This window comes from Dermacentor andersoni, chromosome 4 (assembly GCF_023375885.2).
Source record: "Dermacentor andersoni chromosome 4, qqDerAnde1_hic_scaffold, whole genome shotgun sequence".
Lineage (NCBI taxonomy): Eukaryota > Metazoa > Arthropoda > Arachnida > Ixodida > Ixodidae > Dermacentor > Dermacentor andersoni.
The window spans coordinates 99,416,581-99,560,759 of record NC_092817.1 but is presented as its reverse complement, the minus strand read 5'-3'; the positions used below and the strand labels follow the sequence as shown (position 1 = coordinate 99,560,759).

The window sequence follows — 144,179 nt, the reverse complement described above, 5'->3', positions numbered from 1 at the left end:
TCCACAGAAGAAGAGTAGATTTCGAGGGCTTGGACCACAAGGCAAAACAAAATTTAGCAGAAGAGAAATGTGACGCAGCTCCACCACCAACTACAGCATCTAAACCTACAGATGCCACAAAGCTCTTATGTGACAGCACATGTATCTCCAAGAGCTAATTGGCATTTAGCGATGAATGTGCCCATCAGAATACAAGAAACAGGCAAAAGAACCAAGGGGAGCTATTTGCTTTAACACGGCAGAAGGAGTGAAATAAATGAATTCGGTTTACTAATGGAACTTGGAGGTGTGTATTTCTTGCAGTGAGGATATTTAAGCATCATCTGTTGATTCCTTGTGCAATTTCATAAAGAGCAGGGGTGACGACCAGTACATCTGCAGGGGTAGTATAGATGGCTATATGTACAGGCGTGGCCACTGTTAGCAGGAACACGGGAGCCCATGGCAGTGCGCCACGCCACCACCTGCACTGTGTGAAGTCTTAGCAGACGACTCGCTGGGCTTTTTGACAATCGCTTTGATTGCGCCTGCGTTGCAAGAATTCGTGAAGCACTGGTGGTTGGGCACTCCACGGAGCGGTGCCATTTGCTCCATGTTCCCGCTAGCAGTGGCTGCACCTGTACACGCCAACTCTATGTATGTGTGCTGTCCTGCATTGAGCCATGTCAGGCAGTGACATAGTTTCCATGAAACAGAAGTCTGCAGGAGACCTCGAGAAAAACCGAGTCTGTGGTAAAAATTCTAACAAGCTTCAGAGCACCTTAATTTATTCCTGTTAATATTATGAATCAGTTTCAGTATCCAAAGGTGGATGTATGTATTATGATGTCATGATACACTGGCTCACTTTGTTCATGCAATTGTTGTGGCTGCCACGCATAAGTGCAGCAACAAGAAATTGCACGCAGAGCTGCTTGTTTATTATTTTATGAGCAATGCCATCGCACATAGCCTTATTGCTACATGACATCACAGTAATGTTGATGGGGCCAAGTCCAGCATTTCGAGGCAAAATTTAGTGCCAGAGTAAGGTATCTTATGTATGTTATGTTATGTTATGTTATATAACTTTCATACTTGCTACTGTTATCTTCTTACATGCAAAAAGTGTGTGAAGTATTTCAAAAAGCATGTGTCAGTACTCTTCAAAAAGGACACTAAAGACAAATATTAACTAAAGCTAAATTGAATCATTAGGCTTATGTAATAACAAATTTGCCATTCGTAGCTAGAACAGCTTTTGTAGGGGGGAAATGACAACAATGGAAAATCGTATTGGCACCACTTGCTGTAGACTATGCTACCTCCCGTGTGATGTCAGCACTGGCTGATTCACAGAGAGCAGCCCAGAGAGAGGTCATGTGGAGATTATGTCAACTTGTCCATTTCGGCGCGAGCATTTCCAATTGAGGAGCCATAGCGGGACATACAGCATATATTACCTCATAGAAAACAATGATAGCTGTCGACCAATAATCTATCGATCTAGCTCGACTTAATATTTTCGTATTTCGCTGGAGTGCTTTTTGAGGACAAGGATGGAGTGAGGCACAGAGATAAATGTATGATCTTACAAATTCTTACCAGAGTAGTTCATTAGGTGTTGACCACTCATAGTTAGAGATCTTGCAACATCACCAATGTATGGCAATGTATGTAGGGGCAAGGGCCTCGTCAAGCTGCTTGTAGCAGCTTTTTTGCTCTTGTCCCAGCATTCTTTTTTTCATACGCGGAAGAATGCTGAATAAAGATTTTGATTTTGAAGTATGTTAGGGCCAGACCGTGAACTGCATACTCCCTCCCCCCTCCCACCTTTCCCTTATAATCAGCAAAGAAGTTTTCACTGCGCTGGCTGTCTTGTCTTCTTTGTCACCCAGGTGAAGCGGTCATTCCTGCTGTTCCCTGTGATTGAGCGGCTCTCTGAGACTCCCAATGCTTGTAATCTAACATGGGACGCCCGGCTGCTGAGGCTCCTCAGCTGGCTCATCGTGCTACTCCTCACGGTGCTTCCAGAGACAGTCAAGTCACTGTTGGTTTCTTGGTATTGCCGAAGTTTGCCACCGGCTATACGACAGCGCTCAATCAAAGCCACGAATGTGCTGTTCAAGCCAACTGTTTTTCAAATTGTGATGGACATGGCTCATGAAGAACTTCAAGTGGTGAGCATTGGTCTGCTGGTCCAGTGAACACTATATAGGCCTGTTCTCACTATCTTGGGTGACTGTAGGGCTTTTATTTAAAAGGCCCTCTTAATTTTTATACATAGTTTTTGTATAAGAAGTCAGGTAAATAGCTGTTGCACATGAAAGAACATAAAGCTCTTTCAGGTGATGTTGCTCTTATAGCCTTATATGGATGACAGCAGCAAGTACAAAATGCACCATCTATGGATAGGGTTTGGCACATCTACATTGGGTTTGTTGCTTGCCTCACTGAAAATAGTACAGTAAAACCTTGTTGATATGTTCCCTGTTACGTTTTCTCAGCTCTGAAGCACCAGTCTCGTTTGTTTCCATGGGGTCATGTGTGCTAGCTTCCAGTTTCTACATTTCTCTTCCTGATTGTTACGTCCCAAAACTGCACCATCACAACCCTGATATGGCAATGCCCATTGGCAGTGCCTATTCTAGCCCTTTATTGACGAGTGTTGCCTACAGGCAAGATACCTGAAAAATATATTTTCCTTGCAGAGTTTCAGCATTGGGTACGAAGTTTCCGGGTAATTGTCTTTGGCCAACACTGATTGACAGGCAGCAAGTGTCGTTTGTTGGTTTAGAGCAGGAAACTGAACGAGGAAGAAGTTTGGCATCCTACTAACTGTCTTGTGGAAGCAACGTCAGAGGAGACAGGCCAATTCAAGATATCCAGCTGCAGTGGTGTCGCACATGTGATATAAAGCAAATGAAATGTACACCTATGGTTCACATGTGATGAGGGCTCTCCATACAAATTGAAAACGGAGCTTTGGATCTCTTGGGGTGAAGCCCACTTCCAGTTTCCTGCCTCGGGTTTTCCCACTACTGCTGAAAACATTCCAGCCAAATATTTTTTCTTTTTGTTGATTATGCTTATTATTGAGGAATTTTGCACATTTAGATTGAAAATGCGCATTTTTTTTTTCAGTTATTCATATGTCCCATCCTAAAAATGTTAACTGCTTTATGTCACTAGTGAAAACCGTCACTTCGTAGATCCCGTCACGTGGTGCAGAAGAATGTTCAGATTATTGCTGGTTGACAATCTCGACAAGGTTCATAAAGTTGAAAGCAAAAAGGAGGTGGACGAAGGCACAGACCCATGTTTGCGGACACTGCCTCATGACCTCCGATACTTTGTGCGGACACTTCAATATACAAGGCTGCATAGAAACTGAAAAAATGGCTGTAAATGATTGATAAGACGCTGTTACTATCGAAGATCCAAACCAAGTGCCTTTAGTGTGATTGCTCGAAAAGTGTTTAACATTCAATTTTAACCACCAGCCAACAGCTAACTTTACCAAGTGGGCTTTCAATATTTTGTTGGCTTCCTGTACAACTGTACAACTCAAAGTACCTTTTCTTTTTCATGTAATCAGTAGTGCCTTAATAATTATCAAAGGCTTAATTTTTACCCACATCATGTTATTTTTTCCCCGTGGTTCCCTGAAGAATATTAACAGGGTATACTGTAATTCACACCACCGAAAGCCAGAGATACAGCTTCTTATAATATTGATACAAGCTGCCGTTTTTCAATTACGCATGCCGGTTGCTATGCTGTCTCTGAGCTGTTCACAGTGCACGCGCGAGACGGCACAACGGTGATGTGGGGAATATGTGCTCGCATGGCATATGCCATCGCAACAATCTGTTGTATCATGCAATCAGTGCAGGACACGAGGAAAAGAAGTGGCATGGCACTTGAAGAAAAGCAGTGTACTTTGGAGCTGCAAGCAAGACTCTCACTTACGTAGCTGTTTGTTTGTGGGGCATAAGTTTGCCCAACGTAACTTCAACAGATTATGTCGATAACATTACAACAGATAATCATTCGGTAGTTATTGGCTTCATGCGCTTATAGCTAACAAAAATCGGGCCCCTCGGTTCCCCTTCTTCTTCATTACATAGTGAGGGTCACAACCCCGGCACATTTGATGGCTTCAGGTAGCTTATGAAAGTGTATTAGTGGAAGAAAGGTTCACATACTACGTGGCTCCATCGGTAAAAAGGATGTTTTACATCTGCTGCGGTTTTCAGGAGTGGCACTGCTTAACACTTTCAGTGTTACATCTTGTGTACATTACATACATAAATACTAAATAAAGTGGGCGTGGGAACAGCCACCACCATAGCACAATTGGTAGTACAACACCACGCGTAATGTGGAAGGTGTCGTTCGGCTCCTACCGGCGGCGAGTTCTTTTTTTCGTCCACTTTCATTTCGTTTTAGTTTATCATTTCAACACTTCAATTAAAACTACTGCCAATAATTTCCCCTATGCTTTCCTTGGCTTCACATGGTTGTAGCTAACAAAAACCATGCCCCTTGTCCTCCTTGTTGTTCATATTAAAGGCAGCTATTACATTTGAGTATGGAGATGCAGCCATCACACAAGTCTAAAATATGTGTGCTATGCTATACTATTATCTTGTATGCAGCTGGGAGAGAGAGACGATGAATTCATTGGGGCCCACATGGAGCGGCTGACCTTCTACTATGGCTGCAATGATGGCTGGTGCCCCATACTCTTCTATCAGGAGATAAAGGAGACCTTCCCAAATGGCGACATCACCCTCTGCTCTCTCAACCTCAAGCATGCATTTGTGCTCGACCGTACAGCTGAGATCGCTGCCTTTGTCTCTAACAGAATTAGGAACAGCTTGTGATGCGATTCCTCAAACGCTTTAATGTACATGCTTCTCCTGGTGACTGTGCCACTGCGGTGATATTTTGTTCTTGTCACTATAATTATACAACGGCATTTTTTGAAGGCCTATCGTTGTTATTGTGCTCTTGTGGTAGTGTTTTGTTCTTTTCTTAGTAGAAAGGCATGGTGCTTGAATGATATCTTATTCTGTAGATTTATTTGTGCTCATGCAATATCATTTCATATTGTTCTTGACATGGAGTACAAATGTTTCATTTCTTGCCATATTTGCACTATATCTGCTTGCCTCGTACGGGTGGTAGAATCATTTCTAAATTACATTGAGATGTGTTGTTCCAGTTTTTGGTGCTTGGAACATTTGTACATGAGCCAGGCGGCGGGGCTCTGTCTCCACTTCTTTTAATCCTTCCGCTGGACCAAACATTTCATCACTGTTTTGTACTACATTCAATCCTCACATCTTCAAATGAATGCAGTGCTCACAAAAGCAGTGTGACCATTTTTACAAACTTGTGGTAACAAAGTTTAAAGGTAGACAAGAGATTGTGTGTATATAATGTGTGTGTCTGTGAAATTAAAAGAAAATAACCTGTTAATGATGATGCCTATATTTACATGAATGTACCACTTGATCGTTTGAATAATGCGAGAGCTGAATTCCTGGGTTTTCGAGGTACCGTTGTCAAGATGACCTGATATGTATTGTGTACAGAAACCACACCCAAACGCAACAAAGAAACACAAATGACACATGTTAGCACCTGTAAAACAGGTACTTATAAGTATTTATTCTAGGCACTATCATTGCATGGACCTTGACTATTGCGTATGAGTGCTGTGACCCAACAAAGAAATTGAGTTCCCTTGTCATTGTCCCCCCACTGCCATTATCATACTATCATTTTAAGTGCGTGCAAGCCAGGTGTGTGAGAAAACCCAATTACAGGGTGTTGGCTTTTCCTCATAACTTCAGTGCATGATGGTGATTGTGCAGGACTGATTTTTAGAAATAGGGAAAGTTTGCATAGTATTCATAGCGTAGTTCGAAACGTAATGTAAGGCACGCTTTTAGGCTTTCGGTTAGGCGAAAAACAATCGTGTCATATTGATGCGAGATAGGCTTGCATCTGGGGCCGCCGGCCACTTGAACGAGAACGAAGAAGTGGATAGTGGTATGCGCGATCTCTGAGTGTCAACCATTATTAAAAGAACACAATTTTGCCAAGGCTTTGCTTAACTTCGCGACAATATTTGTGAAAACACAATGCCACTCAAATATTCGTTCCATACCTTTGTGTGGTTGTTGGTGGCCTGTGAGCTGCTGTTACAAAGTGTATCCTGCGCAAAAAATGTGTCAGAAGTCTACTTCCTTTGCATAGTCAAGCATAAACATATTTTTATTCACTGAACTCATATACCCAGTAAGAAGTTTGTTTCTGTGTGTACTTTTAGCATTAGTTGCAGAAAACATTGCTGGTGTGAGCTAGAATTACATGTTTGCTTGGTGCAAAGTGTTAACAAATTCTCATTGCAGTTTGCTGTGCAGTCACTGCAGATGACTAGTCATGCTCAGACTCTTTTGACACAAGTAAGAAAGTTTGAGTTACTTAATAGAAAATTTGCTGGTTACCAGTTGCCATGACCCCTAAATATATTATGTTTTTTCTACCTACAATCCTTATACTAATGCCTAGAAATGAGTAATTATGACATTGACATGGCCATCGTCTATGCATTGTCTAGTCTGACAAAAATAGTCTGCTGTTAGCCGGTTTTACGCCTGTTTCTGTTTGCTGCATTATTGAAAACACAGTATTTTTAACGCTCAAATCCTGTGCATTACTCACTACTCATTTTTTGTTGTAAGAATGAATTCATGTGGTGTTGTTGATGCTTGCCTAATCTTGGCATTTACTTGACTTTTTGTCTGATTCATTGTTGACAATACACTGTTTTTAAAAGTTTACTCCTGTGTAATGTACTGTTCATTTTTGTTCTTTTAGGGTGCTTGCATTTGATTGCTTCTGCCATTTGCCTGCATTTAGTATTCATCCAAGAAGATGTCTTGCATCTCACCTGTGGCATGCCCACAGTTCTGACAAATGGATAGCCAATCTTTGTTGTTAATGCTATCATGAATTGTAATATTGCACTCATTTTTCTTGGCTGGAAGTATTATTGAGCTTGCTTACTGTAATAACGTTTTGTGTTGTGCAAACTGCTGAGCACTAGGTCACATGTTCCAATTCCTGGTTGTTGCAGCTACACCTGGATGAGTGTGGAGTGCAACAATGCTCATTATAGAATTCAGTGCATGTTAAAGAACCTTGCTCATCAAAATTGATTCAATCTTAGTGAGCACTATCCCTCATGGGAACAATATCCCTTTTGGGAACAATATCCCTTATGGTACAAATGACATGCTGTGCAGCCTTTGCAACTTCAAACCATCAAGTTTGCTTCTTGTGTTATGTGGTAAAGAAGGTTATGTGTCCTTGCATAGTGAAAGAATAAGTGTGGTGATTTAGTGCCAGCACGCTTGGATAACCGTTGTGCAGACGGTGTGGGGCTACGACACCTGCTTTTATTTGGCTTTCTGTCATGTGAGGGCAGGCATGCTCCTGACCTGACAGACAAAATGCGCCTATGGCATATTGCAAAGCAGAAACCGCCCACTCCACCAAAGCCATATGGTGTCACGAATAATGTGGGTGAATTTGGAGGCCCTTTTTATGTTGGTGTCATCTAGTGGCTGAGAAGAGCGTGGTCCAATCAGCATTCACAAACAAGAACATTGAATTTTAATGCAAACATCACCTAGGACCCTATTCCGGATAATTTAGTGCCTTGCCCACTCTGATGAAATCAGGCAGTGGTTACATGCTCTGATTGCTTGAAACAAGGAAATTTTAAAATGTGGCAGAATTTGAAAGTCTAGAATAGCAATCCATTTGTCTCACAGCCAGGTATGCTCCTCCTTGGTTTCTTGTGTGTGTGTTTGTTTGGATTTGTGTAATGCCTCATAATCATATCCTGGTTTCGACACGTAAAACCCCAGTGTTTGGATCTGGTCATGGAGAAAGGGCACAGCATCTAGTCGTGATCTCGTACTCGTGCCACTGGCCAGATTACTCTTGGTAAATGTTTCTCTCTCCCTAGGGGAAATTTCAATACACATTTGTATGACCCAATAAATACTTGTATTTGATGTTTACATTAGTAAAATATGTATTAGTTTCTTGTCAGTACAATAGGAATTTGAATTGGGTACATGTTAGTCTATTAGTAATTTGTATAAGTGCATATACAAAAATTAAATTAAATTAAATTATGGGGTTTAACGTGCCAAAACCACTTTCTGATTATGAGGCACGCCGTAGTGGAGGACTCCGGAAATTTCGACCGCCTGGGGATCTTTAACGTGCACCTAAATCTAAGTACACGGGTGTTTTCGCATTTCGCCCCCATCGAAATGCGGCCGCCGTGGCCGGGATTCGATCCCGCGACCTCGTGCTCAGCAGCCCAACAAAGTGCATATACAGTGTGACAGTGCTTGCTTATAGACTAGTTCAAGATATTAATGAGGCTCACTTTGCATTAGGACTGTTACAGCTAGAGCCTTCTTGGCTTGAAAGTTGTAGTAGCAGACTAAGGTCATGCATATTGTGTCAGAATTTGTATTGGAATTGGAACTAAATGCTGGTTAGTTTAAATGGGGCTTGATATGTAAGTTGGTCCTAATGAATCGCAATTGGAAGTCACCGTTCGAGCATAAAGCACGTAAAACAGTTAACAAAATAGTAATAACTATAATTTGAGCCCTCAAATAAAAGTTCTTTGTAATTTTGTACGATCAGTGGAGAGCAGCTTTTAGATTTTGTGTCATATCTGCCATAAAACTGATCACTGGCATTACTTGGTAAGCCTAATTTTGCTCTCTCTTACACACACACATGTACGTCATTGTGTGTTTGTGCATGTGAGTATAAGCTTTACAAATTTGGCATCAAACATTCGTTGGAACTATTTGGGCCAATGGGAACTGTCCAAACGTTCCATTGGATGGGGCTATTGGTCATCAAAAGCAAATTAACTATTGGTTCCCCAAATAAAAAAATTATTAGTTGCCATTAGTTCTCAATAAACTGTTATACGAGTAGCTTTCTGTTGAAATTTTATCTAGAGCTGGCCTGTGGTTGGCTAGTTTGTGGGATTGCTGTGTAATAGACAGCAGTGACACCGCCACGACACTGTATTGCTGTCAACTATGCCATTTACCTGACAATTTGTGACATAACAGAGAGTGACACTATTTCAAACTGTCTTCTAGCATTCTTGTTACCGCAAATTTTTTGCTCGTTTGTCTGACGGGAAAAGATGTGCAGTTATTAACTAGCCTCTCTGCAAAGCTTGGGGCACTAAGGTTGAATTTTATTGACAAAGAGACCAGCAGTTATTCAGGTCATAGTAGTTTTGGATGGCAATTATTTATAATTGATAGTGAATGTGAAACTGCTCAAGGAGTTTTGCTGCCATATTGCTTCATAGTAAGGAAGAATTCTATACTGACCTGCACAGTACACAGAGCAGCCACAATACCTCCATTCGAAGTAGTAACGAACAGGTTATAGAGGCTCCTTCTATTACTAGCGATGAAGTTTGAAAAGCCTTGCAAGACATGAAACGGGGAAAACCAGCAGTAGAAGATGGAATAACAGTCAATTTAATCAAAGATGAAGGAGACGTCATGCTTGAAAAGCTGGCGGCCCTCAATACGAACTGCCCCATAACTTCAAGGGTCCAGAGTACTGGAAGAATGCCAACATTATACTAATCCAGAAAAAGGGAGAAGTTAAAGAATTGAACAATTATAGGCCCATTAGCTTACTTCCAGTAATGTAAAAAATATTCGAGATAATTTCCAGTAGAATAAGGGCAACCCTGGAATTCAGTCAACCAAGAGAACAGGCTGGCTTCAGGATGGGATACTCTACAATTGATCACTTCCATGTCATCAATCAGGTAATCGAGAAATCCACAGAGTACAATCAGCCTCTCTATATAGCTTTCATAGATAGCGAAAGGGCATTTGATTCAGTAGAGATACCAGCAGTCATAGAGGCATTACATAATCAAGGAATACAGGAGGCTTACATAATTACGTAAACATGTTCGAAAACATATACAGAGATGCCACAGTTACTTTTCCACAAGAAAAGTATAAAGATACCTATAAAAAAGGGGCCAGACAAGGACAAACGATCTCTCCAGTTCTATTCACTGCATGCTTGGAAGAAGTATTCAACCTATTAAAGTGGGAAGGCTTAGGAGTAAGAATCAACGGCAAATATCTCGGCAACCTTCGGTTCGCAGATGACATTGTCCTGTTCAGCAACACTGGGGATGTGTTGCAACAAATTATTGAGGACCTTATCAGATACAGAGATTGTAAGAGTGGGGTTGAATATTAATATGCAGAAAACAAAGATAATGATCAATAGCCTGCCTAGTTCCTAATGATAGCCTAATGATCAAAGGGAACAAGAGTTCAGGATCGTCACTCGGCCTCTAGAATCTGTGAAGGAGTATGTTTACCTAGGTCGATTGCTCACAGGGGAGCCCGATCATGAGAGCGAAATTTACAGAATAAAAATGGGTTGGGGCGCATACAGCAGACATTATCGGATCTTGTCTGGAAGCTTACCATTAACATTTAAAAGAAAGGTGTACAATCAGTGCATTCTACCGGAGCTAACATATGGGGCAGAAACTTGGAGACTGACAATGAAGCTCGAGAACAAGCTAAGGACTGCGCAAAGAGCGATGGAACGAAGAATTTTAGGCATAACGTTAAGAAACAGGAAGACAGCGGCGTGGATCAGAGAGCAAAGAAGGCTAGCCAATATTCAAATTGACATTAAGAGATTAAAAAATAATGGATCTGGGCAGGTAATGTAATGCGTAGGTTAGATAACCGGTGGACCATTAGGGCTGCAGAATGGGTGCCAAGAGAAGGGAAGCGCAGTCGAGGACGGCAGAAGACTAGGTGGGGTGATGAAATTCGCAGGCGCTAGTTGGAATTGGTTGAGGCAGGACAGGGGTAATTGGAGATCACGGGGAGAGGCCTTCGTCCTGGCAGTGGACATAAAATAGGCTGATGATGATGATGAAAATGGAAGGGTGTGCTTCTGTAATGCAGAGTTGATAGCATAACTATTGTTAGTATGCAGTGCATGGAAGGCATCATTTTCTCCAGAAATAAGCGCCTTAGCTGCCCAGTGGGCTGGGGTCGTGCATGTAGAAAATGAAGTTCTTTTGAACTTGGCGCTCTACCTCCAAGTGCCGACGTTCACCTGATGGTACTGCCATCGCCACTCTTCTTCTAATTATTTTGAACTTTTTGATGGGGTAAGCTACAGATGTATAAAAAAATGGCATTGAGTAGTTTTCATGTGGTAACCTTCCATAATTTTTCTCAAAGAATTAAATTTTGTTGCACAACCTGTGTATTTTGATAGTGATGATAGCAGAAATTTACAGTACTACTTGCGCCATCTATGGCTCTCCTAGCAAACAATCGCGGTCGTCGCAGGTCGTCGGCTGACGAGCAGCAAACTCCGCCGGCCGTGTCCTCTACGATCACTCGTGAAGATCGGTGCGGGCGTCGGAGACGGACAAACATCACGCCGTCGCGCTGCGAGTGAAACAACGCAATGCTGCGGACTGTTCTGGTCGCGCGGAACGAACTGGGACGTGCATCTAGCCGCTGCAAGCGTTTCGTCCGAGCCGCCAGCGTGCTGTGCCTGGAAAGGAGGGACGTAAATCCCAGAAACCGGTGAGGAAAAAAAAAAAAGAGTCTAAAAGGTCACTTCGATGTAGTCACCGCGGTCTTACTACAACTCCTTATTGGGTGGTACTACTGCGTTCTTCTCGTTTGCATTAGACGGACGTTCCCACGTTCTTGGTTTATGCTATTGCTGCGAAAAGAAAACACGCCCGTGCGCAAGTTTCGTTGACTCGCCTTTACGATCGCGCTAAGGTGCTCTTGGCTATGATACAGCTCTGATGCTCGGATTCAAGTTTGGTGAAACTGTGTTCTGTAAGATCTTACAGTTCTGACGATCTGCGTCGCACACCACATCGCTTCGTGCGACTGAGTGATCGCTTTCGCTCTGGGTTTTACGCGAACATACCTGTATATCTGAATACACACTGTTTCCGTATCTGCTCGCAGGCTGATTGCACAGAGTTCTAGGATCCTCCTGAAACCGAAGCAACAGTTCAAGGATGGCGTGGCGCGACGGATGTACAGCGCAGGTAATTAACGAATGGCACAGTCGCATAGTTTATGCATGCAGTATATATTACCGAATGCATTATGTGGCATGCCAAGTGTTGTGCGCGATTAGTGAATACAGACTGGCTGTTTGCCCCATATCGTGGAACCTGCACTAGTCTGGAAACTCGGCTGCCCGTGTGTCATAGTTACTCTTGGATGATTTTTCACCCAAAATACTTTGTATTGTCGAATGACTTAGCGAGTTATACTGCTGCCATACGGCTGAACTTTTTCTTGAGAAAAATCCAGGCAATTTGCGCCTGACTGTCTTTGCATAGTTCACATAGGTACTCAATGGTTTGCCTCAGCTGATGGTTTGGCATCAGCTGAGGCAGTCATTGCAAGTTTACAGCTATAAATTACAGGATCAAAGTGTACAAGTTTTGCCACCCTATGTAATGTGCTCATGCTGCTGTATATTAGGTCAAATCTGAATTAGTTGACTGTTGCATTTTGAGGTGTCAACTGAAGCAACTTGGACACGCAAATGAGCACAAACGTGATGCAATACTCAGTGTTATCTTGGCTCGAGTTTTTATTCTAGCTATTTTAACCTATGTTGAAAGTATTGCTTCATGTCTGCATTTTGTCCCTATGCAGATTTGCCCCGGCACTTACGGGTACAGCTGCCGGCACTGTCACCAACCATGGAGATGGGCACTATCGTGAGCTGGGAAAAGAAGGAAGGTGACAAGCTGGGCGAGGGGGACCTGCTCTGCGAAATTGAGACGGACAAGGCCACCATGGGCTTTGAGACACCCGAGGAGGGATACTTGGCCAAGGTCCTTATCCCGGCTGGCACTAAGGACGTGCCTCTTGGAAAGGTTAGAATTGCATCAACTTACAGGGTCGCATGATTTGGGTGGTTTTTCACGGAAGTCAGAAAATTTATCCAAATGTTTACAGTTGCTGGAATTGAACTTAGCTGTCAAGATGTTCGTATGTTGTCTCAAGAACAGCTGCTGTGTTCCATATCAGTCACTTTCGAGGATATCGCTTTCAGTGGATGCTGATAGGCACTGCAGTGAAGCATCACGCTGGGCACTAGGCGACATCAAAGTGAAAGTGTTCCCAAAATTCTGCAACTATGAATACATCCCCAGCTAAGGGCCAGTAAGGCAGTACATATCATGTGGCACACCATGGCCGATCATGCCCACTGCACCTGAAAACTCATAATAACCAGCATGCGTAGTGCCTCTAGTGTGCAAGCAAACTGCAACTATGCACCATTATGTAGCTGCTCATAAATTGGTTAATGTGTGTAGTTCATCCCAAACGTGTATCCATAGACGTACAATATAATACAAATCATCTTTGCATTTTCTCACCACTTACAGAATAAAACATAAGATATCAATGCACATTCAAGTAGAAAGAGAAGGCACTCAAGTTTTATTCTTTGCCTACAAATGTTTGAATGTCGCTGTTCTTGCCTCCCACAAATTCTGGATGTAGTTCACTTCTGCCCACACATTTGGGGGCACCTTCTTGTAAGTTTTGGCCATAGCAACTTTGATCTATGTCTGCCTTCAGTACAGCATTGGACGGGAAGGTTGTAAATGGATGCAGTCTTTAAACTGACCCAACAGAAAAAGAATGCCACAATGGGAAAAGATCAGGTGACTGTGGAGGCAACAGTAGCAGACCCTGATCATTGTCCAAAACAGGACTGTGGAATGCTGTGGAGTAACTCTCTGGCAGAACAGTCTACAGTCACCTATGACACGAGACCTAAACTTGATAGCATTTGATCTCTTGGTAGGAAGGAATGGCCCATAGGCTCTCCCAGGACATGAAGCAAGAGGCAGTAATTTTACAGTACATATATTGTACTTCGATTGTTCTGAAAATGCATGAGAATAAGCAGCCCTCCACATGCAAACGTCAAGCTTTCTGAAATAGTATGTCAAATAAATTAAAATTAATTTATTATTGCAGTTTCATTTGCATGTGAAAAATAAATTGGGAAAATCATTTTTGCTGGCACTGTTCGCACTGTATGTGAGCAGAGAATAGTCAAATCTCGATATAGCAACCCTCGATTTAACAAAATTCACAATGTAATAAACTATTTTTATTTCCTGATTTTCCATTTAAAACCGTGTATTTATTTTTGCAATTTAACAAAGTCACATTGTGACACAGTTTCAATTTAACGAAGTTTTTGGCCATTCCAAGCATGTAATTAGAGCCTGTATGGCTGGTAAGTCTAGCAAAATATAAAATGTCAGCCAAGGACAAAGTTATTTGTAAGCCTCCATCAGCTGAAACGTTCGAGCAGCAGAAGCGCCGTTGAAGCTTGCGCGCCTCGACGCAGTGTGTGTAGGAAACAGCGCTGTGCCATTTGTCACGTAACAACTCGCGGAGGCCGTGCGGCAGCTCGGAGCACTCTGAGAAACACGAGAGCCGATAATTCCCTTTAGCGCAAGGGGGGTGGGGAAGGGGCGAGTGCGCGGTAACGTGATCAAGCACACACTGTAGGGGGAGAGGCACAAGGGACAGGTGCACATGTGCCCTCTCCCCCTAGCACGCGTCTCCCCTCATCTATCCATACTGTAACTGTCTATGGCTGTCCATATGTGGGCCACGTGCCATATCTTGGAGGTAATCTTCGGCAAATGCAAAGGCTGAGCTGAGGTGATTGGTCCTTCATGCACGGTTTGTTCCCTTGCATCTAGCGTTTGCGGTCGCGCAATCTCAACTTTCCAAGGCGCAGTGCGAAGCGTTCGCTCGCGTTGCGACAGCGAGTGTTTTTGGTTGTCAAGTAATCTTTGCCTGAGCGTGTGACACTGATAAAACTACAAACCTTCATGGGGTGGCGGGACTGCCCAAAGTCATTTTGGAGCAAGTAAAATTGCACTTTCGAGCAGTTTGGAGCAGACAAAATTGCATTTTGTAGCAGCTCAGAGCAGACTAAATTTCATTTTGGAGCAACTTGGAGCAGATAAAATTGCTTTTTGAAGCAATTTGAGCAGGCCAATCTGAATTTTGGTGGAATATGGAATATGGCAGCGCACTTTGAAACCACAATGAAATGCAGAATAAACCAACATGAAGGGCGTAGTAGACGCGCGCTTTGTAGCTATAGCGTACTAGAATATAGAAGAGTGTGTCAAGAGGCGGCACAGTGCATGCTTTCCTATAGAGCCGAGAACATCAGTGACACTACGATCCAACTATATATTCCCGTGCCGATGCTCATGATGATAGCGGAAAACGATCTCAAATTATGCGGTCCAATCGGCATGGTAACATAATTTCTGGGTCATCATATGTCACTGCAGATGCAGAGAGCCGCGATCAATCACGGGCTGATATAACATATAGCTATTCCAATCTGTTTTTATGGTGATAGCAATTATGTGGGTGTTCCAGGCGCATTTCTGGAGTCGGCATCGCCATGATGTTCCGTATAAAGTCCAGGGGCGATAACATCATCGCCATGTGCCGTTTGCTGTACGGTATTTGCGAGGGGGAGCCAACAATGGCGCCTCACTATTGCGTGCACCAGGGAGCAAGGCAGAGAAAATGCACGCTGTCTTCCGCCGGGCGCAAGGCACCATGGGGAGCGAGCATTATACTCTGGCGGCTGCTGGGTATGGCGTGGCTGTGCGGGCCTTATCTTGAAAGCACTCTGAAATGAGTCTGGGTGTGCCGGTGGCTCATAGCTTCATGTGCACTGTGTTCTTACCGCTTAGTTTGCATAGAAGCGACAAGCAGCACCAAGGTCCATTTGCTCGCCGCTGCTGCCGCTCCTCCTCACGCCAGCATTTTGACAGCAATTGTCCACGGTCATCAAGTGAGATGTGTTCATGTCTGCTTGTGCACACGTGACACCGTGCTTGTTAATTTAGTTAGTAAGCGAATGTTTACGAGTTTATGCGGCCGATAACACTGCTAGCTTTATTTTGTATATTTGTCTACTAAGTTGCTGTCGCAATCAATGTTTCGCCTTTCATGCGAAACTGCTACTTTTTATTCCAAAGCCGCCATTAGGTCAAACTGGCTCAGGGCTAGCCTTTATGGGCATAAAAAGATTGGAATTGTTTTACGTTATACCGGCCCTGGGGACAGAGACGTCCGCCCACTGAACGCTCTACAGCGTGTGCTTCCCTAACATTTAAGTCGCTCGCAGCGCCATGAGCCTACTTTTTGTTGTTTTACACCTCAGCTATAGGGAGCACTGCGCCGCTGGGCTCACCCATCAGTATTCTAGTACACTCTAAGTAAAGCAGCCCAAATACAGCTGCGCAGAGCATTTGCCGGAAGCGACGAAAATTCCAGTTTATAAGTGAAAAAATTCTTTGCGGGAGGTGCTGTTGCATGGTGTTTCGCTTATAAACAGCTGCACTCTTTTTCGGAGAATGAATCCACTCGCTGTTCGCAGCTACGGCCGCAGCACACATGCCGTTCTGGTGCAGCATGGTGCAGTTTCCATCAATTTTCTGTGTGGCTCAGTTTGGTGCAGGAATTTACTTTGTATCAAAATGGCGCAATTGGCACAGGAGTCCTACCCCTGAACCACGCTTCGTGTAGTTGATTCTTTCCTATTGCCATCAATGCTCCGCCTTCATGGCAAAACTGCAGCATTAATTTCTTTCTCAGGGCGAATATCTATATCTTTTTGCACTTTTGTTTTTAATTTGAGAGCACCGTCTGATAACAGCTGCAGGCACTAAGCGTGGTCTGCCGTGGCATTGAAGATTTTTGGCACCGCTTGACGCAACACGCTAATCTCGGACGCCATGAGCCACGCAGATGAATTGCCCTTGGCACGATCTGCACCGCATGGTACTATGACCTGACCTTCTTGGGAATCGCTTCTAAGTGATTACTGGCAAAATTCTATCCACGAGAATTGTTATGGGCGTTTTAAGGTGATTTTTACTGCTAAAAATTTAAAACCTCAAAGTAATTAAATTCACCATTTAACGAAGTTTGTCACTGCCAGTACAACTTCATTATATAGAGGTTTGACTGTACGTTTTGCATAGTCGCATGAAGACCTTGCGTAGTGATATCAAATGGCTATTTTATGCATGGCCGGAGAAAGAAAAATAGTATGAACATATAGGGCCATGAAAAGTTCCAGAGCAATCTTACAGTAAAAACAGTTGAACCTCTATATAACGAAATATAATATATGAGAAAGTAAATATACAATGTCCCTTATTGATATCAGCATGCAATGAATAAATTCTTGTAACGAATATAAGATATACATAATGAACATATCTTGTGTTGGATCGAACTTTGGCATAACGAATTTCAACTGTATCTGGCTTTTCTACACATGGACCCATTTTCTGTCCATCCCTTGAAAGACCTTGATTTCTTTATTGAAGGGGAGGGAATAAGTGGTACTGGCAGCTGTTCAGCCATTTATGATATGTAGCCACAGGAAGTTGCTCAGGTCTCCCTGGATTTTTTTCTTGTTTTTCTTTTTTTTTAAATTCGTTGAATCTGTATGAAATGTGCTTCAATTCTCTGTATTGATGACTGTCTGACCTGGAACCCTCAGTGCAATCACTCCTTTCAGCTGGTTTGAATGCAAGTGGGGCATTTCGCACTTTACTTCCAAAAAAAAAAGAAAGAAACGAATTGGCTTTGGTCATTTTCACAAGTGAGATGTCGAGATTGCTTGTTTTCAGGCTACTGTAAAGCACAACCACACTCTGTGCCCCTTGCAGCTCCTGTGCATTCTGGTGTACAATGAGGAGGATGTCGCCGCTTTCAAGAACTTTGTGGACGATGGCGCCACGGCGGCGCCCCCACCTAAAGCAGCAGCTGCTCCTCCGCCTGCTGCTGCAGCTCCGACTCCAGCAGCAGCACCTCCACCCCTCACCCCCTCACCTGCTGCTCCGGCAGCCACTCCAACCACGGGCTTGGGCGGTCGCATCTTTGCCAGCCCTCTCGCAAAACGCCTTGCAGCTGAGCAAGGCATTAGCCTGGGTGTAAGTATTGCTGTTGGTGTTGTTATCGTGACAAGGTTGCTTTCATGTTACGGCAAAACCATAGTGCAGGAGAAGCAACCTTTAGAAGTGTGAATAGCTTATCTGTACATTGCAAGGCATTTAAAAAAGATATAACCAGTTTAAATTGCACATGTGCAGGCAGTGTGACCTCACATTTCTTTCATCAGTGGCTATTGGTATGCAGACAAATGATTTTAGTGCTCATGAACTTTCTTGTCAGTGAGAGCTTCACATTTTAAAGCAACAGAATGAATTATAAGACACCCTCCACAATGGAGTATGTCTAAGATATAGGAAGTTGTGTACCAGACAAATACGTGTAGTACAGTGGCTGAACAATTATTGAGGCACTAATAATTCAGACATGCTCGATTATTTTGATAGTATAAGGAGGACCAAAATTTCAAATTCTTTACAGCACACACGTCGATAACTCAGACTCCACCCGACATGACAGTGTACTAATTCAGCTGCCAAGACAAGCAGAAAGAGTGATGTTCTTGTTTCAATGTACCATTGGTGCCTCTTTGAAATCAAAAGTAGCAATGCCTGGTCGATCCAGTAGTTGCCAACCATGGCCAAGTCACAAGCCAAGCCATGCCAAGTCACCAAGTTTTCAAGGCTGCATTTACATATTTGTTGTGTGCATCCCACTTGTGCGCATCCAGCATTTGTTCCTTTGTGTATTAAATAGCGACACAGTTTTGAGCAACTTTGTTGTTTGCTGTTACAAATTTTAGAGCACAGATCTTAGGCACCCGCTCATGTGGCGGCGAGCTTTGGCATAACCGAGCGAACGGGCGCAGCGAAGGATGAAAGAGCAATCGCAGAGCACAGTGGGGAATCAAATACGCGGAGGAAAGCTGAGGAGGAGGGTATGGCGAGAGTGTGAGAAGGAAAGCGTAGTGTGGCAACAAGGCCAACAGGATGGCCCCAGAGTAGCGTGCGTCGTCTGGGAGGTCTGTCTGTGGCTGCGCCCACGCATCACCCACAGACTGACTTTCACGATCTCCACATTAGCGAGACAGTCGCTCCACACTTCAATCTGTTTGCAACGTGCCGCATGAGACACGTCCGCGCCAGCCAATGTGTCGTGAAATGAAAACATGTACAGTGGAGTCTTGTTGATACAATGTTCACAGGAAGCGGAAAATATGATGTATCATCCAAAATCGTATGATCTAAAGCAAGCTCAAAAAGTATGAAAATAGGCATAATCGGTGACAAACTCAATAGCAGAGGTTCATGTGGAGTTGAGTGAGGCTGCTCCGCATAACACGTTATGCGGAGCAGCATTACTCAATGCCACACGAACCGCAGCCAACACACTTTTATTTAGCAACGTTGAAATAGCTCCTCAGTCTGTGCTGAACTTCTTTTCAGTGTCTAAAAAAAAGCTCTTCTAGAAGTTAAAAAAAAGAAGCTGCCGTTCCTTCATTCAGTTGAGCGGCGGAACACTACTAGTCAGTGTGGCCGCACTGCCTCAGCATCATTTTATCACTGGCAGCATGCCGCATCATGCATTTTTCCTCCAGTGTGCCTGGGGCTTAACACAATGTTTGTGGGTCATTGGAATGTTATTTAAGCTAGTACACTGGAATGTGAAACTATGAGCTTTAGAAATACCAGTAAAAGCCCATTTCTGCAGTTGTATTATACAATTTCAGGTGAAGACACGATCGCAATAACCGTATGAAAATACATTGCTCCTATGGCATGTTGGCCAGGAAAAGAAAAATAAACATATTATCCTGAAAAATGTATTATGCAGAACTGTATCAATGAGATTCCACTGTATAGAGCTGAGCTAAAATTTCATATTAGCAAGTATCATAATTGCCGGTAAATGTTTTGTTGTTCAATATTATCAAGTAGCTTTAAATGGCGCATACTGCAGCCTCGACATCGGCACTGACGAGGCTGGCGATAAAGCAAGGGAATTACCAGGCAACGACTGTTGCTAAGAAACTCGTTATCATTTGGCTGTAGGAACGCAGTGAGCCTCTATTCAAGTTGCCTCAGGATGGAAACTCGGTCCATGCTTTGACCATATTTTCATATGCCTGTAGCAACAGCATGGCAATGGTAGAAATGCCGACTGAACACATCACATCTAAGTGTAAGTGCATAGAGTGACTCATTGACAGAACTTTTTGTGCACCTGTAGAATCAAAAGACTAAGGGTGGACATCTTGCGACTAGGCAGGGGGAGAAGATGAGGGATGTGCTTGCACACGCAAATAACCTTTTTTTTTTCTTTTTTCCCTGATGCGGCTATTCTATCATTTGAAATGGTGCATTCAACAATTTTGCATTTTGGATGCATTAACAAAACAAACACGAGCTTGGCAAAGTTATGTTTTGTAGTCTCACTTAAAATCAACAGTTAGTGCTTCGAGACGATGTGCCTATTCGATTTCAACTCCATTCCGGAACCTCGAGCTACCATTACATTCCCATTGCATCTGCCCGACTGGTGCCATAATTCAGTTCCCATTCCATTCTGGGTGTTTTAAAATGTGGAATGAGTTCGGAACCATTCCAACTCCAGAGTTGCTACTCCGTAACTCTGCTCTGTACTTCCCTTAAACAGGTTTGCCTTGATGTCTTTGAACATGACTTTCGTTATTGCATATAAAATGTAATGTCATAGTAACAGAATTGAAACATCTGCCGTAGCAAATACCTGCTGGAAGTGGACCAGGAGGAAGGATCGTGGCTCAAGATTTGGCTTCTGCTGCAGCCATGCCAAGGGCGGCAGCAGCTGGGGGTGCTGCAGCCAAGTACGAGGACATATCACTCACCAGCATGCGTCAGGTATGTTGTGGCTGCCCTAGCAAATTAGTAAGTTATCTAATTTCTCTCTCTCTCTCTGTCTTTGCATTCCCACATTTTCCATGTTTTTTCATACCCTATCTTCAAATCTATTTAAAACAAGTAACCCACATTAAGTCACTAGTGCGATATCCTTGCAGATGTAGCGTGCATGTGTTTACGTGATGCAATTGTGCAAATGCAAGTAAGCACATACCTAAAACAGGAAATTGTACAAGAAACGTTGCAAGGCGAGAAGAGACAGTGACTTTCGACGCTACACGACGAGTGAACCCACCTCTTCTTCCAATGTTGAAACTTGCCAAGCCGCTGTCAGATATGCTGGCTGTAGTCGCGCAAATTGCGTGCGTTTAGTGCGAACACAGGGAAACTCGGATTGCGTCGACAGTAGCTCTTTCTTATCTTTCGGTACGTTGCCTCTTTGATGTTGCTACATCCTTCGTATTCATGACTACTATATGAGATAATGAAGGAAAAGTGTTGTCATATTTTATAACAATGGGGGAAAGGGGATGTAAAGGTTTATGCAAGGACATTGTTTCAAGGTAAATACTTGCATTTAAATTGATGCGTGCCTGTTAAAAAAGTTATAAGGTTTTACGTGCCAAAACCACAATTTGATTATGAGGACCGCCGTAGTAGGGTACTCCAGAAATTTAGACCACTTGGGGTTCTTTAATGTGCACCTAAATCTAAGTACACGGGTGTTTTCGCATTTCGATCTTATCGAAATGCAGCCGGCATGGCCGGGATTCAATCCCGTGACCTCGTGCTTAGCAGCCCACCATCATAGCCACTAAGCAACCACGGCAGTACGCATGCCTGCTACTGTGTATTAATGCTACTAATCGAAGATTCATCTGTTCTTTACTGCAAATTTTTAGGCCCGAGTCAATTTTCTATTTAACTTGTTTTTCCTTACCCCTCTTTCTCTCCCTTCTTTCTTGCTTTGTCTTTTTGAAATGGCTCAATAGTGTTAAGCACAAGAAATTCTGTTTTTAGCCCTGGTGTGTATATGAAGACTACATGTGAATGGCAAAGTTCTATATATTTCTATATATTTGTTCTATATAGCTGCATTTCCTTCTCCCAGAGACCTGCACTCTTTCTGCAGGAAAATCTGGGTGTCATGGTTTTTCTGTTTGTAAACTGCATCTCTGCATTAGTCACTTTCGTTTGCACTAACTGAGCTGTGCTGATTATTACACTTTCATTTAATTTTCGAGTCTTTCTCAGCATTTACTATCAGCCATTTGTACTGAGAAGCTGTGTCTCATTTTGTCGCCAGTGACCAATGTAACTGCACAGCAGTTAATAGAATAATAATAAAAGAATAATAAACTGAAACTGAAACAGAGGTGCTTCTTTTCTGTCTTTCTCTTGCAGTATGAGGTTTGTGAAAACTAGTACTTTTATGTTAAGTTGTTCGGTACAGCAAATAATTATAGTCGTATGGGAATAGAATACTTGAATATTACCGAATTGAATCAAATTGTAAATGTTCAAATAATTCGATTAACAAATTGAATATCTACTATTAGAATTTTTGAATATTCAATATATTCAGTGTAGAGACTCATGCAGTTCCACAAGTTGCTTGCACCGTGGTGCCCCTCGTGCTCGATGCCGCCATAGCGAGCGTTTCACTTCATTTTTAATGCAAAATGTGTACCAAGCACTCACCGATGTCAGCCTGGTGTGGAATTGCACACACAGCATCCGAACGGCGGGATTCGCAAAGTGGCGCTGCGTCAGCCGTGGCCACGTTTGTCGGTACAAGATTTGTGTGTTGACCGGCAACAATAGCAACGCGCATCTCGTAAAATGTGAAAACATGTGTGAAGATCGGGCCGATTAGTTGCCCATAGGCATGCAGATCATTTTGAATATGTGGCGGCGAACTTCACACCACTTCAACAACCGTCATTCCAACCCGCATGTGTGATCTCGAGACCGATCACTGATGAGCCACCCGTACGAACACAATAGCGGCAAGCATTTCACGACGGCTTGCGACCAATTACCATAATGGCCATACTGCCTAGGCCATTAGGCTTAATTGGCGCTGCTTCATCAAGCATTGGGGACTAAAGTTACGGCTTGGTGCTGAGTCGACGCAGATCTATTCACAGCAGCCAAGCGACACTTGGAATGCTGACAAAACGCCTCACAAATGAAAGCAAATGCATGGAATAGCAACAAAGTTGTTCACAGCCCCCGTCACGGTAAGTTGCGCAACCTTACCGTGACCCTCTATATTTTGGAATCCGACAGGTGACAAATAACCCCGAACCTGACAATGAAACGGTGCAGACGGTACCTGCTCTTCACCGTCAGCGCCAGCCACGCGCAGAACAGTGATCAAGTCAGGCGATGCGCGGTCCTTTCGTCTGTTGTAAACCACCTGCCGTAAAGTTGGGATAGCCCTTCTGTATTTCAGGGAAAAACTGGAAAGCGAAACTTTCTATTGCCATAAATAAAGGATTGCCACAAAACACAGGTCCACTTCTAAACTGAGAACCTCATTGGTGTTCAGTACTATGGAATGTCATAAATTCAGTAGCTTCAGAGGGAACAAAAAGCACTTGATTATATGCAACAGAAACTTTATTGATAAAAAAATATTTTCCAGACCCTCATATACTAGAACTGAGCTGTACGGATACCAAATTAGTGTTTCCTTTCATAAGAGTATACAGTACTGTATATCTTGATTTCTATGTACATAAGTTACTGATAGCTTGCTACATTCTTGTTATGCAATGTTGTGAGGCTCCCGAGCACGTGCAGCACCGTATTTCCTTGTATAAAATTTGTAAGCATTAAATTTTGTGAACATTTTTCTGATATTCAATATTCGATTCAATATTCAGCCTTTTTTTCTTGATTCAATTCGGTGTTCGCCCACCCCTACATAATTAACTACCACATGCATCACATTAGTTCACTTCTCTTCTGTACAAAGCAAGGAACATAGAACAATTGAAAGGTGCAGATTAAATGAATTTATGTACATTGTATTGTTTGATGGCTTAATACTGTTGCCTGTGTATGCGTGTTTTTGCTTGTTTATCAAAAAACAAAAGCTTAAATTGGCCTACTTTTGCACACCTTGGAAATAGGGTGGAAGTATCACTAAAGTGTCATTATTCTTGCGTATGTATGTACCGCTACATATTGTGATGCTACTGTCAGGACGAGATGAAGAGAAAATTATCTTAGGTATTGGCAACAGATACCAGTGGTTGTTATCTGAACGATCATCCCCATTAGACTACATGTGCTGAATAAATGCACCTCATCCATAACAGCATGTAAACGACAGACCAAATTAAAACATTTTTTTTTTTAATTGTGCTTATGACTCACATGTGTAGCAGTGCATAACAATGATCAGATTCTTACATAAATTATGTCGCATAATTATTGGCACAAAGCGATGCTTCTGAAGGAATTAGTTTTGTTTGCATTTTCAGTCACTACCGCCCTTACTACTGCTTCCTGCACAAACATAGTGCAGCTTCACAGTGATGTGTAGCATATTGCAGTGAAGCTGCACTGCAAAGAAACTCCTCAAGCAACCAGTTTGGCTAATAAGTGCAAACGTATGGTGACATAGAAAACACTATTGTTGAGGGGAGTTGAACCTTTAGTTCCACATTTCTGACAATGGAAGACTATGTTTTCTTTACTTTTCATATTTATGTGGCCTCTTATTTGCCGTGGAATGCTTGACTAGAAAATGCTGCCTGTTGAGAACCACGTTCGATGCTTTGGAAAAGCAACGTGCACTCTGGCTGTTTGTATACAAAGGGCAAAATTGCTTGGCTTGTAAACCTCCGTCCTCTCTGCTGTGCTTTCAGACGATCGCAAAGCGGTTGCTTCAGTCAAAGCAGACGATACCACATTACTACCTTAGTGTCGATATCAAGATGGATGCTGTCCTCAAGTAAGTGCCCTTTTTAGGAATAGAATTACGAGCGCATGTAAACACAAGAAACTCAGTGTCCTCTGCAATGTATTACCAGAGTGAAAATAGTGACTGTTATGTGTGAGGTTATGTACTGTTATTTATTTATTTATTCAGAAAGACCTCACAGGCCTACGAAGAGGCAATAGGATGAGGGGTGCATATGGTACAATTTTAACGAAATACAATTGGTAAAAAGATCTCTATGCATACGAGAATTCAAATAGTGGTGCAAAACAAAGAAATTAGCATGTTATGGAATTGCACATTGCCTGTGCAGATGTCAGAATCTGGTGGCAGGTATCATCAGCATGTACAAACAACCAGACCAACTTTAGTTCTTCAATGAAAAAAGAAATTGCAGTTTCTGTTATACCCATTTTAAATCCTTACACTATGTCATGGTACCATTGTTCACCTGATCACATAAGTTACACATTCACTTGTGCAAATATCAATTTTCAGATTTGGAGTGAATAGTAATAGTGCAAGACATTTTGAAGCGAATAGTTTAATAGCTGTAGAATTTGCATAAAACATTGATACAACAGCCACAAGCTAACAGAATTTTTTTTAAAATCTACTGTCTCTGGAAAGATGGAGAGTCTCAAATTTCTTTCGAATCAGCATTTTTTAAGTGCTTTAATTAAGTATAGTTATGCAAAAAATGCAAGTTCATATTTTGTACCATACCAGCAGTACAGAGCTGTTTTCGTACACATTTGCGGACTTTTGCTCAGTTTTGTGGTTCAGCCCGACTGAAGTCGACATTACACAGCCTGATGCGCGTTGTGCATCATCGCGATGCCATGAAGCATAACCTTCACTGCGTAATGCTAGCAATTTAGGCTGTGTTGCACAAATTGTTGTACCTGCTTACATGCGAGCTTGATCTGTTGCGTTCATTATGCACAGAGACAAACTTATAGGCATGCTTGCTGCAATTGTTGGCTCGTCACTTGCAGACCCGAATGCTACTTCTACTGTCTTCATATGTGCGCGTGATCTCAGGCCCAGTTGTTGATGATCCACTCAATATGTGGTGAGCTTCTTGCGACGGTGTGCTGCTTGCTACCATGCAGGCCCGCGACATATTTTCATCGCGGTCACACTGCCTTGGTTGTTAGGCCTAACCAGCACCGGGTGTTGTCAAAGTCAGTGTCAAGTGAATGTAGATCTATTTGCAGCGACCAAGTGACTTTTCCCTTCCTTTCTTTTTTTTCTTCTTAATTTCGAATGTTTGCCCAATGGCATAAACAGGTAAATGTATAAATGTGGACTGGTTTTGGTGGATGTACATTAGCAGTATTTGGTGTGTGGCCCCATGGCGCCAAGACTCATACTCCAATGGTCTCTGAGGTAGAAAGATCAAGAAACCACCTTGCTAGTAAAAGCGAGACCATGGGGGTAAACCGGAATGGCATTGACTTTCTTCACCGCCAACATATTTAGGGCATAGTGTGCACAGGTCATGTACGAAAAACCAAGCTAGACGTCATGCAGTGTTTTAAGCTTAAGTTCCCATTTTAGATCAGTTCAACAGAGAATGTGGCAGTGCCGCAGGTATGTTGAAATAATCTAGCAGGCCTGAAAAAGTGGTCAGTGACTGCAAACGAATTCTTCATCTTTGGCTTGTCTTGGCTTTGAGCCATTTAATGGCAGTGTGACTTGTTTACCTAAGCTGATAGTTGTATATGTTTTAAAATTGCTATTAATTTGTTTTGGATAATTGCCAAATTCTAAATACCGAAATTTAAGCCAAAGGGAATACTAATAGCACAGTATTTGATCGAATATAAAAAAAATATTGAACATTTGCACAGGCATTGTTATACCATAGTGCTTTCATTTACTTTTTGATACGAAAGCATCAAATGGCCCATCGAGCTAGAAACCGGCGTGTCGTCTGCAGCAGCAAGATGGCAGGTAACTTCTCATTGGCTGCGACGCCACGTCACAAGCAAGCACACCTCGACAGAGTAGAGCAGGCCAAAGGGAACGCCTGCTGGTGCGGTAGCATGCCAGGTGTTGCCTTAAGGGAGAAAGCATCGCACGACCCCACGCCGCCCTCACTCTCACTTTCATAAGCCTTTGTTATCCGCACATTCCTTGTCTGCGCAAGCTCTTGCCTGCATTCTAACTGCAACTGAGCAAGGCCAGATCAAAACGTGCTAAGCATCTCAACTTGCTCACTTGCCCGGGAGGAGTTCATAGCTCAAAGGACCGCTCGGCGGCATTCAGTTGAACTGTAATGCTTTGGCATTCACAACTCATAAGAAGTGCTTAGGTGTCCTCGGACGTCTTTCTTACCTTTGCTGCCAGCATTCAATTTTATCACATTTTTGTTTTTGGCACAAGACTAACACGTAGTGTCATGTTGTGTGCTCAGCAACACCTGTTGTATGTTTCAGAGTAGACGGGATAATTGGACATTTCAAACAGAATCAGAAGGCAGGGGTGAACAGGAGAGAGCATCTGCATCTGAACGCTTGCAGCCAGAGCAATAAATAGTATTGATGTCATATTCTTGTAGGTACTCGCTAAACACAATGAAAACAAGCGCATGTATAGACCTGTTTCATGGCGATCTTGTTGGCACTACCATGTTTGATCACGTGGTAATGCACCCATTGCTTGCCTCCGTTGACTCCATATTAACAATCCATGTGCATGACGCCGATGCAGCTCAGCAAACCTTTTTCAGCAAATACTGTAGATGATGACTGCGTGGACAATGTAAAGCTTTGGTCACAGCTTCAGAGAACATGCTAGTCCTTTCGGAGCTCATTACGCCTTGTTCAAATAACACGAGCAGTGCATGCAGTCGCCTACCAATAATTTGGACTCGATGAGCTTGTAAAGTCTGAATAATCGGAAGTCCGAAACGCCGTATTCACCGAAAAATAAGTTACTTTATTCCACAAGTAGCCAAGAAAGGCGTGCCATATTCTTCGATCATCACTTTCCGATGTTGGAGCTATCTCCACCTTGAACTTCGCATGACTGTAGTGCAAAGACACATTCGGCGCAGTGTCAAGCATGCTTTCGCGTGCCTAGCGCAAGACGCATCGACGTCTGTGAGCAACGGCATTGTTGGCTTAGTGCCAAGCATGCTATCTTGTCACTGTGCAAAAACGCTAGCTGCATCCCGTCAACGTGTCCGGTGCAAAATATGCAAAATATCACGACAAAATAGGTAGCATCTCAAAACTCAGAATAATCAAGCATTCCTTTACTGTGTGGGTACTGGAAGCATGGCTGGAAATGTATTCTAGGCTGGCCAAACTTTCCACTTGCAGATTAAATCAGGATCAATGTTTCTTGCTCTTTGTTCTTTATTTGCCACTCACTTTAAAGCAGCAACTTGTCATGTTTGTGACTCAGTAACGCTCCTTGGTGCAGTCACTGTCTGTTTATGTTCTGCCTACTCAACTCATGGGTGTGCTCTGTTGTGGTAGATTTGTTCTTGCTTCACAGAAGGCCTGGAACATAGGTGTTCTGTACCTTGTAATAGCTTGTAGCAAAGACGTTTATTGCTATTTACTCACTTACTCTGTGGACCGTCACAAAACGTTCAGCTTCGAAAATCGGCGTGCTGTTTCAGCACATTGCCTTGGCCCGTCTTTCGCACATTGATTCACGAGTGCCCCCATTCACTTATTCTTGAAACATGGGGTGATAGAGTGGGTGTAAGTTTGAGTGCGAGTTGGGGTGGATGTGTGCAAGTAACGCGCGAGAAACTTCCTACGCCAGAAAGCCGTGCTACTCCCCTTGTCGCTGTGCAACGAGCGGTACTCACTCTTGCCGACGTTCTGGGGTTGAAGTTCTTTCTTTGGAGGTTAACAATACAACGCTGGCAAATGAGTGAATTTTTTCATCCTCGAGGAAAACCGTGCATGGAAAAGAGCCACCAACACAGGCGGTCCTTATGTAGCAGCGTTCCATGAACTTGGTCACACAGATTCATTTCATTCCTTAATGTGCCAGTCACTATTTCCCAGCCAACTAATGCACACGTCTGCCACCTGCCATTCCACATTTTGCAGCATAAATAGAGCACAGTGCATTAGCAAATGCCCAGTTGCATTTACAACAGTTGATCACACAGTAGCAGGGCAGAAGCAGTAACGATTTTGTATTCATGTGCTTTTGCTGAGGCAATGCACGGTGCACCGCCAAAAGCGCCATCTCATTCTTCCGCTGCAAACTGCCCCGCAAAAAGGTTCTATACTGTACTGGTGTGCACAGGCTGCTCCTCATCATTTTACAGGCACTTATCAGGAAGTATGAAATGGGCAATAAGGCAATGTAATGCCCTCTTTGATGAAAACAGCCTAAGTGGATATGTTCCACTTTTTTTTTTCCCCATGATTTGCTTGTCAGCTTTCAGATTTGACTTTTCATGAATAATACTTGGTCAACAAGAATGCGCTCATCATTTTTCTGATACAAAGTGATCCATTCTCTTATGTCTATAAAAGGATAGAGCACAGAAGCTTTCCTAACAAATTTCTTCACTTTTCCAAGTTATCATGTCTAGCCTTCCTGCACGTTGTCAAAATCCTGTGACTTATAAACACACATTTGTCTATTTTGATTTTTTTTTTTTTTTTTACAGTGCACAGTGCCTGGCTAAAGATGTGCAAAGTGTTGCAATGTCCCTATTAGGGCCATAGAGAAAAAGAATAAGAGGGCCAAATTACCCGGCATGTTGAGTGATGCAGCACATGTTTTGGTTGGTCCATTCCAGGCTTCGTGCAGAGTTCAACAAGATGATGGAGAAGGATGGTGTCAAGATCTCCGTGAACGACTTTGTGATCAAAGCAACTGCACTGGCGTCCAAGAAAGTGCCAGCTGCCAACTCATCCTGGCAGGACACCTTCATCCGAGAGTGAGTTGTTTGCATCACATAAGACATCTTTGCTAGTTCGTAACCTTCCTCTCCCTCTGTACTGCTGTAGTAGCTACTTTGCATGGTATTTATTCACATTTCACCTGAAATCTGTATATTTCTTGCATGGTAAGGCACTAGTTGCGGATACAGCAGTCACTGACGGATAATTCGGACAGCTTCGTGCAAATTTTGGACATCTTACAATATGTCGCTCAAGAATTTGGATTCCTTGACATTCCATTTGCACAGCCATGTGCCAATTTGGCCACCGAGTTAAGCAGAAAAGCAATATTTTGATACGTTGCAGGCATGGTCAACGGCGCCTCTTCGAAACCAAAAGTAATTGTCCGCCTAATTGCCTAGTTGATCCAGCCGCAGCTGACTCCGCCCAAACAATGGCCCATGCTAATCCAAGCCGCTAAGAAGGACCACATTCTCTGCATTTGTGGCTTGTTGCTCAAGTTCCACATGTCCACGTTTGCTCCATAACGAGTTAAATTGCAACACGGTCTACTCCATCCTTGCTGTCTTCATTGAAGAGGTCGGATAGTGAGGGAACTGTAGGAAAACTACTGTTCCAAAGAAACCTATGATCGTATGGCTGTCTGAGTGTGGTCGGCTTCTGTTTTTAAGTTGGAGGGTATGGAGATTTGGTACATTTGGAGACGATGCTTTCATTTATCTCCGGTGACAGCCATGACAATGGGGAAAATACAGACTGACCACGTTGCATACAGCCATACGCACATGTGTGCAGGAACGCACTGACCAGCTTTTCTGACCACTTGTCGAACAGAGGCTTATTTTCTGACGAATTCAATATTTCAGACTCCATTTACTCGGACCCAATGATCAGTTAGCGACTGTATCGCACGCTGTACCGTGCACATTTCCGAGCAATACAGTCGCCAACCAATAATCCAGAGTTCAAATTTATGAGGTTACACTGCACCTTACAGTGTCATGCTGAGCACAAGGTCGTAGATTCGATTTTCAGCTGCGGCAACTGCATTCCGACGCATCCGAAATACAGAAGCAGTCATGTACTGTGCTTTCGGCGCCCGTCAAAGAACCCTAGGTGATCAAAATTAATCTGGAGCCACCTGGCGGCATCCATCATAGCCCATTGTGCAACTTCAGGACATTAAACCCCACAATAAATTTTATAATTTTGATGTTGTTCTCTTTTTTTATTCTTGTAGATGTTAGCTGGCGTTCTTTGGTTGATAGTTATGGTCAAGTTAAGAAACACGTCTTGCCTGATTGCCTTATACAAATGCACATGTAATTTTTATGTAATGACATTTAATCACTGTGAACCACTGAACCAATATTATATGTTTCAATTTGATAATAATGACATTAAATAATCCCATGTAATGGCGTACAAGTTCACTTGTTAATGACAAATGGTCTCATAGATGAACACCTGGCTCTTCTGTGCAGGTACAAGTCTGTAGATGTCAACATGGCAGTAAGCACTCCAGAAGGACTCATCACACCCATTGTTTTCGGAGCTGAGAAAAAGGTGAGGTGCATTTCTTTTGCTACCTTATATTTCACTGTCTCCTTATTTTGATCTCTTCCACTCTTTTGCCTTGCACTATTAAAATACTACTAATAATAATTTTGATAGGGAAACAGGCCACTGATCAGCGTCACAATAATATGGCATTTTGTAATTTGTATGGACCCCAAATTTTTTTAATTGGTTTTATACTGATAGTTGTTACAGGCACTTTCTGGTGTTTCCATATTTTGCCACCATTGTTATAAGTTGCTTACAGACTGTGATCATCATCATTGAATCTCACGTAAGACCCATGTCTTGACCCTGGCTATGACTCGGGCAAGCCTAGCTTCAGCAGCGCTTATGTGGACTGCATTGTCAGAGAATTGGATGGCCTCACATCATGCAAACATTGTCTGAAGAGTAGGAGTACTAGATAGTTCATCATGGCAAACAAAAAGGAAACATGCTTATGTATCAAGACCTATGAATAGTTTTCCGCTACTTGTGCGAGGAGGGCCCGTAGCTTAAGACTACAATGTGCCAAGACTCCAAGGTGTGTTTGCAGAAGGCCCGGGCTTAATGGTGTCAAAGTCAAAGTGGAGTACTGGTGCAGAGAATAGCGCAACTGCACGAGATCGTTTGCAATTTACTGCGCGTGCAACTCTGGTTATCATGCTTGCTACATTGTATTAGGATGAAATCGCAATTTTTGCTATACTATTCATTGATTACCTGTCGTTACCATTAAAAAGGCTTTTGCCTAACCACAGTGCATTGTGTCGAACAGCTTACTAGTACAGTTATACCTCTATATAACGAAGTCGGTAACATTGGCAATTTGTTTGATTATATCGAAATTTCGTTATACTATTGGAATTCTACCTTTTTGCAAATAAGTACAGTCGCCGATAGCTTTTTTTGGCATGGAAGGTGCTGCAATATTTTCTTAATTATCGGGCAACCGGAAAAAGCAAATTTGAATGAGGAAGAAATTAATTTTGTTTAATTTGAGAGTCGGCGATGAAAGTTGGTGAGAGTCAGTGCCCCCATGACCTAATCCTCAGCTTATCTTTTTTATCCACTCATTCTGTCCTTATCGATTGTGCAACTGGTGTTCTTCAGCTTGAGCTGCCCCATCTTCCCAATACTCCAACTGATATACCACCATACTTATGCTAATGCCATCACGTTTGCTTGCCACCTTAAGCTTCTGCATGCATTACTTTGATGTCTTCACGTGATATTCTTGATGGCAACTACATCTTGTCTCCAATTGTCGACGTTCTGTTAGCCAGTAATGTTGCCCTTGCTAATACCATTGTTTTCATTGCTGACAATACAGTGGTCGTTCCCCTTCTCGAGGTCAGCCTGTTGACTCAGGTTATCCTGCAAGGCATGTCACTGGCCACCATTTCTGCTCTTGATCTCTACAAGATTGCTGCTTTGGATGCAGATGTTTTGCCGCCAACTTTGCTCCCAATCTGACCCATGTGCAAGCTAAAGATCTCTACCGCTTCCTATTGCGACATCTTTGATTTTGACGACCGCCCTCTGGGCTGAACATCTGTCGTGACTCATCCAACCAACACTGGTAATGCCAATCCTATACGCCGAAATCCATATTGCATATCCCATTACGAACATGAAGTCATCCGGAGCAAGGTCGACAAAATGATTACAAGAGGTCGACAAAGTGATTACAAAAGACATAATCGAACTTTCATATAGGCCATGGGCTTCCCGTGTCATTCTCATGATGCGATTTTCATGATTCTCATGATGATTCTCATGATTCTCATGCGTTGGTTATCGGCATTTTAACAAAGTAACTCATAAAGACGTTTACCCTTTGCCTTGCACCAATGACACCCTCGACTGCCTTCATGGAACCAAATATTTCTTGTCCGTCGACCTTTGGTCTGGCTATTAACTGTTGTTCCCTTTACATAGAATATAGGTTATTCCCTTTACATAGAAGCAACAGCTTTACCTGTCCCAGTTGCTTCTTCTGACTGTTGCCCATTGTTTAGCTTTACAAAAGTTGGTAAAACAGGCGTCTGGCTTGACTGGCCTTACTATAAGCCAGTATTACTTTAGTTACCTTCCAGAAAAACTAATCAGATCAGCAGGAAGCTATGTTTGTGAAAGTTTCAGGATAGTTTAGAAGACTGTGTCAGGTTAGGACCAGGTATCATTAAGCTAGTTTTTGCATTCCTGCAATACGAGAAATCCAAGCTTGAAAGCAAGGAAACCCTCATCCACAAAAAGCGTCTCAAATGTTCATTTGTGGCAAATCATTTTTCAGGGGCTTGCACAAATCTGTCAAGAAACGAAGGCTTTGGCTGCAAAGGCACGGGAGAAGACGTTGCAGCCTCACGAGTTTCAGGTAATCTTAGTGATCCACCCAACTCTGCAAATTGTGAAGTGATGAGTACTTACCCTTCTCTATGTTTTGGGCAGGCTTGACTGCATTTTTATGTTTAACCGATTTAGAGTTCACCCCACCCTTTAATCAATTGATCTTTGGTGGCAGCACTATATGATGTTGGACAATTATTGAAAAGAAAGTTCTACTGGGACGTGGCTGCTTAATTTGTGGCTGGTCAAGATGACATTGCAAATGAGTATGACAGGCATAGCCCGTATACGACAAAGGAAAGATGTGCCTATGTAGACTTTAAACTCTTGCGATCAATTTCATTTTATGCTCCCACAGTTACATGCCAGTATTGCAGCAAGCAACATGGTTGGAGGTTTTATTATTGTTCGAGCACAGCTGGTACATGTATTGAATATGCATCAAGCAAAGCATTGCAGTTGTAAAATTTCATTAAATCACATTTCTGCTATGTTGTGATGTTCCTAATGCTGGTAGGTTTGAAAATTCAAAAGATGGTTGCTTTTTTGGGGTTGGTATTAGTGAAAATAGAGATGCATGGAAAGGGGTCAGACTATGCATCTTTGACAAAGTAAAATATAGACCTACTGTTTCTGTATATGCCCATAGCATGCACGTACTTGCAAGTAATGTTACATTCTTTTCAAAAGTAAATGCAGCTTGTCTGTTAAACTTCCTTTTGTATTTAGCACTCTAACCATGCTGCAAACTGTACAAGTTTATATCAGAGCACTAAGGTTAGAGTTGTAACGACGCTGTGAAATCAGGTTTAGTTAAAGATTGCTGTCTATGGCACTTCAAATCAAAGGAAAGAGAGCCGGCCAAAGGACATTATAAAGTAATTTATAATGCACACTTTAAAGACACGGTGCTGTCACCAAAGTACCACCTGCCACGTCAGAGTTGAACAGGTTGCTGTTTGGTCTGCTGCAGGGCGGCACCATTACTGTGTCGAACCTGGGAATGTTTGGCGTCAAGAACTTCTCAGCCATCATCAATCCCCCTCAGGTTTGCCATTTTCTGCTTTGCAACTAAAGGAGAACCTCATTACATTATCAACACGAAATAGAAAGTCCTCTGCAATCATGGTCTGGTTACTGAAGGCACAGTCTGCTATACAGTTGAGCCTTGATATTATGAATTATCGGATATTTACAAGTCAGTCTAACATTTGTTTGGTCATGCTTTAATTTGATGGAGTGCATTCTCCTGCTGTAAAAAAATGGGACATGGTATTGGTATTGATTACAGTAGCAAAGCAAATCGTAGTTTGCGCATGCCTCAAAAGATCTATATTCTGGTAGCAAAAATGTCGAACACAGTTGGTGACTGATTTTTCAGGCACCTGACTTTTCTGACTTCCCCCTGCGGAACTGCTACCTACCGCTAGCACCAACATATATATTGGAAATAAAGAAAATTTCAGATGCCGCATGCGCAATGCCACGAATGTGGCAGCCATGAAGAAACTTACCACCATGTTGACTAGGCACAAAACCTCAACTTTGGTTGTCAGCTACTTAAGAAGCGGCACTGGTTAGACCTAATGGCCTAACTAAGCAGCCTGGGCGTGCTGGCTGAAATCAAGTACATGTAGTAGTACAGCCTACGAGTGCAAGTTCAATGTTGAATAGTTGTGCTTGAAGAAATTATTTTTTTGTTGTTGTTGTTGTTGACACTGTAATTTCCAAACATGCCTAGGCTGCGAAGAAAAATAAAGTAATTTGTGGCACTATTGATCTCCTAACTTTTTTCTCGCATGTATACATCAACTTCCGGTGTTTGAATGTGCACTGTTTTCTAATTCTGCAATTAAACGGCGTGGTTGTTATGAATGAGCAAATTCAGTCTTCAAATCAGTTGGCATTGCTTAATACCTTGCCATGCATTTCTCTTACCTCCGTGCAGGCTTGCATATTAGCAGTTGGCACCACAGAAGATACCCTTATACCAGATGAAGAAAGCAGTACAGGGTATGTTCACTTCTTTGCTATCCTACTGTGACATGTGATCTGCTCCTGTGTGGTTCCAGTTAGCAGATTTTATTACAAGCTTCACCATGCCATCACAGCAGCAAGGGCTACCTTTAGTGGTAGTTTTAGTTGAACAAGTGGCAACTGTGGCTGAAGATACATGGTTTGTCAAGCGTAAACAGTCACTGTTATCTTTCTTTGTTTTTCACGCAGCTCTGTGTAATGAAAAGAAGTAAGCCTCTAGAAATGTGCCGAAGCATTTGTGTCAGTAACAGAGGCAGGAGTTACTAATAAATATGCAGCATGCCTAGCTGTGGCACCCAACTTGAGATTACCTCCCAAATAAGGAGGTTGGTGACAACATGCCAACTACCAGCAATATGGAAGCGGCAGAAACCACATTTTGTGTGTATAGAGAAGCTGTTAGCAGCATTGCCATACACTCATGATTGAGGTATGCCTAGAGCCCTACCTGAGTAGCCATATCACTGCACTAATGTCACAGTTGGCCAAGCTGAATGAACAATGGCCGCAGCCTATGCACACACTCAAGCCCCTGCTCTAAGTATTGGTGCTTTTGAGGCAAAAGCGTCAAATGACTCAACAGAGTGCGGCTCGACAGAGTTAACATTGGCTGTGACGCCACTGCACGAGCGTGCCTCGACGGAGCAGGGCGGGCGAAACAGAACACCAGCGCGCCAGGCGTTGCGTGAGGGGAGAGGACATCGCTGTGGCATTACGTCACCCTCGCTTTTGGAAGCCTGTGTCATCAGCATGTTCCTTTTCCGCGTAAACTGCGCCTTGGTAAGGCCAAATGAAAACGCACTCGCTTGCCCACGAGGAGTTCATAACTTGAAGGACTGCTCAGTGGCGATCAATTGGACATGAATGCTTCCACATTCACAACTCATAAGAAGTGCTTGGGTGTCCTAGGATTTTTTTTCCGCCAAAGTTCACATTTAATTCCCTTCAGTGCAGCCTTTCTGCAGCTATCATTACCAGGCATTTCATCACTATTTCCCGATAGTCTCGAGTCATACAACTGCTCCCTCAGCAGATTTCCGTAAGCACTAATGTAGTTGTGTACTGTACAAAACTGTGTGCTTTTGTGCTGCGCAAAAGCTGTTGGCTCAGACGTACTGTTGGCGTCATAAAAATCGCCAAGACACTTAGAAATGTGTGATTGCCTTCACGTAATTCTCATCTTGCACTGAAACCAGTTGTTCATAACTATGGCTATGATATGTTATTTTTTTAATTTGGCAGGTTATGCACTGTAAAGGCTATGAATGTCTCTGTATTGCAGAAAATTGTGTTCAAGCCCAACCTAATCTTACTGCACTTATAACAGTGCCATTTGCCCAACATTATCTGTGGTAAACATGATTTAGCTATAAAACAGATAAGCAAGAAGTCTTTCTGCATTGCTTTGGAAAATGGCTGCACGTTATGGAAATTAAGCGTCATATTTCAACAGTTCATAAATTCTAAGAGTTCTCTTTAATGGATGACCCCAGTTGCGGCTTCACTTCGGGATATGTCGGAACAATGTACGTATTGAAGGCAAGCTTGCTGAATAAAAGTCCTCTGATGATATTTCAGTCGTGTGGTGGTGCCTTATGCTCCATAGTAGAATTACTACTCCAATGCTGCCATGCATTTCAAATATAGTAGTAGTATCTTCATTCACGTAATTTCCTCTCAGATAAGTGTGAAGGTGCCTCCGGCCAGAAGATGCCAAAGTGCCGTAGATGCACATAGTGATTCTGAGTGCATGAACATTGCAAATAAGACTGTAAAATAAAACGTTTAGGACTTGTTGGATTTCTAGCTTGTTTGAAATGTTTTTGGTGGTGGTGGTAAAAAAAATTCAATGATTACGATACTCCCCAATGCGAAATTTGAGCGCAGCTCTATGCGTGTTTTCATTTCACGATATATTGAGGCTTTGAGAAAGACATGTAGCAGAGTTGGCAGTCATCGAAAATTTGATTCGTGGGTCAAGCGCATCGGCTCTTTTACGGGACTCATGGAAGGTTTCAATGTAATCGCTGGTGCTGCTTGGCTTCCAGAAAGTACTACACAATTCGTGTCGCGCAAACAATCAGATTACAAAATAATCACAAAGCATGACAATTGAAACAAGCGCTAGAGAGAGCTGATGCGAGCAGACAGTAGTACGAAATGAGCGGTCCGGCTGAGACCAGATAGGTGTACGCATTGGGCATGTCCGCATGAAGCCAGTTTCCTGTGCGCACGTCACTGAAGGGGCAACTCATTGTTCTCCACCGTTCACAGCTCGCGTCTTTCATCTGCCACTCCAGGTTCACACGGCTACGCCGCTGCTGCAGCCGACACTCGCCCCAGGAACAGGCCATAAAGAGCTGTGCTCTAAAAAAGACACCCAGAATTTCACAGTGGCATCCAAAAAGACAGATTCTTCCCCTTCTTCAGTTATTTAACCATAAAAGTAGTTCCCAACTTTTTCCTTGACCTGTATTTTGAATAATAATGCTGTGGGCAAAATTGAAAAATGAATGGGAATGATCAAGATGAAGGGCATGAGAGAAGCATCTGAGTAAAAAGCCTACTACGGTATATACTCATGGAATACAACACGACAGGGAAACATTGATGTGTTAACACCCCAAACGCACAATTACTCAGGAGTGCGATGTCATGCTGCTACGAATCTGGTTACTAAAGGTGATGTGGACTCCTATTTAAGTGTACAAGCTATAATTATGCTGGTCACACGAACTGGAGCCTGGAAACCAAGTACAGAGCTTAGTTAGCCCTAAATTGATGTTTGATTTCGTGAGTATAGTACATGTTTTTCTGTTGTGTGATGCGTCAACTAAAATATACCGAACTCTTGTAAAAGTAGACCTGTGTGCCTGACATTTTGTCTTTCTCTCTCCCTGTCTATTTTAGGTACAGGACGGCCAAGGTGATGTCAGTGACTCTGAGCTGTGATCATCGTGTAGTCGATGGCGCCGTAGGTGCACAGTGGCTCCAGCACTTCAAGCATCTACTCGAGAGGCCACACCTGATGTTGCTCTGAGCAAACATAATTCAAATGTGACATTTCTTCTGTGTAATTTATGCCACGTAGGTAGAAGAAACATTGATGTCCTGCGACATGCGCATCTCTCTCCCACCATCCTTCCCTCGTCATCTACGGGCCCAGCTGAAACAGTGGAGCTGTCAGCTGCGCAGGTGTCCGACAACCCAGAGATTACGTTGCAGAGACTTAAAGAAATTTTGTTCAAATCCGGCAGCGGCAGAAAACACCCAAGAACTACGAGGAAACATCAGCAATTGAGCGATGAGGCCGATGTCTTCTGTATGGAGACAGTGTGCGTGTAGGAAGGTGTTGATGCTGGTAATGATAGAGCGATTAAAAGACAATTCTGTGAAACGGCACTGTTCTCCATGTATTAATCTCTGCAGGTCCATCAGCCTCAGTTTGCACAATGTTGGTGTTGGGCCTATCCACATAACAGAAAGATGACAGCCCGATCATTGTTGCCTTAGGCACAATGGGCTTACTCAACCAGCAATGTCAATGCTTTTCAGTACATTTGGGCGTGGTAACTGCATATGCCATAGTGATGAAGTTTTGATTATGGAAGCTTGAGAACTAAATCCACAACCAGGGACCGTATTCTTGGACAGTCACTTTTGGGAGTGCTTTCACTTTAGTGAGGTTTCTTGCGACTAGCAGTGGATGCATTAACATCTATGAGTGACAGTATTTGTGTCCAAATGCTAGGAACACTGCCAGCTAGATGCCGACACATTCGGTGCAAGTCACTCAAAAGTGAAAGTATCCTCGAAGTCGTCTTCTGAGAATACTGCTTCTGCTTTCTTATGCAATTCATTTTCAATTGCTACAATCACCTTCACCTGCATCTGTGCTCATGCAAGCAAATTATTGTAGTGAGACACCAAGATGCGAAATGCAAAGTACAGCTTACACGTCATGGTTGTTGCCTAGCAGGCATTTGGAATCCTCAGGCTGATACAGCTAAACTTGGTCATGGGCCACTTTATTCGGTTAACTGTATTGGCGATACACATAGAGATGGCACCGTAGGAAGGCTGAATTGATGTTGAGGAGATTGGCTCTATGTGGGCCTTTAACTGGAACGCCTTTTGTGTGTGTGTCTCCATGTGTGCGCATTCCTTTTTTTTAATTATTTTTTTTTTTCGTTTTCCTCTCTCTCATCTTTCTAACCCCTATCCCCCATCCCCAGTGTACGGTAGCAAACCGGAGACTCATATCTGGTTAACCTCCCTGCCTTTCCTCTTCATTCTCTCTCTCTCTCTTCTAAATGCTTCACAAGTGTTGATGACAAGACTAATTAAACCATGTAAACTTGGTGTTTTTTTCTTCAGAAAAGCCAACCTAGACAATTAGAATGATTAGTTTGGACATGCTCTTGTGGGCCAATAAATGAAAGAACCATAAAGCAGTCAGAGTAGTGGAGAGTGACAGCTTCGGAGTTGTAATGATGGCACCAGTCTGGCAGAATGAATGGGAATGGAATGGGAACATACTTGCAGGAGTGCATAGTCCCAGGGTGCTAAATGTTGATTTTGAGCAAGACTACGAAAGCAGTAAATTTTCTATTTATACTAAACTGGACTTGGCAAATTTAAGACATTTCTCAATTTTTACTCAATACGGCTTTCTGCCACAGTAATAAAACAACAAGAAATCCTGAGATTGTGAAAAAAATACTGAGAACAATGGCATGAGTATTCTGCATGTTATATTCCTTTTGTCAGAGAGGAATGCGAGGGCCATAGCAAGAGTGCATTTGCTATTATTCATGTTATTTTTTCCAATTCTGCATAATTAAAAACATACCATTGTGTTCATTTTATAATATTCTAGAAAAAAAAAACGACACTGAAAGGGTTAAAGACAACAACGTTTAGAAGTTAACTCCTTAACATTTACTTAAGAATTCTTCAATTTAGCAACAGCATGCTTGAGCTGCGACAAAGGAATGCAGGCCAAAAATGTCCAAGTCGAGTGATTTAGGAAACGCACCATATTTTTTTGCACATTGTCGAGTATCCAGCAGACGCGATAGCAGGCACAGTTGGAAAGGTGTGCTGGAATAAATGGTGCCCATTAATGACAGTAAATGTGAAACCTAAAAAGCCAACAGTCTTCGGCAATTCCTTCAGCTCTGAACTCATTAACTGTGACAGCAGCATTTTCCCACAGTGCAAACCATTTTAATTTTGATGATAATGATGATGAAGTGCTTTTAGAACACTGCCTGTAACCACTATGTGGGATTGTTGTACGGTGTAGTTGTAACAAAATAGGCGCACTGACCTGATGATGATGGGAAGGTTCGGATCAAAGAAATGTAGGATTGTGCAAGTTGTCAGTAGCGATATTAAATGGAAAAAACTCTGTTCAGCAACTGGCATCCGAGCAAATGGTTCGTTGCCTCGAAGTAATGCCCGCAAAGGTTCCACAACATCTGAAAAGTGTGGAACAAACTTGGAGTAAAATCCTGCCAGTCCTAGCCGAGAATGAACTTCATCTACATTTGAGGGTGCAGGCACTTCTTTTATCGCTTCAATAGATTACGCTAGTGGAAAAAGTCCTTTGCCATTCACAACGTGCCCCGTCAAACATAAAAAACGCACTTCTCGTTAAGTTTGAGGCCTGCTTTAGAAAGCCATTGCAAGACGGTGCGGAGATTTGAGAGTTGATCTCGAGAACGGCCATAGACAATAAGGTCGCGTCTACGTAGAAAAGTACACCTTTGCATCCTTTTAAGTATGAGATGCATCATCTTCTGAAATGCTGATGAAGCTGAAGCCAAGCCGAAGCACACACTCTTAAAACGAAAAAGCCCATCATACATAATAAAGGTTGTCAGATCACAACTCTCAAGAGTCGAGAGTTCCTCTTGGTGGTAAGCAGATGCTAAACCCAGCTTCGAAAATCGCTGCTGGGCGCCAGCTCAGCTTGCAGCAGCTCTTCTGTCTGTGGAAGTGGAAAGCTATCAACAGTTATAGCTTTATTGGGTTCTTGCAGATCAACCCACGTTCGTATTGATCCATCCTTTTTCCGAACCACCACTATTGGCGAAACCCACTCAGAGGTGTCAACACACTCAATAATGTCTTGTGCTTCAAGTTTCTGTAATTCAGCAGACACTTGCTCACGAACAGTAAAGGGCAACCTTTGGAGCTTGCTGGCAATAGGTGAAACGGGCTCGTGAACCTTACAAGGGCCCTGAACCACCCTTTGGGCTTGGTGAAATACCATAGTCCGCGGGTAACATACGCTGTTGTGAACATCTCATCCAAGTTTTGCTGTTGTGTGTGGTGCGTGGAGCTCGCAAGCGGATCGTGAAGCCGCCTTTCTCTCAAACGCTCTCTTTTCAACAGAAGGCCCTGTCACAGAATAAAGAAACAACTTCACTGTCTTATTGTCCTCACTGTCTTCTGAACGCATTATCACAGAACGCCTACAATCAACTTTACCGCCACTGTCATTTCCGGTGAAGTGGGAATATCGTATTCGCCATGGTAACCAGGTCTTGTTTTGTTCTAGATTGTAATTATAAATTAAAATATTTATATAAAAAGAGACATAGCAAACGCGTGTTTCCGATTAAAGAATTCGAAACATTATTTGAAAAAGTGCGAAGAAACGAATAGAAAAGAGCAGCAAGTACCTACCCACATAGTTTACGTTGATATAAGCATCATTTCAATTTATTTTTTTAAATATAATTTTCTCATTTGTAATTATTTTGTATCAGCGTTATGGGGCAATGTATGGGTCGCGGGGGATCGCACGCTTTTAAAGTATTGCTTGACGACCGTTGCTATGCACGCGCTATGGCGGTCGTGGCATGCAGAGCACATGCACGCCTGTGTTGTGGTACTATGAGTGTCTCGCGCATATAGATCGGAAAAGTTAACACCTAATGTTTTCTTCCTGTAGTGTTATGTGTTTTATTGCTTGCAGGGTATGGGGTCAATAACGAAAATGATCCGCCACGTTCTCCGTCGTCGGTGTCGGGTGATGCTTGGTCATGAGTTGCAATCTTCGTTGCTTAGTAGCCACCGTTTGTCACACCGACGTGCGCTATGCTCCAAGCAACCAGAATGTCGTCAAGCCTACAGTACAAACAACAGATCGATTGTTTTGGGAATTGAGACAAGTTGCGATGACACAGCTGTTGGTATCGTCGACGACGAGGGAAGCATCCTCGGCGAATCAGCCCACTCTCAGCTGGCAAAGCACATTGAGTGAGTATCTCCATCTTTGAGTAGTTAAACGTGAATTTGGGTGCACCACATGTGTTGTTTATGCAGTGTCTCTTTCTACGTGTATGCGAAATAAGGTTACATAATTTGAATCCGTTTCTATAGTTTATAATAACCAACCGTTTGGTGGTAATTCTCTGGCGCATGTTTTAGAGTGTGACATTTGACACAGCTAGCACAGCCTCGTGCAGCTCAGTCACTTTAGTTGTAGTACGCAGGAATGTAGCGATGGTTTCTAGAATAAACGTGTGGCTTTGCTCTTCTAGAAATGAAGGGCGTGTGCTTTCACTTGCACATTTTGTATGTGCCTGGTGCTGTTGTCTTGTGGATTTACGCTAGTGCCTCTGTTGTCTTTTCTTTATTTTTTTTTCGCTTTCTTATAATTGTATATACCGGTACAATTGTTTTATGGACACTGTTGTCTGTTTCGTATCTTATTGTTTCATTGTTCGCACCCATGGGAACTTCGCGCAGTAACATCTCTTATTTGAACAACTTTCAAGGTATGGCGGCATCATTCCTCCCATTGCACGAGACATGCATGCGGAAAACATTGCCCAAGTTGCTCAAGATGCTCTTAAGCAATGTCCTGTTCCATTAGAGGTGAGACGAAAAACTTATGCAGTGGCAAATATAAATAAGTTTTCCATAACTCACTTTAAAGGAAAAATGAGATATCACTGAGAAGATGCACCCATTTCTTTTGCTTAAGATATTTCCGTTATGCCTGGCATGGACTGCAACATGCCTGTCATGTGACCCACATACTTAGCAGGCAAAATATCTGTCATAAGAGAATGGAGCTGGTTTCAGTGGCCATCTTAATATAGTGTTATCCTGTGGTGTATGACTCTAGTAACATGTAGTTGCATTTACCTCTAATCTTATGTGCCTTTGAAGCTGTTTGTGACTGTTGCTCCTGGCTGAATGAATCTTTTAAAATTTTTATAAAGATGCAGAGTGACTGGAATACACGGAATACATGATGGAATACATGATAGTACCAACTTCTAAGACAGAGGTGTGGCGGACAGCCAGGACTATGTGAGGAATATGATTCTAGAAGAAAAGCACTGTTCAGAAACGTGGAAATAAAGCTAATTATTTTGACAGCACTGAAAAGATGTCTGAAGGTACATACAAAAATAGTTGTTAATTGTTTTTATGTAATAAACATATGTGTGAATTTCTATGAAGTTTTGATGCATCCTGTGAATGTACTAGATGATTATATATGCTAAGCTGCTGCAACCTTAAACAATATTGTTTTACAGTATTTTCAGGGACATAGGTACAGGTAGCTAAAATGTTAGCAACTGCAATCAGTGTAAGGGTTACATCGTTGTTAAAGTATGGCTGTCATCTACAAATGGTAGGGGAACTGGAAAATACAAACCTCTTACAAGTGATAAATCAGGAGTGTGATTTCACTGTGCTTTATATCCAGCTATAAAATGGTGTATGGCCAAAATTTGTGTTCAAGCGAGAGATATGCAGACATTATATGATGTGGCAGAAGGAAAAATGGATGATGCATCCTGGTCAGCTCTAACTTGTTTGCATTTAATTTGTCCATCATAGTACACATCAGTACATTGTTAGTTGCTCATTGCTTTGTTAGTAGATATACAGTCAAACTTCAATATAATTAGCACAAATATAACAACTTATCGGATGTAAAGACGCAAATAATTGTAAAAAGCTTTCTCACTAATATCAGCGCGTAAAGAATATATGCTTATAATGAATATAGAATACAACAAAAGGAGTTGTTGTGTCTTATGCAACTTTATTATAACAAAGATTGATTGTACTGGCTTGATACATGTAGTAGTCAGAAATAACCATTAGTTCTGGATATATATCGCAGTTTTCTGTGACATCACTTCTACGCAAACACCTCTGCAGGCGATGACAGCCATTGCAGTAACAACGCGCCCCGGCATGGCTCTTTCATTGCGTGTGGGCTTCGACTTTGCTTGCAACCTGGCCCGCAAGTATGGCAAGCCACTTGTCCCTGTCCACCACATGGAGGCTCATGCAACGGCTGTTCGGCTGCAGAACAAGCAAGTGCAGCCACTGTCAGCCGTAACAAAATTAATTGTGGGATTTACGGTCTTGAGGCTACACAGTAGGCTATGAGGGACTCCATAGCGAGAGTTCTGGATTAATTGTGGCCACCTGGGGTTCTTTAATGTGCATGAGCGTTTTTGCACTCTGCCCACATTGAAATGTGACCGCTACGGCTGTAATTGAACCCGCAACCTCGGGCTCAGCGGCACGATAACCACTGAGCCACTGTGGCTCTCAGCTATATCACTTTTATTTTAAATTTATAATATCTGGGCAATCATCTGATAATTGGCGATAGATTGATGGGCTTTAAGGACTAACTGCAATGAAATTTCGTACTGCACTTGCAACGTTAAACACCCGAACCCTCTCAAGTGAAGCTAGCCTAGCAGGACTCTTTGAGGAACTATCAGGCATTGTTTGGGATATTATTGGCCTTAATGAGGTTAAAAAAACTGGTGAGGCCTATACAGTGCTGACAAATGGCCACGTCCTCTGCTATACAGGACTACCAGATAAGAAGCAGCTCAGAGTAGGATTCCTGATCCATGGGGACATAGCAGGCAACATTGATACAGCATTTATGAGAGGGTAGCAGTAGTCATCATAAAGCTGAATAGGAGGTTGTAGAATTAAAGTAGCACAAACCTACTCTCCAACCTCCAGTCACGATGATGAAGAAATAAAACAGTTTTATGAAGATGTTGAATTAGCCACGCGAAAAGTGCAAACTCAGTATACTGTAGTCATGGGCAACTTCAACACAAAAGTGGGGAAAAAGCAGGCTGGTGAGCAAGCGATTGGCAACTATGGTGTGGATTCTAGGCACACTCGAGGAGAGATGTCGGTAGAATTTGCTGAAAGGAATAAGCTGCGAGTAAAGAACACTTTCTTCAGGAAGCATTGGAACAAAAAGTGGACCTGGAAAAGCCCTAATGGTGAAACAAGAGATGAAATTGCTTTTGTACTTTCTGCTGATCCCAGCATAGTGCAGGATGTAGAAGTGTTAGGTAGGGTAAAGGTGCAGTGATCATAGGGTAGTGAGGGCTAGGATTCACCTCAATTTGAAAAGAGAAAGAGTAAAATTGATCAAGAAGTAACAGGCCAACGTATACGCAGTAAGGGCAAAAGTAGACCAATTCAGGTTGGCACTTGCAAACAAATATGCAGCCTTAGAACAGAGAGATGAAGATGACATAGAGGCAATGAATGAAACCGTAGCTAGGCTGGCTTCAGGAGCAGCAATTGAAGTGGGAGGTAAAGCACCAAGGTAACCAGTAGGTAAACACTTCCATGTAACAAAGGACCTAATAAAGAAACGACAAAGAATGAAAGTGTCCAACTCACGAGATTAGATAGAATTCGCGGAACTGTCAAAACTAATCAAGAAGGAGAAAATAAGGGATATTCAAAATCATAACGTGAGAAAGACTGAGGATGGAGTAAAAAATGGACGCAGCCTGAAATCAGTGAGAAGGAAATTTGGCATCGGACAAACCAAGATGTATGCATTGAAAGATGAGCAGGGTAATATCATCAGCAATCTCGAAGATATAGCAAAAGCAGCGGAAGAATTCTATACTGACCTGTACAGTATCCAACGCAGCCACGATACCTCCATTCGAAGTAGTAATGAACAGGTTACAGAGGCTCCTTCTATAACTAGCGATAAAATTAGAAGGGCCCTGCAAGACATGAAACAAGGAAAATCAGCAGGAGAAGATGGACTACCAGTCAATTTAATCAAAGATGAAGGAGACATAATGCTTGGAAAACTGGCGGCCCTTTATACGAACTGTCTATCGACTTCAAGGGTCCCAGAGAACTGGAAGGATGCCAACATTATACTAATCCACAAAAAGTGAGACATTAAAGAATTGAAAAATTTAAGCCCATTAGCTTGCTTCCAGTATTGTGTAAAATATGCATCAGATAATCTCCAATAGAATAAGGGCAACACTGGACTTTAGTCAACCAAGGGAACAGGCAGGTTTCAGGAAGGGATACTCTACAATGGATCACATCCATGCCATCAATCAGGTAATCGAGAAATCCGCAGAGTACAATCAGCCTCTCTATATGGCTTTCATATATTACAAAAAGGCATTTGATTCAGTAGAGATAGATGAAGTATGTTTACCTAGGTCAATTACTTACAGGAGACCCTGATCATGAGACGGAAATTTACAGAAGAATAAAAATGGGTTGGAGCGCGTTCAGCAGACATTGTCATATCATGACTGGAAGCTTACCATTATCATTAAAAAGAAAAGTGTACAATCAGTGCATTCTACCAGTGCTGACGTGTTGGGCAGAAACTTGGAGACTGGCAAAAAAGCTCAAAAACAAGTTAAGGACCGCACAAAGAGTGATGGAATGAAAAATGGTAGGTGTAACGGGAGACAGGAGGAGTTAGGGAGACAGGAGGAGAGTGGTGCGGATCGGAGAGCAAACAGGGATAGCCAATATTCTAATTGACATTAAGAGAAAGAAATGGAGCTGTGCAGGTCATGTAATGCGTAGGTTAGGTAACCGGTGGACCATTAGGATTATAGATCGGGTGCCAAGAGAAGGGAAGCGCAGTCAAGGACAGCAGAAGACTAGATGGGTTGATGAAATTAAGAAATTCGCAGGCGCTGCCTGAAATTGGCTGGCGCAGGACAGGGGTAATTGGAGATTGCAGTGAGAGGACTTCGTCCTGCAGTGGACATAAAATAGGCTGCTGCTGCTAATGATAATGACCACACTAGAAGGCTAGTTTCAAATGGTGTGGAAATATGGCAGCCTCCATGCGAAATTTATCTGTGAAATATGAGTGGATGCATCGCGAAACATCGCCAAACATAGACATTTCTTGTATGGCAAAAGAAACAAAAATTCGTCAGAATCCATGTCGACGTTCGTGCAATTAGCATTGAGGCAGTGTATCGACGCATTGTATCGCCAATCCCGAAATGTCTATGCAGCCAAGCTCCTTTCTCATGCATGTCACTTGCTGTGCCACCTAGCAGCACCGCCATAAAGGGGTGCGGGTTCGATTCCACCGAGCACCGAATAAATTTTAAAGAATCTTTTTTGTCATTGAAGTTGTAGTACATATGCTGTGGCACATTACCCAGTGACCCAAGTTGACGTCAAAGAGGTTCATTGAACAGAGGCATATATCCAGTAAACCAATTGGTCCAATGGCTGGTTTCGAAACCATTTCCATCAGCGCAGGTGCCCGATGCGCTACCCATTAGACCATGCACTATCCACTCCCAACGACCAAAGTTGGTGGGACAATGGTTGGTAGTAGTAGCATAAATTTTATTTCTCTTATGACTTTTGGGCGGTTAGAGACACTGATAGATAGATAGGCAGAGAGTCATTCAGACCCTGGAAAGTGTGTCAAGTACCCTAAGAATGCTGATCGCATTAAGCATGCCCCCCATTGCCACTCCACAAATCATACAGAAGCTGAAACATGCGTTGCCTGGGCATGAAATCTCAGAGACTGGGCAATCCCCACAGTGGCCCTGAAATCTGAGGCTATGTTCAGGGACCTGTATGGATATCTGCTAACCAATACCCACATTGTCTGATAAAGCTTATTTAAAGCCTGCTATTAAAAGAAATTACGCAATTAGTAGCCCTTCTGTATTGACAAGATTGCTTCAATAGTGTATACTATTAACTTATGACCAAGTTGACGAAATTGAAATTTCATTGCAGTTGCTCTTTTATGGCCCAAAACAACACAGACTAACAGGCATGTCATTGAAGAGGGTGCCCTGGATTAATTTTCTGGAGGTTTTCTGACTTGTTCAAGCCGCAGTGCTGAGTCTTGAGCCTTCTTTGTTTCAAGTGCCAAGCAGTAGCACCAATGTTGCAGCTTTGTTCATGTTCTATGTTATTGCCTTCAATACATGGAAGATTGACAGATGACAGCCAACCGATGTTGGAGGACGTTATGTTGGGCCCATGGCATGACTGTAGATCTAGGTTACGGGGAAACGTGTAAACCATGCGTTTCACCTCTTCCCTCTGTCTTCGTTGTCGCCCATATTTTTCTTGTTTCTTTTCCTATTCCCCCAATGCGGAGTAACTGGCTAGAAGAATGTACCTCAGGCCAACCTCTCTGCCTTTCTTCTCATTAAACTTTTCTTTCTCCGTTGTTTGCATCTATGTAGGAACATCTCCTTTCATGATTTATGTCTGTGTTATTTCTAAATCACCCAGTCCAGACTGTGATCTGCAAACAGGGCGCCTCTGTGTGTGTTGCCTATTTTTCTTCGCTGTACATTGCGTGTGCTTGTTTTTGCAGCCATCAGGCTGTAATTCATTATCATCATCATCAGCCTGATTACGCCCACTGCAGGGCAAAGGCCTCTCCCATACTTCTCCAACTACCCCGGTCATGTACTAATTGTGGCCATGTTGACCCTCCAAACTTCCTAATCTCATCTGCCCACCTAACTTTCTGTCGCCCGCTGCTACGCTTCCCTTCCCTCGGAATCCAGTCCGTAACCCTTAATGACCATCGGTTATCTTCCCTCCTCATTACATGTCCTGCCCATGCCCATTTCTTTTTCTTGATTTCAACTAAGATGTCATTAACGCGCGTTTGTTCCCTCACCCAATCTGCTCTTTTCTTATCCCTTAACGTTACACCTATCATTTTTCTTTCCATAGCTCGTTGCGTCGTCCTCAATTTAAGTAGAACCCTTTTCGTAAGCCTCCAGGTTTCTGCCCCGTACGTGAGTACTGGTAAGACACAGCTGTTATACACTTTTCTCTTGAGGGATAATGGCAACCTGCTGTTCATGATCTGCGAATGCCTGCCAAACGCACCCCAGCCCATTCTTATTCTTCTGATTATTTCACTCTCATGATCTGGATCAGCAGTCACTACCTGTCCTAAGTAGATGTATTCTCTTACCACTTCCAGTGCCTCGCTACCTATCGTAAACTGCTGTTCCCTTCCGAGACTGTTAAACATTACTTTAGTTTTCTGCAGATTCATTTTTAGTCCCACCCTTCTGCTCTGCCTCTCCAGATCAGTGAGCATGCATTGCAGTTGGTCCCCTGAGTTACTAAGCAAGGCAATATCATCAGCGAAGCGCAAGTTACTAAGGTATTCTCCATTTACTCTTATCCCCAATTCTTCCCAATCCAGGTCTCTGAATACCTCCTGTAAACACGCTGTGAATAGCATTGGAGAGATCGTATCTCCCTGCCTGACGCCTTTCTTTATTGGGATTTTGTTGCTTTCTTTATGGAGGAGTACAGTGGCTGTGGAGCCGCTATAGATATCTTTCAGTATTTTTACATACGGCTCGTCTACACCCTGATTCCGCAATGCCTCCATGACTGCTGAGGTTTCGACTGAATCAAACGCTTTCTCGTAATCAATGAAAGCTATATATAATGGTTGGTTATATTCCGCACATTTCTCTATCACCTGATTGATAGTGTGAATATGATCTATTGTTGAGTAGCCTTTACGGAATCCTGCCTGGTCCTTTGGTTGACGGAAGTCTAAGGTGTTCCGGATTCTATTTGCAATTACCTTAGTAAATACTTTGTAGGCAACGGACAGTAAGCTGATCGGTCTATAATTTTTCAAGTCTTTGGCGTCGCCTTTCTTATGGATTAGGATTATGTTAGCGTTCTTCCAAGATTCCGGTACGTTCGAGGTCTTGAGGCATTGCGTATAGAGGCTGGCCAGTTTTTCTAGAACAATCTGCCCACCATCCTTCAGCAAATCTGCTGTTACCTGATCCTCCCCAGCTGCCTTCCCCCTTTGCATAGCTCCCAAGGCTTTCTTTACTTCTTCTGGCGTTACTTCTGGGATATCGAATTCCTCTAGATTATTCTCTCTTCCATTATCATCGTGGGTGCCACTCGTACTGTATAAATCTCTATAGAACTCCTCAGCCACTTGAACTATCTCATCCATATTAGTAATGATATTGCCGGCTTTGTCTCTTAGCGCATACATCTGATTCTTGCCAATTCCTAGTTTCTTCTTTACTGCTTTTAGGCTTCCTCCGTTCCTGAGAGCTTGTTCAATTCTATCCATGTTATACTTCCTTATGTCAGCTGTCTTACGCTTGTTGATTAACTTCGAAAGTTCTGCCAGTTCTATTCTAGCTGTAGGGTTAGAGGCTTTCATACATTGGCGTTTCTTGATCAGATCTTTCGTCTCCTGCGATAGCTTACTGGTATCCTGTCTAACGGAGTTACCACCGACTTCTATTGCACACTCCTTAATGATGCCCACAAGATTGTCGTTCATTGCTTCAACACTAAGATCCTCTTCGTGGCTTAAGGCCGAATACCTGTTCTGTAGCTTGATCTGGAATTCCTCTATTTTCCCTCTTAGCGCTAACTCATTGATCGGCTTCTTATGTACCAGTTTCCTCCGTTCCCTCCTCAGGTCTAGGCTAATTCGAGTTCTTACCATCCTGTGGTCACTGCAGCGCACCTTACCGAGCACGTCCACATCTTGTATGATGCCAGGGTTAGCGCAGAGTATGAGATCTATTTCATTTCTAGTCTCGCCGTTCGGGCTCCTCCATGTCCACTTTCGGTTATTCCGCTTGCGGAAGAAGGTATTCATTATCCTCATATTATTCTGTTCTGCAAACTCTACTAATACCTCCCCCCTGCTATTCCTAGTGCCTATGCCATATTCCCCCACTGCCTTGTCTCCAGCATGCTTCTTGCCTACCTTGGCATTGAAATCACCCATCAGTATAGTGTATTTTGTTTTCACTCTACCCATCGCCGATTCCACGTCTTCGTAGAAGCTTTCGACTTCCTGGTCATCATGACTGGATGTAGGGGCGTAGACCTGTACAACCTTCATTTTGTACCTCTTATTAAGTTTCACAACAAGACATGCCACCCTCTCGTTAATGCTATAGAATTCCTGTATGTTACCAGCTATATTCTTATTAATCAGGAATCCGACTCCTAGTTCTCGTCTCTCCGCTAAGCCCCGGTAGCACAGGACGTGCCCGCTCCTTAACACTGTATATGCTTCTTTTGGCCTCCTAACTTCACTGAGCCCTATTATATCCCATTTACTGCCCTCTAATTCTTCCAATAGCACTGCTAGACTCGCCTCACTAGATAATGTTCTTGCGTTAAACGTTGCCAGGTTCATATTCCAATGGCGGCCTGTCCGGCTGTAATTAAGATGTACCAACTTGCCCAGTGACTGGTTCTGCTGTGATCTACATATTTCACAGGGTGGAGTTTCCCTACCTCGTGCTACTAGTGTCTGGTGGCCACTGCCAGCTGGCCGTGGTGCGTGCTATCGATGATTTTTTGCTGTTGGGGCAAACCATTGATGATGCTCCAGGAGAGGCCTTGGACAAGGTGTGTATGGCATACACTTATTTATCTGCTTGTTGTGCTAAAGGGAGCTCCTTCGTACAGTCCACCTGCACCATCTCTTTTGTTTTCAATCAACTTTAATTAATTATAGAAGTGGCAATGGCAATGCAGCAACCCCAACTGCCTGCAGTCACTTCCGCATTTTAAATGTGTGCAAGGGAGGTAACTCCAACCGTACATCGCCTCGTGTGGGAATGCACAGGACTGAGGACATTTTTGGACGAGCATTGGACTAAGATTGAACTAAGGGACCCTGGACCACTTTTTGTCAAAGTTCAGAAATGCATTTGAACTTAAAATAGACTATTTTGGAAATACTTTGCCGCATAAAGTACTTCAATGCGTTCAGAAGATGCTGAGTTATTGGCAATCAAAGGGTTGCTTATGATCCTGTTCGCTGTGCTCCCGTTCTTTTTTCAGTGGCTTGCACTGCAAAGGCTACAGTGGAAGTGGCATGCCCACAATGCTCTGCCTACTGAACATCACCATGGTGGGCAGTTCTAGTTTGATTTTGGATTTTCACGTGGACGCCACTGCTTCCAATTTTGGTGCCTACGACGCGCCAAACGTAACCAAACACAGTTGTCCTTAGCGAGCCGCAGTGTGCTCAGCCAGCAGACTCGCTGCGGTGACCATGGTATCTCCGCTACATAGCAGACTGCAGCTACATGCAACTGTAGTGCGTATGCACAGTGTTTGAATTGTGTGCGACAGGGCTTGGATGCGGGATCGTGCTCATTTGTTCCAGTCTGGTGGTACTACATGGTACGGACCGGCTTTGTCCTGCACCAGCTTGACCGACAGATAGTTGCAACATCCAACTTGCACGTTTCGAAGCACTGTCAATTACTCATTATGAAGCGAAGTCTGCCAAGACATCTAATCAGGAACGACCAGGAGTGAGCGTGTGCTGGCAAACGTGCATGTTGTCCGACCTTAAGTTTCGAGTGGTTCGAGGCTAGTTGAGTGTTAAAAACTAGTCAAAATTAGCAAGACCTGACGGCTACAACATTGATAAGCAGGGTGACCAAAGTTTGATTCTTACACATGCGGCCACGGCCATGCCTGAGTAGACGACAGTCGGCTTCTTCCGGAAGTACATAATTCTGATCAAAACTTAAGAGCAGATTTTCGCTTACTTCACTCTGTTTATTAAAACATCATCAATAAGTATACACAGAAACAATAGAAAGAAGCGCACTGGTGCAAACACCGGTCTTGATTGATTGATGTCAGCTATTGGCCAATAGCTGCCGTGTATGGGAATCTCCTATATTACAAAATAAAGCATCCAGAAAAGAGTGAAGAGCACGCTTCTCTTGAAACGAGAGTGTTTGAGAGAAAGGTGACTTCGCATTCTACTTACGAGCTCCACGTGACGTGCACGACTGCAAAACTTGACTGAGATGTTCACAACATCGTATGATATCCGCTATCTGTGGGCTGTGTTTTTTCATCAAGCCTGAGGAGTGGTTCAGGACCCCTTTAATCAATCAGCAATTATTGTTCAGCTTGGTGCAAGTCGCTGAACCTTCTGTCCTTTATCAGCTCTGATCTTTTAAGTTTTCAGTTATCCACTCGCTACAACCTGAAGTACGTGCTTTGTTGTCTCGGTTACTGTCACTCATCCTTACATTATTGCAATATGTTACCCTGTGATTTTTTACTGATGTCTTTTTGTGTATATTCTTTCAGTGTTCTTACGTGTATATTGCATTTTGGTAGTTGAAAGGATGTCCGAAATTCACTGCCATGACAGTGAATTTTGCTGGCTAGCGCTTCCAGGGCTAGCACTAATAAACATGAACAAATACCCAAGAAAGTGGACAGGGTGACAGCCACTAATGTAGGTCAATTGGTAGAGCATTGCACACATAATGTGGAGATTGTTGGTTTTGCGCCCACTACAACAAATTGTCTTAGCCACTTTAAAGATTAAAAGCTTACGGCCTTCTGGGTGAGAATCCTGAAAGACTCTTATGATTGTCTCGATAAATATTGTAATCAGGTGTTTGTAGAGTCAAAAGCTGTTCACACTAGCAAGTGAAAAATGTTGGCAACCATTAATTTGGGAAGCACGAGCAAATTCCTGCTCTTACCTAGTACAACAATTACTTTGGTTATGATCTTGAGCTGCAGCATAGATGGAATGACACTTTTGTAATTTACACTTAATTAAATTCAGTCTTGCGCCAGGTGAATTGCCTGCTATTGCCTAAATTTTATTGCTGTTGGATGCAGCAGAGAGAAGAAATTTTAAAATTGGTTCATGGTCTACAAGTTACTGAATTGCAAGAGTGTACTTCATGTGAAACTTAATAATTGCGTGCTTTTGAGTGAGATGGTTCATAGTCTTCAATTCACTAAACCTGCAACAATGTACACCCAATGACAAAATAATGCGGGGCACGAGCTCTGAGAAACAGCCGAGTATCTCCGCCACCTCACAATGCAGTCTGGTATTTGCATTTTGGGACTGGGCTAGAATATGCTAACAACAATGTTGTATACAGTTTTACTGGCTACTGCTACAGGCTGCTCGGGAATTGAATGTTTTTGGAGATCCAGTGGTCCGTAAACTTTTGTCGCCGGGTGTACTTGTTAGACCAGTTTATGGTAGTTGATCTAACCAGAATATCTTGACTTACTTGTTTTTGTGTGGTATTAACTGCAGTATAAAATACAAAAAGAATGTTTTAGGGCATGTGCTCATATTGTCTTCTTTCACATTAAGTCCTTTATTGCAACTTTTATAAATTCAAGAACGCTCTTTAAGAGGCTGCCAATTTTTAGTAAAAGGGCAAGCTTGTTCGAACTAAGATTGCCTTCCTAACATGTGGGAACCTGTCCAGGTTTGTAAAATATGTTAAAATTAACAATTATTTCACAGATAGTGAGGAAATGACTTAAATGTGCTGACTTTCATATTATGTGGGAATTCAATTGCTTATCTGAAGTAAACCTTGATAAATAACCATCAAAAACATGTAAACCAAAAAATGTAGCAATTTTAATGCTCTGGTTTGTTATCGCCAGCGTTTATCTGGTCTCTGATGCACACTGGCATTGTTATTTAGCTTCAGTGATATGGCTTCTTTGGATTAGTGCCAACTGCTCCTGTTTTAATATTTAAGGAACATGACTTTTCTAGAAGCGACTTTCAACTTGTCAATATCAATATACCACTGAAATGCCATAGCTGGTAATTTGCATATCTTGACAACCTTTCATCTTGTTGCACAGTTTAGTGCTCTCTTTTGTGTACTGACCTTTCCTTTGGCTAATCTTGTTCTGCGGTGCTCTATTCTAGATGCTGCGAGCTATGAAGCATATAGCAACTCTTTTTACAATGTGTTATTATTATTCAAATTAATAATTTTTTCAGTAAAATGAAGCACATATCTTTTTCATTTATCTGTGAAGCAGATAACCAGCGGTCTACTATAAAAACAAAGTGTCAAAGGAAGGGATACACATTCGCGAACAATGAAGGATTGAGCAGTGTGATGAGATTGGTAAAATTGCCGGTATAGGATGAGGCCAGCTGATGGAAAACAGGAGTAATTGTCGATCACTGGGAGAAGCCTTTGTCTTGCATTGGACATAAATTAGTCTGCTGGCGAAGAAGCTTGTATAAATTTTGTTTCCAAGCATATATATGGTCTGCTTTAACTCTAATGTGTATGTCACATCCAATGTGCGGAACAGGTACTGGTGTGTCTGTTTAGAGTAGTAGAATTGAAAGGAATTATGAGTGGAAAATGAATGCCCACTAGTCCTGCCTACATTTTTTCTACTTTGGATGTCATCTTCATTTTATGCGCATTAATCTTCTCAGTAAAATATGAGCCAACTAGCCCATCAAGGAGTAATCTAAATTAATAAAATTGGTGCCAAAGGGGTGTAGGGAAACGCAGTCTAACAGAGGCTTCGATGGAGTGGTGGGATTGGTGAACTTGTAGGTACAAGATGGGTTTGCTTGGCCCAGGACAGGTGTTATTTGAGGTCTCTAAGTGCGGACATAAAATATTATGATGGTGACGCGTGTCGCATTTTTGCTGTAATATTGAACAATTCAGGTGGCCCGTCGATTGAAGGTACACAACTTGCCTGAATGCCGTCTCCTCAGTGGAGGGGCAGCGATTGAGCTGCTGGCCCGTGGGGCCAACCCTCATGCCTTCCCATTCCCCGAGCCGATGATGGATTACCGCAGCTGCGACTTCTCTTTTGCGGGCCTGAAGAACTCTGTTTATAGGGAAATCCTGCGTCTGGAGAAGCAACATGGTGAGCTCAAAACATTCGCAGCGTTCAAAAACCTTTCACAGCACTTAGTACTCGGAGCTTTTATAACCATAAGCGTATGTGGTTTACTTGTAGCTCATTTGCTTACAGCTCTGTCTCTCTTACGTGTAGAGGTGATAAAATACAGTTTGATTTAGTGAGAGGCTGATAGAACAAAAATCTTATTTGGCTGGAAAAACTGCACGAATTGCCTTTTGTACGTTTATATGAAACAGCACAACTTCATAGAAGTCACGCAGGACCAGTCTTGCAGCCTACCTTACTGCCTATCCTTGCCTTACTCCTGTCTCGTGTATATATAATTGCATTTGTAATGCTTCACTTTGTTAGCGCAAATTCTTGTGGTCTTGCAATTTGACTGCTTGGCCACCATCATCGAGATGAAGTGCATGCACTTACAGTTGTTAAAAGCAAAACAGCAGGGAGTTTTCTCACTGCTTTTGACCACAGAAGGCAGGTAAATCATGCTTCCATGCTTTACGAGCAGGTATTTATTTAAAGAAAAAAGTCACATTCAGTTTTTGAAACGCTGCCACTCATTGTTAGCAAACCTTCTACTGCTTGGTTCTCCCTAAAGCTTGTCCTCAGAGCCCTGCTTTTACTCCTCCAGTAGTGACTAGACAATTTATTTATAAATTCATTTATTCATTTTCAGCTCAATGTTAAAATGTTCTGCAGAAGAGCAGGCTTAGTGGAAGGAAGGGTAAATGTGGGGTAGGCCATCCATATTTTTATCACGAGCTCAAACGTTTGTTCCACTGCCTGCACTTTTCCTGCCTAATACTATTGCATAGGAGGTTCCTCATATGGCCACGCACTTTGATATTTCTGCATATAAATTACAGAGTACTGCGTACTTGTAATATGTACCATGCAAATTATATTTGAAGCTGAATAATTCAATGCGAACAGTGATGGAATGAAAAGTGTTAGGCGTAATGTTAAGAGACGGGAAGAGAGCGGTGTGTATCAGAGAGTAAATGTTGATAACCAATAGTATAGTTGATGTTAAGAGAAAGAAATGGAGCTAGGCAGGCCATGTAATGTGTAGGGCAGATAACCGGTAGACTATAAAAGTTACAGAATGGATGCCAAGGGAAGGGAAGAGAAGTGCAGTCAAGGATGGCAGAAAATTAGGTCGGGTGATGAAATTAGAAAATTTGCAGGCGCAAGTTGGAATTGGCTAGCGCAAGACAGGGGTGATTGGAAATTGCTGGGAATGAGAGGCCTTCATCCTGCAGTGGACATAAAAATAGGCTGATGATGACGTAGTCCTGCAGACCACAGTGAATTGATGTAAGTGCCGCCTTATTGCCTTATTGCAACGGGGGCTTTGATAAACAGTCATTTCTTTGCATTATTTCCCCCCTTGTAACTGGCAGGTATCGAAGCAGATGCCCTGGTCCCTGAAGTGCGCGATGTATGCGCATCAGCGCAGCGAGTTGTGGTGCAGCATTTGGTTCGGCGCACCCAGAGGGCGCTAGAGTTCTGTTCACGGCAGGGCCTGCTGCCTCCACTGGCTTCCGACGAACTGAGACAAGAAAGGGTGGCCCCAACCGTCGTGGTTGCAGGTGGTGTGGCATGCAACGGTGTGCTCAGAGACGCACTGGCACAGCTGTGTGACCATCTGGGGGCCAGGTTTGTGGCCACACCTGCCAGGCTGTGCTCAGACAATGGCCTCATGGTTGCCTGGAATGGGCTGGAACTGCACGCAGCTTCGCCAGAATCGGCTGTTGAGGATCTCGGTTCACTTAGGGTTGAGCCGAGGTGTCCACTGGGAACAGATATTTCACAGTCAGTTGCCAAAGCATCCATCAAGCTGCAGAAGATTAAGCTGAAATTTGATTGAACCAATTGCAAACGTTACTTTGTTCATAAAGAAAGAAAAGAAGAAAGAGAGAGAAATTTGGAGGCCAGAATCACAACCGAGGCTACATTTAGGCAAAGTATGCTTAGGCATATATCAAGATGCTGGAGCAGAGGTCTCCCATTTAATTTTGACCACTATGAGTGGTCAGATTTAACCAGGGAGAGTAAATGTCCCTTTATGCAACCCCTAGGTAGATGACCTAACTTCGACCACCCCAGGTGGTCAAAATTAGGTCAGAGTTCTTTAACATGCTTTGAAATCTCGATACCTGGGCATTGTTGCACTCTGGCCTCATTAGAATGAGGCTGCAGTAACTGAAAATCAAACCCAAAGCCTTGTGCTGAGCAACAGAATGCTGGTATAGCCACCAAGCTGCTCCGGTCGGTATTTTCATGATGTTCGTGCCCTCCGCCCACTAACTGGCTGGCCACTGAAGTATAGTGATTAACTAATTTCCAAACTTGGCTATGGTGTTGGGCTTCTAAGCACGAGGTCTCGGGATTGTATCCCAGGCATGGCAGCCGCATTTCGATGCAGGCGAAATGCGAAAACACCCATGTACTTAGATTTAGGTGCACTTTAAAGAGCCTCAGGTGGTCCAAATTTTCGGAGTCCCCCACCGCAGCATGCCTCATAATCAGATCGTGGTTTTGGCATGTAAAACCCCCTAATTTAGTTTAAATTTTTTTTTTAATTTGAAACTAATGTATATATTTCATGGTTTGCTTATACCAGCAGAAGTATGGAAAGATAAAGATGGCAAACGCAAGCAACTACAGCTCTTCCAGAACTGTCATAAGTTCTGCTTATTCAAGACTGGAGATACTCATGGTGTTCCTATTCGTTCTTGAATAAGCAAGCAGTTTTGACTTGCACACATGTCCAGTGTCTGCTTTCTGTTTTGATCAAGACAACAATTCGGCATCTTGTGTGGTTGTGATTGTATTTTTCTGCTGTATGTATACTGCGGTCAATTGTTTCAAGCAAGAAATGTTTGTAAGAAGTGAAGAGACATTGCTACTTGCTACAGTGGCTATGGTATTGTGTTGCTGAGCACGAAACGTTGTGGGTTCAATCTTGGCCTTGGTGACCACATTCCAATGGAGGTGGAATGCAAAAACGCTGGTAACCATGCATTGGGTGCATTTAAAAAAAAAACCCAGTCGGTCAAAATTAATCCAGAGCCCTCCATTACACCGTCTTTCATAACCCACTTTGCAGTTTCAAGACATTCAAGCCCACAATTTAATTTTAAGACAATGCTCATTGTAGGATTGTGTTTATCTGAACGCACTCATGTGCTTCATGGTCAGAAACGTAGGTCGAGAAGGACATGCAGTGGGGCAGTAAGAGTACTTTGTAAATACACAAAGTCCAAACAAGAACCGGTGCGCGAGGAGCTGCATTTAAGAGCTACAAATTCCATGCTGAGGGCTTCTTGTACAGAGTTCTTGTAACCAGGCATTACGGGGTTTCTTCGTGTTTCTGTTGAAATCCCCCGTATAGGGGCACATTGTGTTGAAGAACAAAGCTATGTGCCAAAAAGTCTGTAATCTTCACATGTTGAACACCTGGTGACACATACGCTGAGGCAACTGCAACACCCTTGGAGTTAGGCACTGTGTGCATGGCGGCAAAGTCTACGTCTGTTGCCCCTACGAGTTTCAATGGCACACACTCATTTCCTCGTTTGTATACAGTCGACTCTCGTTACAATAGATCCTGATAATCCGACAAAAGCTGTCCATTTTATCCGAAGTCCTTAATGTCCGAAACGCCTCTCTTCCAAAACTTTCATCACAATGTCTAACAATGTTATTGCAAACAGTATGTGACGAACATCCAAAGTAAAGAACAAATAAAAAAGTCACAGTTTCGCTTGAGATAGCAAATTAAGCAAGATAAACGTGGCAGCAGCAGCGAGTGAATTGACTTTCATGCTGTCTCTCGCTTCAATGCGAACTAAACGTCGAAAGTACAGCGCATACGAAGCTACCAGCACTGGTGGCACTTCGTCCACATCGCAGATTGCTTTGAAAATGAGGCCAGCGCGGGCACACACTTTGTTTGCATCATAGATTACTTTCAAGATACGGCACCCGCAGGGGCACACACTTTGTCCACATAGCAGATAGTTTTCAATATACAGCATCCATGCAGCCGAGCACTTTGTCCACGTCACATATTGCTTTCAAGATACGGCGGCCGCACCATAAGCAGCAGCTGCAGGAGTAAAACTTCGTCTTCCTGTGGCACAACAGTCGAACTTGAGCCGCAGCCACAGCTGGCTTGTCTACCTCAGTGTGGGCGAGGTTCCCAACTGCACCATTGACCAGCCCGTCTATTACGTCTATGTTGCCACTTATCATATACAGCGAAGCTCCCGGGCCTAATTTTCGTCTGCTTGCACGTGAGAGTCCATGGAGGAAGGAAAACGTTAGGAGGGAGCATACCGCAACGCGATTGAAGCCAACCTGGTGGCCCTACATGTGACTGCACGTCAAAGTGCGCAGTTGGTTTTAGTGTCCCCACTCTGCAGGCAGAGTCACGGCAGGGCAGCCGAACAAATGTGCACCGAATAAAAACTACTGGCGTAGCCTCCTATATAACAGTGCCTGCTGGATATACAGGAAGCTATGCTACTGGGAGCCAAACGTCTCAGCAAATCTCGATTCTTGCTCAGTGATCTCGACGCAAGAGGTCACGTGTTGGGCCACCATTGTGGCTTCACGAAGCGGTCGTTTGCCAAGCCTGGCTGCGTCACGTAATGCTCCCTCCTATATTTTTCCTTCCTCCATGTGAAAGTCTGTGTGGCAAAGCTCCCGGGCCTCATTTTCGGCTGCTTGCATACGAGAATTTTTGCAGCGAAGCTGTGGGGCTGCATTTTCGACTGAGCACATGTGAAGTTGCTTGTGGGGAAACTGTCGTGCCCGATTTTCACCAGCATGCATTAGAGGGTCTTCGCAGCAAAGTCTTTTTGCATTGTTTTTTTTAGAATGAGCTGAATTGTCTGCCCAGGATTGACCTGTGGCTTGTGCTGTCCTCTGCAGCTGAGCCTGATGTTGCCTGGTTGCAGCCGCGCACATAGCTCTACAAGTCGCTTCTTCAACAGCGATTTGTACTTTGATAGAAGGCCCCATAACGCGTCGCAGAGGTAACACAGGTAGCGAGACTACGCCATGTACATGTCACACATATACTTTGATACGTCACAATACGATGCAAGGGGAAACTGGAGGGTCCAAACACTCAGCCTGCAGGAACACTAACAAGAACGGACTGTTTAATACCACATAATAGTCACTTCTTCTTGTTCGCTATGTTTCTTCTAAATGGTGACATGTCTTTTCGTCATTGTCCTTGCTGCACTACAGATGCGGAATTTTCCTCCCTTTCAAAGGATGCATCACCCCAACGTGAAAGTTAAACGTGGGCATGCGCAAAACATTAAAATGAGAATCACTTGGATAAGCATATGGCTTTATATGCACCACAAAAAAATTTCACCGACGATTATGAAGCTCCCTAATGCACATTTTGAGCACAGCTGCTTAGGTGCTTAAGTTCGCGATATATTGTGGCAAAGAATTTGATTCTGAATGACAGGGTGCACTTGGCGGCGGCGCTGAGCCTCTGCTCGGGCAGCTTGTTTAGCAGCAGCGACATTTCGATCGCTTGCATCGCTCATTGTTCAGAAAGTGAACGGGAACACAAGAACTCATGGCTCGGGCGGATCCGTGGTGGCGCGCATTCTCAAGCGGCAGTGCCGCCACAGGCGAACTAGCGCATGCGCTGTGGGTCCAAACCCCACGCCAGCACCTTCTCTCCGCACTCACCGCATGCCTGGTGGCCGCCGGCAGTGTGCTTTCCCCCTCACCCTTTTGCCATACACTCCCTCGCTGTATCATGCTTCCGCTGCACCCTCCTCCCCGATTTCCTCCTCGTGCCTCTTTGCTCTCGCCGCTTTTTTTCAACCCTGCTGTGCACCATGTTTGCTCTCATCTTTCGCTGTGATTGTTTGTTTGGTTATGCCAAGGAATGATGCTGACGGTCACCACAGGAGTGGGCACGCTGCACTCTGATATTTCACTGCAACACAAAGTGAACACGTATCGATGCTATGCGGCATGCTAGGCTATAGAGGAAGAAATTGTCTTTCTCTATGCGATAGCTGCGACGGACACTATCGCCAATCGAAATGGCATTGGAATGAGCCCGTAACTTACGCTGTAAAATAGGCAACATATTGGAGTAGGTGTTCGCTGGGCTTGCATCTGTCTGATGGCCTTCACTGGAAGCTGTGTTATGTATTTGTATGTATTGTATGTGTATATTGTATTGTTATGTATATGTATTTTGAGAAGCATGTGGTGGCACATGTGCTCCTGAACTTAGTTGCTTCACGATGCTGGTAGTCTGCCGTCATTGCTATCTAAATATTTATTTTTTTTCGTGAAAAAACTACATCGTTGCCCTTGGCGTTCTTTATGAGGTGAAGTTCAGCATTGCTGGTGTGGTATTTTCATACACTTATAGCACAAAACCACAAAGCTTCACGATAGGAAAAAGATTGTGGTTCACTTGAAAGCAGCAGGAAGTTAAAAGGAAACACATGCAGGTTTTAGAGCATCGGCGTTGTCCCTTGTAACCGAGCAAACGAGCGAATGATGCAATACAGCGATAGCGAAGAGAACGTGTGCAGGAAAGAGGGAAAGGAGGGTGCAGCGGAACCATGAGGCAGAAAGCGAAGGAGTAGGGTATGGCGAAAGTGTGGGAAGAAAAGTGCAATGCCCTGCATGACGTGTTTTGCAGCAACGATGGCTACAAGATGGCATCAGACCAGTGCACGTCGTCTGTGTAGAAACAAAACGCTGCATGAGCGGAGTTCTGTTTGCGGCGGCTGCTTTGAATCGCACCCATGCGTCACCCATGCACTGCCTCTTACGATCTCCTGATTAGCGAGGCAGTCGTGCCACACTCTGCTCCATTTGCAATGTGCCGCATGAGACAGATTGTCTGTACCAGCCAGCATATTGTGAAATGAAAACACATATAGAGCTGCACTCTAATTTCACATTAGGGAGTATTGTAATCATCTGTGAATTTTTTTCAGGAAGGAAATTTTGCAGCTGGAAGAAAAATGTGACTTGTTTGGGAACCGAATCCAGGAATAATGCCCATCTGGGGCAGTCACTCTATCTCAGCTGATCAGGAGGGCAGCAGATTTTGACAACTTGAAGTGCATGGGCACTAAATATGGCAAATCAGTTCCGTGGAAATCTGCAAGGTGAAGGAATTATTCATGAACAAGCGTCGTCTGCCTGAAAGTAGCTCTGTGTGGATTTCTACAGAATCGATTGGTTCCAATAAGCCGTTTCATCTCATTATTAAAAGTTAGTGCTTGTGTTGTGTTTATCAGTCTTCATGGTTTTTGAGCTGTAAACATGCGAAAATGGTACTGTTCATAACTTTCACAATTTCTGTCGGTGCGACATCTACATGAGCAATGTGTTAAGCAGGATTTACAGCAATTGTATTGAGCAACTAAATTTTACAAAGGAGACGCATAGTACAGTGCTTGGTGTGCTGAAGCAATACTACCACATTAGAGGTTACCCTGCGTCAGCTGAAGGTATTAGCTCTTTCATATAGTTGCCACTAAAGCCTTCTGCACTGGACGCAAGGCACCAGAACAATTGAAAAGCGTCCATGTAGTGGCAAGGAATGCTCCATTGGGAATGGAGGCAACACTGCATCTGTGGTACTTGTAGTCCTCTCTTTAACTGACAAAAATGGAGTGTGTAGAAGTACTGAGCAAAATGTGGCATGCAAGAATGAGCGACTCCTATTTTTCAAGTCGACCTTGACATCATGGCATTTCAGTGCACAGGAAAGACCACATTCATGGCAACTCACAAACAGCCATTTTGGGCCTACTTCCCCTTGTTGTTTGATGTCTGCTAGCGACAATCACAGGAATCCCACAGCGCCTTGTAACAAGTCATAAACATGGAAGGCAAGCAGTGCTGCTTGAGGATTTGAACTCCAGACCCACAGATTGCCAGCTGAGGATTTTGCGCCTTTCAGCCTCTCCACTGATGCTACAGCGCAGAAGAGTACCGAGCCTGGAGAGTGTGCTTGTGCCGCGAGCTGCTACCATTGGCCGATGCCCTCCTTGCTCCTCCTACTCTCTACTGGGCGGCGCTAGCATCACTTCCCTCTAGCATGTTGTCGTGCAAGGCATCTTGGTAGCTTTAATGAGTGTATCAGGCCTCGTGGCTCCACTCCACAAGATGTGGACCGCTGCAGCCAAGGAATGTTGTACTCGACAGACCAAAGAGTAGAGCAGCACAAGCCGTAGTTCACCATCGACACTGAGCCAACGCTACTAGGAAGGGCATTTCTCCAGTTAGCATTGCGAATGCTGTGTATGTGTTATTTCCTTCAGAGTTCTGTAATTGGGGACATCAGCCCATCTTGTTTCAACTTTCGTGGTAGTAAAAGCAGTACTAAACACAGAACACCTTGCACAGTGTTTTGACACCTTTATTTATTAAAAAAAAAAAAACACCCTTCTGCGTCCCTGTTAAGGCAGAAAACAGACTAGTTGGTGATGATGGAATAATGATGGTGGCAGTTTGTGTTACGGGTGCCTACACAACGCACAAGTTGTACTTTCGTACAAACTCTAGGAGGAAAACGAAACGACAATAAAACTCGACAGTATGCCGTAAGGATTGGGGTACTATAGGCAGGGGCTATTGTGCTTAAGCCCACTAAAGAAACTGGGAGAAGGGATATGCACAATTATACAACATGGCACATGCATACATGCAAGCATACCTCGTACAGTGATGGCACATTATATCGCATCAGTTCTCTCTCTAGGGCACACGGAAAGGCACACAACTTGTCTCCTGCACTAAGTGGCCTGTTTTGTATTGTAAGGAACCTATGAGCCTCTGCTCAGAATATACAGCATTCCCGAGCACCAGCTTGCTCTAGCAGCAGAAAAGGCCACAATGCTCACAAAAGCTGTGAAGCTTGCCATTGGTCTTTTGGAAAGTGTAAATTTTGAAGAAATTTAAGATGGCAGTGGCCATATGTTGTGTTGCCACGAGCCTGCAATAGATTTCTACTGGCTAAATCACTGGTTCATATAATGCACAACTTTCACACAGAGGCAGCACCTTGTACCTTTTGTTTAATACCATGCTGGGATGCATTTATTTTATCCACAATACACAGTTTGCCAGGAAAGTTCATGAACAGCCAGATCTGCGAGAAAGCTGAACACTTCTGCAGCCTGGCATTATAGCTTGCACTCCCATTTGTGAACATCGTATTGTTGTTAAAGGTGCTTGGAAATTCTACACTTTCCTATATGCCGTGGTTCATAAGCTTTTAACATTCTGCGGTGGTGATGCACCACAAAATGAAATTTTCTCGCTGGGAGAGACGGCAGCAGAGTATGTTCTAAGGGAGCAAAACATCTGTCCTGGAGATCAGTGGAGTGCAGAGTGGTTTCTGATAACGCCACTGTTCCTTCTTCATGTGGTGTCGCAACTTAAGATATGCAAATTTGATTTAATTCATGAGGAAACAGCGAAGTACTGCAATCTAGCCGTGACGTTGAACAAGATGCACCATGAAGTGCCTCCTCCGTGACAGCAGTACACGTAAATGGTCCAGCAATTTAGCCGGAAAAGTCCTACATCCGAATCCCCCGTCAGTGTGCGATTCTGCACATCCTTAAATCACGTTGCTTGTAACATTCTGCAACAACTTGCCATGCAAGGGTGATGAGCCACAGCAACTTCTCAAAAGTACTAAACCCCAGCCTCCCCATCATGAAACTTTGGCTTTGGGCTCAGTTCAACAACTTCTCGCCGAGACAGTTGAAATATAGTCACGCATCTTTGGAAGGAAGCCACACATACCGCTCCTGAAAGTTGCCCACAGGACACGGGCAAAAGTTTACAAAAGTGAAAAAATGATTCTACTGTCCATCTTCGTGGTGGAAACTTGCAGCCCAGCTAAATATGGGTTCTTACCTTGGCGGAGCTACCTGGTTCTAAGCAACATGTTTTTTTTTTCTTTTTATAGGTGCTGAAGTACTTTCTTGCTTAATGTAAAAAAAAAAAGTTGATTGAATTACTTCTTGCAGTGCAGCTCGGGCTTTTTAACAATGCATAAGCTCACAAACCTACTAGTAAGAAAAATCTAAAAAGGTCTCACTTTCATCAGCATGAACAGTTAGCAGTTTATGGTATAGACACTCACTCCACACTCAAAGTGACTAAATCCACAAAGCAACAGCCAAGGCGCAGATCTTTTAGCAGCGCCACAACACATGGTCAATTTGAAGCTACGCAGTCAGCTTGAAAACAATGACATCACAATTTTAGGACAACTTTCGCTGTGCTTAATAGTTATAGTACTTGCCTGCAGTTCTGAACGAGAAATCATTAAATAAATGTTTTGTAAGTATCGTGGCACTATATTTTCAGTGAAAATGACAGAAGACTTGTTTTCATCACGTGTGCAGCCACCTTTCATAGCTGCCTTGGAAGGGGCCAAGGAATTACATATACCAGTTATAAGAGCGCAATATCACATTGAATAATATGCTGATGCCTCCAAATGAATGCTAATGACATGAACCAACCTTGTGATGCCGAATGCAATTCCAGTGCTCAAATCAAAATACCTTTGCTTGCTTTGCATTATAATGAGTCTGCTACAAGCATATCTGAAACTGAAAGTGCTTAAATAAATTTCAGTAAACGGGTTCGATGACAAGGCGCTAAATTAGCCAGTGGTGCTTGCTTGACTCCGCACGAGGGGTCACATTAAGCAGCCAGTATTGTGCATGCGGGAAAACAGTACATGCAAGCGACTTCAGTTTTCTGAAATTTATATGCAGTGAGTATTTTGTTTAAGTGTTAAGCTGAAGGACACGTCACAATGCACATGTGCCAGTGATCCACTAAAATAGTTCGACGAGAGCAGAGCAGATTAAAATGTACAATGCCCTAGAGGGCACAAGTGAAAGGCACAACACAAGAAGAAGCAATGCCAGTCAGGACCTGGAACTAAATCAGAAAGACTCAAATTAGAATGGCAAGCCGTAATTGACAATGCCAGATCACAAAATTTGTATGTCAAGGGGACATGCTGGGGACAGCACGCGCCCAATAAGATGCCTTGGGCTTCCGAAGCAGCTACAAAGCAATTTTAGCCACAGGTGGTTTGCAGAAGTAAATGCTATTAAAAAACACGGAAGGCAAACAGCTGGAAAAACCTTTCTGCATTGATGGTGAGGAGTTTCCAATCGGGCCGGGAGACACACAACTTCCATTCTAGCATTTCTTGAGGAAATGGGAGAACTAAAGAAAGCACTCGATAAAATTAACCATTCAATCTTCTCTGGCCTGAATAGAATGCACATGGTAGCCCGCTGCTCACCATTCAAAAGTTAGGCCACGTGAAACATGCTCGTAACACGTATGGTGGAAGCATAAAAAGATAAGCAGCATTGTGTATAGGGTACGAAAACTTGCTATCGGTGGCCCTGACTGAGTACGAAAAATCGGTAAGTGATAACGTCAGCAGTGGCCAGCAGACGAATTACACCATATAGACAAAAAGCTTCACAAGTGGCCTCACTCCTGGAGGAAATACGGAAAGCGTTTCAGCACGAGAATGTTTCTAAAGGCGTGCTTGGCATGGCAGTACGAGCACATGCACTGGTGAGTTAATGTCACTATCACTGGCTAGTTTTCACCACTCTTTCAATGCTCTCAAATAACGGCAGCGATTGGAACACTGTGCTTTGAATTGTCAAAGGCACGGCAGCACCGCACATATGATGGGATCCCTCCTCAGTATTTTACTATGAGATATGCAAAGCAAGCCTTCATCAAGCTTGCGACGCGACATTGACATTTCTTTTTTTTTTTCTCATAGTCTCTTTTTCTGCCTGTAGCAACACAGGGCCGGCAACAACACAAGTCGAGCTAACACACTGCAGTTGTAGCGTTCGCTGCAATGTCATGTAGCCACCGCAGATAGTCTCGCAGGCACTTTATAGATAGAGCGTGGAGAGGTTCCAGTACTTCTGCAGCACCGACGTCTGCATCTTCACGGCTAATAACAGTCCGTGGCAAGGGCAAGACGGTTGAGGCGACAACCGCGCGCGAGAATGTCGACCACAAATGACGTTGCTGTACTCCTTCACACAACTGTTTCGTCCTACAGCACAACACGGGAGGCTTGTCCCCGTCCTTGTAACAAGGAGGGGCACAGTGAAAGCGTGCGGCACCAGCTGTGGCAACCTCAGTCCTTGCTGTCTGACCCCGACTCGGAGTCGTCATTGTCGTCACTACTGTCCGAGCTGCTGTCACTATCACTCTCACTGCTGTCGTCCTCGTCGTCCTCTTCGTGGTTTGTGTTGGGCTCGTTCTGAGGAGAGATATAGAGGAAACATACTTAAATGTCAAACAAGCACAAATGACAGACAGAAACAAAAGTGGGCGTATTAAAACTGTGTACAACTACCTACGTGCAGGTAAAGAATTTGGTCTTGCAATATAACAGAGATATACCAAGGAGGCAAAACTTCCTCTCCATAAAACGAAAACATGACGTCTGCCAGCAGCCTAAAAGCAAGGCAGCTTTATTACACGACTGCAGATTTAGTGCGTAAAAATTAGCTCTGCACGCTCAGCAGCTAGTGCCTCTGGGATGTCAAGAATGCCTTATGCAACAGAATAAGTCAGAAACAAAGGTTCCAGTCATACCCCTACTTTCAATGACCATTGAAACAACAGGCCATTAACATCTGAGCCTAATCGGCTCCTTTGTGTGAGCCAGCAGAAGGAAGCCAAAGGGGCTCAAGGATTTCAATGATAGGTCCTCACAGATGTGTCCTGTTTTTTTTTTAATTTGCTGTGCCAGATCAACACACCTCAATAAAACAATGGAGTCAAACCTTGTTATAACAAAGTTGCATACAACCTTTGTTGTATTTGACATTCATTATAAGCATATATTTGTTACATGCTGATATCAGTAATAAACATGTTATGTTTACTTTGTTATACCGGACAATTAGTTATTGTAGCTATTCGAATCTAGGCCGATAGTTTTTTTCGAATAATCATATACCAAACTCTAGGTTCGGCTTAAATTTGAGGATTTTAAAAAACGCGACAATTTGTAATTGGAAATGATAAATATGGTGCATAGCTAGCGCCATCTAGAAAACTCAGCATTGCAGCCACTATTAGTCGTGCCAGTAGCCAAATGAAGTACACGAGTGACGTCGCTTTGCTGACATGTGTCGTCTGCATGTGGCATGGTTGGCATAGTCCGTAGCGTGGCGTTACCCACACAGGCGATGCCACTATAGTGTCACTTTCAAACGAAAAGTTGTGCTAGCTGCAAAGGCACCGTCAAACGTTCAAGCCAGGCGGGGCTTTGGTGTCGATGAGAAAAACGTCCGTCATTGCAGGGATAACGGGGGATGCTTCTTGTGCGTGCTGCAACGAGGAGATGACAGCAATAAGGAAAATAGGTGCGCAATAACAGAGAGGAGCTGTTCACCGAGATTGTGCCGCATTTCAATGCATGTAAGCCGTGCCGCACTTCCTGTGCAAGCACGGGCGCGCCGACGCGAGCTTGCGCACGTCCACAAGCGTGCGTGGTCTGGGCTATAGTGATGAGGCTATCAGCGATGATAACGCAGAGTGAGCTCGGCATGTTCATATTGAATAAATGCTGTTGTCATTTTGTTAACGCTGTCCTCGCGTTTTTGATCGGTCTACATTCGAGGTAGTTTTTTTTAATTTTTTTCTGGCTTCGGACATTCGGGGGGTCAGCTTAGAATCAGGGCTGACCTAGATTCGTGTAAATATGGTGTACCACTGTTCGTTGTATTGAGGTTCCAACTGTATTGCGACCAGAAATGCTATGATGCCCGGAATCCCAGCAGATGCAGTGATAATAACCCAGCTCAACTGCAAGAGTTTCCGGAGCTAATGGCTACTTATTATTGAGCTTTGTAATCAGTAACCAGTTTCTGCTTCTTATAAGACGGGAAATGCAGAAGTGGCTCTTGTGATGAAAGCATGCGCATCAGACAAGCTGCAACATGTGCTGCTCGCACTTCATCTAACAACTACTGGTGCAGCCATTAACTTGGAAAATGCACGATATAGGGAAATGCACTTGTGGTTTAGGAAAAGGCTCAAAAACGTCAAGTTACAGTAAAGCATCGTTGGCAGGTACCTACTTGCAACATACAGTGGGCTCTCATTAAACGGAAACTCAAGGGGCCAGGGGAATTGGTTCCGTTCATCAGGAGTTCCATTTACTGAGAGTTTGTACAAAGCTGAATACAATTGCATGAATACAAAACCAACCAACCACGAGGATGGTGTTCTGTTTAAGCACGAGATTCCACTGTACTATAGGTTAAAACATAGTTGTGCCTAAGGATTTTCGAAGTGCACCTAAATCTACGAGTGTTTTTGCATTCCGAATCAATAAACACGTAGCCATCATGCCCGAAGATCAAACCCAATGACCTCACACTCAGAAGCAGAACGCCATCGCCACTGAGCTAATGCGGAGGGTAGGCAAGAGGTCCATTTTGGCACCATGAGCTGAGCTCACCTTAACCACCACCGGTGCCGTGACCAAGCTCGGTGCCTCTTCCTTCTTGATGACAGGTGTCTGCTGCTTCTTAGAGGGCGGGGCTTGCTGCTTGGGGACTACTGGCGGCAACGTGGGGGCAGATGGCTCATCTGAGTCGTCGCTACTAGACGAGTCTGAGGAGCCCGATTCAGACTCTTCCTCTTCTTCCTCCTCTTCAGAGCTCGAATCTGAGTCCTCGTCATCAGACTTGCCAGCCTTCGCCTCGGTTCCCTCTTCCTCCTCTCCCTCCTCCTCCTCCTCTTCTTCCTCGTCATCATCTTCGTCTTCATCGGAGGACTCTTCCGAGCTACTCTCCTCCGTTGATGCATCCTCCTCCTGGGAAACAGAGGACAAAGAGAACAACAATGCTTGACACACTGACATTGATGTACAGTTAGACCTCAATGTAACAAAGGTGGTAAAATTGGCAATTTGCTTCACTATATCAAAATTTCATTGTATTGAAATTTGACCTTTTATGCGAATAAATTCAGTCACCGATTTTTCTTACATGGAAGGGGGCCCTCGAATTATTTGAATTATCGAAAAAAGCAAATGTAAATGAGAAAACAATTTATTTTGATGAATTTGGGAGTCTGCAACAAATGATACAGTTTCATGCCACATCGACAATCGGTGGTACGAATTAAGTGAAGCCAGTCACACTTTCGCGTACGCTCCACCCTCGCAGCTGATAGGGTCGCCTACGCTGGGGCGATGCTATCACGAAAAGCACTGACAGCGGGGAGCGAATGCTTCGTCTGCCTCTCGCTCCAACGGGTCACCAAGACTCAAGATTAAGCAACCTGTAATACTAAACGTGTGGAAAGACAGCTTACGATGGCACAGCGTCTCGGCACACCCATTCTTTGGACACAGGGCAGGTTACCTTTATAGCAGTGTGCGTGGCTGCGTATGGGCTAAGCCGCGCTCAAGAAATCAAGACTTGCACTTGAGTGCGTTACCACGAGCTGGCTTCCCTACCCCTCTTTCCCTTTGCTTGTGCGAGAAGGCGTGCCGGGCGCAATAGGATCTTATCGCACTTGCACTTTTTACGGAGCATCATGCGGCTTTACTTCAGCAGTTCCTCTTGTTGCGTGGTGCGCAATTTGAGAGGTGCATTTGCTAGCAACCACTTGTAGCTCAACAATTTGACCATCTGTGTACACGGAAGTTTCCATTTATTGTCTCGGCATTCCTTTGCGGCAGCAGTGAACTTTCACTATGTTGAAATCGCATACAAACACACTTCATTATTCATTCTGTGCCCTGTCCTCAAAACACGCTGTTATAACCATGTTCCATCAAGCCAGCGACCAACTAGCTTATCTAAGTTTCTTAATCGTTATATTGAGGTTCTAAATACATGGTGTTCTACGAATAAGAGGTTACGGAAAGTTAAATACTTTATTACATCGAGAATTTTGTTATGTGAAGTTCGTTATACAGAGGTTTAACTGTAATTATGTGGCATTTTCAATTGATTGTCTCACACTACTTACGACCGCCTTCAGCCAATGAGCTTTGGCACACGCATCTCAGGCAGTCCTGCGCAGTGCAGGAAGGCAAGTAGGATTCGCTATTGAACCACTGCGATGTGATCTCAAATTAGCATAGCTGTTCTTGCATATCTTCAGTTTCCTATTTCACAAAGTTCTTCACAGGATCTTGATAAAACAGCCGTAGACCTATATGCACAGGTATGCTGAAGGTGTGTGTCTCAACGAAAAATGATAAAGGTACGCGCAGCTTCACATCAAAAAGCAGCCACAGTTTATGAGGATTGCTACAATGAAGGTTATGAGAATGTGCTGTGAAATCCACGACGCCTTATGACAAGGAAAAGAGGGAATGTGCTCACCACGGGAAATGGCCACACCTCATGAAAACAGAATGACTGCCAAAGTGTTATACGTACTGTATATTCCCTGGCTACCCCAACAGCTACAGCTGCCACTTTGCTCACTTCAAACCTCCCTTTCCATAAATGCAGCACAACATTAATGTATTTATATTAGGCAGCAACAACTTCACTCCCCAGGCTCAATCTATCTGACCTTTTAACCTTCACCATGGCAGCACTGCACACAAGCTTCGTGCACAAGGATACATACTGACTTCTACAAATTCTAGTACATATAGCCTGTGACTTCCAAGGTTATATTATAAAGTTCAAGTTGTGACCATTCTGCACTATGACGTTCAGGTCAAACATTGCAAATCAACTGGTGCGTGAAACACTGAAAAGTTGACCCCCTGTCTCAGAGGACACAAAGTGTTAAAGGGGCCCTGAACCACTTTTTATTGAACCACTTTTTAAAGTGGAGAAAAGCATTTGAAGTGAAACTAAGCTATTTCAGAAATACTCTGCCGCAAAAAGAGCTTCAATGCATTCAGCAGAAGCAGAGTTCTTGGCAATCAAACATGGCCTCCGCTGTGCTCCCGTTCGTTCTGCCTTGCACTGCGAAGGCTACGGCACAGTGGGGCATGCCCATAATGCTCCACCTTCTAAGTGTCACCGTGGCACGCAATTCAGATTTCATTTGGATGTCAACGTAGACGGCCCAACTTCCGCCTTTGGTGCCTACGACGTGCTAAACATAAGCGAAATGCGGTTGTCCTCAGCGAGACGCAGTGCACTTAGCCAGCGGAATCGTGGCGGCACCCTGTAGCAGTGGCGGTATCTACGCCATGTAGCCCACCGCAGCTTGATGTCAGTTATCGGCCAACAGCAGCCGTCTAAGGGAATGATTAAATTGTGCGACTGATGAAGAAATAGTGAGTCTAGAAGAGAGTGAGGACAGGGCCTTCTGTTGAAGAGACAGCGTTTGAGAGAAAGGCGACTTCACGATCCACTAGCGAGCTCCACGCACCACGTATACTACCCGCGGACTTATTTCACCAAGCCCAAAGGGTGCTTCGGGCCACTTTAAGAAAAGGTGACAACCCACACCTGCAACTAAGGTGCTGCATGCTACCAAACGAATTCCATACAGTAAAGTGCTGCTTTTCTGTACAGATGAAGCCAACATTGGCAAGGTTGTGCAAAAGCACGATGCTTCATCTCTATGCTGTGCCCCCACTGCAGCAGCATGCGTTATGTTTTACATTTCCTGCTTGACTTTCCTGAGTGACTTAGGTCACAAATTTTGTATGTATGCTCTCTGTGGTCATGGCTGTACTGTAGAATGTACTTTACAGCAATGTCTCCAGATCAATCTCCAATACAGAAAGCCATAAAGGCTTGCAGTTACTTTTATGCTTCATGCAGCAAACGCGCTATGCAACAGAGTGGCGCAGCAACAGCTTACTTCATGAACAGAGGCAGGAAGGACGGTGCAGTCGGCTGAAGGCTAGATCTGCCAGTACTGTGCATTGCAAAATAGGAGCACCAGATGTGTAACTCTTCCAGCTAAACTGCCAGTGAATTTCTGGTTTTGCCACAGACAACACCAAAGTTGGTGTCATTTGTGGTGAAGCGACTCAATATGTGTTGATCACACTGCAGCAAAAAGGCAACGCCGTCCGTCATGGCTACAGTGAAAACTGTCGCTGCGGCAATGGCAGATGGCGCCACCGTTTCATTGCAGTAAAACAGAACATTTTTCAGTTGCCTTGCTGCAGACGACAGTTTAGATTTATGCGGACAAAAGTTGCAAGTAATGCCAGAAAACGTGGTATTAAACTAAACTTGCTGCAAAATGCTACCCCTATGCAAAATTTGAGCACAAACGAGACAGTGGTTTAGCAGTTATAGTCATATATAGCTGGCACTCCTATTTATGCAAGCCAGTATATTTGCGCACACACACACGCACACACACACACACCTACCTTGACTTTGGCATTGTCAGCAGCGGCAGCAGCCTTCCGCCTTTTCTCCTTGCGGGTGGCAGCTGCCTTTATTGCCCCACCCTTGCGCTTGGCCTTCATCCTGGCTCGCCGTGCCTCATACTCGAGCCGATCCTCGGGACTCAAACCCTGCGCATTGCACATCGAGAGGAGCAAGAGAAGCTTCAGCCAACACCCCATGCAAAAGCTGTGCCTATGCTTTGAAGGACTCTGTAGTAGGTGTTCTTTAATGTGTGCCTTATTCTTACAACGTGGGCATTCTTGCATTTTGCCCCATTGGACTGCGAGCACCGTAGCCAGGGTCTGATATATACTGGGGTGCTGACAGCAACATTTCAGGTTTCATTTATTTTCTGCTCGTTACGCCAGAAAATGACACTTGATAACAAGGCATAGTGCAGAAGTCCGTAATTGTGCCGCAGACAATAAGCTTTAACTGGGGTAGCGTGACTATTCAAAGTTCCGAATATGAATTTATTTTTGAACATTTCAAACTAACTAAACATTTCAAACTAACTAAACATTTCACAACTGACTGTTAAAGTCTGGTTGCTTTTCTCTGTCTGCTAAACTTAGTGTGGCAAATTAACAGAAGTGAAACGAAAAAAGCTTTCGAAGTAATGCAGAAACAAAACAAGTAATGTAAGCTTTGTTTTCGGTTTCGCAGCAGACGCCTGCATGACCACCTCTGATTTTTGCTTGTATAGTCTGTCATTTAGTGTTTTTGTCACTCTAGTCATGTACAGTGAAATCTTGATAATAATGACTTTCAGGGGGCCACGGCAAATTGTTCGTTATTGTGAAAGGTCACTACAGTGAAAGCCCCAAAATTAGCCATTTCACCCATCAACCCATCAGTTTATCAGTTGTCACTGTCTGAGCTATCCACGAAAACGTCACTGTTGGCTCTCAGCCCACGCTATTGCTATTTTCCATAGATTCTGCTGCCATGCACCCCCGTATAGCGGGTGGCGTGTGCAAAAAAGAGACTCCGACGCCGAGAAAACCACCGACAATGAAGAAGCTCCATGTCGCCTAGAAAGCATAATGCTTCTTTTTCACATTCCTTGCCATCGACACTGCAGTTGTCTGCAAACGACACCATCCGAGAAGCGTGACTGTGTTGCATTGTCGCAAGCACAGAGGTAACATTTCTCCACGTGGGTAGCTGATATGGCCTCAGAAAGAAGGGCAGAAGAAGGAAGAGACATGCCTCTGTTGCTAGGCGACACCCGTTTGGGCGCAGAATGCGCTCGCAAAACCTGATGCGTCGTTGCCCCCTCCTGGTGTTTCTCCTGGTTTTCTCCGGCGCTGCCTTGGGTTTTAGAAACTCATGTGACGTAGCGTCTGATTTTTGCACCTTGTTGTCTGCTAGCCTACTGTTCCGGCTGCCGTAATGGATACACGGAAATCTAAAGATCCCCAGATTTCGAAATATTCGCAGTAGTGAGATGTAGTTCGCAGTACCGAGACGTTATTTACATGACATGGAAACTCAGTATTCTGAAGTTTGTAGTACTGAAATATTTTAACACTGAATCTACAAGCAGTCAGCAGGGGATTTCTGATAAGTTCGTTAATCCAAAAAGTTCGTTAATTTTGTGTCAGCAGTAACGAGGTTTCACTGTAGCAGCTTTTTCTTTTACACCACAACCTGTGATGTTTTCCTTCAGCAGCTTTTTTTTCTTCTTGTAGAACTTACAACATTTTTCCGGCGACCATACAGCAGTCATTCAGCATTGAATAGCTTCCTTGCTACCACACTCTAAAGAAGTTGAGAGGCTATTCGTGTAGCTTTTTAATGACAATTAGTGATGTTATATTTAAAACTGATCCTACCTGTCCCTGATAAATTTGTCTTTTTTTCACTACTTAGAACAAAAAAATTAGGATGCGAGGTTTTACGCGGCAAAACCATGATCTGATAACGAGGCACGCCATAGTAGGGGACTCTGGATTAATTTTGACCACCTGGGGTTAACGTGCACCCAAATCTAAGTACACAGGTGTTATTGCATTTGACCCCCATCGAAATGCAGCCACCAAGGCCGGGATGTGATCCTGCGACCTTGTGCTTAGCAGTCCCAACACCAAAGCCACTACGCAACCATGGCGGGTATACCTAGAACAAGCGTGGTACCCGATTATCACGAAATGAATATTTTTGCTGTATATACATGCGTCTGCACTTGAATATTCGAGACTCACCCACTTCTGGTTTTAACCTTTCTCTTACTGATAGCTGGTTGCAGTTCTGGTATCTAATGTATCGTATTTTGATTCTTGCAGAGATCATAGTTTATCAAAACAAATAAATAATACAGAGAGAGGGGGAGGAAAGGAATCAATATTTGGCACTGGTACTTATTTAGGACGAATGAAATAATAAATAATAAGCAGCCAAAAACTTGCAAGTGGGCTTCTCCGCACAGTTTGAATGCCATTACTAAAGTGGTGCTGCTTACACTCTGTGTGGATATAAAGCAAGGAATTTGTGTGCACATCCTATGCTCTGGCTCCTACTTTCAGTGCACAATGGGCAACATCGTGTGCTATCGTTTGAGTGGTATGGTGCATTCCAGTGGATGAACAGGGGCAAAGGCAATGAGCAGGGAGAAGAACAGCATTTCAGCAAGAGAAGAATAAAGTGTTCTCTCGTAGGCACATCCTGCACGCTAAGAGAGCAAGTACAAGGACAAATTCACCATGCGACTAAAGTATCCTAGCATTCCAGGCACGTCAGTAACAAAACGATTGATTGACTGTTGCAACTTCCACTGCCTACAAATCAAGTATTTTTGTGCAACGTTGATGTGTCCCAAGCCGTTGTCACCAGTGACAATTCTCTGCCGTAGAACCTATATCTTGTACATCCTGATTTCTTTCACGAGTTCATGATGATATGCAATAGCTGTCACTACTGCAGAGCTTGCTAGCAGACCCAAAATACCGTAAAGAAAACAGGACACGATGCGCAGAAGTCTCATGGCTTCCTTGGCTCCCCAGGTTTTTGTGTGAGAGCAGCACAAACTGCTCTTAGTGCAGCAGAGCTGGCTTCTGTACCATTAGACGACAGTGCTCCCCACTTTTGCTTGCCCATTTCAGGCGTACTTTAGAGCACTACTGTTTCCTCATCCATTGTGATACACCATTAGGTTAACCTAGGGATCTTGATGACCTCAACTCATGAGCGATTGGCATTTTTCAGCTTATGATGAGCCCACCTTGTCATAGGTATGTCCCCACTTTCCGAATCATTTCTCGTGTGGGAAGAATGCCAAATGGCACTTTTTCCTTCTTTCATGGCAAAGAAATTCTATTATCATCGCTTTCATATTGAATTAAATTTTCAACACCATTTGCAGTCATACTTCAGTGTTTTAACGATGTTATTAAAGCATAACACAGGGAAAAATGAGCCATTAGTGTCAGTTTTCTTGAAAAAGAAAATAAAGTTTGAGGGGATTAACAGCATGTCAGCCACGAGGAGAAGCTTGCTTGTGTAGTTTCACACGTGGTCTATCAGACCACAAGGGATCGCTCCTGCTCTGAAAAGTGAGCCACACCCATGTCCTTTCACCCTCCCTTTAGGCTTACTGGAGTCGGGCACCAGAGTGAAAGGAAGTTAACGAGGGGGGGAGAGAGGAATATGCACCTCAAGAAATCGCGCCAGCTCTTTGTTGTACTTGCGCTGCAATTCCTGGACTGCCCGCTTGTAGCGCTCCTTGTCGGAGTCCGGCATAGCGTTCCAGCGCTTGGCAATCTCGGCCATGCGGTTCTTGGGATCCACGTCGACCAGTTGACTGAGCATTTCCGTCGAGAACACCCCGTAGCCGCTCCTGCATGTACGCCAGTCCAGCATTATTGTTTCTTGCCAAATTAACTTAGGAGACGTGTATAAATTGATATGAAAAAGCCAGCAGCTTAGCTGAAAAAGTTATGTATGCCTTGTGCACCTACTTGTGTGAATACTAGGTATATAAAGCTAGATTTTAGAATGGCCACATCTGAAGACAATACAGTGGATTTCTGTTAATTTGACCTTAACGGGAATGATGAAATAGATCGAATTAAATGAGATGCAGAACAGAACGCCAAAACACACCAATGATTAATTCTAACATGCAACCGAATCTAACGTGCACCCACTTTCTATGTGTCAAAAGTACAAAATTAATGTAGAAATAACATTGAAGATTCTAAATAAAGCAGGAATCTGACGCACGGCCATTTTAGCAAGAAAAATGGGCAATATGTGTTGCACCATGGCGGCTGGTTTCCTGAAGTCACCTTTGCCACACGACTTTTATGGCTACTGTGCCGTAGTACATTTGTGTTATGTGGCAAAGCATATGAGGTTGCGAAGGTGGCTTTGGTTTTGTATCCAAATGCTCTGTTCAGACAATCTTCAACCCAATTGTCTTGAAAAAGAAAAAGGGGGGGGGGGGGGGGAGTGCATTAGAATTGGGTAAATACTTTAATTGGACATTGTGAGCTTTGGTTATTGCTTAAAAGTCTTGCGGCAGGCCGGAAATAGACATTTTTTGACAGATGACGTGTTTAACGTGCTTACTGTCCCCAAGCTTTGCCGAGACTGATGCTGCCACAAAAAGGGTCGCTATAGCAGTCACCATAAGGGTCAGCGCATGTATGGTGACTGGTCAAGTTCGAATTACCAGGCGAAGGCCACTTTTAGGATCAAAATGACAAAAGTTTGTGCCCATAGATATGCATAGGTGCCAGCCAGGACCTTTGGTAGGGATGGAATTAAACGAAAAATCCAAACTGGAGTCAAATTAATGGGAATCTACTGCACTAACTAGTAAAAGTTGTGCATGGTCATATCATATAAGTCAAAAGCTTCTCTATCTGAACTTCCCCCCTCGCACATGCATCTTACTTGGCAATAGAGAATGTGCATGAACATAAGAGGGCTATCACTCTCCAACTTACTGGGGTGGCTTTTTTGGTTCCCCTTTGAAAAGCCGGTTCCTCCTGTTGAGGTTGGGCACAGCGGGTGGCTGATGCACCTTGTCCTCTTTGCTGCAAACGACAAGAGGGACAACAGGTTTTAAAGGATCCACTGCAAAGTGGCTGCTGAGAAAATTGTGTAATTCTGGATGTTGTCTAGCAAGTAAAGACATCACGGTGGCTTACACTTTGTGGCCATTTGTTTCCTCAATGGCCTTCTCTTTCGCTTCTGTGGCCATCTTCTTGTATTTCTCCTATGGAAAGCAAAGAAGAAGCATTTTAATCAAAAGTGGTCAGCAGCAAGTTGGAAATTGAAACGTACAAAGAAAGCACACAGTACAAGGCTGACTCCATTCTTGCTTGCTTAACAGTAAAACAGATGAGCTCGTTCTGCTTGAAATTTCTTCCAAATCAGCTGGGGACCACCCCGATGCCAAGTCGGCGCGGTAGCAACATGCCTGTTGACGTAGCGAACATATACTGCTGCATTTGAATGGTCACAAGATCCACATCAGCTTACTTGCTTTACAGTGAACATACAGTTGTGACCTTGTGTTTTTTCATAGCTCCTACTACCACTGAATTTTTTACTGCAAGTAGTCAATCTTTTTAGTTCTGTTTAGCACCTCTACGATGAAACACAATACACTGCAGCTAGCAGTTTTTTATTACCATTACCGTAAAAACCGGACTATAGGTCGGACCGGAATATAGGCAGATCACCCAACTAACGAATTCTAAAAATGAATAAAATCTTTTTCAATGGCAAAAGTACCGAAAGACACCCTTACCTTGAAACAAATGCGCAACTCAAGCACAATAGTGACAGTATTTATTTAAATGCTGCTCGCATGTGCACCCGGCCAATTTTTAACAGTATCGCGCGACCATCGACCCACGTGCTTGTCAGCACCTTATTAACGGCGCGGAGCGGCGAAACAAACGAGATACGCGCATGTGTACTTGTGCGCTTACTTTTGCTATTTCGCCGCTCTGTGCCGTGATGATAAGGTGATGACAAACACGTGGGTCGATGGTCGCGCGATACTGTTAAAAATTGGCTGGGTGTACAGTAGTACACAGAAGGGCACGAAGTGCGCAAGCGCTACTCCGAATCAGAGAAACGCCTTCGATCAGAGTCGTCCGAATAGAGTCGGATGATGAGTGCTTCTCGCTGCCCAGTCCAGAGACGTGCGCGATCTCTACCGCTTTCAAACGGATGCATTCGGCAGTCACAGGCAGCGACCTTACACGCAGCTCCCGGACGAACTCCGCTGCCTTGTCTTCCAGTTCTGCGGTCTGCCCACGAAATGACGTTTTCTGTTGGTTTGCTGCTTCTGCCTCCGCCAGTACCGAATGCTCTTTTCGGATACTCCAAATTCGTGCTGTGCTGCTAGGTTGCCGTGGGCTTCCGCACACTCAATCGCCTTTTTCGTGAAAGCGACGGTGAATTGTCGTCGGCTTCCGCTCATTTTGAAACAAAATGTGAAAAAGCAGCCTTTAACCAATATAACTTTGTGACAATGTAAACGCAAATTGGCGGTGCCACAATGTCGCCGCGCTGCTGCTGATGGCGGCTCTTTACTTCATCCGCCCATTGTTGCAAGACTTCCATAGTTTTTCTGCCAATGTCTGGTGTATAAGACGAGGGTCGACTTTTCGCAATAGATTTTTCAAAAAAGTTCAACCTATATTTTGGTTTTTACGGTACCATGTCAGCAAGACCTATGCATGATACTTTCTAAGCACTGCAAGCCCAGTATTTTGACCCAAGAAAGTGGAAAGTGCTATAGTGAAGACATCTGAAGGAAGGTGACAAGGTAAGCACTTCCTTTGCCTTCTTTCACGAGTCATCTCGGTCGAGTCTTCTAATTTGACTGAGGCACAAGTTGGCCAGTGAGCCCAGTTCTGGATTTTGCTTGCCATGCTATGGACACAATCACACCTCATGGTGGAGGCTAGCAGGCAAAAGTATGGACAATGAGCACGACTGGTTGAGCACAATCTTCATTGTGAAAAACAGTCGCCTTTGCCACGAGCTCATCAATATGCAAAGCACAGTTTGTAAATGTTTGAAGGGAGACATGCAACTTCACATGGTACACTGGCAAAGAAGGAAACACACTGTGAAGTCAAGGCAAGTTTGCTGGAGCATGGGTAGTATATCAACGGTTGGCGGCAAATGTAAAAAGCTTCCATATAGGTGATGCAGTGCCTATTGGGAGTCCAAGACACATAAAACGTAAAGGTGGCTCTTGTTCATACGGCACTTTAGTCTAACAAAGCTTCGGAACTAGCTCTCCCAATTCAGATCAGTGAAAAAATGCTGAAGTGCTTTTGTTGGGGAACTCCAGAGTCGCTATGTTAGAAATGATGTGTCGGCTTCTCCTGTCCCCACTAAGAAATCAAACAAATGAAATCGCAAGGTTTAACGTCCCGATGAGGGTTCTTGCATGCCGCCCGTATTGGAATGCTGTTGAGGCGGCTGGGAATCGAACCCATGACTTCTTGCTCGAGTCCACACCGCCACATACACTGAACGACCACAGTCAGTAAACCCAAGCTGAGAAGACTGAACACACCGTCGCAAGGTCATACATGACCCGTGCTCACCTTTTTACGTTCTGGAAGCTCGGAGAACTCTCGGGCGAGGGCACGCATCACCTCCTGGTGGGACATCTGTGGGCAGCGCTCCTTCATGGCGGCCAGTTTCTCCTGCTGAAAGAAGAACATGGCCGACAGGGGCTTCTTGGGCTTTGGTCGCTCCCCCACAGGGGGCTGGTTCTCGTCACCAGGTGTGGCACGGATTCCCTTGCCCGACGCAGTCACATTGCTGCCCTTGGAATTTCCTTTGGCTGCTGCACCCCCGCCGGCAGACGCAATCGACTTGTGTGGCGCCGAGTCAGCCTCGACCTTTTGCCGCTCTTCCTCTGGAAGGTTGCTCAGGTAGGCTGCATACTTCTCCTTGTACTTAGCATTAGCCTGTGTCATGAAGCGAGGATGAAAAAAGGAGAGAAAAAAATAAAGGTTATTTAGAAGAGAGAGAGGGAAGAAATGCAGGGAGGATAACCAGATGCGTGTCCAGGTTCCTACCCTGCACTGAGGGAAGGGGATAAAGGTATGTAAAGAGAGAATGAAGGAGAGAGAAGGGTAACTGGTTGCACACACACTGAATCAATAAACGGCTGAAGAGACTTGTTAACTAGAGGTACTGTAGTAATAATCTCGCTGCTTTCTGTTCCAGCAATGTGCATGGTCATGCTCCATAAAGAGGTCATCTGATAAAGGGCTAAAGCCGTTATGGAGCATCCATGCTGTAACACAACATTGAACATGGAAGTTATGATTGACCCAGGACACACCCTGCAACTACCGTATTTACTCGAAAATAGGTTGAGCATGAATATAAGTTGACCCCTTTATTTATTTATTTATTCCTCAAATGTCCCTGGAGAGGGGTTTTACATGAGGGGTGGGCTGCTTCAAAGAAAAAATGTGTTCGATGGCAGTCCTGAATGCAGTCGCACTGGAGTGGTCCGCCGCTTCTTCAGGCAGATCATTCCAGTCTCTCGCTGTACGTGGAAAAAACGAATGAAGATGGGATGATGTGCGCATGCGGGGGATACACTGACTTTGAAAGATTGGTCCGAGATGAATGGCGGTGAGCTGGCGATATGACGCTGTTACCGATCGGGGCATGATAAAACTTGTGATATAGAACGAGCCTGGACACTTGACGTCTCGCTTCTAGTTTAGGAAGATTCGCATTAGATTTTAGCGCTGTGACACTATATATGAAGAATAGTCATGGAAGATAAACCGGGCTGTGCGGTTTTGGACAGATTCAAGCATGTTAAAAAGATTAGTATGATGAGGGTCCCAAATTGAGCATGCGCATTCAAGTTTGGGCCTTACCACAGATTTGTAGGCAAGAGTTTTTACTGGAGGAGGGGCAAATTTCAGATGTCGCCGGAGAAAGCCTAAGATGCGGTTAGCCTCGTTAGTTATTTTAGCGATGTGAGAGGACCATGAAAGATCTTACGTTAAGATAAGCCCTAAGTACTTATAACAGGTCACAGATGATATTATTAACTTACCTAAGAGATATGAGGGTGCTACATAAGAATGCAGACAATTGAAAGAGATAAATGAGGTTTTATTTACATTTAATGACATTAACTATGTCTTACACCATTTTTCAACTGTTTGTAAGTCACGCTGCAGGACAGGGATATCTGAGCTATTGTTAATGGGTCGGTAAATAACACAGTCGTCCGCAAATAGGTGTATGTTAGAAGATATGTCATTAGGAAGGTCATTAATGTAGATTAAGAACAGGAGGGGGCCAAGAACAGAACCTTGAGGAAGGCTCCCCTCTTATATATATAGTGCCCTGCGAAAAATAAAAATAAATTATTCGTATGTAGGTCGACCCATAGCTTTGAGAAATGGAAAAACTGGAACATGACACACCTCTATTTTTACAGTAAGCTCGGCTCGGCCACTCACTAGTTGCTGCCAGAAACCACATCTTTATCAGAACTGTCAGGAAAATTGTCCTCAGTACCATTGAGTGCATTCAAAGCCAGTCTTGATAATTTCTTCTGGCAGGTCCTCCCACGCATCCTTGACCCATGTCGTGACTTTGCTGGGGGGAGCCTTCTTGCGGCGTCCCGTCGGTGCCATGGTGGCATCGTCCTTCACAAGCCACTCTCTGTAGGACTTGGTGAGACACTCCTTGAAATGCTTGTTGACAGTGACATCCTATGGTTGCAGTTGACACGTCACAACTCCAGGTATGACGACCAGGTGATGTTTGCCTTCTGTAGGGCCTCTTTGATGGCCGGGCAAATGTGGCCTCTAAATTAGTCCCAAGACCAGCATGTTTGGAAGGTCCAGGTCTACTCCCAGTCGCTTCATCCAAATCATCTTGAACCATTCTTTAACCATCACCTCATTGATGAATCCTCTATCATTCGTGCGGATGATCACCTCCTTAGGGAATTGTTCCTTCTTTGGGACGGTTTTCCAGCGAAACACGATGTACAGAGCCAGCTTCCTGCCATCTGCAGTGCAGTATAGCATAACAGTGAATCGTGTGCTCATGGTCTGTCGTCAACTGGCAGACATCCTTTGCTCCTTTCGTCGTGACTGTCGTGCAGTTGGGCATGTCGAAGTAGAACGGTGTTTGGTCGGCGTCCCCGATCCGTCCGAGAAGCTAATCCTTCTGATACTGCAGCTTGAGAACATAGCGCTGAAGCTCCACCAGTCGTCCCTCGTATTCTGCTGGCAAAAGCTGACAGATGGTTGTTGTATTACAAAGGGAGAGTCCATTGTGCCGCATGAACTTTTCGACCTAGCTCCGACTCGCTTTTAACGTTGACTGGCTGATCCCGTCTCGTTGCACCAACTGCCGGGCTCTCGTCTGAATGTCCTCTCAGGACGCCTGAAGACCCTTTGCACACTCTTCTTCTACATGAAGCTTCATTTCCTTCTTGAGAGCATCACACTTCCCGGTTTCTGGGCCGTGAAAGGCATGTTGCTAACCGTTGCACCCAAAAGGTTGGTCCCGTTGCTTCCTCCAAACCCTAATCAGCTTTTCGTTCATGTCAAACTCATGCTGAGTGGCGCGGTTGTTGGAGTTCTCGGCAAAAAGTACTACTTGACACTTGATGTCAGCGGTGAAGCTCTGCCGACGTGACATCGTCGCACAGCCGCACAACAGCAAATGCAAACTGTAATGTAGAAATGACCACAAAATGGCAACGCAGAGGGAACCAACCAAACAACCAATAAACAAGCGTACAACGCTTCCCTTCTCTTGTGTCAGTGTCTGCACGCCTTACCCCTTCTTTGCATTATGAATCCTTACCAACTAGCTCAGATTTCTGTCGTTCTAAACAAGTGTGTTTCTTTAACCAGAAACTTTGTTGTGACTTACTATTTGCGCTACCACTTTTGTTGAATTTTTAACCTCCTAATTTTTTTTGGGGGGTGCTCTTCAGTTTGTGTGTGGAAAGTAAATACAGTTGCTGACTGATCTTTTCCAGACAGACAGGGTCTGTCTGGAAAACACATTTACAACTCCAGCACAGCAGAAAAATCGGTCGAGGTCGCAAGTGTGTTTCGCAAGACGCGTTGTCATGAAGTGCAGATTTTGTGCATGCGACCATGACTACACGGCGCTGTCAGTTTAGCCGAGTTCCGTAAATTAGTCAGCTGGAAACATTGTCCACATGTGAGCTTTGCCGTTCACACCAGTATGCGTGCATACACACTTTTCCTATATGCGTTTGTGGTAGTTGCCAGCTGATCGCCTGTGAATCTGCCTTTATGCAAGCTGCCGCCAGTTCAGTGTGTGCGCATAAAATTGTGCCAGAACTCCGTGTACAGTGAAATCTCGTTAAACTGTACCCGCTTAAACAGTAGTTTCGTTTTAAAAGCAGCAAAGTCAAATCCCCGACTCAGCGGCCATTGAACATAATGTGTTTTGTATCAGCATAAACCGTATCAGCTTATTGCATACGTATCGGTTAACACGTAGTGTTTCTACTTTTCGTCAGGCAATCACGGCAGTGCGTTGTCCCCATCGAGTGACCCAGCAGACCAACAAGCCTCAGAGATCAGAACAAGGGCCTCTCCAAGCGCCCTGTGCGTCTGCATGTGAAGCCACATCACCACCAACATCATTTCAAGCGTGGTGCCAAAGCGTTGTGGCATTGTATAAGCTAGGACTCGCGTCATGCCGAAGCTCGGATAAAAAACACCCGAGTGCTCAACATAGAATAAAAATGGGACATTGTTCATGCTATCGAACGTGGCACGAGCAAAACAAAATATTCGGGAGAGTTGTATGGTATAAAATGGCCAACAGTGAAACAAAAGTACACCTGACCTTGGTGGCCTGCTTGTTATAGGAATCTCGCTCTGCTTGGCTGAGGTTCTTCCACAGCTGCGAGATCTCTGCCATTTTCTCCTTAGCCGGTACATTCTTCAGCTGCCGCAGCATGATGCGCGAGAACAGGCTGTAGCCGGAGCTGCAACCAGGGCAACAAGGTACAGTGACCTATCAGACGGCAGCACACAAAATTGTTGAAAGGCCTACACAAAAGGGTACCTTTTCTTTTCTTTGTAGAAGACATATCATTAGCCGGGAATGTAACACACAACGACACACTACAGCTGATGTTGTGAAGACACATGCAACAGAGGCTAACTAAGGGCGAACCAACAACAATGCTCCCATCATCTGCGCCCAGGCTGTGCCATTCTTGTACGTTCCAACAAAGACACCTGAGAGATTAACTCTAACGACTTACTTAGGAGGCCGCTCAGGCTTTCCATCGCACTTGTCCTTGAACTCCTGCTCGGCCTTGCTCAGTATCGGTTTCACTGTGGCTGCCTTGAAGCCCGGATACGCCTGGCTGTACTCGGCAACCTCCACCTGCCAATACAAGAGACCAGAAAACATCACTCTCCATTTTTTGCAACTGCTACCGCCAAGATGGGTCGTTACCCCTTATATGGGCACAAAGTATGCAATAGTGAACCGAACAGACAGTGCCATGTCCTACCCTGTCTTGTGCACTTTTTACCAAGAAACATATACGAACTAGCCCGTCTACGTTACTACTAAATAGCGTTGTGCTTTTCAAATGTGTTCCCCTTTTTGCACAGCCAAGTTAGAAAAGATTATAAGATTCTTTACACGACAGGCGCAGAATTTCCACAGAAAGAAAACTGGCTTGACAGATGCCACATTTCCTGCGTGAACTGTCTCTTCCTCTGCCACACTACTAAAGTGCACCCATCATGAAATTAGCAGAGATGTGTGCCTTCTCACAATTGTATGTTGTCACAAATTCTTATCTCTGTTTTCTTTTATTGAAGGATGAACTTTTCAAAGGAAGGTGACAAAGCAGTGCACTTAGCAACATGTCCTCAGGGAAGCTGCTGCGAGTGCTGCATGCTTCTTACAAAATGTTGGACAGTGATCGTCTTACAACTTGCATGCAGTTTTCCCAACATTAGTAGTAGCACTAGTTATTACCACGATAATCAGAACAAAAAGAGTGAGGACCAGCAACCAAGCAAAGGTGCCCCAGCTTAAAGCTCACAAAGGACATTTGTAAGGTTACCTAATTTTCAATACATTCTTGGTAAGCGAGCATTAGCTACAACCTGCTCTAAAATGAAGCACTGGAAGCCTTGGATCAATCCACACTTTTATAAGCGAACCAATCTCGGTACCTCAACTCACCTCGTATCGGTGCTGGTCTTGGAGCGCTCGGCGGATCCACTTGATGCGTTTACCGTCAGACAGCTCCGCCCACTGCTTGCGTATCTCCTCTTGGGCCTCTTTCTTGTCCAGCTAGGGGCCAAATGAGATAAGAAGGTGCACAGGCCCTTAGCAAAGCACTGCAGCGACCTCAGCAATGAAGAAACCTAGCTAGAGTGTTAAGAGGAGCCCTGAAGCAATGTCTAGAGCAGGACAGGACAACTCAAAACCAGCAAAGGTAAAAATCAACTTAGCTGGGAGCCACACGGGCTTGCCTTTTATTGAGCAATGGTGCATGTTTTGCTTGCAGAAAGGCAGTCTATGTTTGGTATTATCGCTTTCTTTGCTATCCTCAGTGCGTCTTGTAATGCAATGCATTCGGTCGCAGGCCACTCCGCCCAGTGCAACCCACAGGCCGCATGTTTATTTATTTATCCCTCTATTTATTCTACCTTCAGGGCCAATGGCATTACCTGTTGTGCAGCTCTGGTTTAGAGTCTTCCCTGAGTAATTCATGTGCTTAACCAACATGGACCTTCAGAGGGATGTAAGCATGACTACAGAAAATTTTGCTATCTGCGTAGCTGTATTAGGATGCTAGCAAGGGAAATTTCACTCCATCTGGAAAAAGAAAGGCATGAGGTAAAAAAAAAAAAGTACACTGCTATAGTGCCCACGTGCGTTACTTTGCTCCAGTGTCCCTTTATTTTAGTGGCGGTCACATGCTGTGGCAGTCCCTCAGTGGCTGCTGCCTTGCCTGCTGCTTACCTTGGCAAAGTCGGGCTTCTTGAGACGGTCAAGAGTGAACAGCTGGATGGGTGTCTGCGGCTTCTCGGGCGCACTGGGCGGCAGGGCAGGAGCACCGGCAGGGGGCTGCTTACCGGCTGGCTCAGGAAACGCATCTGGATTCTCTTTCCTAGGGAACAGTAAAATGGCAATGCAGAAGTTTAGCGGCGACTCTCACTGGCCTATTCGAAGCAAGCATGCCTGCTTATTTATTTATTTTTTTTTGTTTCTCAGGAAAAAAAGAACTGTATTGAACCAATCAATCGAAAGTAGCTATGCAGGTTCAACCGAACATGTCAGATCAGCCCACTCCACAACGAACCACTGGCTTTTGAACTCCATTGTCCAAGCACGGATTCAGTTGCAAATTCAAGAGTGCACCACCTTTAATCTGCCTGTTCTTGAGATGAGTGTCTCCAGCACTCAATGTGAACATTGACTGTGATTTTTATCCATAATGGCCACATTTTATACTGACAGGATACGGTCAGCATAAAAGGTTAACATCAGCATAGGTTAACCAGCAACATTAAAATTACCTGGCTCCATAATAATAAAAAAAGTACCACCATGATCAGCCTACTTCACATCCACTGCAGGTCAGACTCTTGCAGCCATCTCTGATCACCGTCTTGCTTCAATAGACTCCACCTTATGCCTGCAAATTTCCTACTCTCATCACACCATCTAACTATCTGCTGTCCTCGACTGCACTTCCACTCCTTTGGCACTCACTTTGTTACTATGATAAACTGCCAGTTACCTGTCCCATGCATAACATGACCTGCCGAAACTGAACACTACTACTTTATCTTTTTCAGGAAAATCAGTAAGCTGTTGTTCATGACACGATAGTGTGTGCTGTACGTCCCTTCCCACATTTTAATTAATGCAAAACTTTCTTTGTCTCGCACACTTTGCGAGTGCTGTCTTGCCAAGTAAACAACTTGGGTCACTGGGTGCGTATCTGAATAGAGAAGCAGAACAAGAGGCAAGAAGTGAAGAAGTCTGTAACAAATAATTGAAGAAGTCAGCTACAGAGAAGCAAGAAGGAAGTTGGTAGCAGATGCAGATAAGTGTGTAGGAAGGAGTGAACAAAATGCGACCCAAGCATGCATTGAGCAATGAGCGTTAAACTACAGTGAAATGAAAAAGACAACAGCAACAGAAGCAGCCGAGTGTGGAGAAAGGAGTGAAATGAAGGAAATGCTTTAACATTTGCGCAAACATCAAGGAAAGCTTTACTTAACATTGACTCCCACAGAAGTGTGGGATCCGTCAATTTTTCGTTTTCTTTTTTTGCCTGGAGATTTCCTTCTTTTGATCCAGGTTTTTATGCTTTTGTGGACTATTTAGACCAAGGACTTCTAAAGCATTGCTATTGTTGCTGTCAATACCCACGAGGCCCAAGTCAGCACAAATGCAGCACTACATGCCGTTATCAGCACATCACGGTTTGCCGACACTTTATTTATGTTGTTGATGATTGGTGATGATGTTTGCGACGACGTTCTACTTTTCGAACTTCATACTTTTTGCCCAAAGTAACATAAAACACACAAATAACATTTACACTTTTCATGATTCTGAAGATGCAAGAAATGTGGCAAAACTTCATTTTCAATGGACATAATTAGCACCTGAAAAAGCTATAGCAGTGTGGCATTTTTCAAAATGGAAGACCTTTTTGCAACTTCCATACAATAACGGAGCTTCAATCCTAGCTTGAGCCTTGATTCAGTAAGAGATTGAAAGACAATGAATGGCAGCGAACGTATAGAGCTTGCTCAGAAAAGATCAACGGCCACAAGAATTGTGGGCAAAGGAAAATGCTTCGGTAAATGCTGAAGCACTCACTTGAACTTCTTGAGCTCCACCTTGTACACGTCATTGTCCCGTTCAAAGCTCTCCTTGTACTTTTGCTGCAAGGGAGATGACAGCACGTTCCATCAAGCCTGACCACGGTCAAACCACACGCAAGCATGCTGCACCAAACAACCAAGCCTGCCAAGACTCGTGAGCACATCTAACCTACTCTCAAAGCAATTGAATGCAAGACTTTTAAAACAAGTAAATAAACAGTAAAAATAATAATGAATAAACACAGACACACACACAAGACAAAGACAGACAAAAGAAATTTGAAACAGAAGTGAACAGAAATTTTGCATAGGGACAGGAACCAACAACAGAAGAGGTTGGTAGCCCATAAATATGGAGGTCGATGTATAAACTGGGCTTGCCCTCCTTATTGTTTTAACTGTTCTAGTATAGCCTGACAGGCACCCCACATCTCAACTGAATCCTTCCTGCAGCCCATGCCTGCACAAAGATGTACACAGTTCAACCTTGTCATTACTGTTAAACTCAGTTGCATCAGGTGTGAAAATACTTTTATTATATCCAACATGTTTTAAATGCACACACCAGCATCAAAGAGAGAGGAGAAAAAAAAATTTGTGATGAGGTTTATGCAAATGAAATTCAGGCGTAATGCCTTGAAAGACCAGAAAAGGGCCTGCTGGTAATTTTGATGGCCCACCGGCAGCTTGTCGCAAAGGCACATGGACAAACACACTATGCAACATCGTTAATATGCAACAGTGCAATTGTTATGATCACATGGGATCGGCATGTTGGCTTGCTGCCAGCAGGTCAGCCAAGGCAAGCCATTGGCCAAAAACAGCATGTGCGTCCAGAATTTACAGTTTCAAGTTTGTCTTGCCAAATATTTGACATTTTCTCTACCAGAATACACATATGCTTTAAGCTGCGAGTGAAAAAATATTTCATTTGCTGTATGTTGCCTTGGATCTTCCATTTTCAGTGAAGCTATTGCGGTAGAATGCTCAATGAAATAGAGCCTGGTCAATTAAATTTTATGTTTATTGTTATATTCATTAACTTGTTATACTTGTATCAGCAGTTGGCCATGCGCATCTTCTCACCTTTTTCTTCTCAGGAAGCTCCTGGAACTTGTTGGAGATAAGCTTGGCCAGCTCCGTCATTGATAGCTCAGGGTTTTCGCGGGCGTACTTTTCACGCTTCTCCAGGAAGAAGCGGAAATAAGGGGTCAAAGGTTTCTTGGGAAGGCCTGGGTGCCGCTGACGGCGTGCCGTGCCATTGCCCGGCAGCCATGGGCGCTTGAGCCATTCCCTTGCATCCCCCACCAGGTCAGTCAGCGTGCGGTAGCGCCGAAGCTGAAAACGCACACAGTCAAGTTTAGGTTATGTGCACAAACCGCATGTGCAATTGAAAAAATTTTTAAATTGTCATCATCAGCTGATTCAAAGGAACACCAAAGCTAACTAGCATATTCAGCCTGGCTAGAGTAATCTATCGCATCCCTAAACTTTATCATTATAATCTACTTGCAAACAATGCTTACCCCCACCCCACCCCTACCCCTGGTATGTATCATTGCACTCGGACCATAACTTAAATATGGTGTACCGATTTGCTGTACAAGTATGTGTAACGAATCTTTCATTCTGAAGACTAACAATCAATGGAACCACTGGGAAGACTCCAGTCGCATCACAAAAGTCCGAAGACTGCCATTCATGAAGCCTTTTGTTAATATTGTTAAGAAAGTTATTACTGTCATCTTTCTATTGCACCATGTTTGTAATCCTCCACTCCTTCCTGCAATAGCCTTGAGACTAGACAGTATGCCTGGCAAAATAAATAAACAAATAAAGGGCCCGTGCTCAAAACAGTGCTGCAGCTGAAGGCAGATGGGAGGTGCTGACAGGGGGAGCTGCACACAGCATCCTCCAAAGCACGGAGTACGGCAGCCTCTCACCTTCTGCATCAGCTGCGCCCACTTCTCCTTGCACTGGGCGGCTGTGTAGGAGCCAAAGCACACCTTCTCCCAGTCAACCTTCTCCACCATGGTGGTGTACTTGACCAGGTCATTGGGCGGCAAACATTGGGCCAGGTTGCTCACCAGTTGCCCCAACTCATCCACGCTCCAGCTGAGGGATGCCACTGCGCACATTACATGAAACAACATTTATTCCATCATCATTAGCCAATTCCACGCAACACTAAAGCCAACAACTATACAGGCTTGCTGAAGTGACTGATTACATTTCTCAAGACTGCTCAGCATTTTTCTTGTGCACTTCGTTGATGAGAATATCTCATTAAACTTGAAGGCAAGCGCGTCTCTTGAATAAGCAAACAGTCTAATGTTGAACTCCAATGGCAGATCATGAGCACTCGGCCGGGTCACAAACGGAGCATGTTGTTCCAACTGAGATCGATTTTATCAAATCTGCAAATGGAATGCGTGCGCTCCCGCGGGAGGAGCACTTAGTGCAGGTAAATCAAGTGAGAGGGCGCTAGACCTGAGGTAGATCGGGTAGACCTCATCACCATCACCACTATCATCTTGATCATACCGGCATTCCGTGTGTTTGGTTTTCTTCTGCGTAGGAAGAATCATCACTGGACTTGGGAACATATAGTGTGTGAGTCGGAGCTGTCACTATCCAGGAGCAGCTACAAAAATGCACGGCGCGACATAGCGCCCATGTTTTCATGTCGTCCATAGCTGCCTGCGACTGGAAACAGGCGACCGTGGCAGAAAGCAAGAGGTGGGTGAAGGAAATACGTCATGCGGACTTCTGGTCAAATCTGCCAATTTCGGTGAAGCAAATATTTTTGCTCCGCAGATCGATCCGGAATCGGTGGCTGGTCCTAATCTGTCATTGGAACACACAACTCACACTCCCATTCTGCCATTGGAATAGGATTGCTCCATACAGAGCAAAAAAAACTTGATCTGGATCTACCATTGGAATTCAACATAAGCAAACAGGCAGGGGGATAGATCATCCATGCGTTGGCACAGCACAGGATTCATAAGCAGGGCCTGACATCTTATATCCCAGTCCCACGGGGCACTTTTTATCGCGATGGAGTTACAAAAAAATAAATACATCTACTCTCATTCAGCGACTGTCACCCACATACATACTCGCGTTCACTAAAATTCACCGGCACTTGCTCCTGTTCATACTCACAACCACTCACACCCTTAGTCACTCACTAAAGCTATATTTCAACCCTGTGAATTGAGCAAACTACAGTTTATTTATTTAAGCAATACTGCTAACTGCCTGTTCACTGCCAAAGCAAGGGTGGTAGTCTACAAGTGTTGCAAAAAAGGGAATGAGGAACAAAAAAGGTCTAAACTCTGTAACCCTAGAAAAAAATACTGGCAAGAATCGGAGCACTCTGGACAATTTACAGTAATGCTTGCTTCTAGTAACTAGGTTCAATTTAGGTACCCAGGAAGTGGATGCGTCCTGGGGACATATTCTCAGATGATCACTTTCAACGATACCGCTTTCAGTGCGTGCTTATTGGTTGGTTCAGCAAAACCGGATGAGCTGATTAGCTGTGAAGGCAATAAATAGTATAACCAAAACTGATCATCCAAGAATTGCGTCCCTTGAAGTCAAGATACATCAGCTCACTCTGTTCCTACGATCACTCAGGCTGTCACACAAGAGCAGAGTCACAATGAAGCACACGCAGCACTTTGGAACTGCTTTTTTATGAATGTCATCACACTTAGCCTCATTGCTATGCTACATCGGCAAATTTTGCTTGGTCATGAAGTCACAATAACACTGATGACGCCCGACCCGACATCTCATGAGAAGCCAACAAACAATGACACAAAGGAAAACATAGGGGAAATTACTTGTACTTACTTATTGAATTAAAGAAATGATAAATTAATGGCAATGAAAGTGGATGAAAAATCAACTTGCCGCTGGTGAGGAACGATCCCACGTCTTTGCATTACACGTGCGATGCTCTCGCATAATTCGCATCGCACGCTTAATGCGAAGGCGTGGGTTCGTTCCTCACCTGCGGCAAGTTGGTTTTCATCCACTTTCACTGCCATTAATTTATCACTTCTTTAATTCAATAAGTAAGCACAAGTAATTTCCCCTGTGTTTTCCTTGGTGTCTTTGTTGGCTTCTCATGATATGATTAATAAAAATCTGGCCCCTCGGTTAACCCCCTTTCTTCTCGTTCAGACCCGACATTGCAATACGACCTTTAGTATCAAATTAAAACGTATTTCCAACTGAGTGACACCTTTACAAGGACATTTTATTTCCGTGAGAAAAGATGGAGCAGGTTAAGAGTTAAAGCTGCCCCTAAAAGCAGCTTTACAAGCCTACAGCCTCCTTCGTATATACGAGTCAGCTATAGTAGCATGTGCATTACAATGTAGTAAAAATAAAAACACTTATCAGCTAGAAATGTGGTTCTGGCACAAGGAAAACTAAGTGGAAAGAAGAAGGGACAGAAAGAGTGCCAACTTGCAACTGATATGTAATCCAGCATTTTGCTGGGTTATATATCAGCTAGATGGGAGGGGAAAAAAAAAAACTTAAGAAAATGCATAGGTGAGTGAAAAGACTCGCACGCATCAAAGGATGTAATCAAAATTTGACATTAGTCAAACTGAAATAATTTATTTACAATTAGAACAACATCCTAATCTTCCAACTTTTTTAAACTAAAAAATAAATTATAGTGTTTTACGTGCCAAAACAACAATCTGATCACGAGGCACGCCGTAGTGGGGGGACTCCGGATTAATTGTGACCATCTGGGGTTGTTTAATATGCACCTGAGTTTAAGTACCAATTATATTTCGCCCCCATAGAAATGCAGCTGCTTTGGCCGGGATCTGATCCGACGACCTCGCGCTGAGCAGCACAACACCAAAGCTAATTTATTTGTCGGACTGCACACGACATCACATTGTACTGAAGCCTAGCAAGGTCCCCCAAATATGTGCAGTTTTCCTTTCTCTTTCAAAGGCTATTCAGTTGATTCTGGCATAAGCTAAATTTAGGGATTGTAACTGTCTGTGGGAACATATCAGATGTATGGTATTCATACAAAACATTCAATAGTTCCAATAAACATTACTTGTAGAACTAATTTTGTGTGTTTGTGAATGTCATGGTACCACACACTAAACGGCTATAGTAAGGTTACAAAGAGATGAGAGGTTTTATAAAAAGAGTTTTTACTCGGAATGTGAGTAACGAATTATACCGACGTACCATGCTAACAACTTGCGACCATTTTTTTTAGCTTATCGATAGGGTTTGAGTTATGAACTTTTCCAGGTTCAGTTCCTGATCAAATATATTTACTACAATGAGAGCCTCTGGGCTACTTCAGTCACATCCGATAATAATTTTTGAATGTTGCAACATGTTAAGAATGACGCAGAGGCAGGCGCAGATGACATGGAATTGATTCTACACTAAACTAATTCTACGTGCCTGCTGTGTGCTGCACCATATTAAAATGTGTGTACTACTAAGTATTTCTTCTCATGTGGAACACTTTATTTTAAAATAAACTGCCATAGCTAGGCCCCTGCAGTTATTGCACATAGGCTACATGACTAGAAGGGCATTAGTAGCAAGAAAATTTTCTTAATTTTGCTAATTACTCACTTTAGGGCACATGTAATTTTGAAATAAAAGGTGTGGAGTAGTTATACTCTGGGGTATTACATGCCAAAACCACAACATGATTATGAGGCAAGCTATAGTGGGGGAACTCCAGATTAATTTTGACCAACTGGAGTTCTTAAGATGCACGCGAGGAGTAGAAGTCATGCCTGGTTAGCAGAAATCGTAAAACTAGCAACACTTTCAAGATATCCATCCCAAAATCTGATAAAAAAAGTACCTCAGCATTCCAGTTAAGATTGTCCTGAACTGCTAGAGGCACACTATTTGGAAACTGAACTGGAATGGCAAATTATGTCATAGCACACTTTACGGTCACATATCTCGAAAGTCGTACCAGTCTTAGGATATATGCGAAGCAGACCTGACTTCACTACACTTTGGCTTCAGTTTTGGAGTTACAACATTTACCATAATATGAGTAATTCAAAAGTTAATTGGCAAATTTTCGCTAATTAGCTAAATTATCTTCAAAACCTTTATATTTTTCTGGTAACGTCTGCTTAGCCACGTAGCCTATTCGCAAGAATAGCAGGAGCCTATATATGACAGTTTCTTTTGAAAAGAAAGTGTACTGCATAAAAACGAACATCTGGTATATTACCACATTGATGAAGCACATTAAAGCAGCATTTGATCACAAAGGAGGTGCAACCACCTCCCTTGTGTGCACTGTGGCAAAGCAAAACAAACCAGTTCTGCCGCAAAGGAAGTTGAGCAATACTAGCAAGACGTGATCACGATGATGACCTTAATGTCTTTGGTACATACCGACTCGCGGGGATAAGGGGAAGTAGCAGACATGGCTCTCCAAAGCAGACTGTTTACAGAAGAGTGCGAATGTTTCAGCAACTGATACTGCAATAACAAGTCTTACTGCACGCAACAATGTTGCTTTATACTTTGGGCACATGAGCAACATATTTTTTGGTGACATCTACCTGAGCAAACATTTTCTGCTTAATGTATATATTTCTTTTGTTGGTGTTTACTTGATAGTGGGCAACCAATACTGGGCCGCTATCACAGCAGTTAAAAGAGTTGCTGAATGAATCCCTATGCCTTCTATTGATACACAGCGAAACTTGACACTGAATTCATGTTTAGGTGAAGATTCTCCTAAAATGTCACACTGTGTCATTGCGAAAGCTTCAGCCCAGGTGTCATCAACAGCTTTAAGTTTTTGGCCTACGCTCAGTTCCTTTATGTGCCAATGTTGATCAACAAACTTCAGTGAAGTTGGTCAAAATATTGATTTTCTGTGCCCATGCTGAGCCAGCCAAGGCAAAATTTCCAGGTTCGTTTACCTATTACAGGAACCCCGATTTAAACTTAGATCAAACTTATTATTTACAGCGGAGTCCTACTTTATTTACGAATATTCAGGAATGTACCAGGACATCAGCTCAAGGTATTAATGGCTATCACCAGCCTTCTTACTGACAATTTTTGATAAATTTAAAATATTCATTAAATGCGGAGGGCTGATCAAAACAACTGGAGAAGATTTAACACAACATGCTCGAAACTGCTATGCAAGACAAAAAAAAAAAAAAAAATCTTATGCAAACAGACACTGCTTTTATTCAAACAGGCTGGCGATCAGTTGTAGCAGTCTGTCTGTGAGCAACAATGAGTGCAGTATGAGCATCAGCGTCCATGCTGCAGAACCAACATTTTGCCTATCTGCAAACAGTCAAATCCACGGATCTGACTATTATTTGCACAGTTGGGTGCACCTTCAAGGCCCACCGCACCACTGTAAACGAACAGTTACTGGTCACCTAGGTAAAGCACGCTTAATAAGTGCTTTACTGTTCACAATCTTGCCTACGAATTTCCTTCACTACCCGAAGACAACGAATGCCGCTGGAGCTGCCAGGCATTGTCGCACTTACCAAAAACAGCGCAGTACACCAACGGCAGCCAGTGCGATCTCGCGGCCCTAAATTTGCCACCGTCAACGAAGCGTAACAAACAAACAAGCAGCCAGCCAACAGAGCGCATCAGAAAGACATAAAACGAGAGCGGCGCCGGCACGAAAGTCCCGCGAAACGGCAGTTGCGGCGCGCAACGGTTCCTCGCGCGGCAGGTGGTGTCGGGCACCGGCGTCAGCGGCACCGATAAACAGAACTCGACGCGCTCCAACGTGAAAGGGCGCCGCAGACGGTCGATCCCGCCCGAGACAATGGCATGCACGGTCGCAACACCCGCCCAGCAGCGGGAATGCCACGGACTCAGAGTCGGTTCGTACGACACGCTGCGATGCTTTCGCATCCCACAACGCCCTGACGCCACGTAAGCAGTCGACGGCAAATTCAGTCGGCTTAGTAGGCAGTAGTTTGGACATGTCACGCTATCTTAAAACTCGGCGAGTAAGATGTGCCAGAAAGGAAGAACGGCGCTGCTCTGGGTGTAGCAGACGACGAAAAGAGCGGCGTTTAAAGGTGGCAGCACTGCTGCAATTTCCAGTCCGGCCCGTCATGTGCTCGGCGGAGCGCGTGTTGCGCGAATAAAACGTAAACAAACACACGTGCGCCCAACGACCAACACAAGGCGAAACAACCACGAACGATAGAAGTGTCGAACACAAAGCACGAGGCATTACGCAAAGCGGACCGCCTATGGAACGCGGACCGCGTCTGCCACTGCATCACATAGGGCGTCGGGAAACGCGGTATCTGAGCAGCCCCGCCGTGCGTCGAACTGGCGCGAAATGCTCCCGACAGCGCGCTCATCGCCAAGCGACGCTCTGGGGAACCCACGCGCGCGACCGGAGAACGGGGAAAAAGCTTGCGGCACGCAGCCCGACCTCCCTCCCCGAGGCGCGCTCAGCCGAGCCGAAAGCGGCGGCGGGACCCGCCGTAGCGGTCGAAGGGACACCGCGGCGAACGCCCGGCCCGTCCCCGCCAGGCCTCGAGCACGGCGCGCTCCCCGCGGGGCGAGCATTAATAACGACTCCCCCCCTCCGGAAAGCCTGTCATCGTCGAAGCGCAGCAGCCGGCAAGCGAGCGGCGCGGCGCAGCCGCCCAGCGAGCGAGCGAGGCAGACGGCGATCAGGGGAGAGCAGCAGCAGCAAGCACGGCGGAGTGGCACGAGTACGGACGCACGCACGCCGGATACGGCCGGCGAGTAGGGGAGCAGGAAACCGGTTGCTTCCCCGTGCGCCTGGAAGGCTGCCACGGCGCCGGCTGCGCGCTCGCCGCTGTCCGCCGCCACCCCGAGATCGTTCGCTCGCCCTCGCTCGCAGCCCCGGCAACGGCGGCGAGGTAGCACGCAGCAGCCAGCGCCGAGCGGCGCCGCCGCCGGGGAAGGCCAATCGGGCATCGGCGTACGCGGCTGCGGGCCCCCACCCGTCGCCGCCGCGCCGGTCTCCTTGCCCCCCGCCTGCGGCTCGCACGGCTCACCGCCGCCTGCCTCGCCCGCCACATCGCCGCTTTGTCCGCCCGCCCCGGCGAGGATCTCGGCGGCGGACATTGTGGCGTCTCCGTCGCTCGCCGTGCGTGGAACGGCCGTCCGCCATGCAAGCATGAAAAGCGGCTCGCGTTAAAGGAAATCGTCTGCTAGCGCGTGGAAAAGCCCGCACTATTATGTCAGGCGCAAGCTGGATGAGTTGTTTTAAAGGATGATTAAAATTAATTTATCGCCAGTGCATGGACCTGTGCAGCCCATCTGTCGAGAAATTACATGCGTGCAAAGCGTGGGGGCTCAGCTCACAACAAAACACGACCTGCGACCGTGTTATTGCCCTATGTACTACGTTCCCGGCTGTTCGCACAGCCGCGTTGGCGCCTATTACATCTTCTGCGAATGACCACACGTGCTGTTAACGCGGAAAAACTAACCCGCCACATCGCACGAAGGCCGTTAACCAGGAATTCCCGCGAGATCGAGCGCCAACTCGTGCAATCCGGGTGCGCCGGCAAGCGCGGCCTCCACCAACGCGGCGCTCGACTCTGCACGTCCATGTCCGATCGGCGCCGACGCGGAGGAGACAAAAGCCTGGCGAGTCCGCGCCGGCAGGCGAGAGCACTTACCATCGCTGTGTTCAGGGGCCCCGCCATCTCCATTCTTGGTTCGCTTCGGTGTTGTGGCGCCGTCGCTGTCCGAGTCATCAGGGGTTGCCGCAGGAGCAGGACGCTTCGGGCCGCTGCTCTTGCGTCGAGGAGGGTTGATCGTCGCCGTCGCCTGGGCCGCCGCCATCGCCATTTTCTCGGCGAACGCGAATCGGGGTCACGGTGCAGCGCTCGAGCACGCCGGAGGGACCGGACTGTGCGTCCGCGCTGGCCGGCAAAGGCCCGTGGCGCCCACAAAAACACCGCGGGAAAAATACACGTGAATCGACGGCCTGTAGCAGCACGATTTCAACCCGCTCAAGACCCTCCTGCTGGCTGGCGGCGTCTGCTTGAGAAAACAAAACTTCCTCCTGACAAACCGCCACCACCGCTGCTTCCCAACTGGTCGACATCGAATGAACTGCGCATGCGCACTTGAAGGCACACTAAACTTTTCGTTCCCTAAATATAGAGCTGTTACTTGTTTAGTCTGGCAACCTTAAACCATTTGGTCGTCTGCTCTTTTCTTATGAAATGTCATGAGTGCCCCGGCGTTTTCTATCAAAATAAATGTTACTAGAGTGATAGCACCGTATCATTAAACACATCGTTACAGCATCCACACTTCTGGAAAGTGCTGAGAAGTAAATTTTGTAATACTTTTTAGTTCTATGCGCACATGCTCGGTAGCAACAGGGGATCACAGAATACCTTTTTTTCACGTTTGTTACTAGCATCATGTCCACTAAGAAGTTCCTGCTTGATTTCCTGGTAGTCCATGACAAAAGGCTGATCTGAGAACTGCCTTGTTGCTCCAGAAACAAATAATGAAGCTGTGGCTCTTTTCTGTAAAACCTATTCCTTTGGAGAGGTTGAGTTTCATGCACAGCAACCTTGTTCTCTGGCGTCATCAGCGTCGCTTGCGTCACAACCAGAAAAGGTGGCAAACCAAGGCGGCAAGTTGATCAATTTGACGCATCTTAGCCACGAATATGTAGCTATTATTACTAGACTGCACGACTTTTTAGAAATTTGAGTTGCGATGTTCCCACGTATTTCGCTGTACGTTGTTCTTTGAAGGTCATGAGCATGCATTTTCAAAGGCCTGAACGTCGGGGCAGCACTTTTGTTTCAACATCTTCGTTTGCCTTGTAAAATTTTAGTAATAGCCCAACTTACGTAGTAATACTATAGACGGTTGCACACAACGTGTTTTCCAACTAATGCCCATTTCACGTGCCTCGATATTGCACTGCGCTTTCCGCAAGTGCGAACTTCGCATTGCTAGTCGCTGCAGCATTGCCGTTTCACATATGCATCTGCGATTTTCGAATTTGCGAGCACCTTTCCTTGGCGTAGGCTTATTCAGCCAGCTTCTGTGAAAGCAAAACAAACTAGGAACTTTAGTGTAACGTTTCTTGTGGTGTAAACAAGGCAGTTCGCAATGTTTTCTGCACATCCCCTCAAAATCTTTCGCAGTTCAATTTAGCGCCGACAGTTACAATCTGAAACAATCCATAGTGCTCTTTTCAGAGACATAATTAAAACATTGTCGATATTGTGGGGCTCTAATAATGCCACTGTGAGCACTGTTGGGTCAAGAGTATAGTTGTGCGAATAGTGATTTTTGAGACCGAATTGAATACGAATCAAATAGTGCCAAAATAGAATCAAATGTTTTTCAAATAATGAATAGGCATTATCATAATTATTATAAAACGATGTTGACATCCCACTACTCTTAAAGTTAGCAAGCTTCCGTCGTTACACAGTGTGTTATGAAGCATTGCTTATTAAAAGCATAAATGACGTATTAGAAGCAAACAATTAGTGTCGTCGCATGCACAGTGCGAATGATCGCTGTACAGCCTGTAAAGCATGGCTGCCTAAGCGACATATGTTCTTTCCTACATTGCAAGTTCTCATGTTTTATGTTGATACTATTCCTGCGGGGGGCGAATATTTACCGTGCTTTTGCTGAAATTTTATGTTTAACTGGGTGTATTCTACATATTGAAGTACTCAAAAAGTATTAGAAGAATGTTTGCATTTACAAATATTGATTATTCGATTCTTTATTAGAGTGTTTTAAATGTTTGCACATCCCTAGTCAAGAGTAGATCAAGTGCAAACAAGTGAATATGACTTCAAGAAAAAAGTAAAAATCCTAATCTCAAGCTTCCTGAAAACACGTAATGTTCCCGTTCTGGCGAGCGTCGTTGTGTTGCTCTCTGGGGGATGACCGATTTGATACCGTTGTCTTATGTAGTGTCTACCAGAGTTTTATTCACTACTTGCGCCTGCATGCCTCGCAACTAAAAACATATTTTTCAAGTCTGAACAATATTACAAGTAATGTTGCATACATTTTTTTCTCGCCAGGAACATGTCCATGGCCTGCTATCTTTGCAGCACATTGTTGCCTGTAATCTGAATTATCTACTGCTTTAAAGTTAACCTTTATTTGCGAACCATTCTGGACTTCCATGACAGTAGCTGGGTGCTGCTGTCATGCCGATTAGCTCATACTTAAAAATAGAAAACTGAATTACATGCCTGATGGCAGAATAAACCGTTGGTCTAGGGTACCGAGGTTCTATCCACAGCAACCCGACGCCTCTAACCATTGGGCCACAACTGCATGTGCACTTTATTGTACCAGTGCACACTAACTCTTTGACGTGATCGTCACATAGGTTACAGTGTGTAGCACGGGTGTGAGAAGATGCACATCTGCCAGTTTCTTTACACGACAGACGGAGGAATGAAATGGGCAAATTTTTAACATTTGAATAACCGCTTCACAAAAGCGTTGCTTCACATAGATTCCAAGGTGTGTGTTAGACCTGTACAATATTTTTAAAAAAGCCCTTTGTTAATTTTTGCTTTTGGAAAAGTCTCTCTGCTCTGAAAAGCATCACCAGCCCACAAGGGAAGCATTATTCAGACACTCGGATGCCAGAGCTACATGTCTAATCAATGTAGTATCCATACATAAGTAACCTTATTTCACAAACACATAGATGTGTACTCAAGAGAATTATATGTGTAATAGGACTAGACAAAGAAGTACATAAAACATTATTACATAAATTTTATTGTCTTGCTGTTACCTGCACGGCTTAGAAGTTGCGAATGTGGGATGTGATTGCAAAATACATTCAGTCCTTGTGTTGCAATCGAAATATCTTCCAAACATGTCAATTTATGGTGACAGCCTGAATTGCAGTCCCATTTTCTGAAGTGCCTCCCTGTTTACAAACAAAAGGGAAGAGATGCAGCACCTTATTCAAAACCATAATTTAAAAAATGGTCTATAATAATCGAGGTCTTCATAGGTCAAATTATGCTTTGTCAATCTTATATGGTTTTTCTTCAATTTAGGGTTAAGCCAAACCTGACACTCATTTCAGGCATCATGTCACACTGATTTTTCAGGTACTGTAACTACAGCTGCCAGCTTGTGACCGCTGAAGTTAGGTTCACTTTATCTGCACATGTGTCAGGCATTTAACGAACACGTCTTACACTGCAGCACAAGCAAGGTTCGCAGCCTAAATAAAATCCGCCACGTGCAAAAATCTGTAATTCGTTCGAAGCTTAATTGCATAAGTCAAAGTAGGAAATAATCTTACACCATTGTGTATTCCGTGCATTCAGCTAGATTATTTTGTCACTTTGAGGACTAACGTAAATGGATATGTTTTCCAAGGCAGTCTTTTTTAACTTTACATCTACTGGCATATTAACAGGAACCATTCTTTCCAGGACACCTCTTTGACTTCCTGTTATCGATCCTTCTGAACAATCGACAGTGTGCCAAAAGAAAGGCGCATGTTCTAAATCACTGTGGACTCGTGCAGGGCACAACCATTTGCGACATCGTTTCTGGCCTCCCTTCCTTATGTCATAGGTCAAGCCCACACTTGCTAAAGTGAATCATATTTTTTGGCAACTAGAAGTTGCTCTCTTTAAAGGCACTCTATTCTTGTAACACAAAAGGTTTCCATGCCTTCAAAGGGGTAGAATGTGCAGAATATAGTGTTGTTTGTAATTATTGCAACAGAGATAGTCACCTATAGGTAAATACTGAAAGAACCACTGGGAGAAATACAATGTATTGGCCAAGTCTAGTTTAGTCTGAATAGCAATTTTGCTGGTTTGGTTTTCTCGCTCAAAGTTGACGTTTAGCATTCCAGGACTATACCTATTCCATTTCAACTCCATTCTGAAATCATGGGCTCCCATTCCATCTGTCTGACTGGTGCCGTGATTCCATTCCCATTTCATTGCGAGTGTTTAAAATGTGGAATGATTCAGGAATCAATACAATTCCAAACATGCCACTCTGCAACTCTGTTTTCTATGTGTTATGTGTGCGGGCAAAAATACTTGTGTGCCATGTTTCTTGTGCACAAATAAAAATGCAAGTGGGTCAAAATATAGGGTCTTCTACTTCAGTGTCTCCTATAGCTTCTGTGTTGCTCTGGGATGTTGAACTCGGGCCATTTTATCCATGCAAAGATTACCAAAGAGCAGCCTTGGGTGCCTCAGCACTGTTCGCTCCCAGCACTGTTCCCTCCAGCATGATATGGTGTCGAGCCACCTTGGAAGTCATTCAAACACCATTGGAAGGTCGAGTAGTATCATTGGTAGAGCTAGAATATCTACAGTGGTACTACTTCTTAGTTCTAGAACATATGGAACTTTCCTGTTGTTAGTCCTTGGTGCTGCTGAGAACACTTTTGTGCTTTCTCTCACCTGCTGGGATCACCACAATGCCGCAGCATCATGGTAGAATTGGCACTTCTCCGTGAGCCGGCCACATTGGAAGATTATAATCAATAATTAGCTGTCCTGCGAGGGAGCAATTCAGGTTGCATATGAGAGTTATTGGATTGACAACAACTGAACAGAAAAGGAGAGACATGAAAATTTTGGGTCAATGCTCCTTTGAGACCAGACAAATGTTTTATGCAGCCTCTTTCTGTGTAGAGCAAAAATGCTTCAATTTTGATGCCGAGTTTCACATGTTACATGATTGAAGGCACTTTCTGTCATCTCGAGTTTCATCACAGGCAGCTAACCTTTGTAAATGTTCCAGATGTAAATGTAAATATGTAAATGTAATGTAAATGTGCACATTAGGAACTGAGGTTCACTCCCAGCAGCTTAGTGGTTAGTTATCAATGTCAGTAATTAATAGATTTTGGTACAATACAATTAGTTAAATGGTAATAAAAAGGCTAAATTGCATTTAATATTTTCAGGGGAGTAATTAAGATATGTGAGTAGCGGCCAGCATTGCAGTACATCATGTTACTACATATGACTTGCACATTTGCTTAATTTGATCACTTGAGCAAAAAAAAAAAAAAAAGCTGTCTCATTCTTTACCATTGCCAAGTGGGTAAGAATTTTTACCTCCAACAGTATGTAATTATTGTGATTAAAAATTATTAAGCCTGCAGATAGGTGGGGTTCACATGTCATAGATGACATAATGGTGCTTTTTCTTGTAGTTAAAAGTTTTTTATTTTTCTGTATCTTATACCACTCCCCCTCTGTAATGTCCGTTCACCCTGAGGGTATCATAAATAAATAAATAAATAAATAAAAGGTGCATTTAAAAGCAGGGTAGTAGGGTGGCAGAACTGCACTGGTTTGTAGCTTGAAGCTTGATTAGTCTTTTTTGTTCAATGTGGCAAACGAGCAGACAGTGTGACAAGACGTAATACAAATAAAAGAGCACTTGTGTTTTGTTTATACTTCTTGTCCCAACATTTGCCACGTTGAGCAGAACAGGTAGCCATAGAATGAGTAGAACCGACCGATAGTGATGGCAGCATTGCCATGGAGAGGTACGGATATCATGTGGGAGCAGTGTTATTCTGTGCGACTGTTTTGCCTTACTCTTGCTTGTATTCATGGTTGCCAAATTTCAGCATTCTAGTCATTTATTGCCTCTCAAGTAAATTTTTGTTTCTTCTTTTAAATGTATTGGTGGGAACCAATGTATTTGATAAGCGGAATTACAGCAAATGTCCTTTCAAGACAACGCTGATTGTGCCAACTAAAAAATTTCACTAGGAAGGTCAGTGCAACACACGTACATACACTTGTTGTCCATTTGTGATGGGAAGATGCACTGTAGTCGAATTAGTGTCAAGAATATAAATGTACTTGTACAACTAATGCAGAAAAAGTTTCCATTGTCTTGAAGAGGATTGGCAGTGGTGAAGAATTTCTGTAGAAGTAAAAATAGTTGAGAAAGGTTCATTTCCACTATAGGAAACTTGTGAGGTAAAAAGGGCAGAAACATTTTTATTGGAAGCGTGTTTACCACTGTTCTGTGTAGGTGCAAGTGGGGTCAAAAGATTTATTCTTCTCCAAAGATGCTGGGCTACGTTTGCAAATCATTTGGCCTGTGATGTATCAAAGGGAACCACCTGTTTTGCTTTCCATAATACTCAGTAAGTGACCATGCAATACCTTTTATGAAAGGTGTGGAACGTGTCGGTTATTAAAATGCATCTGCTCATGAATATTTGCCAAAACATTCTTTTGAATGTGCATTTGAATGTGAATGTACATGAAGTGCCTGCCAAACCACGGCAATGGTCTTCCCTCTTTTTCCATCATTAGAACTTCACTTAAGTCTGTGTGCCATGCACATGTAGAACAGTGCCCTCCATCATTACACCTCAGGCTCATGTTATGCAACCTTCTGTTGCACGACCCATCTGGAAATCCATAGTACCAGCGCAGTAGCTAAATTAGGTGCAAGACACATTGAGGCACAATTCCCAGGACAGTCGCAGAGAAGACACTTGCCCAAAAGAAGCTTAAGCAGCCACCTTATGTCAGATTGGCATTCTTTTTTCTTCCTCTTTAATTTGAAGGATTTGCTACGGGGCATAATGAGAAAGGGAAATTGAAGTTTGTGGTCTTGCAACATGCAGGAACTGCAACAAAGTCTCTGAAAAGTTTTCTGTCACCAACAGTTTTTTGTGGTTTTGTGGTACATCCAGCTGCTTTAAACTGATCTTTCTTAGCCTCTTCAGCCTGCTGGCACACATACTAGGGCACAGCCAAGCCAGGTGTTGAGCATCTGTTGTAGCTACTGGAGCTAGGCACTTGGGCCGCATTCCTTTGTCGGCTCCCATGCCAGTGTGACAGATGGCGCCCGGGTTGCCCAAGCTGTAAAGCCCCCGGCTGAAGCCTCCAGAGAGATGTTTCCTGTGCTTTGGTGAGTTTACATGAAAAGAAACAAGCACAGGAGATCACAGTGCAGATGTACAGTGTCTACCAACCGGGAAGACCGGGAATTCTCAGGGAACTTGAATGGTCTGGAAATACTCAGGGGAAACTTGGGGAATTTGTGCTTCTATCAGAGAAAATTAGCTGTAATTTTATTGAAAGAACGAAAGTCGCGCTAATGCTGGCTCTAGTAACAGACGAATCGCAACAAACCATATTTGACGCCGTGTCGGCTGGAGGAGTTTCCAAAGTACAGTAAACGACCGATTTTCCCGTATAAGAACGTCTGAAAGTTGAGATGCTAGAACACTTCGCCGACCGATATTTTGTACTTTTTGCCGTGACTGCAGGTCCGAAACTGCATTAATCAATGCCACCACCGCCGCCATTTTGATTATCCCGCCGCCTCGGCCGGCGCTCTAGCACGCAGATCCGCTGGCAGCCGTAGCCGCCACTGCGGCAACGCTAGACTTAGCTGCTTCGACGTTCGCTATTAATATTCTTGCCTTTGGGTGTCGTGTTTTTCATTGAAAGAATTCGCCGCGGTCAGCAATGGCACCGACTCCGCCTTTGTGGTCCTCACGATTGGCTTTGAAGCTGAGAAAGCACAATGCGTTGCATAATGCCGGTTCTCGAAAGTCAGCTTCACCTCGATACAGTAATGTTACGCTGTGAAGCATACGCAAACGTATTGCGGTGAAGCTTAACAAGCGTGGGAAGGGGCAATTGTCACGGGACACAGTATGCATTCCTTAACTATACATGCAGGCATTCCCGTTTCCTGTCGCACTGTGAGCACCGATATGCCTAATAAGTTTACTGGTAGGCCTCCAGAGCTTTTTCGGACGTGCCTGTGGCGATTTGAGCCCTTAAGGGCAGTTAGACATCCAACCATTTTTTTTTTTGTGCTGCCCGATTTTTCGGACGTTTTGGCGGCCCTTAAGGAGTCCGAAAAATCGGACGTTGATTGTACAGCTGACCAAGAGAATGCTTCAAATGGTCCGTGGAGCGAACGCATGGCGGAAGGAGGACGAGAACAGAAAGGATCCATACATTGAGGGATGAGTAGGAGAGGAAGTGTGCCACCGCCTCTTTGAAGAATCTTGAACTCAAAAGCAAAGTGTTGGCTGACGCCAAGGTGCAGGTGTCCCTCATCCTTACCAAAATAAACTTTAAAGCAGTGCAACCCAACACTGAGGTGTTGTGTACGGGCTGAGAGTATGTCTGGGACAGTTGAGGTTGACTTTCCAGCTGCTGAAGAGAATCTTAGTTGTGACAGTTCAGGCTTCATACCACTGAGCTTGCTATCTGTTGATAGAAATAGCTCATATTCGAAAATATTTGCTTCTGTATGCTTCTCCTTTTCTTTGGTATTTGAAAATGTTTGAGTCGATTTGGAATGGGTTCTGCCTTTTTTTTTCAAATATATTTTATTTGTTGTGCATTTCACTAACACCTTGATTCTGTTTTCTTTTTGAATAAAATAAACATTACACCTTACTGTTCAAACTGGATGAAGTGATTCTTTTGTTTCAACGTGCTTACGAGGGAGTGACAGCATCAGGCAACATGGTGTCAGTCTGACTTGACATATAACAAGCTTCTGCCTCATTCAGAAAATTTTGCAAAGGCACTCAGGGAAAACCTGGAAAACTGAGGGAATTTGAGAATGTCAACTTGGAAATTTTTCATTGGTGGTTATCCTTAGGGCTTAACGGAGAGAGTGTATCAAAAGAAGGGAAACTAGTGTCTCAGATGACGAAGTAGATTATGGAATCTGTATTTGTAAATGGAGTAACTTGTTTCCAGTGCTTCATGGCACTAAGCAAGTCAGTGTGGCACTGGCCGTGGATGTTGAATAAGATACTGATGGATTTGATGACAATGGGCCACCTGCAGTTAAAGTAGCATCAGGTCAGACATTTCTGCCTCGTAGATGCAAGTAGATCAAATCATTAGAGGTGAAGGGATCATGAGTGTAGAAGAATATAATACTCTATTCAAAGAAGAAGTGTCATGTAAAGAAAATTATGTAAATGCATCCTAACAAATGTGACTTGTCCCTGTCAAAATGCTGCTGAATCCATGCGCACAACACTGAACCTCATAGATGCTAGGATCTGTAGGTGGTCATGTTGGTAAAGCCATTTAGGTTTCAGTGATAAGTGTACGCCACCACTGGGAAAAGTCATCTTGTGCTGTCTTGTACAAACAATCAAGCGTGCAACTTGATGCATCCTGTGCACTAAGTTTGAAGTAGCAGTGGACTGGGCGCCCCGTGTACCTTCCAAAGCCACAAAGTGCACATGTTGGACTGATGGCTACCAAGCTCTTTCATGCACAGATCTTTAGTGTTCGGTATGGCTGTTAGGCAGATCAACTGTGAAGGCTGGTGAGATGTGCCGCCTGCCGGACTTTTTAGCTGCATGCATATCCCCTTTAGACACCACGTTTACACTGTTGATTTAAAACTTACTTTCACCACATTTCTTGCATCTCCAGAATCATAGAAGATGTACAACTGCAGTAAAAATTAAGAATTCTCAATTTCACAAGAGAGTCATAGTCATTCTCGCCATTTGTTCACACTTTCCTGAATTTCCTCGCATGGACATTCAGAGCACTGGGCAGAAATCACATTGCGTCAGCACCGTCAACGGCCCTTGCACTGCTTTGTTTTAATTAGACAGTCAGATTCCCCCACTCCGTGCCAGTTCTGAGTTGGCTGTTTTCTGCCGGCCGAAGCAAAGACCCCAGGTGTGAAGCCATGGAAAATACACAGCTGTGGCTTTCCACAGGAAGGTCCCGACACTGGTCCGGGCTCAGCCGCACTGCTTTTTACGGCAGCGAGCCTTGCCCCGCCCTGATGCAGTGCCGATTCTGCTTCTGGCCTGCAGCCCGACTGGCTCAGCCCTCAGAGCCAATCCGTTTCCTAAGGTTACGGATCCGTTCTGCCGACTTCCCTTACCTTCAATGGGCTATCGACTAGAGGCTGTTCACCTTGGAGACCTGCTGCAGATCTGGGTATGGTCTGGCATGAAAATCGCACTCCCTCACTAGGATTTTCCGCAGCCATGGCCTCGTGGTAGAGTGTTCTCCTCAGCTGCAGAGGTTGTGGGTTCAAAATCACGCTGCTGTCAGTTACCCACTAGTTATCCAAATTGGCACTGCCGTCCTCCGGCCTGACACTCGGCTTTCTTTAGGGGTGAATCACTATGGGAAAGAAGCCTACACTACGCAGATAGCATCGATTCCTGTGGGCGAGAGTATTGTCTCAACGCAGCCATGCTCTGGCTCCGCCAGTGCCCACCCAAGACAGGACGCTCATGAGCGTCCTGTCTTGGCATTTGGCATTTGGTTCATTCCACAGCACAAGTTTTGCTTATCAAAAGTGGCCCTTATGAGTGTCCCGACTCGGGTGTCTTACCCTGGCATTTTATTCATCCCACACTGCCAGTTCTGCTTACCGAAAGTGGCCCAGTTGGCACCCAGAAGGCCTCCCGTACACCCACTGAAAGTTTGAGAATAGGTTGAGGACGTTTCGACCCCAATGCCTCTAATCATTCGCTTTACCAGGTGTGACTGCTGCCCCATCGAGCACCAGTTATCCTGATGGAAACTTCGGAAGGAACCAGCTACTAGATGGTTCGATTGGTCTTTTTCCCCTATACCCAGGTTGGACGATCAATTTGCACATCAGAATCGCTTTGGACCTCATCCTGCCTAGGCATAGTTCACCACCTTTCGAGTGCCAACATGTGTGCTCTCACTCTTGCTCCGAATGAGCTGTGCGACGGGCTGTTGCTGCTCCCTTTGTAGGATCCCTGTACGGTCCGGGATTGCAACGCAGCCCATGAGGGTCCTTCACGTTTCATTGTGCCATTGGGTTTCGGGAGACCCATTGACTCACATACTTGTTAGATGTTGCATACATGTCACCTCATATTATGTGTTTTGAAAAACTTGAAAAGCACTTATCCAGCCACTTGAAAATTATGCATTGTAAAAAACAAAGAAAGAAGTGAACCCCCTAAGTACAACGTACTGACACCGAGTGAAAACACCCAACCATCTAGCTTTCCACTCATTTTGCTAGAACATTCTGCATATGTTATTCATAATTGGAGCACATTTCCAATCATAAATGTTTGAAAATGTATGCAATGCATTTTAAACATCATTACTTTCATCGGTGCTTTTGCTATCGATGCACTATGTTGCTGTACACAATTGACACCATTGTGTACATGGAAGGGATATCCCTTTCAGACACATCAAGAGCTGTGTGCACAGTTGTGCACGTCAAGATGATAGTGAAGCAAGAGCACGTATGGAAATAATTATATTTAAAACAAGTTGCATACATTTTGAAACTTATGATTGGACTTGTGCAGCAAATTTTAATAATACCTGTAAACAGTTTTACTAGAGCGAGTTGGAAGATGGATAGCTTGGTGTTTGCTCTTGGTCTCCCTCTGTTGTCATTTAGTGGGTTGACTTCTGTCATTGTTTTTCATTCACACACCTCGACATTTTTCAAGTAAATGGATAAGTGCTTGCCAAGTATGCTATGCATGAAGCAGCTGATGTTCTCGCATCTGATGTTTCTGCAGAGGGTTAATTCTCTCATAAAGTTCACATCCTGTAAGCTTGATGAATCGCCTTGAAAATTGAAAATTGTCTATCTTTTCTGCAGCCGTACATTTTTCGCCATTTTGTAAAAGCAGTAAACGTGATGCCAAAAAAAATTTTCATAGACAGAAAGGAAAGGAATATAATATACTACTGGGCTGCTTTTGGCAGTGTCCCTTCTGCCAAAGATTGCAGTACCCCTCCATATGTGTACCCACAACTCACCCTACAATGCCAGCAATGCCAGACTGCCTATTGCGAACAAACATTGGTCGATGGATATATGTACGGACAAAAGTGCAGTAGTTTACTGGCCAAATTAATAAGGGCTATACACAAAGATTTATCGGATCTGTTGCAACTTTCCATTCTTTCCTAACAAAGTGCATATATATATCTGCAAACGCTAGGGAATTTTCTGCATATTAATTTGGTACTAGTAAAGAGCTGATCTCTCTCAGAATTTCACTCATACGTATTTATCAAGAAAGATTTGTTGGGGAATGAGCGTTCCAGTATGGTGGAGCCGCGTGTTCATTCCTTTAGAAACAATGGTTGGCTGGTGCAGTGTTGGTCTTGTTGTGTTTATGGAATGCAGTCTAAATTAAAACTAGGGGTGCGCAAGTATTTGAAACTTTGGATACAAATTGAAGAGTCATTGCAATTCAGTTTGTATTCAAGTTGAGAATTCGCTGTTTGAAATTGTTGAATAATATTTGTTTCTGTTCAAACATAAGGGACAACTTATGTTATTGGAGTCTTGAGTGAGGGAGGCCCACGAAAGTGAAAACTGTCCTCCGTCATTCTGCTTCAGGAGAGCTGGAGAGGTGCCAGTCATAGGCGCCAACCATGGGGGGCCTCCAGCGCCCGAGCCCCCCCCCCCCAACCCCGGCAATGCCGAAGCCTACCCCCCCCCCCCCCCCGCCCCGCCCAACATGTCATTGCCAGAGTTTTGTCACCCACATCATGATGTTTTTTTTGATGCCCCAACCTTCTCCCTTATAATTTTATTGTGGCTAATAGCTTACTGCATCATTTTTACACATACTTGCACTGATTTTAATTTGTACTGTGCTTTATTTCTGCAAATCCTGACAATAACAGAACAAATGCATTACAAGTACCAATGGCGGCTGCCTCATCTGTATTTTCTCACGTCAACGTTGTTTCCACTGTAAACACCATGCACATACACAATATATTTAAATATATACACAGGACAAAGTTTATTCTATTTTTAAAGAGAAGGAGGTAGCCAATTAACAATTATTTCTAATGGTACAGATAGCTTATGCCTAGAAAATTAATATGTTGCTGTATGTTGTCCTCGCTTTAAAATGCTTTGTGTGCTTTTTTGACCCAGAAAAAGACCTGTGGACTTTAGTGACTTCTTCGACAGAGCCTTTTATCAACGGCGTGTGAAGTGCAGGTGAATGATATGTGTCTCAGTATCGCTTCTCTTTCCAGTAAGTAAAGCTAACGACTCATTAAAAAAACAATTACAAGAAGTTACAACATTTATTAGGGATGGAAACATCGTCACTTGCATGCAGAGGTCATAAATATATACAGGGTGTCGCAATTAACTATCGTGCACCAAGATAAAAGAAAAGCAATGTGTTACTCGAAGAAAACCTAGTGAATATTGCTTCCAGTACAGTGTAGTAGCTGCCAGTAATTTTTTAGTTACTGATATTTAATTGGATAATTGTAATTAATTATCTAACTTGAGACGTACTATTGTAATTATCGAAGTGTCAATGAGGCATTTGTAGGCACAGCCAAGGGACATCTAACTGTGGTATTTTCAGCAACATACTAATTGCATACTAATTTTTTCCGACTGATAAATAAACCCTGCAAAGTATGGCGCATACCCTGTGACTGCGCTCCCACAAACATCATAAAGCAGCGCCCTCGAACAGGCTCTTTCTGAGTTAGCCAGAATGAAACGGAGGGAATCAAGAAAAGATCACTACCAAAGCACTCCGTACAGATGGTTAACCAGCAGAGCTTAAATGTGTTGCCCTGGTGTTTATCACTGGGTTAATCCCGACGGTTCATTAAACGACGGCTTGGTAGGCTGCCGGATACTCGGTACGCAGTTGCTGCTTGCGCTTGGCTGCATGAGCGTGTTCTTGTGCTCGGGCTGCAGCATCAGGACGGCATAGACGAGCTCGTTCACGGTTCTGCTCGCCGCGTTGCTGATCGAAAGCTGCTTGCTCCTCAGGAGTACATATGACGCGTGGCCTACCCATTTCGGAGCCGGAGAGAAACTGCTGCACGCTCGCTTTGCTGCGACGGAGAGCAACGACGGCACTACTGGCACAGCCAATCGCGCGCCTCTCTTTTGCTTTTTTTTTTTTTCTTGCATTCGCATGGGGTTGCACCGAAGGAGTTTTCGGCATACAGTCAACAGAGGGACGGACGGACAAATCGGCTAGCCATAGACAGCTTCACTGTAAAACATCGTGATCGAGCTAGTGCCTTATCTACCGTGCCTCGGCCAAAGTAACGCGTCACATTTGGTGTTAGTTGGAAACAAGCTGTGATAGCTGTTGACTTGCGTAGCTGAAGTGCACGGGTGGTTTTTCTTTTTTTGCCGCAGAACCTATCACCACAAAAGCGAATCGACAATGTCAGCGCAAAGGTTTAAAGGTGCCTTTTGTTTCGTCCCAGTCTTTCTCTAATGAGCAGAAGGAAAACATGATCTTTGCCTTGGGAGCTGCAAATGGCAACAGGAGGAAGGTCGCAAATATATATCACTCATGGAAGTGTAGCAGTAGAGCAAACGCATCAACTATTATCAGAAATTATGAAAACCTGAGACAAACCGGCAGCTGCCAGAAACAGCGGCGGAGGACTCCATCTTTGAGTCCTAGCCCACGCACGGATGTTCTAGCATTTATGGCCTCAAACCTTCATGCTAGCGTACGGGACGTGGCTGCCAGGTACCGATTTCCAAGTCATCAGTTTGGAGGATTCTAAATGACAGCCTTTCACCCATACCACCTTAACTAGCACCAATGCTTGGAAGATAGGGACCTGTAGAATCGTCTAGACTTCTCGAATTGGGTCCTCACAGAAACCGATGAGGACTTTTTGAGCAACATCCTGTGCACAAACGAAGCCAATTTTCACAGAAACGGCCAGGTAAATTTCCAGAATGCACGCTATTGGAGTGACTCCAATCTACACTCGGTAAAGCGCACTTGGCACCAGTATACCAATGGTTGTTCAATGTGGCATGCGGAATTTACGCCCGTGCTATAATCGGTCCCATCTTCTTCGATCACATACTGACTAGGCAGCGTTACGTGGACGAAACCTTTGAAGGAGTAGTGGATGAGTTCCTTAGCGAAGTCCTGCTGTCACGTCTTCCACTTCTGTGGTATCAGCAAGATGGAGCACCAGCACACAGCAGCAGCCGAGCACGAAACGAGCTGGATGCGACTTTTCATGCGCAATAGATTGGAAGGCATGGGCCTATAAATTGGCCGGCTAGGTCACGTGACCTCTCTCCACTCGATTTCTTTCTTTGGGGTTATGCGACAGATTGTGCTTAAATGATCGAAACGGACATCAGATTAGCTCAAGACAAGGATAACAGATGTCTGCTGTAGAATTCAAGCGTCGGTCATCAAGAAAGCCTCTGAAGATGTGATAAAGCAGACTCAGTACTGAGTGGCTGCAGAAGGAGACCTATTCGAACATGTCCTCTAGGCAACAGCTGGTGTTCAGCGGCACTTACGAATTCATAGATAATAAGGGCAGACTGAAATCTGATTTATTTTTTGTTTTTGCTTTTTGTGCAGGCGTCCGATTGCCAATTCAGCTCATTTAGAAGTGGTTATTTACTTTCTTGAATGCATCGGTTTTGCCTTTTCTTAACATGTGGGTCGCTTCTCGGTCTGTTGATTTCGCTTTTATTTTATGCCATGAACCTGTTTTTGCAACATGTATGTACTCTCATGAAAACTAAAACCGTCACTTTGATTTGGCTTTGGTCCAAAGCAAGTTTCTGGCCCGAAATATAGCTATGCGTGCACTCTGTCGATGTGGTGCGAGCAAAGCCAGGATTTTTAAACATGCTATGCCTATTACATTGCTTTTTGCATTTCGTGCGTGGTCAGAGCGGCGCTTTGGCCGCGTTATCAAGGGGCTTTTGTTATCAATGTGATCAGTCGGCCTTGAGAGACGGATAATAACTTTGATGTAGAAATGAGAGGAAGGAATGGCTGCGAAGCCGTGCAACCAGCTGTTGGTCCTCCTTCCATACCATTATCAAGGTGATGCGCTGTCTTTTTGGGTTTGCAACAGGCAATGCAGTTGCTTTCAATCAGCTTATTTGAGGGCGCTGCTTTATGATGCAGGTAGGAGTGCAGTCAGGTGGTATTTTTCTTACTTCGTAAGGTTTGTTTGCCTGTCAGAAAAAATTGCACGCAATTAGTACGTAACTGTAAACACAGCAGTTAGATGTCATTTGAGGGTGCCTACAAATGACTCATTGACACTTTGATAATTAGGACAGTACTTCTCAAATGAGATAATTAACTGTAATTGTTGAATTAAATTTCAGGAACAAAATAATTACTGGCAGCTACTCCACTGTACTCGAAACAATATGCACTATAGGTTTTGTTTAAATAACGCAACTGCTCTTTTTTAAGTCTTGATGCATCATAGTTTTAGGAACTCTGTATAATTCACTCAGTAACAGAAATGAGGCCAAGCCGGATTCACTTGAAATCAGAATCAACAGCAGTCATGCGCAAGAGCGCTTATACTCGGACTCACAGAAAAAAATAAGATAGACAGTGAGAGGCTGCAGTTTCGCCGGAAAGGCGAAGCAGTATTAGTGATAGCGAATTGTACAATAAATAAACGAAGGAAGATTACACCACCAAGAGTAGCCAGATTCTTGGTAGTGGGAGGGGACTTGGGCTGTGAAATTGAACTGTCTCCTACTACGAGGTCTTGTTAAATTATCGTATAAGGTGGTCACTTCAGTGAACAATTCTTCGAGGTCGCATAAAGTTTGTTCAAGTGAAATATATATATATATATATATATATATATATGTATATATATATATAATATGGGGTTCGGAAAGCTGGTCGGCCCCCCCCCCCCCCCTGGAAAAACGAAAACTTTCCACCTATGGTGCCAGTTCATGACTGAATGCATGAAGCAGATAACGTCTGCCTAATAATTTCTAATCATTCAGTGAGAATGCTTTGCTTTGAGGCAGCCTATGTAAGAATTTGTTGTTGTAATTTATGCAAAGCAATTTATTATTTGGCCAATCTCACCATGTTCCCATTCCTTTAAGAAATCTACAGTGCTGTACTATCAAACTTTTCTCCTTCAACGAACACAACACTCTAAGTACATCTCATGAGGTACTATTCAGTTGCTTCATTAATATTACTTTTACAGTATACCAGAAAACTGAAAGCAGTTGTTTATTATTTATGAGCTCTCCAGTTGACCAGATGTCCAATATCAAACACCATTGCATGCTTGTATGAAATAAAGTAAATAAGCCTCACTTTTATGTTTCGAATTTACATTTCACTTTGCTTAGAATTGAGAAAATATACTATATCAAATGGGATATCCAAAGGCCTGTTCTCACAAATATTTGTATTCAGTTAGTAAATTTCACTATTTGAACACCCTAAATGAACAGATCAATGAAAAGTGCCATGTGAGTAAAAGAGAGCACTCTTTATTGAAAAAGCAGTGTGATTAGCCAGTGCATTTTTGTCTACATGCTACTCTGCAATGGAAAAGTGAAGCTCTCTTGAAAATTTATGGAATTCAATCAGCCACATTCAGAGAAGGTGCCCTCCCTGTTCTATGACTATAGTAAAGGACTTTTTCTTTTTACAGAAGACAGCTGCAATTTAAAAGCTTTGACATTTGGCATCACATTCCTTATGTCGACTCTAGTTTTATTTGACAGTGCTGTCTAGGGGTGTTCGAATTGTGAAATTTCCAAATTGGTTTGAATGCGAATTTTTGAGAAAAATAATCCTCAAACATTGCACATTTTCTCATTTCTAAATGAGTTGCAATATGAAGTTCGCATAAAGTCCATACGGCAAAAAAAAAAAAAAAAAAAGGAAAAGGAAAAAGGGGCCCTGAATCACTTTTTATCAAAGTGGAGAAAGGCATTTGGCAGTAAAAATAGGCTATTTCAGAAACACTTTGCCACAAAAAGTACTGCAATGCGTTCAGCAGAAGCGGAGTTATTGGCAATCAAACAAGGCCTCCACTGTGCTCCTGTTCCTTCAATGCATTGCACAGCGGATGCTATGGCGCAGTGGGGCATGCCCATAACGCTTCGCCTTCTAAATGTCACTGTGGCACGCAGTTCAAATTTCATTTTAGATGTTAACATAGATGCTACGACTTCCGCCTACGGCGTGCTAAGCATAAGCCAAACACGGTTGTGCTCAGCGAGCGGCAGTGCACTTAGCCAGTGGACTTGTGGCGGCACCCTGTAGTGGCCACGGTATCTATGCCATGTAGCTGACCGCAGCTTGATGTCAGCTATTGGCCAATAGCAGCTGTCTAAGGGAATGATGAAATAGTATGTCTAGAAGAGATTGAGGACGTGGCAATTGTTAATAGGTGTCTTTGTCTAGTGGCATACCCGGATGAAAAAGTTATTACGTCCGAAGTGTCTAAATTACAGTGCCCCTTTACAATTTAATACATAAATTTTAACCTAGATGACCGGTTTCTTTGGGTTATTTGTGGCAAGTTGGCTCTGGTTAAAAGGGCGATAACAGAAGAACATCCATAGCTGTTATATATGACTCGCACACCCTTTTTCTGTATGCTTTCAATCTTGTTAATATTGGTTCGAGTGAAGGGGTCCCAGATTATCGCTGCATAATCTAATGATTCTAATAATCTAATAATCTAAAAGCGCTTTATATGTGGTCATGCGGACATTAGGAGTAGTAAATTTTACACTTCGTAAAGGAACAACTTACAGTTTGCATTTCTTATGACGTAATCAATTTATTTAGTCCAGTCTAAGTTACTTGTTATCCAGAGGTCCAGATATTTGTGATGAGGTACTTCATGAAGAACACTGCTGTTGATAGAATATATAATGGTTAATGGTCCTTTTTTGTGAGTAACTCTCATGAACACTATTTTTTCATAGTTAATACACATTTGCCACATATCACACCACTGAACAATTTTGTTTAGTGTATCATTTAAAATAATTTGGTCAGCTGTACTGTTCACTTTCGTGTAAATCACGCAGTCATCGGCGTACAATCGTATTTTGACGGGAATGTTGCAGACAATATCATTAATAAAAGACTGCCCAATGAGACTGCCCAGACAATAAGTTGACTTACCCTAATCGAGACAATAAACTTGTACCTTCCTAATAAGCGAGGCATTCTTGTTGAACGACTAAAAATTATTGAGCAGAAGTGATCTGCCCTATGAGTTCACTCTGGAACTGGTAACTCTGGGCAACAACAATGGCTCTTCTGCAGAATCATTTGGAACAGTCATCACTTGCACAAACCTTTCCCCCTCGAGATTCCAATAAGTGTTATTATCCATGATGTCAAACTTTTATCAGCAAACATCCATTATCCGTTATATTGTCCATTTATATTCCAGCAGAATTAAGTATTCGACTGAATACTGAATTCTATAATCAAATAGCAAGGCAACTATTCAACTTGTATTTAGAAGTTGGGATATTGGCATACCCTTGTTCATTTCAGTAATTCTTAAATTAAAGGGACACTAAACAGGAACATTAAGTTCATCTGTAATCTTAAATTATGCTTCTGCATTAGCAGAACAATTTTTTTTCTAATGAGTGGAGGCCTGGTATGACAGAAAGAGCGCATTAACAGAAGACAAGGGACGACACTGCCCTGAATTTCTTGCACCCGCTTGCCTTGATGTCGCGGATTTTGAGTACTTACTGAGGTATAGTTGTAATTGTTTACAGTTAAAGGGAGACTATGTGGTATTCTAAAGAAACGAAGGACTTGGCCTACCAGGTTGCAGTAATTTTTCTTGCGCCGGAACGACCCAAATATGTATACAGAGTATATAGTAATTTCATGTCCGTGACATAGTACACTAAGTCCTGACGCTAAGCTTCTGTCACAAAAATAAAAAAAAGGAATGTTCCACTTTTACTTTTTTTGCCAAGAATGAGCCTATTACTGCTAAACGAGTGAAAATAGCTTTGAAATAATTATTTACCATTCTAAAGTGATTCAGTGTTGTTTTTTTAGTGTTCCTTTGGTCATCAGTGTCCCTTTAAGCTAGTGCTTTATTGATTACTGTACATCCTTTGTGGGGTTCTCACCCAAGCTCTAGGGAAAAAGGAACGACAACACAGTAGTGCAAACACTCACAAGAGCATTGATTGCACCTTTCATAGACTAATGCCTGCTAGCCGAGTTGCTATCCACAAAACATGCCGATGGCCGCGCGCGCGGAAGTCCAACTCTTGCGCAATAAGAGGCCCAAAGACAGAAAAATACATTAAAATTGATAATATTACACTGGTAGGCTTGGTGACACCAATCGAGGAAACCTGCTCATAAACTTCTTTTTTGTCATACAGGTCACTGTGTGGCAAGCTGGTCGTTCTAGCCACAGGCTCTGGCTCATATAATCCATCTGGCAGCTAGGCTTCGATGAATGGCCACCTGGCTGCCTTTCCAAGAAGCATCAGGACACAGGCTAACTATGGACGGAAGAAAGCCTTCCACGACATTTTTACGCATCAAATTCGGTGACGTCAGTGGGTCCACCTCAGTGTGAGGATGTAAGAGAGAACCATCCATCTGCTCAGTGGGCTTGGTGGCCCACTGAGCAATTACAGACACATGCTCATAAAGTGCTTTATTGTCATACAGGTTAGTTATAAAAATTTAGTATCATCTGTAAAAGATAATGATGTTACGCTAACGATGCTACCAGGTCGACAGTTTCTTGTTGCTGCAGTATGTGATTTTTATAAAGTCTTGAAGCATTTGCTGGCTGAAATCTGGTGATATTAAATGTAACCCGAGTCCATCTTTAGACTTGAAAGTGATACAACACAGAAATGCTATGGAAAATACTTAACAAATAAAAACAAACAAAATCTTGAAGTAACGAGTTTCGAATCCAAAACAAGTCAGGCACACCATATCTGGTATTCGAACAAGATTGGCATGATTGAGGATGAATAGGTTTGTATTCAGCAACCTGAACAACAGTCTCTGTCAACTCATAAACAAGGTTGATGACCTTGAGAATAGAAGCTGTCGTAATTATATTGCAATCTACGGTGTAACTAAAGAGCCAGATAAAGCACCAAATCTGGAAAACAAGGTCAAGCAGAACATATTGAAAAATATGCTGCTGCCTCCAAATTAACTCTTTAGAGCGAGCTCATAGAATTGGCAGCTACCAGAGCTCGCACACTCCCCATCATTCTTCAGCTGTACGATTTCACGAAATTCTTTCCCGCTGCAGCAAACTAAAGGGTAGTCAAAATATTGGTTTAAGAGGATTTCTCAAGAAGAATAAGGAACATGCGACCAACTTTGGCAGTCAGCTGCAAATTAGAGGGAGAGAGACGCGAAAGTCTTGCTTTTCTTTGATAAACTGATAATACATGGCACAGCATGACTTATGTATGGGAACAAGTGCAACAACTGAGAGTAGAAAAAAACACGACCACAACGCCTGTGCATGCTTCTCGATCAAGAACAACTGTGCAACTACACCAGAAAAAAGGACAAAATAAAACTAAGTCATTAAGGGTTGTGTATTTTAATGCGCATTGTGAAGTAAACATACTCAACTTACTTGATAATTTAATCCTTTCTTATGACCCTCATATCTTAATTAAACGAAACTTGGCTACATGCACAAGTGTAAGACTGCAAAGCGGTTCCAGCCGTGTACTAACTGATTCATCGAGGCAGGTCAAGTAGAGGAGGAGGAGTAGCCATCACTATAAAAAACAGTATTAAGTCTTGGAAAGTCTGATACCATCAGTCTTAGATACTATTGTTGATCATGGAAGGTTATGGTGCAGAATCACACATACTGGAAAGCGCATACTTATTGGAGGTGTCTACCATCCTCTGAATGCCACACGTAGTCTTGCAGAAGAAATGCATGACTACATTTTGCAGCACACAAACTCCAGATCAGAAGTTATCCTGACTGACGATTTTAACTTGCTGGAAATGAATTGGAACATTCTGAGCCTTGGCAGCAAGGAAGCCAAAAGCATAGACTCACTACTTTACACAGCATTCATTTTTTCATTACAACAGTCGGCCGACGTTGACCTGCAAGTCATTGATACTTCCTCTACACTTGACCTCATGTTTGCGAGCTACACATTGCAAGGGTGTTGGCTAACATTTGATAATGGCATTTCAGATCACAAATTGCTTTCAATGACGTGTCCTATCACAGCTGCATGTGGGCCTGTCAAGTGCTCCTTCATTTTTGTTAAGGCCTACAGCGAGCAGACAATGATGCTGTGTTAAATGCTCTGCAATTATATTTTAATCAATTCAAGGCTTTGAACAATGTGCATGAATTATGCTCATACATTAAAGACCTGGTGAAAATAACTTCATCCTGACAAGAAAAACAAAAAGCGCATTAAGAGGAATTATCTGTAGATGACACACGAAATAATTAATCTTAAACATAAAATTAAAAGACAGTGCAAGGCAGGCATGATGCCATCTTATCAACTGCATGCATGATAACATTCAAGAAGCTAAGCCCATTTTCATGGCACCACCTTGCCATAGTTTATGATAAACAGTCCTCACAAGTTCTGGTGGTACTTGTCTAATGAAAATGCTTGCCGAACACAAATTACTGCTTCAAACAGAACTCTCACAGAGCCTGGATCAGTTGCTACTGCTTTTAAAGCTTTCTTACAGTCAGTATTTACGCACACACACACAAAAAAAGCCTCGTGCGTCACAATAGCATGTTGCACATTACAACAGGTGATGGCCAATTCAAACGTAACTCAAGAAGGAATCTTACGTTTCTTGAAAAATCTTGATATGAAAAAGGCACCCAGTCCAGACGCCATTACAAACACATTTTTGAAGCGATATGCTTCCTTTTGTGTCAAAACACCTGCAGAAAATGTATTCAATATCCTTAGAAACAGCAGATATTCCCCGAGATTGATGGTGTGCTAAAATCATTCTGATTCACAAATTTGGATGTAAACTTGAACAGCTATCGGCCAGTATAATATACGACAATGTGTTGTAAGTTATTAGAACACGTAATTTTTAAGTCTATTATAACTCACCTGGAAATTAATACTCATATTTTTATTCAGCAGCGTGGTTTTCACTCAGGCCTCTCAACTACAACACAATTCACAGAGGTAACTCACAATGTACGACAATTTGATGCAATTAATGAGGGGAGTCCAATGCATTGTTCTTTGGCTTCTCAAAAGTGTTCGACTTGGTATCACATCAGTGGTTACTTAACAAGCTTGTGGCCTTTGGTCTTACCAACAAAACTGTTTCAAGAATTTCCCATTTTTTACAGCAATGAAAACAGTGCGTCCCGTTGACACGTGTTTCTGGCTCTCTCTGGAGCCCCCCAAGGCTTACTCTTAGCAGCCCTTTTATTGCTCCTTTAATTAATCAAGCAATCACCTTTATTTTTCAGCAGAATTAATATGGAGACTGCTACAGAGGCAGAGGCTAAAGGCTTAAAATGCCTAACAAAGGCCTCTGACCCTTTACAGTTTGGCAAGTGGCTTAAGCAATTGGCCTATTCCCTTCCACAGCTAGCGATGCACAAACCTTGACAGCCAAGGCCAAAGTCAGAGGGATCGGAGATTCGCTGGCTGCTTAAAGAACACCTGTTTCTGCCTATTTTTCATATATTTCAGCATATTGCAGGCTATTTTCTAATTGTTTTGGGTTTGGCACACTAGATGGACATACTATTTGTCCGTAATATTTGTCCACACACTTTCAGCAGCAGTTGTTTGTAAAACAATGGAAAGTTTCCTGCATGTCAGACTCCGCTCTGTTGCTGTAGCCGAAGCAACCAGAATACCTAGCTCAAAAAAAAAAAAAAAACGCGGGCAAGCTTACGAGTGGGCTAATATTTTTCAGCACTTACCACCAAAAACTGTGAAGCAGGACCATTCGATGCTGTGAATAGTTTTTAAGGGCCAAGCTCAAAAGTCCAAGAGATATAGCCTCAATAGTGCACTCTGCGTTCCTGCACGTCATAAACTTCTTTTATGCTCACTTATGTTCACTGCATCTGACGCGGAAGCCTTTTGTAAATGAAATAAATCATACATTTTGTAAAGGTGATATCTGTTGCGATTTTAGAGCAATTTTCTTACAACGCGGAACACAATCAATGAAGAAAAAAAAAAGTGCCACGAAACACTAGATGCGGCGGAGCGCCGTATACGAGCGGTAACGAAAAGATTAAAGGAACACAGCCGTGCTTTCTTCACACTAAATATACAGGAAAAGTAGAGAACATAGTCATTTTATGCTTATATACAAATAAAAGACTTAGTGCCCTTCCCCTCTGAGAAGAGAGGATGAGCAGTGAAGCTGTTTATGTGGGCCCCTTAATGGTGAACTGCACCTCCGCCACTAGTCGGCCCGACATTGCACTATCTTCGGGATTGGCCCCTATATGGGGAGAGTAGCGCCTGCTTTACCTTCGCCGCAGGTCGGCCTAGCATTGCACTATCTTTGAAATTGGCCCATGTAATGACGTTATATTCTAGCAAAGCCGCGTCAAACATGACGCGTACTTGACGGCATGAACGCAGGTGGCATCTGATGCGGACGCCGGAGGAGAAGGCTTGAGTTTTGTGTCGACACACAAACGCGATCCTGGGGGAACTACCCCTTAACAGCTTCGCTGTGAAACAGTTTCGTTGTCTGTACAATAGAACCTTGTTCACATGTTCCCGCTACGTGCATTTTCCCGGCACCAACATTCGCAATTGGAAACACAAGAAAATGCCCCAATGGAGTTATGCTCATGTTTTACCGGTTCATACGTTCCCAGAAAATATGGTTTTTTTAGCACCAATGTTCAGTATGTTGCCAAATTGAGATCGTATGATACGTTTTACGGCCGCTAGATCCCATGTAAGCAAGAAAATGGGCGAGGCGCACGCGATCAAGAACAGAGCTGCCCGCCGCGGCAGCTTCACCGCAATACTCGCCCACCTTTCTCGCGTGAAAGCGCAGGCGCGCTCTCAGTTTCTCATTTCAGTACCAGCAAATCTTCTCCGGAGTCGTCGTATGCTACATGCACAGCTGTCACCGCCAATCCTATTACATTAGGCGTCTTCGCCTATGTGTTTTACAGCATGTGCTGCGTAGTGTCATTGGTATACCGTACTGCGCACTTTTAGTAGGCGATAATGCAAACGTGCCGTCGTTCCCTGCTGCTGGCGCCGCCAGTGCGGGCATCACGTTTTGCTTCGGTGGCATCCGGCGTCACGCACCAGCTCGATTTTGTTTCAGTTTCCTGTCGCCCCCTTAAAACACCACGCTTAATTGGAAAACAACAGAGCGCGTCTCGGGCCGCCGGGGCACCACCAGCTTGATGCGCGTCAGTGTCTCGTGCTGTAACGATCCAGGCGACGCCTCGCATTACGTATAGATATCAACAATAACTGAGTTGGTCAATATTTTTTTAGTTTGGATAGTGCGTTTTCCAGGTTAGTACGTTTTTTTCTCGCGGTTTTTTCCAAAATGTATGAAGGAGGTTGTACTGCAAATGTCTACATATATGGTATTATTTCACTGCATAGAATACATATGGAATATATACATATAAACATTCATTGCATGTCCATGTATTTTTTCGTGAAGACATAGTCATTCAACACACACTTATTTGTATGCACATCAGGCACGTACCCAGGATTTTTTTTCGGGGGGGGGCATACCAAGGTAACTTTTCTATGCAAATGAGGGAGGGTACCTTTGCTAGTACAAATGTGAATAACGCCCGCCATTCGCCATAAAAACGCGTAAACTCGCAAAAGAGAAATGAAATTAGGTGTATTTTACAGGTGCGCCTGTGCGATACACCTCCTTACTTGGCAAACAAAGAACCACGTCAAATGGACTCGCGCAGGAAGAACACTGCCAAGAACAACTAAAGAAACGAAAGTGTAAAATAAAGATTACTTTAGTAGAATAGAACTAAAGAAACAGCAGTTGGCAAGAAAGGTCCACGGACTACGCGGAGTTGTGTTACTCCGCCAGCCAATCGCAGAAGCAAGTTGATAGAAATAACTCATATTCAAAAATATTTACTTATGTATGCATCTCCTTTTCATTCGTATTTGAAAATGTTCGGCTCAATTTGGAATGGGTTTTACAATTTCTTTCGCTGTGCCCTCTGTTTTCCTTTTGAATAAAATAGATATTACTCCTTACTATTCAAACTGGATTAAGTAATTTCTTTTGTTTCGACATGCTTACTAGAGAGTGACAGCATCGAGCAACATGATGTCAGCCTGTCTTGACATAAAACAAGGTTCTAGCTCATTCAGGGAATTTTGCAAAGGTGCTCAGAAAAAAACCTGGAAAACTCGGAATTTGGAAATGTCAACTTGGTAGACACCCTGAATGATGTGTGCTAGGTTCACCAATAAAAAAAGAACCCTTCAACTTTATATACGAACTCAGAAGAACCGAAATTACCTTGTGTGATGTCTTTTCAGTCTTTTCTCAAGAGGAGTCCATGTGACTCCAGCAGCAATCAAATTAAATGCATACTAAACGCTTGCGAGACCAATCTTAGAATATGCAGACGCCAAAAATTTGCATGCTTTGCCAATTTTTGCAAGCGAAAGAAATGCAAGTACAAACAGTGATTTGCCTATTTCTTTCCCACAATAGATATGCACCTGCTCGCGGGCAAAGAAACTAATTTTCTGAACATATTGTTATAGGCTGGCATAAGCATTATCGTGAAGGCCATTGCTCAGACTCGGGCAAGAAAATCTAGCTTCGGTTTCGCGGTTTATTTTTCTCCTCGAGACAGGCAGCGGAATTTCGTTTATGATCCATGCAGAGCGACTGAGTTCGGAGTGAACTACCAAGTGCCGTAGGTGCGCGGTTGGCACGCAGAAATATCGGGTCAATTATTCTTTTAGTTCTGTGGAGGAGCACTACAGGTAAGCCTCATGCATTTCCTATATTGATGATCTGTGAGCCTCTCTTGAGTGCCGCTTTGCAAGCCACTGGACACTGAACAACAACACTATATAGAGCTCGCAATTCGCCCAGACAAGCCACGTCGCCAAGGGCAACCTAAGTCTGTGTAGTCCACCTTTGAATGTTATGTCGAAGGTACGGGAATGGTACATATATGTTCCTATTCTACAAGGGGAGTAGGAGTTCAGGGTGTCTACCAACCGGGAAAAGCGGGAAAACCAGGAATTCTCAGGGAATTTTAATAGTCTGGAAATACTCAGGGAATTTGTGCTTCTATCAGGGAAAATTAGCTGTAACTTTATTGAAAGGGAACGAAAGTCGTGTTAATGCTGGCTCCAGTAAAAGAGGAATCGCAACGAATCGTCATTGACGCCGTGTCATCGGCACGAGGTATTGCCAGAGTAGTTAACGACCGATTTTCCAGACGCCCGATTTTTCGGACATGGTTGATAATTCGCACGGCTTTGCGGCACCACCACGTACTCCATAGAGTCAAAGTATATGACCCTGACTGCAGGTCTGAAATGGGATTAATCAAAGCCACCACCGCCGCCATTTTGATTATCTCGCCGCCTCGAACCGGCACTCTCGCACGCAGATCCGCTGGCAGCCGTAGCCACCACCGCGGCAACGTTAGGCCTAGCTGCTTCTACGTTCGCTATTAAGCTTGTTGCCGTGCGGTGCCGTGTTTTTCATTGAAAGAATTCGCCGCTGTCAGCAATGGCACCGACTCCGCCTTTATAATCCTCGCGATTGGCTTCGAAGCTCGCAGAGCACAACGCGTTGCGCAAAAGCCAGTCTCCGAAAATTAGCTTCGCCCAGTACAGCAGTGATACGCGGTGAAGCATAACAAGCGTGGGAAGGGGCAATTGTCACGGGACACAGTATGCATTTCTTAATTATACACGCGTGCACCCCCGTCTCCTGTCACAGTACGAGCACCGATATGCCTAATAAGTGTACTCGCAGGCCTTAAGAGCTTTTTCGGACATGCCTGTGGCAATTTTCGCCCTTAAGGGCAGTTAAAGACATGCATCCATTTGTTTTTTTGGACTGCCAGATTTTTCTAATGTATTTGCGGTCCCTAGGGAGTCCGGACACGGACGTTGACTTACAACTGACAAAGTGGATGCTTCAAATGATCCATAGGGTGAACGCATGGCAGAAAGAGAATGAGAACAGAAAGGACTGACGCACTCAGAAATTATCGGGAAAGGAAGCGTGCCGCCGCCTCTTTGAAGGAGCTTGAGCCCAAAAAACAAAGTGTTGGCTGACGCCGAGATGCAGGTTCCCCTCAAGCAAACCAAGAAAAACTATTTAAAGCAGTGAAACCCAAGACTGAGATGTTGTGTACGGGCTAAGAGTATGTCAGGACAGTTGAGGTTGACTTCCCAGCTGCTGAGAGAGAATCTTCGTTGTGACAAAGTTCAGGCCTCATACCAACGAGCTTGCAATCAGTTGATAGAAATAGCTCGCATTCAAAAATATCTACCTTTCTATGCATCGCTTTTTCATTCGTATTTGAAAATGTTAGACTCACTTTGGAATGGGTTTTACGGTTTTTTTCTCTGTGCATTTTACTAACACCTTCCTTCTGTTTTCTTTTTAAATAAAATAGGTATTCCTCCTTACTATTGAAAATGGATTAAGTCATTTTCTTTTGTTTCATCATGCTTACTATAGAGTGACAGCATCGGGCAACATGGTGTCAGCATGTCTTGACATAAAACAAAGCTCTAGCTTATTCAGGGAATTTTGCAAAGGTGCTCAGGGAAAACCTAGAAAACTCAGGGAATTTGGAAATGTCAATTTGGTAGACACCCTGGAGATATGGAAGGCAAAATTGCAGATCATACAAGGAGAAGAGCTCCCATGCAATACGACGAACTCCCTAGTTGAATACATAGAGAGCTGCTCCCAAAAGTTCACAAACTCCCCAAATTGACATATTTGTGGAACATCACGGCTGAAGAGCGGCTTCATCGGCTGGACGTCATGTCTATTCACCAGGTGCCAGCCATCATTGACGAAGTTATCTCCGTGTTTATTGAGATGCCCTGGCATATGAAAATCATGGTGTGAAGCAAATAGTCGAACCCTGGACAAAACCACATCTTTTAAAAGAAAAGTGAACGGTATTTAATGCAGTGCCGTTCTTGCTGTCATATTGTTTTAAAAAATTCACCAATGATTACGATACCCCATAATGTGAAATTTGAGCGCAGCTGTTTAAGTGTTTGGATTCTGATGTATCGTTTTGACGCGTTTTGACGTTTTGACGCCGGTAAAAGGCGTTTTGACGCCGGTAAAAACCGCTGAATGGGCAACCCCTGTGGTACCCGTTTTGAAGGGCGATGGGTCCCTCCGACTGTGTGGAGACTTCCGTATGACTGTGAATGCGGCCACTGTGGTAGAACAATACCCGTTGCCTCGAGTGGACGACATTTTTGCTAGGTTAAACGGTGGCGAAGTATTCACGACCTTGGATTTGCGTCAAGCCTACAACCAGTTGCCATTGGATGAGGAAGCAAAGAAGATAACAGTCCTCAACACCCAGAAGGGTCTCTTTTGTTTTAACAGATTACCGTTTGGCGTAAGTTCTGCTCCAGCCATATTCCAAAGGCGAATGGACGGACTGCTGGGGGATATTCCTGGAGTGCAGGTGTACCTGGATGACATTATCATCGCCGAGAAAAAACATGATTCATCTAGGCTCAAAACCGTGCTGCAGCGGCTGCGGGAGTATGGTCTCCGACTGAACAAGGGAAAGTGCAAGTTTCGGCAAGACGAAGTCACATTTCTCGGTCATCGTATCGACGCGAAGGGTCTGCGACCGAAGGACGACAATATCAAAGCCGTTGTTGAAGCCCCAAAGCCCACCTCGGTGAGTGAGCTGAAAGCTTTTCTCGGTCTCATAAATTACTATGGCAAGTTCCTGCCCAATCTGGCCACCATGCTAGCTCCGCTACATGCTCTCTTATCCAAAGGAGTCAAGTGGCAATGGAGCCAGGAACAGGAGAAAGCATTTCAGCAAGTTAAGCAGGCAATTGTGGCTTCCAAGTTTCTGGCTCACTTCGACCCGGATAAGCCACTGCGGCTGGAGTGCGATGCATCATCAGTAGGCATTGGGGCCGTTTTGTCGCACCGCGTGAATGGTGTTGACTACCCCATCGGATTCCGGTCCAGGACACTTACCAAGAGCGAGCGCAATTACTCGCAGTTAGAAAAAGAAGCTTTGGCACTGGTATTCGGCGTCGCCCGGTTTAAAGACTACCTGTACGGACATCAGTTCGTCTTAGTAACAGACCACAAGCCTCTTACTGGTTTATTCAATCCAGGTAAAGCCATACCACCGATGGCGGCCGCAAGAATACAGCGTTGGGCCTTGTTTCTTGGCAACTACAACTACACATTGCAGTACCGGAAGGGCAGTGACCATTCCAATGCTGATGCCCTCAGTCGGTTGCCCTTGCCAGTAATGGAGGAGCCGCGGGACTCTGCTGCCGACGAGTACGTTTTGTATGCCCACTCTCTGGAGGAAACAGCGCTTTGCGCCCGCGAGGTTGAACATCTGACTAATCGAGACACCAGCCTTCTGCAGGTTAAAAAATGGATTTCCCAGGGATGGCCGTCATATCTTCCGCAGGGCCATGAGCATCTCCGGCCGTACTTCAACAGAAGAACAGAGCTTACAGTCAGCCATAATTTGGTGTACTGGGGACATCGCATTGTTCTACCCCTGGGGGCGGCAAGGCGTGTGTTGCGTCTTTTGCACGAGACACACCCCGGCATGACAGCTATGAAAACCACAGCGAGAACGTTGTTTTGGTATCCGGGACTGGATTCCGACATAGAGCGACTGGTGAACTCATGTTCCACATGTGCGCAGGCTTCAGCGATGCCACCAGCACAGATACCTTTGGCCTGGCCAGCCACCGGGGAAAGGTGGAGCCGGCTGCACGCAGATTTCGCAGGCCCGTTGGACGGACAAATGGTCTTAGTCGTCGTCGACTCGGAAACGAAATGGATGGAAGCCATTCCAATGAAAACTGCCACTTCGCAAACCACGGCCAACGCGCTAAGATCAATATTTGCACGGTTCGGCCTTCCAAAAACCTTTGTTTCTGATAACGGACCCCAATTTGTGGGCAAAGTTTTTCGTGAGTTTCTGGCACGGAACAATGTGCAACAACTCACAACAGCCCCTTATCATCCACAGTCGAATGGGTTAGCCGAACGAGCTGTGCGTACGCTCAAGGAAGGACTGAAGAAGAACCCCGGAACAGACCTCAAAATACGCATAGCGCGGGTTTTATGTCGATATCGCCGAACGCCCGTCAAGGATGGAAAGTCGCCGGCGGAACTCTTATTGGGGTACCAAATAAGAACAAAGCTGGACTGTATCGCTCCCGATGAAAGGTCACCAGAAATCCAACCACGAGTTGGAGGGTTTCCAGTTCAGGCAGGTGACCCAGTCTGGATGCGCGATTTCCGAACAAGTCGTCGCAGGTGGATACCAGGAGTAGTGCGAGATCAACTAGGGTCCAGAATGGTCACTGTTGATTCCGGGAAAGGAATTCAGCGGCGACACTTGGACCAGGTGAGACGTCGAACTGTCTCAGACTCTTTCTCGACACAGAGGGTAGCCGTAAACCCTGCAGATAGCACTCCAATCACGTCGCGACATAGTCCGGAAGTGGCCCAGACTGATAGCCCGCCACCGTTACGAAGATCGACCCGACAGCGACGGCCTCCTGAACGCTTGGACCTGTAAGAGGGGAAGAAGTGATGTATCGCCAACTTCATCGTCATCTTCATCGTGCCTTCATCGGCACTGCCATGGTCATCATGACACGTGAGCAGCGGAACACACGGACGCAGGCTGCAATAAAGCTGTGGTGCTTGCGGCGTTGTCTGACTGATGTCAGTGTTTGTAAGCCTAGTGCGACATATCAGATTCGTGATATATTGAGGCAAAAAATTTGAATCTCAACAGCAGGGACCTTTCGGCGGCAGTGCTGAGCCTCTACTCAGACTAGGGTTGCTGTATAACCTCCCTTTTAAAGGGAGCCTGTATATACAGTAACTCTAGCTTGGGCAGCTGAAGCGGCAGACGAAGCACTTCCGCCGGTTGTGCTGCTCATTGTTCAGAAAGAAAGCGTGAACACGGGAACGCGTCACTCGCGCGGAGCTCATTGTCTAGCTGCGGCGGCACAGGCGAAGTAGCGCACGCGCAGTGGTTCCGAAGCCCGCACCAGCACTTTGTTCGGTGGACGCGCTCGCCGTATGCCTTAGTAATGACATCATCACCGACCGAGTGACAGCGCACGCTATGGCGCCATCTTGTAGAGGGTCGCCGCAACTGTATGAGACATCAACAGCTATATAATCTTTCCTGTTGCACCTAAAACGTGTGCCTTGCGGTAAAAGGTAGTAGGAACACAGTATACTTACCGTGGAGCACGTCTCGTGCGCTACTCTGCTTTCCTCCTCATGCTTCCGCTGCACCATCATACGCTTTCCTCCTCGCACTCTCTTCGCTATCGCCGTATTTCATCCTTCACTATGCTCTGCGTTCGCATCTATTTTTTTTTTTCATCCTTCGGTGGGCTCATTCGTTCTGCCGGTTACGCTGAGGCCGACGCTCAACGCAGGAACGGGCACCTAAAACGTAAGTAGGGGCCCACATTTTCCCCCACTTTGGGGAAAACGGTCTGTTTAGATGCCTGGAAGCTTAATTGGGCCCCTTCCGAAAACAAATCCTGGCTTCGGTGCCCGGTGTCAGGTTGACTAATAAAAAAGAACCCTTCAACTTCATATACAGACTCAAAGAAACCGAAATTACCACGGATGATGTATTTTTTGTCTTTTCTTAAGTAAAGACTGACACCCCAGCAGCAATCAAATTAAATGCATTCAAAATGCTTGCGAGATCCATCTTTGAATACGCAGACAGTATATGGAATCCACATCAGAAATATTGCATTGACAAGATGAGCCCAAATCGCCACAAAAATGTCAAAAACAGCTCCAGATGGGGGTTAGTACAGTTATTAAACGCCTCGGCGCTCGTACTGTGACCGGAGACGGCGCATGCGCACCACTTTAATATGCTTCGCCGTAGAATAACGCTGTGCAGCGGCGAAGCCGACTTGATGGAGCCGGCCAGTATGTTACGTTACGCGCATCCTTGATCGATCTGAAGCGAACCGTGTTAGGCCAACACTGCCTACGCACAAAGGGCTTGGATTAATATCGAACTTCGGCTAGGTAATTAGCACATAATGTCAATTAAGATGCGACTGCTGCATGATGCGTAAGTCTCTCTTTCCTGTGGGGGTTGAAGCAGTTTTTGGGGAGATTTATGGCCGCGTCTGTACAATTGGGTGGATGGGTCAGAATGCGTGAGTCTTCCAGACAAATCGGGCGAGAGATGCGCATGGGGGCCCGAGCGCCACCACTGGAAAAGCCGGTGCTCCAGTCGGCGTTACAATAAAATTGAGGGGCTTTACGTTACAATGGCGTTACACGTCGTAATGGATCATGCGGCCACAGCTGCCGCGTCGTAATAATATTCTAGGCCAATCCAGCAGACTCTAGTCACAGGTAAGAGAGATGAGAGAGAGAGCTAGCTGAGAACGAAAGCTGTAACAAAGGGCCTCGCCGCTCACACGATAAGAAAAAGAATTCAGAAGAGAAAATTGCATCGTTGCGAAGGGCTAATGCATGTCCCTATGGGCGATACTCAATCTGCCGAGTGATAGTATTTCCGAACAGCTTTGGAAGCGTTCACGCAACGACCAATGTTACAGCGAAGCTGTTAGCCTCTAGTTGGTCGGGATTCTTCGTGGGCTCGTGCTAAGCCGGAAACAGTATCGCCACCTAGCGGCCATGGCAACTCAGAAAGTCCTCAAACAGCAGCTGGAAAAAGGCTTTCTTGTATATTCGAATTACAATGTGAAGCTATCATGCTTGCAGCTTCTTGTAAGTCGTACATTACAAATTTTGTGACGCAACTTATTTAAAAAAAATTAATTTAGTTCAATAAGGCACTTACGCTTGGCGGAAGGCATAGAAGAATGAGGATGTATGCTGCACTTCCGCACGCGTGCGCGCGCGCATGACGCATGCCACTTGTGGTGGTGGTGCTTGACTAACGTCGGCTGTGCTTGTCTAACACCGGCAGCAGCTTCGCTTTTCACCCACTTTCACAGGGTGGAATGGAGGCGGATTTTAAAGCAAAGCTTTCTTTGCCTCTTCCTTCGACTTTCCCACTGCTGCTGCTGCTGCTGTGGGCGACTGCTGCTGTACGCCACGCCGCTAACGCCGGTCACGTCAGGAAGTAGTGAAACGCGCGCCACTAACGCCGGCCACGTCGGGTCGTTGTCGAGACGTGGCCATGTCACTAAATCGTAAAAGGCATGCGCTGTAGCTGTTTTGTTTCATGACATTTGTTTATGAGCTGTCTTTCTCAAAATTCCGAGGAATAACTTTGTAAAGAATCTAAGACAAGGTATGTGCCACGTGGAGGACCTGCGCGGTTGTGGTTCAGAATGATAATTCGCCAAGCAACGCCCGCGGCGTCGACACCGGATTTTCTGCGGCATGGGCACTAACTATCGCGTTAGTTAGTGACAGGAGTGTGGCACAAAGGAAAGACGACCAGAGAAGCTCGTGTCAAGATTTACTCCACGTCGCATGTGCACAATGCCCTCTTGACGCCTAACTATAGGCGTGACCCCTCTCAAATGGTGTGCAGAACCTGGCGCGCTTGTCTCCGTGCTCACACGCAACAGCAACGACAGGACAGGGAGGAGGTGGGGAGAATGTTAGCGAGGGAATAGAAAGAGAGCGAGAGGAGGCAGTTTTGTGAACTACAACGCTACAACCTAGAATTGCGCCGAAGTGTGCACTTAGTGCCGACGAGACGAAGGCTCGCATATAGCGTCGAGCGGAGCAAGAAGAACAAACACAAGCGAGGCAGGCAAGGTAACATTTCACATCCCGTCACGACTGTCGTATGTCGTCAATATATCACCGTCAAATAACGTCGATGAACGCAAACAGCAGACAAAGCTTCGCTTATATCGATTCCTACAGTGCGTGGGATCTGCATCTTTTTCTCTTTCTTTTTTCTTTCTTGCTTTTGTCCTTTCAAACGGTCACATGATCCAACGTAAGCTTACGGCTCGTGAGCGTAGCGGCGCCTAGTATGCGCGTTACTTAGAGGCCGTGAAACACTTTTCTCACTAATCATGGAATGGCCTCACTATTAAAGGACGTCGCCTCAAGACTCTCCTGCAGCAAACATTTTTAGAATCCTTCAAGTATAGACGTCGTTATCGCACCAGTGAGCGGCCTTCTCTATCTTACCTGTCGTCTCCATTAGCGCGCCGTGAGCTACAGTTTCGAGATATGATTTCGCATAGTATGGGACAAAATATGGGGGCGTTCCGGTTACTTTTGTGCTTCAATGCATAAAAGAGCGATCTGTAAAAAAAAAAAACACAAAGAACAAAGTGGAACAATAGCGCATTTTTGTGGCGAGTTTGGTGGCTTATATCTCCAAACTGGTGTCATTCGGGAAATTCATTCCGAATGGATACGCCTTGGAAACGCACCGGCTACAATTAGTAAGTTGCCATATGTGCCGTAAAGTAACTAATTCACATGTTAATTAATAAATTTTGTGAATTTGTTGAATATTTGCTTCAATTACTGATGCAAGATTGATTGTCCGCCACTCTGAATAATCGAGCTCAAGGACGAGAATTATGTTATCCACGAGAGATGTTTAAAACTTCTGAGAAACTTCAAAATGGCAACCCCGACCACGTGTTTATATATATATATATACATATATATATATATATATATATATATATATATATATATATATATATATCAGGCACGTATCCAAGATTTTTTTTCGGGGGGGGGCCCACCACCTCCATCATCATCATCATCATCATCATCATCATCATCATCATCATCATCATCATCATCATCATCATCATCATCCTGTTTTATGTGCACTGCAGGACGAAGGCCTCTCCCTGCGATCTCCAATTACCCCTGTCCTGCGCCAACTGATTCCAACTAGCGCCCGCGAATTTCCTAAGTTCATCGCTCGACCTAGTGTTTTGTCGTCCTCGACTGCGTTTCCCTTCTCTTGGAACCCATTCTGTAACCCTAATTGTCCAACGGTTATCTAACCGGCGCATTACATTACCTGCCCAGCTACATTTTTTCCTCTTGATTTCAATTTGAATATCGTCTATACCCGTTCGCTCTCTGATCCAAACCGCTCTCTTTCTCTCTCTTAACGTTATGCCTAGCAATCTTCGTTCGATCGCCCTTTGCACGGTCCTTAACTTGCTCTCAAGTCTCTTCCCCATATGTCAGCACTGGCAAAATGCACTGATTGCACACCTTACTTTTCAATAATAATGGTAAGTTTCCAGTCAGGAGCTGGTAATGCCTGCCGTATGCAATCCAACCTATTTTTATTCTTCTGTGAATTTCCTTCTCATGATCAGGGTTCCCTGTGATTGATTGACCTAGGTAAACGTACTCCTTCACAGTCTCTAGTGGCCGACTGGCGATCCTGATCTCTTGTTCCTTTGCCCGGCTATTTATCATTATCTTCATCTTCTGCATATTAATATTCAACCCCACTCTTACACTCTCTCTGTTAAGATCTCCAATCATTTGTTGTAACTCGTCTGCATTGTTGTTGAATAGAACAATGTCATCGGCAAACCGAAGGTTGCTGAGATATTTGCCGTCGATCTTTATTCCTAAGCCTTCCCAGTTTAATAGCTTGAATTCTTCTAAGCACGCAGTGAATAGCTTTGGAGAAATTGTCTCCCTGTCTGACCTCTTTCTCTATAGGTATCTCCCCTGCTTTTCTTGTATAGAATTAAGGTAGCTGTAGACCCTCTGTAGATATTCTTCCGCGAAGGACGAGTCAGTAAGACGAGAAACTATTTACAGATTATATTTACAACAACGGTTGCAGCGCTGACCGGTTAGATTCACAGCGCGAGCCCAGTTCGTTCTTCCTCCTCTTTTCTGGAGTGATGGCGCCTACGCGCATCGTTCAAACAAACAAAAACCACACGCATGTAGCAATACTTTCCAAGCTTTTTACGTAAGCGTTTTGTACTCCTTGATTACGTAGTGCCTCTATGACTGTTGGTATCTCTACTGAATCAAATGCATTTTCGTAATCTATATAAGCCACATAGAGAGGCTTATTGTACTCTGCAGATTTCGCGATAACCTGATTCATGACATGGATGTGATCCATTGTAAAGTATCTCTTCCTGAAGCCACCCTGTTCCCTTGGTTGATAAAATCCAGTGTTGCCCTTATTCTATTGGATATTATTTTGGTAAATATTTTATATAATACTGGGAGCAAGCTAATGGTCCTATAATTTTTCAATTCTTTAACGTCTCCATTTTTGTGGATTAGTATGTCTGCATTCTTCCAGTTTTCTGGTACCCTTGCAGTCAATACACACTTCGTATAAAGAGCCGCCAGTTTTCCAAGCATTATGTCTCCTCCATCTTTGATTAAATCGACTGTTATTTCACCTTTTCCTCCTGCTCTTCATCGTTTCGTGTCTTGCAGGGCCCTTCTGACCTCATGGCTAGTTATAGGAGAGTTTCTGGATCCTGTTCATTACTGTTTCTAAGTGAGGTATCGTGACTCCTCTGGGTACTGTATACAGGTCAGCTTAGAATTTTTCCGCTGCTTTTACTATATCTTCTAGATCGCTGATGATATTATCCTTCTTATCTTTTAGTTCATACATCATGGTTTATCCTATGCCAGGTTTCTTTTTTACTAATTTCAGGCTGCGTTCATTTTTTACGGCTTCTTCAGTCTTTCTCATGTTATAGTTTCGAATATCAGTTATTTTCGCCTTGTTGATCAGTTTTGACAGTTCCGCAAATTGCATAACGCTATGTGGCCGCCAGTTCCATACAACCGCGTAGAACGCAGGACTCTGCGATTCTAGACGTACTGCGCTCACCGCGATAGGTTAGAAAAACACCCACATAAGCACTGCAGAGAAGTGGCTACGTGAGGCGGTTCGACCGATAACTGTGGAAGCGTCATTCAAAACAAGTAATTGTTTTCCACTTCTGGCGGCCTTTTCTCTACTTCCTTTCTAAATAAAAAGATGTTGATGCATAAATATTCTCATAAACAACGGTTAACTTCTTTATTATTCGCTTTTGCTTGCAGTTTAGTTGTTGCCTTGGCTCTCTCCCTTAGTAGATCGCTTAATTTCTCAACTCCTTCCGATTTTTTGTTTCCATGCAGTTGCCAATTTTGCACGAAAAGTGCTATACAATTAGGGAAAAACAGACGAGGTAACGGGCGACAGTCATCTTGCTTATAGGTTTAAGGGTTATTGCAGGGTTTCATGATGGACGCTCTTGCACATTATTTCATTTCCCACCTTATCTAACCCATATCACGTGTATATGTTTCCGGGCATCTGCCAGCGTCGCGGCGAGCCGTAACTCGAGGAAATAATGAAGCAAAGGGAGAAGTTAAACGCAAGTGGCGTTTTCTCCGGCCGCAACTCGTTCCATGAGAGTACAGACCAGCTGAGTAACAGCCGCATCCCTCTCCTGGTCCCAGGATCAGCCTAAACAAAGAAGGTTGAACTAACAAAAGCAACAGCTATGCGCGTGACGGTTGAATAGATGGTGACAACTGAACGCATCTTGAGTTAATCGCACGGGTGCGGAATCTATGAGAAAACTGTTCTTCACATTACAAAAGATGCCGATAACTACCGTCATCTAAAAGGAGTGAAAAAGGCAGCATAATGCTGACCGGTGAACAGCTGCCAAGTATCAACATTGATCTGGCGGCGCTTTAGGAATGTGTGAGGAGTGGTGGCGTGGGTGGGGAGGGGGGGGGGGTATGCCACTTGATTTCGGGGGGGGCCCGGGCCCCCCCGGGCCACCCCCTGGGTACGTGCCTGATATATATATATTATAGGAAGTCCACAAACAAAGGCACCAAAGATAACACAGGGGTCATTACTTGTACTTACTAATTTAAGTAAAAAGGTGATAAAAGCGGATGAAAAAACAACATACCGCACGTGGGGAACGATCCCACGTTTTCGTATTACGTGTGCGATGCTCTACCAATTGAGCTACCGCCGGCACCGTTTTCCATGTACTTTCTGGGGTATTTATGTGCTACTACTGGAACTAACCTTTGGAGTGTTAGCCAGCGCTACCACTCACAAACCTTGGCGGCGGATGTGGATCATCCTTTCTGCCGCAGGCGTCACGAGTACGTGAACATTTTAGGTGAAGGCAACTGGTCAATAAACCCACACATGCTATCTGAAGGCATCATTGTTACCGGATTCGATATATATATGTATATATATATATATATATATATATATATATATATATCCGAGTACAAATCGTATGGAGATGATGACATAGTTGACATTCTTGAACCAGTATCCTTCAGAGGATGCTTAAACATATTATTTCCATAATTCACTACAACTAACCCTTCTACGCACCAAGGATCACCTCCAGCGAAGTTGTATGCAGGCTTTCTTGCTTCATTTATTGCGTTATTTAAATTTGTTAGAGACTTGTTCTTCCATCTTTGCCCGCTATAAGATTTGTGTAATATTGTGGTACTCTTTTTTGTTATTTCATAGTCTTCTTGTTTCCTTTATAGCGTTATCTATATTTGTTAGAGACTTGTTATTTCATCTTTATCCGCTAACAATGTATGATTTCTTTCTACTCGTTTTCCTGCTAATTCTCCTTGTATCCTCCACTGACGCAATACTCCTTCGGGAGCCTGTGAAGTAACTGAATAAATAAATAAATAAATAAATAAATAAATAAATAAATAAATAAATAAATAAATAAATAAATAAATAAATAAATAAAAAAATAAATAAAAAAAATAAATAAATAAATAAATAAATGCAAATAACTATAGTCGGATGCAACTTAAAAGTCTGCAGTGAAGCCCCGCCCACGCCCTCATAACCGCCAGCCACTGTTCCTCCGCGAGACTGCAAATAGTTCGTACTTGAAACTTTTCCTGTTACCTAAATTGGGCGGTAGCCACAAAAATAAAATTATAAGGACGTAATTTTATACGTTTTCACTCGTCTATTATAGTGGCGCGTTAAAAAAGCCTAATTGTTTATTGAACTGAAATAAAACACTAGCTTCGCTGCAACTATTTATTTTCAAGTTTCATTTCAGTTGGCAGTGAAGTTTAATAAGTAAAACGGGTTCAGCAGTGAAATGAACTGTACTGCGGGCTTTTGAAGAGTGAAATGTTCAGACTCCACACACTTTGTCCATGTCTCTTGCCCGCCTCGTCGCTTCCGCCAATGAAATGACTCTTCAAGGACAGCAGATGCTCTGGAGGTATCAAATACGACGCCATTTTGAAAAGGTCTCATGACAACGATATTTTTTTTTTCCTTTGTGATTGGCTGGGGGAGTAACACAACCACGCGTGATCCGTGTGCCTTGGTTGCCAACTTCTGTTTCTTTAGTTGTATCCTACTATAGCGGAAATTCACCGAAGACTGAAGCAAGGATGCCATCAGTCTTCATTGTTTTTGCCTGTCTATGTTAAGAGCGTATAAAGATGACTGGGAAACAGTGAATTATGTTTTGATTTAGCTTGCATTCATAATGGTCAAACGGTGCAACAGAGAGTTCTTTGGCTGGTGTATGCGGACGACATAGTGCTACTAGCGGAAAATGCAAGGGATTTACAGAGCTTTGCGAATACCGTATATGCGCGTGTAAGGGCTGCACCCCCACGTCGGAGGGCAAAATTTCCGAAGAACATTCAAAACTTTCCGCCGTAAAGCGAAGTTATAGTTCCGTTGTCGCTAGATGGCGCTAGCTGCTTTTTCATCGACGCCGCACTATTATTTCTTCGTGTGGCGCGTCGTCCCGGCTGTGTTGGCAATGTTTCCAGTCACATCGGTAGTATTTCGCCTCTAAAGGGAGCCCTGTTTGGGTCAACGCTGGTCAGGGACAATGGCCCGCCATCTGAGGGTCATTTACGGCAGCGTTATGTCATTTGCGCTTCTCGTGTTCTTTGCTACAGTTGCGGAAACAGTACGGACCTTTAGCGGGTCATCACAGCCCTGATTCGTGTAAGGGCCGCACCCAGCCAAGATTCTAGAAAAGTGCGGCTTTTACACGCATATATACGGTACGTGCGCAGTGAAGCGACTTATCAGGGCCTTAATTTAGCGCAGAGAAATGGAGAATTGATTAAGGCAGAGATGCGTAACGACATATCAATTCAACAGCAAGTCGTAACCATAGTCAGGCAATAAAAGTTACTGGGGCTATGGGGCTCTTGCATTGCCCAGGGGGCGCTGCGAAAATGGTGCTAAAAAGCGCCCTCTATCCTGAACTGCGTAGCACCAAGCTCGGTCGTCTGCTTCGGAAAGCACGTTTACAATATGGACCCGGCACTTTCGGTTTTGTTTTACCACGGCTTGCAGCGAATATCGGGTGCCGAAGATTTTTTCAGGGGTGGCACGCTGCGTAAAGGCAATAAATTATGCAACGCCGAATACGTGTACGCCGTTCAAGAAATAAGCGGCGAAGTTTTAGCGCGGTGTCAATCGCAAGTGAAGCGAGTCGCGTACGAAGTTGAACTTCAGGTAAGGTTTGCACGCTGTTAGATTCAGGCGCACAAACGCGAGGAAATGCTTGCTATAAATGAATTCACAGCAGCGACAAACAGACATCATGTGTACGGTACTGCTCGAGCGCACGACGGTAAGCGCCGCGACGGCAGCGGTCTTTCGACATGCCGCGAAAAGGCGGGCCTCCTGCAATCTTTGTTGACTGCATGCCGCTAGACAAGTAGTTATGCCTGCACTGTAGTAGCGGCCATCTGTCCCTTTAGCAACTGACAAATAACTGATGCAGTGCATATGTGAGCTCGCCGTAACGTACGTGCGAATCGCGCTGCAGCACGAGCTCGTGCGCTGCTCGCTTGATTTAGCTTTTAATGACAGCGCTCGAACATCGATGTACTGCAATCAATACTACCTTGCTGCGCTGCCTCAACGTGCTGGCTTGAGGTCAAGGATGGGCACATTTAACTCTATAACCTGTGCTGCTCGTATTGGGGTAGTGAATTGTCCCCGAATCAGCCAGACCATTTGTGCTCATTTGCACACACCTGGTCACTTCACCACTTCGCACCGGTCGAATTGTAATTGTCGCTGTGGCCGGGTCTCGAATCGTGAATCACCAGCCATGCCTGCTGCTATGTCGGTCTGCCGTCGGGACTGTAGGTGAAAAAGACCGAATTTTAGAACGCAGATAATGAAGCAAGCTTCAAGACAGGCGAAGCAGTCAGCATTGCGCGAAGTTTCGCTTACCCAGCGCGATGAACTGCAGCTATAGATCCAGCGCGCCCGACGCTCCGCTTCGTGAGGCCTTGAAGGAAAACGGTCCAATCTGATGTTGGGATCCAGGCCTTTTTGTTTATGGCAGCCCACGACGCAGCAGTAACGACAGTGACGCTTTTTCGAGGCTGAGCTAGGTCTCTCCGGATCGGCGTCGCCGATTCCTTCTGCTTCCAGCATTACGTCTCACGGAGAGTCCGTTTTCGTTAAACTATATAGGCTGCAACTAGCTCGCAACGTGGTCGGCGTGGTCTGTGAGAAGTAACGAGCCTTTTCGCCCTCGCAACAGGGCAGAAAAAAGTGCGAATCTACCCAAAACTCGGGCTAGAAACGTGCTTCGCCATAGCCAGGGCTTAATACTACCCAAGCTGGTACTACCCAGATGACGTTTCGCGCGCCGCCACTAGGCGCCGCTACTATACCTCAAACTCCAGCGCAAGATGCCCATACATAAACGAAGGAAATGCCTACTCAGACCTCCATAAAGATAATCTGAATGGAGGGGAAGCGGAATGCAACAATAATGAAACATAGAGCACTTCGGGGCTATAGTAATTACGGGGTGGTGAGCCAGCGCGAATGTACGCAAATGCAATTCTGTGCTTAAAATCGGAGATATCGTCAGGGTTGGAAGTTAACCGAAGGTCAGTGGGGCCGATTGGCATAA

The 144,179-nt window shown here is 44.1% G+C and overlaps 4 protein-coding genes and 1 long non-coding RNA gene across 7 annotated transcripts in view; 4 read left to right on the top strand and 1 right to left on the bottom strand.

The window, feature by feature from the left end:
* LOC126536539 (lipid droplet-associated hydrolase-like) overlaps nt 1-6,836 on the top strand; it is an 18,295-nt gene extending 11,459 nt beyond the window's left edge. Inside the window, exons 4-5 of the mRNA XM_050183549.3 lie at nt 1,878-2,159; nt 4,641-6,836. Coding sequence (XP_050039506.1) covers nt 1,878-2,159; nt 4,641-4,868 — 510 coding nt within the window. The 3' untranslated portion in view covers nt 4,869-6,836. The remainder of the gene's footprint in view (nt 1-1,877; nt 2,160-4,640) is intronic.
* Nucleotides 6,837-11,441: 4,605 nt separating this feature from the next.
* Nucleotides 11,442-39,196, top strand: muc (dihydrolipoamide S-acetyltransferase muc). The gene is made up of 12 exons (XM_050183547.3): nt 11,442-11,705; nt 12,105-12,187; nt 12,810-13,033; nt 17,903-18,166; nt 20,867-21,004; nt 24,886-24,971; nt 29,743-29,883; nt 31,333-31,414; nt 33,705-33,785; nt 34,731-34,805; nt 35,706-35,770; nt 38,705-39,196. The coding sequence occupies exons 1-12, from the start codon at nt 11,584-11,586 to the stop codon at nt 38,832-38,834; spliced, it is 1,491 nt and encodes a 496-aa protein (XP_050039504.1). The 5' UTR covers nt 11,442-11,583; the 3' UTR covers nt 38,835-39,196.
* Nucleotides 39,197-42,648: 3,452 nt separating this feature from the next.
* On the top strand, nt 42,649-64,130 carry Tcs4 (Threonyl-carbamoyl synthesis 4). 2 transcript variants are annotated; one of them, XM_055074070.1, is made up of 6 exons: nt 42,649-43,066; nt 43,588-43,687; nt 44,993-45,150; nt 52,396-52,525; nt 56,623-56,827; nt 58,228-64,130. In XM_055074070.1, exons 1-6 carry the CDS (start codon nt 42,786-42,788, stop codon nt 58,692-58,694), a joined length of 1,341 nt encoding a protein of 446 aa, XP_054930045.1. In that variant the 5' UTR covers nt 42,649-42,785; the 3' UTR covers nt 58,695-64,130. The 2 variants fall into 2 exon arrangements, with proteins under 2 accessions (XP_054930045.1, XP_054930046.1); XM_055074071.2 differs by lacking the exon at nt 43,588-43,687 and having other exon boundaries at nt 43,013-43,066.
* A 1,115-nt stretch (nt 64,131-65,245) lies between these two features.
* On the bottom strand, nt 65,246-101,491 carry LOC126536536 (nucleolar transcription factor 1-like). Its single transcript, XM_050183546.3, has 15 exons — nt 100,862-101,491; nt 93,107-93,291; nt 92,250-92,501; nt 91,159-91,223; nt 89,284-89,431; nt 88,498-88,608; nt 87,557-87,681; nt 87,133-87,274; nt 82,851-83,219; nt 80,424-80,491; nt 80,220-80,309; nt 78,922-79,105; nt 75,249-75,395; nt 71,394-71,750; nt 65,246-69,179 (listed from the first exon to the last, which is right to left on the bottom strand). Exons 1-15 carry the CDS (start codon nt 101,031-101,033, stop codon nt 69,054-69,056), a joined length of 2,541 nt encoding a protein of 846 aa, XP_050039503.1. The 5' UTR covers nt 101,034-101,491; the 3' UTR covers nt 65,246-69,053.
* A 323-nt stretch (nt 101,492-101,814) lies between these two features.
* On the top strand, nt 101,815-121,810 carry LOC129386280 (uncharacterized). Of its 2 annotated transcripts, XR_008613732.1 has the most exons (4): nt 101,815-101,941; nt 107,935-108,128; nt 114,135-114,200; nt 121,398-121,810. It is a non-coding gene; the product is annotated as an uncharacterized lncRNA (long non-coding RNA). The 2 variants fall into 2 exon arrangements; XR_008613731.1 differs by lacking the exon at nt 101,815-101,941 and having other exon boundaries at nt 101,948-108,128.
* The last annotated feature ends 22,369 nt before the right edge of the window (nt 121,811-144,179 follow it).

What these genes read in the sequence shown, in the direction of transcription:
- muc (XM_050183547.3), top strand. Translation starts at nt 11,584, where the DNA reads ATGCTGCGGACTGTTCTGGTCGCGCGGAACGAACTGGGACGTGCATCT. An exon ending in AGCAAGGCATTAGCCTGGGT is followed by an intron (nt 18,167 to 20,866) that starts GTAAGTATTGCT and finishes CATCTGCCGTAG; the next exon opens with CAAATACCTGCTGGAAGTGG. An exon ending in GATGAAGAAAGCAGTACAGG is followed by an intron (nt 35,771 to 38,704) that starts GTATGTTCACTT and finishes TGTCTATTTTAG; the next exon opens with GTACAGGACGGCCAAGGTGA.
- Tcs4 (XM_055074070.1), top strand. Translation starts at nt 42,786, where the DNA reads ATGGGGTCAATAACGAAAATGATCCGCCACGTTCTCCGTCGTCGGTGT. An exon ending in CAGCTGGCAAAGCACATTGA is followed by an intron (nt 43,067 to 43,587) that starts GTGAGTATCTCC and finishes ACAACTTTCAAG; the next exon opens with GTATGGCGGCATCATTCCTC. An exon ending in GCGTCTGGAGAAGCAACATG is followed by an intron (nt 56,828 to 58,227) that starts GTGAGCTCAAAA and finishes TGTAACTGGCAG; the next exon opens with GTATCGAAGCAGATGCCCTG.
- LOC126536536 (XM_050183546.3), bottom strand. Translation starts at nt 101,033, where the DNA reads ATGGCGATGGCGGCGGCCCAGGCGACGGCGACGATCAACCCTCCTCGA. An exon ending in GTGGAGCTCAAGAAGTTCAA is followed by an intron (nt 89,432 to 91,158) that starts GTGAGTGCTTCA and finishes ACTGTTCCCTAG; the next exon opens with GAAAGAGAATCCAGATGCGT. An exon ending in AAGACCAGCACCGATACGAG is followed by an intron (nt 87,682 to 88,497) that starts GTGAGTTGAGGT and finishes TTGTATTGGCAG; the next exon opens with GTGGAGGTTGCCGAGTACAG.